The sequence below is a fragment of the Pezoporus flaviventris genome, unplaced genomic scaffold (genome assembly GCF_033815535.1).
Source record: "Pezoporus flaviventris isolate CSIRO_AGI_PZ_B2104156 unplaced genomic scaffold, CSIRO_AGI_Pfla_v1 ptg000040l, whole genome shotgun sequence".
NCBI lineage: Eukaryota > Metazoa > Chordata > Aves > Psittaciformes > Psittacidae > Pezoporus > Pezoporus flaviventris.
This window is the reverse complement of record NW_026892588.1, coordinates 2901619-3045797: the sequence shown is the minus strand read 5'-3', so window position 1 is coordinate 3045797 and position 144179 is coordinate 2901619. Positions and strand designations below refer to the sequence as shown.

General features: G+C 38.7%; 5 protein-coding genes across 8 annotated transcripts; 4 read left to right on the top strand and 1 right to left on the bottom strand.

Annotated features, from left to right (window-relative positions):
• Window positions 1–28685: 28685 nt before the first annotated feature.
• Window positions 28686–54796, top strand: NMNAT3 (nicotinamide nucleotide adenylyltransferase 3). 4 transcript variants are annotated; one of them, XM_061465449.1, is made up of 6 exons: window positions 28739–28762; window positions 39525–39661; window positions 46120–46303; window positions 50466–50575; window positions 52714–52823; window positions 53583–54796. In XM_061465449.1, the coding sequence occupies exons 2-6, from the start codon at window positions 39553–39555 to the stop codon at window positions 53673–53675; spliced, it is 606 nt and encodes a 201-aa protein (XP_061321433.1). In that variant the 5' UTR covers window positions 28739–28762; window positions 39525–39552; the 3' UTR covers window positions 53676–54796. The 4 variants fall into 4 exon arrangements, 3 of the variants coding, with proteins under 3 accessions (XP_061321434.1, XP_061321433.1, XP_061321432.1); XR_009745542.1 differs by lacking the exon at window positions 50466–50575 and having other exon boundaries at window positions 28686–28762; XM_061465448.1 differs by lacking the exon at window positions 28739–28762 and adding an exon at window positions 36069–36170 and having other exon boundaries at window positions 52714–54796.
• Window positions 54615–87381, top strand: RBP1 (retinol binding protein 1). The gene is made up of 3 exons (XM_061465452.1): window positions 54615–54744; window positions 55338–55516; window positions 87284–87381. The coding sequence occupies exons 1-3, from the start codon at window positions 54672–54674 to the stop codon at window positions 87314–87316; spliced, it is 285 nt and encodes a 94-aa protein (XP_061321436.1). The 5' UTR covers window positions 54615–54671; the 3' UTR covers window positions 87317–87381.
• On the top strand, window positions 65712–95892 carry RBP2 (retinol binding protein 2). The gene is made up of 5 exons (XM_061465451.1): window positions 65712–67741; window positions 87284–87378; window positions 90869–91047; window positions 93887–93988; window positions 95627–95892. The coding sequence occupies exons 1-5, from the start codon at window positions 67539–67541 to the stop codon at window positions 95678–95680; spliced, it is 633 nt and encodes a 210-aa protein (XP_061321435.1). The 5' UTR covers window positions 65712–67538; the 3' UTR covers window positions 95681–95892.
• Window positions 95893–110368: 14476 nt separating this feature from the next.
• On the top strand, window positions 110369–126997 carry COPB2 (COPI coat complex subunit beta 2). The gene is made up of 22 exons (XM_061465447.1): window positions 110369–110526; window positions 112179–112316; window positions 112931–113017; window positions 114784–114910; window positions 115954–116102; window positions 117002–117148; window positions 118434–118533; window positions 118663–118805; window positions 119113–119312; window positions 119872–119982; window positions 120275–120363; window positions 120445–120551; window positions 120832–120975; window positions 121972–122102; window positions 122382–122589; window positions 122793–122903; window positions 123707–123921; window positions 124177–124269; window positions 124350–124530; window positions 124656–124724; window positions 126193–126285; window positions 126653–126997. Exons 1-22 carry the CDS (start codon window positions 110524–110526, stop codon window positions 126746–126748), a joined length of 2742 nt encoding a protein of 913 aa, XP_061321431.1. The 5' UTR covers window positions 110369–110523; the 3' UTR covers window positions 126749–126997.
• A 450-nt stretch (window positions 126998–127447) lies between these two features.
• On the bottom strand, window positions 127448–134032 carry MRPS22 (mitochondrial ribosomal protein S22). The gene is made up of 8 exons (XM_061465445.1): window positions 133892–134032; window positions 133549–133703; window positions 132531–132695; window positions 130532–130675; window positions 129955–130038; window positions 128883–129028; window positions 127889–127997; window positions 127448–127621 (listed from the first exon to the last, which is right to left on the bottom strand). Exons 1-8 carry the CDS (start codon window positions 133998–134000, stop codon window positions 127529–127531), a joined length of 1005 nt encoding a protein of 334 aa, XP_061321429.1. The 5' UTR covers window positions 134001–134032; the 3' UTR covers window positions 127448–127528.
• Between the last annotated feature and the right edge of the window lie 10147 nt (window positions 134033–144179).

Genomic DNA, 144179 nt, shown 5'->3' with positions numbered 1-144179 from the left:
ATGCCTCTCTGGCATCCTTGTAGGCCTCCTTCAGATACTGGAAGGGAAGTGGGTCAGTGTCTGTCTGTGGCTTACTGTAAGCACAAAAACTTCACAGTAACAAATACTGAACAATAAATATCAGCAGAGAATTTTTAATTAGATAAATAAAGGGCTTTAAGCACCTATGTAAAGACAGCAGAGAGGCAAAATCATCACAGCAATAACAGTTTATAAATTATTCCAAGCTGTATTATGAATGTTATGACCTGAGAAACAACAGATTTGCGATTTATTCATGTGTGCTTCACTTTAAGAATTCACCCCACATCATTTCAAGTGCTCTCAAAGCAATAGATTGCATACCTTTGACACAGCTCATGTGCTCCTGTGTCTTGAGTAAACATGAGTTTCCAGTCAAAGTCATCATTCAGGAAGACTGAAAAGCCTTATTTGAAAATTAGCAAAGTTCTCATTGATACCTGTGAGCCTGGCCTTGACTCAAAGTAACCAGCTTCATATTATTGTATCTCACTCAAATACTCTATCCTAACATGACTGGAAGGGAATGAGAGACGTATTTGCTACCATTCCTTCTTTCAATATCAAAAGCTTTTCTAATAGTGTCATCTTCACACTGGCGCTTAAGAGAAGCTAACCTGCTGCAAAGCACACCATGAAATTACTGAAAGGAAATTTTACTTTCTAAAAGCAGTCTTCTCTCTAAAATTCCTATGAAATAAGGCCTCAAAATTGAGCTCCTGATTCAGCTGCTTTTTTCCCTAATGACTGAAAACAAAGTCAGCTCACCTGTTGAAGCCAGCAACTATGACAAACCACTGTTGACATGGATTTTCCTCTTTAATGAAAAGGATTAACTTTTATTCCCCAATAATAATCTCCTGGTATTCTCATGATTGTGAAGGTGAGGATAACCTCTCAGACACCAATTGGCTCTGAAGTACAAAAAGAATAATCATATAGAACCATTCAGTTTGGAGAAGACCTTTAGGATCAAGTCCAACCATTAACAGAGCACTGCCAAGGCCACCACTAAACCATGTCCCTAAGGGCCTCATCTACACAGTTTCTGAACACTTCTAGATTGTGATTCCACCACTACCCTGGGCAACCTGTTCCAATGCCCGAGCATCCTTTGGGGAAGAAATTATTCCTAACATCCAACCTAAACCTCCCCTGTTTCAGCTGTTTCCTCTTGTCCTGGTTCCACCCTCCTGTCAGGCAGTTGCAGAGAGCAATAACATCCCCGAGTCTTCTCTTTGCCAGACTAAATCCCCCCAGGTCCCTCATCTGTTCTGCATCACACTTGTGCTCCAGGCCCTTCACCAGCTCCATTGCTTTTCTTTGGACACATTCCAGCACCTCAATATCTCTGTTATAGTGAGGGGCCCAAAATGGATGCATACATCATAAGAGCCCCTAACAATGCCTGCCATGGAAAGGAAAGTTGAAATGATTTATGATGTCACAGTCGTTATGAACCTGAGTAACCTCATAACTTAACTGCAGCTTATTTGTGCTTCCCAATTAAAATATTCAGAATACGGTATTCTTTGAATTAACCATCTCCAGTTACAGTCCTGCTAAGGAAAAATTAGGTGTAGCCATTGTCCACCACAGAACAGAATTTTTAGTCAATTTTTTCTTGATAGTCTTTCCCCATGTGGGTGTATAGGATTTGATGGAAGTTCAGTTCAACAGCTCTAGACCCATAGCACAGTACATGAAACCGACATACAGTCTCATCATTCATCTCCAGCACACCACAACCTATGAAATAGCCAACTTCAAATGATAAGGCTTCATCTCACAGCATAAGTTGTTGCAATCATTCTCTATGTGTTTGACTCTGCACAATTAAGCTTTACTCCATTTCATTAGTCAAGGCCATATGAAATTTGTGGATGACAAAATGAGAAAGTATTGCCAGTCTTGGACGAAGGCTGGATCATAATTCAGAAAGAATTATTCCCTTAAATCCATCTAATCCTTCCTAATATGACCCAGTCCTCCTCTAAAATTGGTAATACTTTGTGACTTTGTGTCAGCCACTTACTCTTGCACCCAACTCACTCTTGTAACAAGTCCACTAACTGAAATATCAGACAGGATTGCTGTCCAGACCAAACCTTGAGAAACAGCACTAGTAACTTCTCTTCAGTATGCTAACTTTCCCTTCAATACAATTCACTGAATCTTACACTTTAGCAAACTTTATCCACCTCATAGTTGTTTAATCCCTATTTTCTCATTTCTTAATTTCCCTTGGGGAACTATATCAAATACTTGGCTTAAATTTAGACAAATTAGGTCCATTGCATTACCTTTGTTTACAAAGTCAGCTATCTTAGCAAGATATTAAATTAGTCTGATAAAACTTGTACTTGATGAAACTAGAGTGCACATTATTCCATTTACCTCTGAAACCTTGATTACTCTTTCATTCAAAAACCTAGAGACTTCACATATCATTGAGGTCAAACTCATGATTTTATGCATTGCTCTGATAATTTTACTTTTGTGAATGTATCATGCTTGTTACTGTTCACACTATAATATCTGTCTATGTAGTGGGCTACTGTAGAAGACATTGTAGCAAGGAGACAGTGATTTGGGGCAGAATCTAGGCAAAGGTTTAGCCACAATCCTTGATTATAGAGACCTGTACATTAACATGAGTGACTGCTACATCACTGAAGTACATACCCTACTCTTCCTTTACATGTGAGTACTGATTTTAAAAACTTGTTCCTGTGGAGATTCCTAAGAGCATAAAGCTCTCACTGGACCTCAGTGTACCAAAAAGTTCAGTATTATAAAGGTAAAAGATTGACAGCTTTGTTCATTTGGAAGAATTGTCTAAAGATGGGAAGAACAGTGAGGATGGTGAACCTCACTACAGCATGCTGTGACTAACATGAAGGGTTGCATCCAATACTGCATACACGGGGGTTTCTAGTGTCAGAAGGAGTGTGCAATCACAACCCTTTCCTACTATTTTTTTGTTTACACAAAAAGAAAGGCCATGGCAGTACTTCGAAGAACAGTCAAATTGGCTTTGTTTTATTTTTATACAATCATATATATTATGATTAAGTTTCATTATTCAGATTCTTTACTAATGAACAACAGGGTCCCACTTTTTGGAGGTTTTGAATACCATTACATTTTTTTCTTTAGTAACTTTTTTGTCTTTCTTCTTATTTAACTGATGCTACACATAGGTAGGTGTAAGACTTTTTCAACAGTGGAAATACAACTTCGCTGTAGGAAGTGCTCTGTGCTAAAGTGACTTGAAAGGAACAACCACCACCTCTTCCTCTGCTAAACTTAAAATGCAGTCTCTTTCTGCAGGTACTATCATATCCAGAACTACATGGGAAAACCTAACCACTACAAAACAGATAATGAGTAGTTCCTACCTGGGAAAAATTCTATGAGCTCAGGCCATAGCTTCTTTATGAACTACAGATTGTTAAGAACAAGTCACAAGAATAAAACTGATTTTGTCGTAGCCTACATGGGCTCAGGAGCTCGACAGGTTATTGGTATTGATTTGGCAGTCAAAAGAACATTATTCTAACACTTTCAAGAGACCCTAACTCAGCAAGATACACAGTAGAACCATTTAAGTCAGGGTTGGAACAGTATACTAATAGCTGAGTTCGAGTTACCTCAATTCCTGTCACTGGCAGCTTGAAGCATTAAGAATACAGACAGATGAGTGGAGATGAAGAGATATTTTTGGAAGGTGAGAAGACCAGAGCTCCTTCTTGACTTCAGCCTATTCATTATTAATTGGCCTTTGATACACTTAAATTGTAAAATTGAACCAATGACCAACCCAAAGCCAATGTGCTTTGATAATAGTAATATCCTGGCCCAAAACCACTTGAGAAAAGATTAGAAGACACAAAGTACATCCAAGAGAATGAATTAATCCTAATGATGACATGTTTAAGGCATCTGTATTCTCACACGTAGTAAAGGTAACCAGGGATATCACATTAGTGATACCTTAATAAGACCAGGCTCCCTTTCTATCTATATTTTCTTTTTGGTTTTCATTACTTATTTTCCTAAAGCATGCATCAGAATTTCTCTAACAAAACAAATGACAGCATGCTGTCTGCAAAGTCACTCACACTGCCTTGCTTCAGTTTCTTACATGATGATTATAATTTATGCATAAACCACAACTAACATTGTGCTCAGAAGATAAGCAGAAGCTCTTGCCAGCAATAAGTTTCTTTATTCCTCCTTTGTCTTTAAATAGATATGTGAAATATGGTACAAAACCATAAATAACACAGATCTTCTGTTCCCTAATGTTTGACAAGGGTAGAAAACAACATGCATACAACACCAACTGTAGAAGACAAAAATAGATTTTAATTTCAAAGCTAGCCTTAACTTTCTGTTATTATATATCATGAAAATACAAGAAAATAGAATTTACTTAGTCAGACATCAAAATACATAAGCCAAAGGTGGTAATATATGACATTATGACATAAAAAGGAGAATAAAGATACCTGTTATGACAAGAAAAGGCACATACATGTGCTATCTCAGGAGACATTCAAAGCCAGGCTGGATGCGGTTCTGAGCAACCTGATCTAGTTGAAGAGCTCCTTTCTCATTGCAGGAGGGTCAGAATGTCTCTTACAACCCTAACTGTTGTATGATTCTACAAGTTCCCTGATTCTTGAGCCTCAAAGCAGTGCAATGGCATTCATGAACGTCAAAGAAACATCAAATGAGCAACCAGTGTGCATGAACTATAGAATTTAGCATAGAATCTGTTCACCACAGTATGGCCACAACTGCCTAAAGCCCCTGCCATGCTGGGATATCAATTAGTGAGCTGAAGGTCTGATAAGATATGGGACAATGTCATGGGTCTGCTTAAGCTTCTTTCTGCTGACCCTGCAAAATACTGATATTGCAAGGACTTCAAATTGCATTCTTAACTTCTAGGTTTACTTGGATTGAATTGACTACAGCACTGATTCTTTTCTTAGCCCCTCCAACATTTTCTTGGCATAGGCTTTTTCATCAGTTACACCTTCCCAGTAGCAGGACTCATAGACTAGTTGATCAGATAGCCTACAGGCCTTTCTGCTCCTGAGGCTTACATTCACCAGTGCACATTTCATAGGCATTCTTCACCTTCACATTTTTAAGACATGAAATAGTAAAAACAAACTTAATTTTTCAACTCTAGAGCTGATCTCTTCTTCATTAAAGGCATACACATACTTGAAAGAAACCACAACTACATGAACTTCTTAACCTCAATTACCTCAACACTCCTGAGAATTCTTTGTGTCTAGACCTAAAGGCCAAGTATGTTTGTGTTCTGGATATACAAACTGGGCAACTGCATTATGAGACTGGAAAGGTCTCAGTCATCTAGACAGAGCAAATACAAGAGCTGCAGACTGATTATAAATTCAAGTTTTATATCCTAGAAATCCTTTCCTCTACTGCTCTTTATAACAATTCTTCCAAAACGCAGTATCTCTATTTTCTCCATCCCTCTTCTCCAGCCATTTTTCTATTTCGTTTGAATTCAGAGTGAAAGAACCCCAAAATCTACAACTTCATTTCCTCTGAGACCTCCTTCACCGAATGCATAGTTTCATACTGTGAACCGATTGCCAGAACAACTGTCCATTCCCACCTCCAACCCCTTCCACACACGTATTGCACCTGCAGCTTCCCATTTCTTTCCTAGCATTGGTCTCAATAAATTGGCAGTCAGGGTTCAGTGAATCACATCATTTCATTGATCTGATGGAAGTCACACTCCCTACCTTCCTCTTTCTTCCTTGGGAGCAACTAAGTGATCAGCCTTAGGAGTAAGCCAAGTGATCAAGGGGAACAGAGCTACAGCCTTTCAATGGCTATTTAAAGCATAATGTTAAACTGTGCATGGTGACCTTCACACCTTCTCATTTCCAATTCCATGTATTAACATCCAATTTCATGCCTCCAACTAAATTACATCCTTTATTGCCTGAAAGGAAACTAAAAAAACGACCCCTAGTTTGCAGTTATTTGCTGCTGTTGCTTACATAAAGTTACCTGGACACTGACAGATTTCACAAATCACCTAGTCTTACACAAACATGTGCGTGACACTCCTCTGTCCCCTTAACACATACTAGTTAGAGTAGTAGGAGATGGTAGTAGTAGGAGACAACACAAAGCACGGCTGTACAACAAAAAGACAGCTATAAGGGACAAGGATACCTGTTCCTTTTAAGTAAACAGTCACATAAAGTGTAAATAGATTATTTCCCCAAGGAATTAATGTTAAATATGCTGCATTTGAAGGATTTAACAGCACTTTTCTTTCAACCACCACCTCCACTCATTTTTCATGCGCCTAAATAACAAGAATTAATCTATAATGATAAACTGTTCAGGTGGTTGATACTACGACAAAAAGCCTCCCCTATGGCTGCATGTGAACCCAATAGAATCTATATATCTCGTATACTAAAAAGCAAGAAGCTATAAAGCAAGGCTTTTGGAGACTTCATTTGTGGTGCAAGTTGTGGCCACTTTTCATTTTATTTCTCTGGAAGTTTAGAAGCCTACTAGCAATTTGAGAGTGTACATTATGAGCATGAGACATTTCTTATGCTATTTAGAATCATAGAATAGTTAGGGTTGGAAAGGACCTTAAGATCATCAAGTTCCAACCCCCCTGCCATGGGCAGGGACACCTTACACTAAACCATCTCACCCAAGGCTTCATCCAACCTGGTCTTGAACACTGCCAGGGATGGAACATTCACAACCTCTCTGGACAACCCATTCCAGTGCCTCACCACCATAACAGGAAAGAATTTCCTCCTTATATCCAAACTAAACTTCCCCTGTTTAAGTTTTAACCCATTACCCCTTGTCTTATCACTATAGTCCCTAATGAAGAGTCCCTCCCCAGCATCCCTATAGGCCCCCTTCAGATACTGGAAGGCTGCTATGAGGTCTCCATGCACCCTTCTCTTCTCCAGGCTGAACAGCCCCAACTTCCTCAGCCTGTCTTCATACGGGAGGTGCTCCAGTCCCCTGATCATCCTCGTGGCCCTTCTCTGGACTTGTTCCAACAGTTCCATGTCCTTTTTATGTTGAGGACACCAGAACTGCACACAATACTCTGGGTGAGGTCTCATGAGAGCAGAGTAGAGGGGCAGGATCACCTCCTTTGACCTGCTGGTCACGCTCCTTTTGGTGCAGCCCAGGATGCGGTTGGCTTTCTGGGCTGCAAGCGCACACTGAAGCCGGCTCATGTTCAGTTTCTCATCGACCAGCACCCCCAAGTCCTTCTCCGCAGGGCTGCTCTGAATCTCTTCTCTGCCCAACCTGTAGCTGTGCCTGGGATTGCTCCGACCCAGGTGTAGGACCTTGCACTTGGCATGGTTAAACTTCATGAGGTTGGCATCAGCCCACCTCACAAGCGTGTCGAGGTCCCTCTGGATGGCATTTCTTCCCTCCAGCGTATGAACCGATCCACACAGCTTGGTGTCATTGGCAAACTTGCTGAGGGTGCACTCAATCCCACTGTCCATGTCAGCGACAAAGATGTTAAACAAGACCGGTCCCAACACCGATCCCTGAGGGACACCACTCATTACTGGTCTCTGGCTGGACATTGAGCCATTGACCACAACTCTTTGCGTGCGGCCATCCAGCCAGTTTTTTATCCACCGAGTGGTCCATCCATCAAATTGATGTCTCTACATCATGACGTTTCATGATTGTCTCTACAACATGATGTTTCATGTAAACCCCTCAGTTTTTACCAACATAAATATTTAAAAGCCTTTAAATGCTTTACCAGCTTACCTGGCATTTTAGATAACTTGTTCTAGTACTGACTTGGCAAATATACACAGCAACACTTGAAACCTGAGAGCACTTCCAAATTAAAACTTAACTGATTGCACTTCAGATTAGGGTGGGAGGGGAGCAGGAGCAGCTAATATTCCTACCCAGAAGCATACATACATGCATTAGTTGCAAGAAGGATTGCTCCAGAAGCACCCGAAATAAGGAAACCTTCGTGGTAAAATAATGAGGAGTTTTGCACAGTGATCTCCTCTCTAATGAGAGGAATTTGAACTTTAATGGACACACCAGTCACAGATCCTTTAGTCCTCCCTGACATGTTTCCAGCTAGAAAATCGTATCATATTTGTATCCTGTAAAAGGATGACTTGATCAAAACAGGGAGACATGATTAGGCCTTTACCTAATCCACACAATCCACTCAGAGAGCAACCTTTTCTTGTAAAGCCTCTGCAGCGTACAAACAGGCTGCTTTCTATTAACTGCTGTCTCAGATCAATATTGGAAGTCAACATCTGAAATAAGAACATTATCGTTTCTTATGAGCTCACTAACATAAACTCATATGGAACATCATAAACATTTTGCTACCTGTTTCATGCCAGAAACATGGTTAAACAGACAAAAAAAAACCAGAATTTGAAACCCTGTAGTCCTCTGTATGGTGCTGAGAGACAGGTTAACTTCGGCTCTACTTGCTGAGCTCCCTCTTCTGGTGTGTACAAGGTAGTTTCGACACTTCAACAGCGAGGGGTTTGGTTGACCTGAACTTAAAGCTGTATTTCTGATATTCTTTCATTCACTCCATTATATGAAATACAAATGCCCTCAATCTGAAATTCCATTATATCAAAACTAGATAAATTTAAGCAGTTAGCCATGAAATAAATTCTCTGCTTTTCTAATTAATACACAAAAGGCAATATTTACAGACACTTTCTTACAGACATTTTTTTATTGCCATGGATGGAGTACTGCATCCAGCTCTCGATGCACAGGAACAACATGGACCTGTTGGAGTGAGCCACAGAAATGCTCCACGGATTGTAACACCTCTAATATGAGGAAAACCTGAGAGGTTTGGGCTTGTTCAGCCTGGAGAAGACTCCAGAGAGACCTTATTGTGGCCTTCCAGTTCTTAAAAGGGGCCTATAAGAAAGATAAGATAGGCAGAGACTTTTTAGCAGGGCCTGTTGTGATAGGATGAGGGGTGATGGTTTTAAACTAGAAAAGGGGAGATTGTGATTAGATATAAGGAAGAAATTTTTTTACAATGAGAGTATTTTTACAATGAGGGTGAGGTGCTGGCACAGGTTGTCCAGAGAAGCTGTGGGGATTTTCTTGAGCTAAGGGGAAAGGGCAGGTGATGAGAAGAAGGTGAAATCCTGTACATTTTGGGAAGAATTCCAAGCCAAGCCAGCATGAGAATTGAAATAGATGTTGCTGGACAGTGCATAGTGGTAGAGTTCCCCTAGCACACTTAAAGCCACGAAGATTTAGGGTCAGACTCATCCTGCTGCATTGCACACTACGTGAATAGAGATGACAACATTAATCAGAACAATAATTTGAATTCTTTCTTACCCTTATTAAGTGCAGTTATATGGCATTCAGTGATCTGTCCTGCCAGCTTCACATATTACCTTCCTCCACATTCTTATTAAAACCAACCATCTAGAGTGCAAACGGATTAATTTTTAAGTGTTATCTAGCAAAAGCAGGTCTTGCAAAATCATGTTTTTCAGTTGATACAAACCACCTAATTGTGAGCTATCATTATTTAGCGCCTATTGCTGAATTACACTGTGCGATTTGGAGGATGGAATCCATCACTCCCATCTGGTCTTCAACTTTTCTCTGCCAGAGGAACCAGGAATTACAGAAATCCTCGACAATCGTCAAAAAGAACATGAGTGAGTTAGCAATATAAAAATAAAAGCATCTATTTCTGGGTTTGTTATAGCTCCAGAGACTGTTTCATGGCTAAGGACCTTCACTTCTATTTCCAACTTGAGTACATTTCTATGTTAAGCTTCACTTGCATTATCTCTGAGTCTAAGACTTTTTATGGCCCAGTTGTCAAAGAAAGGAAGTTTCCATTGTGTTCTCTAACTGTTTGGGCTCCTGTAGGACTAGCAACAGGGATGCATTTCCCTGCCTCAAGAAATAAGAATGTCAGAGTCAACTCCAACAGAGTCCCTCAGATCTGGTGGGGACTGAGACCCTTGCAGATGACTTTAGCCTCTTTAGGCTGCACAATGTAAGCTCTCCACTATCCAACCCAGTCCTAGGTTTATCATCTGAGTAGCTGTTAGAGCTCAGCATTCCAGACTCTCTGATGATACGTTTCTTATTTCATCATTATGTAAAAGCATTAAAAAATGAATAACATCATATAAAAATCAGGTTTCAATATTATAATTAAAGAAGATCATACCAGCAGCATAATGATTTAAAGGACAGAGTGCTATGTAGGATTTCATAATGTGAGTGAAACATGGGGCGCAAAGACTCTGATTCCAAGATGCCAATCATCCATCTTCTTCCATTCCACCTGCCAGAACCTGTACAGCTCCTATTTCTGCTTTCTAGTGCTTAGCTAACCAAGCTAACCAGAAGGCCTGAGGAAATATCCTATTCCTAGGGACCTGTTTCATTCAACACAGTGAAAAGCAGCAAATGAATGCCTGATCTCACACTAAGCGAAACTCTGTTCTCAACCACCAGCTGTTCAGACAGAAAAACTCTTCCTGGCATAGCACAGGTACCACATACAGAGTGCAAATTAAAGCCAGGGTTTCTACACAGCAAGGATGAAAGTCACAGCAGTGATCTGTGCCCCAACCTGCACAGAAGGGAGTGATGAGATAGGATTGATGAGAGGCAACAACAGCACCCAGGCTCTGGTTTGGAAAAGAGTATCACTTCTGAACAGATAACCTGCTTGAGTGAAATTCATTTAACCTTTTAAAATCTAAGTCACTGTAGTTTTTGATTTATTAGCACTTTACTGTCTTTAAAAGATGTGTACATTAAACTATAAAGCTTACTGTTAATATTTATTATTCCCCTAAAAAAGCGGGTAACTCTGCACAGTCAATACTAAAGGAAACCAATCAATATACAAATAATAGCTTTCAGCTGCATCAGGACAACTTCATATAGATGAAATGATGCCAGATTCATTCTGACATCAGAGACATGAATAATTTACTGACACATCCAATGGTCTGAGCTACTGTGGCAATGCAAATCAGCCATAAATCCCCACTAGCTCACTAAATGCAAGGACTCTGGCTTTGCTGTATCAAAGAGGAGCAAAGCTGCAACAATATATTGGTGTCACTGAGATTACATGAACTTCCTCAACTGTATCATGGAACTGAAAACAAAACACAGCAAACGTGATATTTGCCACATTTTTTGTATTTAATTTATGGAGTATAGTGGGAATAACTCCTATATTTTCTAGTGCTGGCTGTTCGTTTTTGTAGGCCTACTCATTAGGTACTTGTGACTATCCTGTTTCATTCTTCTTTCTCTCTTCTGTATCAGAAGGAATTTAATCTCACAGCAGAACTCTAAGGGAGACAGGGGCAGACACACTGATGTGTGAGGGAAATCAGAGAAAATACTTATCTTCAAAATATGGGCACGGAAAATATATTAAAGGTCCCCAAAGCTGAGCTGAATCTTGAATTCTCATGTGCAGAATAGAAAACCTTTTACAGATGTGAAGTCCTTCCTCCTGATATGCAATAAGAAGTAATATTAATTCCCTTGGATCAGAATAGACCAGGCAGTATTACTTTCCACTCTAGAGAAAGAAGTGGTTCTAATAATACCTTCAAAATTTAGAATGGAGAAATGTAACTGAATATGATAATTTTCTGAAGAATTAAAATAGATCATTTTCACATCTGTCTTCATAGGAATCTAATATCTTGACATATTCCTTGTATTTTAATTTCACATGTATTATTCTAAAGCACAGGCTCCCATGAATTTTGTGTCATTTCACAGTTGGGATAATCTGAATGTTTTCAGTGAGAAATAACCTGAACAAAACATAATGCTGTGAAGAAATTTTGACTTTAAAATCCTGCAGTAGACCTAAAGCATAATTAGACTTTGCCTCTTCATCTCTTGCAGTAGCTGTTCCTCAAAGGCCCATAGGTGTGTTTATCAACTGTTACAGCAGATTGCTGAGGGATGGTCTTTGAAATACCTTGTGAAAGCTTTAAGACTAAAGCACACGATCTTCACTTGAATTTAAGGTCAGACAAAATGCCACTACAGCACTGGGAACGCTGTGGAGTGGGTTCTCCTTAGCTCAGCAGCTGACCCCAGCTTGTGGAACTAGCTTTTTTCATGTGTTTTCCTTAACAGCCAAATGTTCATTAAGATCCAACAGCAAAACAGAAATGGTAAAAAGGGGATATTTCCAATTGAAAATAACTGAAAGCACAGCAAAGAGGTGAAAACAATTTCCCTAAGTGATGCAGCTTGTTGAACTATTTTGGATAACTGCATTTGTAAGCAGTGAGAATAAAGCAGGAAAATGAGCATTTCCCAGCTTTCCAGATTCAGAGAGAAAAATCATATTAATCAGCTCAAAGGGAAATGACAACTATTTCTACACCCCTCGTGGTATGACTGTGTCACTTAAGACAACTCTTTGGTATGGGAACAGAGACTCTTCAGTGTTGACTTTATACAAAGCTGTTAGCAGAATGGTAATGCACATTTATTAGAAGCACAACTTACTATCTGCCTGTTGAAATTTATGGTGTGGGGAGAAGAACATTTATAACCCTTGTGCAAGAAAACTGCAGGTGATAGCAGATTTGGGGAGAAATGGTCAAAGACTACACATCAAATAAAACCCACAGTATCTTTAAGTTTGGTGTTATCTTAGAAGCTTTCTCTATTTTCAGGGCAGATAAAATTTGTCCTCTCACTTTACCACCCTTTTCCATAGCGTTACCACTGTATCCAATAAGCCCAGCTCTGGCATTTGCACTGAAGGGGATCATTATGTTTGTCCTATTCACTCGGGCAACAGTAGTTTTACCTGATAAAATCACATACTGCCACATGCAAGCACTAGAACACCACTACATAAATGACCCACATGGGACCTCATTTTGGAGCACCAAAGCACATCCAGAATAGGCAAAATCCCACAGAAGCTAATGCAGGAACCCACAACAGGAAGGTCAGCAGTGTGCTTTTCTATCTTATACTGATCTGGAGGCTACATGAACATACAACCATCACCACCTCACAAAGTAAACGCGGTCTTCTCTCTGAAGCAGCTTATTATTATTATTATTCTGTTCACCAGTGAGAGGAAATCAGGCTTTTCCTCACTTCATCTTTTCTTTAGCTTTCTGTCACAATTGCATGGGTTTCTTATTCGTGGTGCTAATGTATTGGTAAAAAGTATTCTATTCTCAATATACAACAATCAAATTATACAGTACTTGCCATGCTAATCGAGTAAGTGTAGCTGAGGAGCACACGATCACTCACTGGACCTCCCGTGTAAATTGCACTACTGACACAATTTCAATGCTAATAAGCATTTTACTGATGTAGAATTTTAACCAAGTTAGACATATATTCTATTACAGACTCTGCAAAGAGGCATTCATAATAATTGGGGGGTTTGGGGGGGGGGTGTCTTTTATTCTCACCTGCAGCTAAGTGAACCAAATTACATCTTTCAGATAGATAGTTCAAGCTGGTTGGTAGCATATAAAGTTACAGAAGGGTACACATACAGGAAATAGAGAACAATAAACTCCATTCTACAAGCATCTGGTACAACTTCCTACTAGTTTTGCTATCAGTTGTTTTAACTTTTCATAGCTTATCTTGGTTTTCAATATTAATTTAAGGTATTGCACATTGCGCAGCTCAGGGATGAATATTTCATGATAGAGACCAAGATTTCATTGCTTGTTATTACTGCTAGAAGAGATGATGTGACCCATTTTGTATTAGGAAGAAGTTCTTCCCTGTGAGGGTGCTGAGGCGCTGGCACAGGGTGCCCAGAGAAGCTGTGGCTGCCCCATCCCTGGCAGTGTTCAAGGCCAGGTTGGATGGGGCTTGGAGCAGCCTGGTCTGGTGGAAGGTGTCCCTGCCCGTGGCAGGGGGTTGGAAATGGATAAGCTTTAATGTCCCTTCTAGCCCAAACCTTCCTATGATTCTATGACTATATTAGTCTTCATTGTGTTGCATACTTCACTTCAAAATGTGCTAGTCAAAAGTATTTTAGCCCTTCCTTTAGCAAGAGCAGGCACCCACATTTTAAAATAGTTGCATTATATTTTCTTAAAGTTCTTCTAAGCCCACACTGACATAAACTGTTTTACAGATGAATTAAAAAAAAAAAACAACATTCTCCATAACTATGTTGTTCAAAAATATTTATATTGTTCACTGACTAAATACTAATGCTAACTAAAAGTGAAGAAAAAGTCTTTCTCACCAACACTGGCAGCACTGGAATGTCATCTTGACACAGAGAAGTTTGTTACTCAACAGCTATAGGAGCTGTGCAGGAAAGGATAGTCTGTTGCCCAGAGGGTTGGCCTGAAACTCAGATTTAGATTTCTGTTATTTCACAAATGTTCTGTTTTACCTTAGCCAAATCACACAAGCCCACATCTTCACAAGTTATCCATATGACACAGATAACCCCAAAGTAATCTATCTGACCAGCTTTAAGAATCTATATCCCTTTTTTCCTATGTAGATGGTATATTCTTACCTGATAGAGACATTAAGCTTGTACATGTTTTAAAGATCATAGGTTCCTCTGCACAAGTTCCAAAGATTGATAGGAGGAGAATTTATCAAGTATTTTTTGAAGCATCTCTTTTGAAGAATTCTTATTCTAACTTAAGGGGAAATTAATATCTTTAATAAAGTGGTACCACTGTCATAAACATCACTGTTTTGGAAAAAAAAACTAACTTCCTTTCCTACTATTTCATTCAAATTATTCATGTTCAAAGAAAGCCAAATTAGTAGGAAAATCAAATTCAGTTCCATAATGCGAATTTGGAGAGAACAAGCACCTGTCCCCTCACTGCAGAAAACTTCACCCTTTATTTCCCAGCTCCCAATTCCACATTACTATGTATGGGCTCAGGAAAATCTGGAGAAGAACAAATTAAGTGTTCATTATGTTTACTTTAACCTAACCCTCATTTAATATAACTGTTTCTAGGATTATCATATCCATAGATGGTTGAACCTTTTTGGGGTTAAGAAGATTTATTTTAGATGTGCAAAGGTTTAAATGGGGTATTATAATCCCCAGCTATTTCCCCCCTCTCCCCCCATGTATTTTATTGTTGTTTTTTAACACTTCTCTTAAGGGATGTCCATTATCTTTGGAAGAACATCAAGCATACTTGTTCTTTCATCCTGTTCACCTCGCTGTGCCATTTCTTGCAAAGTGGAAAGAAATTGAGTTGTTCTAAATATAGCACTAGTGAACTCACTCACTGCATTTCAGTGTCAACATACATTAACATTTTGGGTTTTTTCCTCCCTCCTCTTTACTACTGTTTTACTTTACAATTTTCTTTCCTTTCTGAAAGAGGCCAGCCCTTTCCATAGTAGTTTGCCTGTCTGTATCATATACATAAACAAAAAATAGAGGCTAAAGACACAAACCTTTTCACCTTTTTTGCATATGCAAGTAATACTGTCAGACACTCTTCCTCTCATGCATAACTGCAATTTTAACTACTGCTTTATTCAATGCCATGCTTTACCTTGAAGGTTCATAACTTCGATCTTGCAAAGAACAGTGTCACTGTTTCCACTGGGGTTTACAGTATTAGGTTCCAAAAGACAAATAGTCCTGCAGCTGGCACTGAAGTTATTCACTTACACAACAACAAGGGCTTTGTGATGGCATCATACTCTGCTACCACAAATACTACTACTGGGAAGAACAGAGAAACTGAAAGCAGGAAGGAATGAAATATTAATTGTCAGCAGGACATAAGGGATGTAGACTTACTGTAGCTTTAACAAAAAACAACATCTACTTGTTAGACTTATGAGCCTCAGACAGGAAAGTCTGGATAGGACAGAAGAAAGAGATGAAGAGCTGGGTTAGTACATTCTTTTCTTCTCTTTTTCTACAACATTAGCAGCATGCAGAAATGACACCACAGCAATGTTATGTCACTCTGCATGATATAAGTATGCAATCTTTGGCCACGCAGGCACGAGGATCCAGAGAGGCAGACGTGGCCCTCATATAGAAGGGTTAGTCATGTAGAACCAACAACAGGATTGAAGCTATCTTAAGGTAAAGATACTGCAGCCTGAAAAGCTTGGGGAATACTGGGACAAATGAAATTGCTGCTTTTGTTTTTTGTTCATTTATTTGTATTACAGATGTCTAAGGGTGAGAAAGAAATAAGCTAACTCTTCTGCTCTGCACATTATGAGTATTTCAGCATTATTGTTGTTTCCATTTCCCTTCTCTCCTTTTCTAATCCAAGCAGCACTTAGGAAATGTCTTTTGAAATGGGTTGAATTCCCTTCTTCTGCCACTGAAACAGCTACTAGTTTATACAAGCCTTAGCTTATGATTTTGGCAAATCTTGACTGTTGTGTCTGTCTTGCTACATTAAAAAACCCACATGTCATTATGACTGCTTGTTTGGAGGAGTTTTCTTATTATAAACATCTCATACATGAGCATAAGCAGTCATTAGAGGAAACAGTAAAACTGCTCAATAGAGCAGGAGGAAAGTGCACCTGAAGATAACAATACAGGTAATATGGATAGGTAAAAAGGTGAAGCTAAGTGAAAAGACTTTGGCAAGTTGCAGGCAAAAGGGCAGCTGAGCTAAGGAGAAAGAATACTCCTTAGTCACTGGAGTCACTATGATAGTATGTTGCACTGTTTAAACAGGGGCTACTGAGATAGCTTTCCAGCCTCCTGGTCTGCTGGAAAGAAAGTTTTGTTCAGGGGAAATACTCAAATAATCACCTCTCCCTGCTCACAATTCCATGTTACTATTTATAGGCTCAGGAAACTCACATTGTTCCTCTGGACTTCACAAATTTGTGAATGTATCTGTATCTTTTCTTTCAGAGGACATGATAGAACATTCATAAGAAAGCTTTTGGAACAGTATCTCCCTCCCGAAAGGCCTTTAATACAAGAAACAGTCATTGCCTGAATTACAACCAGGCAGATGCAGACTTATTCCGAGGTCTATACCTGCAGCTACAAAAGTATGAGCAACACGTCCTCTTACAGGAGACCTCCTTCACACCAAGGTAGCTTCACATTCCAGACATTTCTCATCGCACTCTGATCACATCATTAATTATAGAGTATCAATAGCTAACATCTTTCTTTGGGAAGATCCAAACAATACTGAAAGGTCAACAGAAGTAACAGCATGAATCATAGCAGGCAATTACATCTGTTGTGGTATCAACAAGGTATTAAAAAAATAGTATTCGAAGTTCCTTGATCAATGATGAAGCAGAAGGATAAATGAGGTCTTCAGCAAAAGCCTAGCTGACTGATAGCTGTAGCCAATGCCTTGACTACAGGTGCTTGAAGTTCATTACTATTAATGCAGGTTCCCACCTGGAGGCCTCAGCTACAGAATCCCCAGTGGAATAAATGGGTAGCAACAAAGATATTGCTTTTCAGAGCTTTATTGAGCATTGATATGTTGGGGGTTAGCATTTAATGGCATATTATATGTTGAGGATTTGGGCTTGTAATTTTAACTACACTCATTTGCTAAGTTTCTGTTAAAATCTTTTGTTAAAGTCTGCTTCGAGTTAATTTCAAGAAGTTATCACAAGCTACCATGCTATTTCAGATAGCTGTTCTTAACAGCTAAATGAAACTTCAGCATTTCATACAAGGAAGAAACCATGATGCACCGGCTTTTACACAACCATGACATGCTCTGGTTGTGTGTTTTACTGCAGTTAAAGCACCCACCTGCATTATCCACTTGGAGATGCATTCAAACATCTTCCATGCAGGAAGTCGAAGATGTCACCCATGTACACATCAAGTATTTCAGCTTAGAATTTTTTGCACGTAACCATATATATCATGTTCACCTTAAGCATTGTCTGGAAAACAACCACCATATAACAAGGGTCAGCATGTTTATGAGAATACCCTAATGAATTGGAGATTGCAGAATGAAAGCTAATTTTTACATTCAAATACTAGCAAAAATTTCTAGAAGAAAAGGTATTTCAAAAAGCATGCAGAAGACAGTATGTGGACAGTCCTTATTGTGAACTGCCTCTGAATTCCTCTGCTTTACACAAATAAATTAACTTGCACTTGTAATTGCCACTAGCTAATAAATTCTTTCAATACCCTACAGCAGTTAAGCAATCCCTGCTTTTTTTTTTTGTTGTTGGCTATGCCAATTTATACCTATAGAGCCCTTCATCACACATATTTCCTGTTTAATATACACAAAATGCCAGTGATAACTATGGTCTCACAGACTGTTCAGGTCTTTGGAAAACTAAGGAAAGATTTTGCAATTGTTATTGGAGCATTCGCGCAACTATAGTTATTTATGCTGCGAAAAATGTTAGTAGGAAGTCTTTTTGAAAGTCACAATTCAGGAATTTTTTTACATAAACCATGACAATATATATATAGTATATCAATTAACAATACCCATAATTACTTTTAATGCAACTATTAAAACCCATTTGAAGTGATACAGCCAGCCTGACACACCCCTGTGTTGGTTTAAATGGTGCCTTTAAACTAGTGCAATACACCTGCAGCTTGCCTAATGTTAATCAAAGATATGCACTAAATAGTGGCCCAGGGCATTAATCATGGTGTATAATTGCAATAAACTAATCCAGCCTGTTTTTAGCTTGCTGACAATGTAAGCTGTCAACAGTCCATTGTCAAAGACCTTTTATTTTTTTCCCTGAATAAAGTCTTCACTATAGATTTAGGGGAATGAACAGTATTTAAAGACTTGCACAGGTGACATTGATGAAATATTTCTCTCATCATTCAGCAATAACTTGCTCTCTTTTTTCTCCATTTCATTCAACCAAACTACTACAGGAGCAGTTGTCAGAACGCTCACGTTGTAACATTTACCTTCGTGGGCAATTCTGAAGAACGTTATTTCTCCACAAAACAGAACACTAAAAATTGGATCAGCTATTCCTTGAGGGCAAGGGAAATAATGTTGTTTACTGCTATATTTCTAGATTTGTACATATAATAAGACTCTAATTAGCTCCTTGGGAGGACAAATGAAGTAAAGTAAATCCATTCATCGTGCAGCAGAAGCAATAAGTCATTTTAATCCCACGTTAATATAGTTTCGCCAAGATTTCTTAGAAATAAACCAATTCTGTTCCATTCTGGTGCAAATTATGCACCCTATACACATTCAGAGCATGCCCTGGTAACCACAGATTCCATTATGTGTTTAATAATTGACTATTCAATAGAGCATTGATGCATTTTTGTCTGGAACTAATTCACCTTTGACTGTGTATCAGCATGAATGTACAGTGAATGTGCAGATATGGTCTCAAAATGTAAAAGCTATGTGTTATATACATCTCAGGCTTTCTTAAACTACATATTCATGACGGACACTGCTTGGAAATTAATATCGTAACATGTATATGCTAGTCCATACAAAATGGTTTCTTAGAGCAATGATTCATGGACAAGCACCTTGAACCTCTGTGTGTAAAACAGCACCTTCTCTAACAGAATTACTCATTGCTGTATTTGCAGAGATGCGTGTGACATGGTGCATTAACAAATAAAAACAGCAGTTATAGTATTTAAAACATCCAGTTTTAAAAAAAGCCACAGAGACTTGCTATTACTCATACATATAAGTGCGCTGTGGCTCCGTGCAGACCTCTTACTCCACTACCAAGAGAAGAGAAAAACAAGTTTTGTAACAAAGTGCTTATTCACAGATAGAGAATGTTCTGTCTCACCAAAACATAGGCATCTCCATCACTACTGTTCTCACCACCTAACCCTAACCAAGGTCAATCAGCCTGGGTATTTTGTGCACAGACTTACTGATCTAGAACACACAACCCCACTGAATTCAGTCAGTATTAGCTGAGAATGACAGTAAGACTGAAGAAAACAACCTCCAAAATTTTCAACAGACAACACTTAATCTCAAGGCGAAAGCAGACATTTTTCTCCATTGGGAAAAATCATCTTTTAGCTGCACCGTAACCAATCTACTTTTTCACCTTGGAAACCAAAGGTGAAGTTGGCCTACAGTATGTCAGTCAAGTCAGCACCTTCAAGAGTAATAAATCCACACGAAAACTATTCACACCACTTTGCTATCACTGCCTTTGATTTTTCTCCAACTAAAATCAATGCCTAATGCTTCAGAATTAAACCAGAAATGCCCTGAAGTAAAGTACCAGCTACTTCTATTCCAATTTGTAAAAATCAGAAATGATAGATTTATTAGCCAGTCCTCACAAGACACCCCCTTCCCCCAAACACAACAGTAGGTCAGTGACGTTCTAGATTATTAGAGATTATAGGAGGTCTTACTGATTTCACTGGCTCCAGATTTGTTTGTCGTCACTTTGACCTTTGGGTTGCTTTTGGTCGCTTTTGGTCACTAGTAGAAAAAGATTAAGAAGTAATTATTGAACCCAGTGAATTAGTCAATCAGTCAAATCCGGTGAAATCTTGCTTCTATCTAAAAGTTTTATCTGTTACACTATCTTAGAACTTACAACATGATTTATGTCAGCCAGGATACGGTAAACAAACGATAATATTCAATTTACCATTTTAAGATATTTCTCTTACAGAACGTATTACTACTTTATCCTTATTGTTATTAGCAAATGTTGATTCTCAGGTACTACCATTTCAAACAACTCTGGGCAAACTTATCTTAATTCTTGCTGATTTCCTAGCCTTCCATCTCAATTATTTGTTTTTAACCTGTTAACGTACTCACTCCAAACCATGACAGTGTTTCTTCTCTTACTTTGCAGTTGCACACTTTCCCTTGGAAAAATGCTTTAGACTACAATGTAACCCTTATTTTACATGATGATGAAAGGCAACACAAATATTTCTATCTGCCAATATGGAGTCTTACCTTCAGGGGCATTTCAATAAACTGAATCACAGTTCTACCAAACCCACGATGGAAATAATTATGGTAACACCTCCTCAAAGTTACTGTGTAAGTGCAGTTTTAAAAAGCCCCATTCTAAGGAACTCACTATCTTAACCAGAACACGTAAGTTTAAGATATACCCAATATGATACATTTACTAAAGTCTATTTCAAGAATAACTGCAGATGCCTGGTGTGTTCAGTTGGATAAACAGCTTTCTATTGCTCCTGCCTTCTTTAAATAAGTGCTGTTTGTCACCCACCTGTGGTTGCTGATGGGCAAGGTAATTTCTTCACATGTATGGAAAGTATTTAAATTCTAGTCAGCTGCTAGCTCGTGGTTTAGTTGTAGCAATGACAGTAAGTACCCTTGTTTCTTTTAAGTTTGGATCTTGTGCAAGCAAATGAACATACATTGAGAGGACTAGACCCAGGTTTTTTAAGAAGCTATGATTAATGGTTTTTGACATGTTTGCAATGACTGCATCTCATTCTCTCAGAAATACTGGTTTGACCACACAGCTACCCAAGTGTTAAACAGCTTCATTTCTGAAAGCTTGTTTGTGGCTGTGTATCATCTGTTACTAGTGGACATCTCAACAAGAGAGGTTAATTTAGTACTTCTCTGAAGCAAGCAATGACTTTCAAGATGTGAACTCAATTGACAGTCCAGGTAAAGTGTTGAGAATCTCCCCAGTGCTTTTTCTACATGTTGTTGGTGTTGTACTTAATACATCTACTCTTTCACATCATTCTTTTTTGAGAATGCATTTGAGAAGTACCAGTGATTCCCAGTGATTTGTTTTTCTTCATGTTTATTTAACAAGATATGTTCTTTACCTATTTGTATAGTGTTGCATCCTTGAGATGTTTCCCTTTCACACCTAGATCTCTGCTTTTGTTGGGACTAGGATTATAGATGCACGGGCAACAAAGGTAATGAACATTAGATCTTACTTGTGTAGCCTGTTTTCTCTTGATTTTTCTTCAGAACAACTAATATAACACCAATCTCTGTTTTTTTTCTGTTTCTATGTAGCTCTGTTGTCACTGCATTTAGCAAAATGTATCAAGGGAAAATGATAAAAGGGAAAATGCTTTCAATTGAAGACTTTAAAAGAGAATACATGTTCTGCATTAGCTGAAAAATTACTGAAATTTCATTGCATGAGGGATGCTGTTTTCTAAGTGGATACTTCACCTTTTAAAGGCTCTGTTACAGGTTGGCTATAGGCTGTACCATTACACACAGATTTTGCCTTCCATCAACAGCAATTGCAAGCAACAATGCTGTTCTAAATCTCCAGAGACATTTCAGCTGCTGATGGCTTCTAAAAAATTGAACATAAGCCAGCAGTTTCTCATTCCCCAGTTATTTTTTGCTCTTCCTATTTGGTTCACTTGGTTCTCTGTATGCAGTCTAAGTAAGTTGTCAGAAGCCCCACCCAGGACTAAAATGAACATGCACTCAAACATACTGTGAGAAATTAAGATTGCTATTAAAATGCCCCTATCTTTAATGAAAAACAGACCAGGCCCCACTTACGGTAGTTAATAGACCAAGCCCTACTTATCATAGTTAAGAGAGTAAGTCCTATTTATTGTAGTTTTCTGTCTATTTTAATATGCATATATTGTCAGTGGTTAGCAAATCATAGTCAGCTACTCTGTTCTGCAATAATAACTAACAATGACAGTTACACAAGACTTTATGACTCTCCTGAAGGAAAAAGTCTTGACACAGCAGTAATGAAAAGGAAAAAAACCTCAACCCTTATGTCTGTTTTCCACAGAGCTTCATATAAAATTCTTTTCTTTGCAAGGGTTTATTTCACCAGTGATCTCTGCAGGAATAACAGAGCTACAGATAAAGTTAGGCACTGCCCTCAGATTCTGAATTGCCTGTGTATGGACGGGGCAATTAGTGACTAGCAATAAGTCATCAGGTGCAATTGAAAGGAATATGCAATCTGGCTTTCCCTTTCTCAAGAGGCACTTACCTGCTCATCTACTGCAGCTATAACTTGAAACTCCTCTGCAGTTGCCATCTGGCAATAAGTGTGGATCTGGGCCTAAATGAGAGCCAATAAAGATGGTTGAATGCCTTGCTGTGTTATGCTGCACTATACTACTTCGTAAAAGACCCTTTATATTAAATTATGCTGAATCAAGATTTTGAGCATTATATTTATGCCTCTTCATATTATTTCAAAGTTTGTATCAAATATGAAATAATCTAGCCAAGTCATTCCAAACTAGACTGGTGAGGGCTGAGAAAGAAATTGGCTTGCTAAGATGACAGAAACCAAGACAGAGAACTGTGTCAAAAAATGGGTGGAATATTTACATCACATTCAAGTTTTATGCTTTAAAATACAACACTGCATATTTTTAAAAAGTGTACAGATAGGAAGAAATATTTAGGGGGCTGTTTTGGCTTGGTTTGTGGGGTTTTTTTTTGTAAGTAAACCCATGTTGTGCATCAACAGTCCTTGGGGAGGAGGGCAATATTAGCTGGACAGGGAAGGCAGGCATGGGGCTGACACTGAGAGGCTGCGGCGGCCCATGCCCTGAGAAATGTCTTTCCTTCTCTGGTGAAATTGTGTGGCTTTCTAAGAGCATGAGTACCATCACTACATGTGCACAGAAGGAATTCTCTTGTGGGAAGAGGGACACTGCAACACGTTGTCAAAACACAGAAACACCACTGACCACTTTGTCCACAAAAATCCTAATATACAGCCCACTGTAAGCAGGCAAAAACTCCCTCCATTTCCTTCTGATATTGGTAGAAGAGGAGAAAAAGTCATGTGGGGAAAAAAAAAAAACAACCTGTAACTATAGTTTGTTCTCAGAAAATAACAACAAACTTCAGTATTTCAACAAAGCTGTATGGCTGCAGGGATCGAAGCCTGAATTACCTCCATCCCTTAAGAGTGGGGAAGTGATGAGCCTTTACAGCAATTCCTCTCAGATAAGCAGTAATGAAATCCACATATCATACCCATTTTTCTGTGTTACACAACTCCATGTTACAAAGCAGCTATTCTAAAAATTACAGAGCTCCCCAAAAGATGACAGCTCTGTTTCACAACCACCTTTCAAGGTTTTGAAATCAGTCTGTGTCCTGCATTAAGAGAACACAAAATCCTCTCCGTATCTTTGTCAAATGGAATTGTGTCAGATATCCAATTTTAGGAAAACCCATACGTCTCCTAGTATTAACTTGGTTTTGTTTCTCTCTGCCCTATCTGTGCAAGAGATTAGTGAGTGCTATGCAATCAAAACTTTACCTGAACAAATATGCCACCATGATACGTATCAATTTTGACTAGTGCTATATTTTAACTAGAAGTAATTGCATTAAAAACTATTCCAGTCATTATAGAACTGTTCCTTGTCCCTTAAACAGAATATAAATCCCTGAAGCTTTTTTGTTCCTCGTGCATATACCAGTGTAAAGTTAGAAAGGTTCTATTCAGCCTAAGAAGACAAAAAAGTAAGTAACTGCCATCTATCAGTTCAGAAGTGAATGTTTCCCTTCGATCCAATGTGATTTTGGTGAACAGATGTAAAGTTTATACCATATTCTCACTGCAGCCTGTTTCATGTCTGTCCAGCTACACCAACATGCAGGGGTCCAGGAAGTGCCAATAGTGGAGAGTGTCATTGAGAGAACTCTGGACTCTGCTGCTTTGCCCGTGGGACCACAGTGGGGACTTTACAGCCCCTTTGCTGTACAGAAACAGATTAAAGCACCAATATTTTTTTTTTGCCTCAGTCCTTTCTGAAATAGAACAGAACCACACCAGGAAAACAGGAACAGTGTACTATTGACAACAGTATTGCTCACACTTTCATCGCAGCAGAACAATCAAACCTCAGAATGATGTAGAGGCTTTAGGTATAGGAAAGCTGACATTTGACAGAAATGATGTTATGGTTTCCAGTACAATTAAGAATAACTGTGGGTAAAATTCTGTAGATTAGAGGAAGGATACTTTGTGGCAGGCTAACATCCATCAACAGATATCCCAAAGACTTCCAGAATGTAAAGCAAATACATTTATAAAATCCACCTGAAATAAAATACTGCCAAATTTCTTACATTAAAAAGTTGGGTTTTAAATGATCTTACAAAAATTCTCTCGGACTGCATTTATCTTGGGTTTGTTATTTCCAGGTACAACCCTGCACAAGTTTTATACAAGTCATTAAATTATCAAACATAACTCTAGTGCTGAGATTTTATCAACCAATAATGCCACTCACTGTGCTGGAATATGGAACGTTATGAATGCCATAATAATGTGGAATGTTATCCAAAACATTATGCAAACAAAATGAGCTTTTTTAACTTTGCTAAAATTCAAAATGCAAGCAAGTAAAATCGGGGTCCAAAAGGAAAAAGACGAAATGGTCAAAAGACAATGCCTACCAAGATACAATTGACAGAATGTTACAAACAGTGGAGGATAAAGGAGAGGAAAAAAGCCCCAACAATTCAAAATGCACAGGTGAGAGACTCTTTAATAAAAGAGAAAGAAAGAAATGAACCAAAGGCTCCATTCTGTTCACCTGTGACCAAAAAAAAACGCTTTTATTGCCATGGAGCCTAAAACCAGAAAGAAATGTTTATTTGTCTTCCCTTCTGTGTTTGTATTTTATCTTCCAGGTAAGTCTTCCTTGCAGCCAAGTTAAAAAGTTTTCTGATTGTTATTTGAGCCCTTTTAAGTGGTTATTTTTTTTTGTTTGTTTTTCTTCTCAGCATTCAACCAAAGCTTTGTATTCTGCCCTGTCTCTACCTTTGCTCATTTATCTTCTGCATCTTATGAGGAATACAGCACGCTGGAGCCTGCTTTTGTTTCATTACTGGATTTCAGCCTTTGGACTTCTGCTCGCCTCACTAATAATGGCTTTGCTAATGTTTGCTTTTAATTCTAACAGCAATCAAGCAATGGAATGATTTTCATTTGCTGGAAATTAACATTTCTTGTCCATTCATATTTGTAATATTTGATTTAATGTCCAAACCAACCATAACTGCAGCATCTAAGTGATTTAAAAATAAAAGCTTGTGTATTTACTTTGTAGATTAAGCTGAGTGAATGATCGCCTCATTGTCCAAGCCAAGATTTCAAGCTAATGCTTTCCAATCCTGTTACGGAGGGTAAAGGTTAATGAACACTTCTCTCATGTTTCTCTTCTCCATCTCCTCCCAGCAGAGTTTTGTTCAGAGCTGAACTGCACATCAGTAAAGGTCAGATGCCAGCAACTAAAAGATTATGCTGCCTTGCCGCGCTGCTGCTTTGCCAGATTTTACAACTACAAGGCCTAATTCTGTAGCCTTGATGTGTGTAACTCATGTAAGACCCTGGGAGCTTTGTGTCTTGAGAACTGCAGTCAATGCCAGGTTTCCATACAGCTCCAGATTCACAGCATCTGGAACAACTTTGGCATGGAATTTCATCCAGTTTTACACCTTGACATAGGTATTCTAACTTACATTTTACTTGACAATAATAGAAGACTAACAGAATAGTATTGTTGCTTCAAACTCCTGCTAGAAGTAGTCCATAATTGAAACCCTTGAAAATAAGACTACTGTGTTAAAGAGCAGAAGCTGGTCCAGTGACTGTCATTATCTTTAGGTGCTTGTCAGAACATTGTGTGATTTTGTAGTGGTAACTTTGTCTTAATTGCTGGAAGACAGCTTTTAATTAGTTCATCTTTCATAATCACCTTGGAACTTTCTGCGGTCATTTGTTCTTCCCTTGCAGTGCTGCATCTCAGTGCTTCAGCTCTTGCACACTTTATTGTCGGATCCTCATCTCTTCCCTTACCATCTCTTTTACATCAGTCTGTTCCAGGTATGATTTGCAATTTCATTCACTTCAAGAGGGCTCAGTGGAGAACATGTTTTAGCATCATACCTACTGCTCTCTTTGTTTACCATTAGCAAATTATTCTAGATACAGCTCAGTTCAAAAATCATTTTATTTATTAAACAGCTTCTAAAACCCTCTAATTTAAAATGGAAAGCTTATGGGTAAAGGCAACAAGCAAGAAATGCTTATTATTACAACTATGACTCAGTTTTCTAGCTGAGGTTCTGTGCTGTATACACAATGATCCATTGAGATCATTGGAGGAGCCACATTGATTTGTGTCAGCTCAGATGCTTCACTTTATTTTTCAAGCTTGATGCAAAAGATGTAATCTTTAGATTGGTTTTCTTCCTTTTTTGTAAATGAAGCACAATGTTTCCTTTTCTAGGGAATCTTACTTATTCCCAAAACACATAACAGTAATCCAAAATCTACAAAGAGCATGTTTTAATTCTAGCTCCTACTTTTCAGAATAAGCTTTATATGTTTAGAAAGCCTTGTCAGCAAAAAGAAATGAGCCATTACACACTAGGATGTTGGATTCATAAAGCTTTTTAAAGTGGACTTTTCTCTCTCAAAGGAAGTTGGGGGAATTGTAACATTATAGATCCCTTGATTAGAAAGATGTTCAAGGCTAGGTTGGATGAGGCTTTGGGCAACCTGGTCTAGTGGAAGGTGTAGGGGTTGGAACTGAATGAGCTTTAAATTCCTTTCCAACCCAAACCATTCATTGATTCTATTATTCTATGGTTATTTATACACACACATTAGTTAATGTCCAAGCTGCCTGGCTGGCTTTTCATCATTGCCTAATCCCAAAGGGTTTTAAAGCCAGAGCATCTACACTCCAGGCTGTTTATATGTAAGGAATTGTTAGTCCTTAATTTTCCTGTATTAAATGATGATTACACCCACTTCACCACTAACAATAGTACTTCCCTAAAATTATAAGTTGTATTCTAAAGTAATTCTCATGGAACACAGCAGGACCAGAGGAGAGTAAGAAAATGTCACGGAGAAACACGTGCACACACACATGCTAACCACAATTTCAGCACTGACACCTTTTTAATCTTAAAAATATCAGCTTCAGGGATAATCACAATTAGCATTAAGGCAAAAGACCCCAAACCACATTTACATAAAGCAGGAGATACGGCATTAATATACTTATCTGTATTTATATCAAACCCTGTATTTCAGGGTTTCTTAAGTGGACACCCTGCTCCCAGCCACAAGGCGAAGACCCAAATGCTGAAACCATCCCTTTCCCAGCCTTGGGAGAGACCACCCGCAGGTCTGCAAGGCAGTGCTTGGCCTCCATGTGGCACGGTGGGTTTATTGTTGGCATGTGCAATTCTCACTGTAAAGCTTAAAAATACAATCCAGGATCCTATGTATGATCACACTGACACGAGGAATAGTTGTGCTTCCCTTTCACATTATAAACAATGGGAGGTTTGGGGCAGATTCTAAAACTAACTGGTGACATTCTGACATCGCAAGAAGCTGAATTTTACATGATTTAAAGAGAATAAGCAAATGACTTAAAACTCTGTGGGCGTTCTTTTTTGCTAGAAGCTATTTAACACACACTCTATGACATGTATGTATTTTGTAAGATATTCAGCAGCTGATGGAGAAGGTGACTCCACGAGGCTATTCATTAGAGAAAGCTTCACTTTCCTAAGCCACAAGAAAGCCACAAGAACTCGCAAACTGACAGTTACAAATGGACCCTTAAAGCGCGACTCCAGAGCCAATCGTTAAGAACAGGAATGGCGGCAGGACGCTGAAGGTTTAGAATCCCACTTTCAGGCGCGTAAAGGCGTTCCAGCAGCGGTTTCCGGGCCCTCCAGGCAGAGGGGGCCGCCGAGGCGAGGCGCTGGGTGAGGGGAGACCACGATACCCCGGACTAGCGCCGTGGAGCGGGTGGCAGCGCGGAAAGAGCGCCGGGGAACAGCGGCTGGTGCAGCGGAGCTAACCCGGCCCGACCCCACCCCGGTAGGGAAGGCGGGAAGGGAAGGGAGAAGAGGGGAGGAGGAGGCGGCTGGGTGGCGGCTGGCCCGAGCGGCGCGGCCGTTTCCTCGGCGTCCAGGCGCAGAGCTGCCGCGGCGCCGTGCACAGTGGGGCCGGGTGAGGCCTCTTCCGCCGCCGCGCCGCTGCCGCTCGGGCTCCGGCCCTCCACAGGCAGCTGGGCCTGTGCCCGGCGGGGCTGGGAGCGGTGCTTCGCTGTGGGCCCACCCCATGTGCCCGGAGCTGGCGGCCGAGGGTCCGGCGGGAGAGCGGGCATCAGGAGCGCTGGCGTCAGCGCGTGGGCTGCCACGGTCTGGTGTACGCGGCACTGCGAATGTGCTACAAACGTATATCCAGGACCACAGGTACAGCATAGAGTCACAGACTGCTTTGGGTTGGAAGGGACCTTAAAGCTCATCCAGTTCCAACCCCTGCCACAGACAGGGACACCTTCCACTAGAGCAGGTTGCTCCCAGCCCCATCCAGCCTGGCCTTGAACACTGCCAGGGATGGGGCAGTCACAGCTTCTCTGGGCACCTTGTGCCAGTGCCTCAGCACCCTCACAGGGAAGAATTTCTGCCTAATGTCTAATCTAAATATCCTCTCTCAGGTTAAAGCCAGGTATATTTAAAATAGCAAATCAAAACTTCCCCTCTCCCCCTGAACTTGTGTACCAGTGAGCATTAAATAAGAGAAGTGGCTGTATGATTACTTCTTCTTTTAATCTGTGTAACTTCCTTTTCTTTTGCCTCTACTTCAAGAGGTTGTGCAGCAGCTGTTATCTGGGTTTAGGAGGGACTCCTGATGTTGGTTCTCTTCAAGCTTTGTAGCAGTACAGCATGTGCCAGTAATGCACTTTATAGGTGTTATAATTTGCTGCTGAAGTCTAGGTACATCATGTGACTCCAGCGTTTAGCTTCACACCCTTAACTTCCCAAATGCAAATGTTTGCGTAGGAGCTGACACATAACCACCGGAATGGTTATATGAGGTGCATTATTGCAGCGCTGGGAAACCAGGGACACGCGCCCAAATCTGGCTTCCCCCTGTCACATCGCGTTCGCAATTTATGCATAAAAGTTCTGCAATTAATGCATGTTCAACATGTGTTGCTACATTAACTAATACGTATGCATCAAGGATTACTTCATTAGTCCATTATGACATCAGCCTCTTCTGCGCTTGCGCAGCCCCCTCTGGCATCTGAGGAGTCTTCCTCAGATGAAGTAAGGAGTCTTCCTCCCCTTACTCTTTTCACCTTTCTGTTCTTTGTACAGGCCACAACCATTATGTGGACGCCAGCATTCTCACTTCCTCACTTGGCTTGTCCTTTTATGTTGCAGTGATTTCACAAAGCTACCAATATTGCAGAGATGAAATTTTCTGCTGCTTAAGATACATGGTTTCTATTTCTAGACAAAGCTTCCTTGTAAGCAATACAAATATTTTGAACGTCTGTATTATCAAGACGCACAGTTAGACAAAGCTTCCTTGTTCTAAACCACAAGGTCTTAGGTGAGGCATCCTGTGTCCTTCTCGTTGTTATGTTAGTTTCTACTGCTGAGGCTACCACAGCAAAGTTACAACATTCTTTTAATATACAGAAGTCTACTATTGATTCGAAAACTTTTCAAATATAGTCATTTCTATTGCTCTATATAAGTATTTTAACGTAAAATTTCACTCTTTTCTAACATTTCCCCCCTTTGAAAATACTTCATTTCAGCAAGTATTTTCACTCCTTTAAGTAGTGGTTTCCTGACAGGTGGGCAGGGGTGTTGGGTACTTTGGATATTCTCTAGTTACCGCTCCTATAATTCGATAAGTCCATGCACTGCTGCAGGTTATTTCCTTTCGGATACAGAGATACATCAAATATATCATTAAAAACACAATATCACGATTACAGTTTGCACGAGGGAATGAGCCCATCCAGTGAGATGAAGGCCCAAGCTATCAAATAGTGCTCCTACCCAATTCTGCTCGATGTCCTTCTTTTCTTTTCCTGTCTCTTTTTCAATTTTAGTTAGTTGGGAAATGTCATATTCTACATTTGCAGTTACGTTAGGAATGTGAATACAGCGATGGTCTATTTTGTCTTTCAAATATTCACAAATACCATGTTCTTTAATTAGTAACATGTCCAATGCCATTCTGTTCTGCAAGGTCATTTTAGTTGTTGCTTGTAACTGCAAATTCATGTCTCTGAATCCCTTCCTCATTGCTCTTTATTGTTTGATTCATCTTTTCTACTTGTCCACTAGATTGAGGCCTCCAAGGGGTATGTAAGTTTCATGATATCCCTAATAGTTTACTAACTTCTTGTACTATGGTTGCAACAAAGTGTGGCCCCCTATCTGATGATATCCCTAAAGGGACTCGAAATCGTGGAATGATTTCTCTGAGCAACCATTTCACTGTTTCTTTTGCCTGATTGGTGCGACAGGGAAGGGCTTCTGGCCATCCAGAAGAAGTATCAACCCCTACTAATAGATATTTTATACCCTTGTACCTTTGATAGTTCCACAAAGTCAACCTGCCAATAATCTGGTTCTACCCCTATCCTGATCCTTCCCATCTCCGCTTGTCTTTTCACCACTGGGTTATTTTTCAAACAAATTTCACATTTTGACCCTACTGCTTTTGCCATAGTTAACATCTGTGTGGAAATTATTCCTCCTTTTAAATAAGTTACAAATGCTTCTGCACCCCAATGACATTTTTGATGTTCAGTTTGTAGGATTTTTCGCATTATTGCTGGGGGTACTATTACTTGTCCAGTTGTTGTTGTGTACCACCCCTCAGAATTCTTTTGGGCTTTCAAAAGTCCTGCTAGTCTTTCATCTTCCTTTGAATATTTTGGAGCTTGTGGGAGATAGGTGTGGAGTGGCTTACCTTGAGAGGTATCAGGGCCACCAGGGACTAATGCTTTTGCTTCAGTTACCTCCTGCTGCGTCGTTACAACATATCCTGCATACCGTGTCCCGTTTTCCACAAAGCTGCTTCCATCTGTGAAAAGTTCCCAGTCTGGTTGTTCAAGAGGTATATCTTTCAAATCTGTCCTGGTTGCATATGTATGCCCGATAACCTCTATACAGTTATGTTCAAGGGTTCCTCCTTTCAGAGAAGCTGCTGGATTCAACAGGTTAGTGGTTTTTTAAACTCACATCATCTTGTTCTGTCAAAATTGCTTGATATTTCATCATTCTACTAGGGAATAACCAATACCCCCCTTTTTGTTCTAAGACAGTTGTTACCATGTGCGGTACAAACACTTCAATGTGTTTTCCCAAAGTCAGTTTTCTGGCCTCCTGTATCAGAGCAATAGTTGCTGCTACCGCTCTTAAACATGAAGGCCATCCCGCACTTACTGGCTCCAGTTGTTTTGAGAAGTATCATGCTGGTCTTTTCCAGCTTCCAAGTTTCTGGGTTAACACTCCCAGCGCTAATCTCTGTCTCTCATGCACAAATAACTGAAATCCTTTGTCAAATCTGGGAGTCCCAGTACCGGAGATTTCATTAATGCCTCCTTCGGTTTCTTTCTGTGGTTTATCCCAAACAAAAGCAGGTGATTTCTGGGCTTCATACGGGGGTTTAGCAATGAGTCCATAGTCCATTATCCACAATCTGCCCCACCCTGCCATGCCCAAAAATGTTCTTAACTCCTGTAGGTTCCGTGGTTCTGGAATGGCACAAATTGCCTCTATGCGATTTATCTCTAGCTTTCGCTGTCCCTGCGAAATTTCACATCCTGAATACAATACAGTTGTACATGCAGTTTGTGCCTTTTCCTTTGAGACTTTATAACCGTTTAGGCCTAGCTGATTCCTGATCTCAATAGTCACCTTTATGCATAATGACTCCTGCTGTGTTGCAATAAAGATGTCATCTACATATTGCAATAAAAGATGTTGTGATCTCAGCACCTGTACCTTTCCTTGAGTAGTCCATGTTTCCAGTTCCTTGGCCAACTGGTTCCCAAAGAGAGTCAGGCTGTTCTTAAATCCTTGTGGGAGTCTGGTCCATGTTAACTGTGTCTTTCATCTGTTCTGTGGGTTTTCCCATTCAAATGCAAACAGTTTCCTGCTACTTTTATCAAGAGGAATGCAGAAGAAGGCATCTTTTAAATCAATCACTGTAAACCATTTATATTTTTCCTTCACAGATGTTAACAATGTATAAGGATTTGCTACTACTGGGTGGATATCTTTTGTTATTTCATTTATTGCCCTCAGATCCTGTACTAACCTATATTCACCATTTGTTTTTCTTACTGGAAAAATTGGAGTGTTATATTCTGATTCACATTCTTCCAAAATTCAATATTTTAAAAATTTCTCAATTATTTTTATAATCCCATATGTTGCTTCTAGCTTCAGTGGATATTGTTTTATTCTTACTGGCCTAACTCCATCTTTTAGTTCCACTGTTACTGGTTGAGCTGCTTTTGATTTTCCCGGGATTTCTGTTTCCCAAACTACCGGTATTACAGCCTCTTCTACCTCCTTTGGGATTTGAGCAATAGGCTTTTCTTTAAGAACCAAGATCTGTCCTGCTTTTGATTCGGGGATTTGCATTATTAATTCACTATTCTGAAAAATGATCATTGCATCCAATTTGGCCAATGAGTCCCGTCCTAAAAGGGGAATGGAGCATTCAGGTACATACAGAAATTCATGTGTTAATTCCTTCCCTCTAAATCGCAGATCTAGGGGCTGCAAGAATGGCCGTATTTCCTCCTTCCCTGTGGCTCCCACAATTGTCATAGTTCTTTCCCCTTAACCTCCCATGTAAATCATTTAAAACTGAATAGGTAGCCCCTGTGTCTATTAAAAATTTCACTTCTTTTTCCCCCAGTTGGATTTTGGGTTTTCATAATCATTTTTATTACACGGGCTACTTTATCAGGGTTTTCTCTATATGGTCCTGCTGATTGTTTCCAGATGACTAAATCTCCAGGCGAGAAGGGTACCTTAACATACACCGGGCCCTCAGCTCCCACCCCCTGTCTTAAAGGTACCAGCACTGCTTTAGGTACCTGGGTTTGCATTTTTCCTTCCCGATTTCCCCTCCGGCGAGTTCTGTGTGAAACCGGAGGGGGTGTGTGTGTGTGTGTGTGTGTGTGTCTACTTTCTGATCTCTTTTGCACTCACAACTACCCAGACTCTCAAGATCACTATCACTATCACCTTCTTCCACCACCCCCACCCCCCCCCCCCCCATATCTAATGCTGGCAGGGCTGATGGAGCAACTGCCAAATTCAGACTTTCAATATCCCTCTGGTGTTGTAAACTATTGTCTACAGCAAGGCATTTCATACATTTTTTCGGTAACACATCCCTTACACTGTTCATTAGCATTTACCTTTACAACCATTATTCCACAGGATTTTTGCCACTTATCATTATTTCTTAAAGCAAAGAAAAGATCTTGTCCCATTTTCCTTCCCTTTTACAATATAACATCAACTGCAATATAGTATTATACTGCAAAGTCCCATTTTCAGGCCATTTCTCCTGATCCTCTAGTTCATACTGTGTCCGCCATACATTACAGTAATCAATTAGTTTACTTTTCTTCATACTCTGCCCAAATCGACCCTACTTCCAGTGGCTTAAAAGACAGCCTCATGGGGACGACTTAGGGATCGACGACATTTTACAAATACAAAGAGATCTCTAAAACAAGTTTCTTTCACACCACACACACACACACACACACACACACACACACACACCACTGAGTTACAATGTCTAGCTAGACAGATGCTGATCCCGCAGCATGAAACCAAACAAAAAACCAGACCAGATTTGCCAAACCTGCAGAGCTTTCGCTACTCTCTAACGGATGGCGCCTAGGCTTACCCCGGGAGCTCCCTGCCCAACCAAATGCAGCTTTTCACCATGTCTTACAGGCGGGCTTTACCAAACCATACTTTACCAGAGATCGGCACCGTGTCCGAATCTGAAAGAAAAAAAAGCACCTTTCTTACCGTATCAGAGGTCCGTCGTGAGCAGCGGAGATCGGTCGCGGTTGATGGCTCCCTGAGAATTTCTTGGTGCTGGCTGGAGCAGGATCGAGGCGCTATCTGCCTCAGCAATGCCCGCGGGTCCCATCTGGGTCGCCGAAATTTCACTCTTTTCTAACACAAATGTTAGAATTTAGCGTAGCTATGATAAGCTAATTAGCGCTCAGATGGTCTAATAGGCCTTTGAGAAGCTCAGGACACTGGGGGCATGGCACAGCACGGCACTGAGGACACAGTAGGTGTCAGAGCTATTTGATGTTCTACTTTTGGAAATGCTTCAATGAGGCAAATTGATTTCATTGCAGTGGTGATTTCTTGACACTAAGCAGGAGGAACTAAAACTTAGCCATATAGGCTTACAAACTGTAATGGAGATCTTCACAAACAGAAGGAATGCTGTGCCGTGTCAGACTGTCCAGCCCACTGAGTGAGCTGTCTCATGCAATGGAGGAACAGTCAAGGTTCTGAAGATGCTGTAACTGCATGGTTTTGAATGTGTATTTCAGTTGCTGTAAGGACTTATGAAAATTAACACTTGATAGTTGCAATGTGATTGCAGTTGTAATTAGGTACCTGATTTCATTGTAATTGTTTCAGGATCGTACCTCTTTGAATAGATGGAAATCCCCACGCGGCCAAGACATTCTTAAAGAGCAAGCAGGACATTTTATACAACGGGCAGGGCACATACATGTTTGTATAATTTCCTTGGTTTCTTGGGTTGTACAAGATGAAGCAAGTGGAAATCTAAAATGATCATTTAATTACAATATAAAGATAGCAAGCAATGTGAGCTCTTGAGCCTAGGAGCCGTTTACTAAAACTGCCTCATTGCTGTGCAAAATCCTCAGTGTTAATATGCAAATTCATATATTAGCCTAAGAAAGGCACATAATGCTTTTGCTTTTGATGGCTTAAAAATTTAATTGCAGATAGCCTTCTCTCTGTGAAGTATGTTACACTTAGGGGCACCTGGATGCTACTGAATTGGTGTAGGAGGGCATCTTGTTTCTAACAGTAGCTTTATATACTCATTAACCTTAGCTGCTCAGTTGGGTTTGTTGCCTCTGGCAGTAACTAACAGCAGAATTTCACAGGAAAAGGAGAAGACCTATCATGTGCTTAACAAACTGAGCAGCCTTATGCGCTGCAGAAGAATTCCTTCTTGCTTCCCAAGGTGGTCAGGTAAACTCTGAAGCACAGAAAGTCTTCTTAGCCATGTTTTTACTTTTATTTTAATTCCTTACTTTGCTAGAAGTACATGCATCTGTAGAGCCAGAGAGATGTTCGTTTCTAACTACATAACAAGTGTCAGGAGTTAGTTGCTCCTAACACAGCAGTTAGCATATAGCTCCTTTTTCAAACGGAGAGGCAAGCAGTGGGATTATGGATGTTGTTGTTTTACCTTTGGTCTTGCTGGATGTTCTGGGAATCCTGCCTTACCCTGTGGTTGCTATATATGATTATTTTGCATCTGAGCGTTCTGCAGTAGTACTTTGAGGGGGTTAATTAGTTTGCCACCTCTATAAGAACAGATTTCAGCTATTGTTTTCTTAGTTATTTAGGTATCTACCATTTGTATGGAAGCTGTATTTCTGTTACTAGATTTGCCTTAGGTTCTGCTAAATGTATTTTACTAATTGTAAGAAAACTGCAGAAGAGGTTGATAGAAGAAAAAACACAAACGGCTTCTCAAGGGGAATTTCTGAAGTTTTAGTAATGGTTTATTTTGACAGACAAGTTGGTGCTTTTATTAAATCAGCAGTTTGTTTGCTTCAAAATAGCCACCTTCTGTTGGGTGCTGCATGTGACCTCCTTTTCTAGAAACCAGTATATTTTTCTTTGTGGATGACTGACTCATACATGCAAATAGAAGGGTGATTGTTGGTTACTTACAATAGGAAGTTTATACAACTATAGTAGAAGAAAAAGCTTATTCATGTGCTATAAGGGCACAAGAAGTAGGAAAGGAGTTGAATGTAAGAGTTACAGCAATCACTAGGGATTATTGGAAAAATAATTATAAGGACCATACTGCAGCAAATTCCAGATGATGCCAGGAACCGCTTGCCTTCTCTTGACCTTGCTGAAATGCTACCAAAAGGTGCAGGGACTGGTGTTGTGTAATAGGCTGAGAGCAAACACAGCTTGCCAAGCTGCTCTTTTTTGACTTATTTTCTGCATAGTTCTGGGTAATTGTAGTATCGTTAGTTTTCTAACCAGATTAAAGTGCTGCAGAGCTCTGTGCTAAGTACTGCTGAATGTTCTATGGGCAGTTAGCCTTTTCTAGAAAATGGGGATTATTCCACCATTTTCCCAGAGAAAGAAAGGTAAGAGCATTATGCTGTGGTTTGTTTTTACATTTTTATTGTAAAAAGTTTCTGCTCCTAGAAGATTCTTGGTCTGCAATTAAATTGATTTATCATCGAGAGTTTAGCATCCACTAATCTGTGGCAATGGAATATATCTAGCAAAATGGGGACTATAGGAGAACACCTAAATGGTCTAGCAGTGATTTCTTTCTGAGTTAATCACAGATACTAACGTTTGGCTTCCTGGTTCAAGGCAAAAAGACTTCTCCATACAATGAAGATACATGAACAGAACTGTTGATATTGAAAAAAAAGAACAGTGAGTTTGGTTTCTTTTCTGATTTAAGAACCTGTAATGTATGAGTTTGTTAGTGTCTGTACAATAGTAAATCAGAGTGGAGAGTGCTGTGAAATGTGCTCCCTATAGCTGCTGTAATTGTAGACCTTAAATTTATATCAAACTTTCAAGGTAGCAAGTGTTTTTTTTACCCAATACATTTCATTTCTTGTATCCGTCATAGTAAAGGAGTAAATTAAACTGAAAGCATTATAAAAGAGTCTTTATGTACTCAATATGTACTCAAATATTTGAGTACTCATATTATGAATATGTATATTCAGTACTAGATGTTCATGGTACAGGTAAGACATATGCTTTGAAGAATCTTCTCTATAAAAAGTTTTCCAACTGCCAGCATGTCACAGTAGTGACATGAAAGTATTAAAACTTGTCTCTAGATGCACTGAATGCTGTTAAATAGTACAGTCCTAGTCTTCAGAGTCATAAATCCTCTGTAAATGAATGGATAGAGTTGGCAGCTATAAAACATCGACTTGATATTGATTTAGTCACTGCTGTTAATTTTTTCTTAAGTAAGAAAATGGTGCATAGGGAAGGAGAAACAAGGACTGAGAACAGTGAAGAGGGAGCGCTTTGGTATGCTGCAGATGGAGGACAGGATTTGGCTAAACATAGCACAGAATCCTTACTGGATTCAGTCTGTTAACCCAGGAATGATGACTGAAGTTTGGGATGCATGTGTGTTCTACAGGAAGACTGTTACACGTTGGATGGATATAGCTGGAGACCAGGGGAAGGGAAGAGAAATGGTGTATGTATGGTATACAGGTGTGAGCATTGCAAAGATGTCGTATCGTATGGAGAGAGAGCAACCTTGTCTAGTGGGAGGTGTTCCTGCAAGTAGCAGGGGGTTGGAACTGGATGAGCTTTAAGGTCCCTTCCAATCCAAACTATCCAGTGATTCTATGATCAAAAAATTGAATTCACAGATACGTATGTGGGGGACAGATGGTTTTATTATCCCAGATATATTCTGGATCACTTCTGAAGTCACTCCAAGCACAGTGACTAAAACTGCTTGCTGCCACATTGTTACTGAGATGACTGACATTTTAGCGGAATTATATAAGGGTTCTTTGTAAATGCACCTGCAAGGGTCCTAACAGCACTGCTCCCCACCCGTTCATGCCATTCATAGCTTTATAAGGTTTGTGGTCTTTTCCTCTAAAAGCAGTTGTTTCTACTCCCTGCTACTCCCTGTTGTTGACCCACCATCACTTGCTCTGCCATCACCAGGGAAGCTCTGCAGGCAATTGTTGGTAGTCTGGCTAGCACATTTTCTGGCTGGCCACCAGGTAAGGAAGTCAGACCTGTAGGTTTGGACATGGCATGTGGGGTTTTGTCATATGTTGCAAAGGTCTTTTTTAAGAACTTACTTTAAGAAAACTCTGCTTTTGTAGCAGGTCCGCAGGTTGCAAAATTATTAATAGGGGGTCGACAGCAAGACAGAACAAACCCTTGGGTTTTTTGCCAAAAAAAAGGTAAAAATTAAAAGCCATATATGAAATCTGTCTGGTTTTAATAATAGTGACAATATGAATTTCTAGAAATACTTTCTATCCATCTCTGTATGTGGAGAAACAGAATTTGTTGATGCTTTCCTAATTCTGAGCAAGCTGATCTAGCTGAAGATGTCCTTGCTTATTGCAGGGGTTTGGACTGGATGAGCTTTGAAGGTACCTTTCAACCCAAACTGTTCAGTGATGCTAATGAATATGAGAGAACACATGTTTCTGAGGTAGTGCTTCTTGTATGCTGTGATGATAAAGAGGAATGATCTGATACTTTACTGATGTTCTAGGAATACACAGTGGGCAGACTGCTCTTTGTCAAGTTTGTCTTTGTAATATTATCTTTTTTCTTTAGGGTGGAGCTTTGATGTTTTGATGTCAGAATGAAGAGCAGGATACCTCTCATTCTTCTAGCCTGTGGCTCCTTTAACCCCATCACAAACATGCATATGCGTTTATTTGAGCTGGCTAGAGATCACCTGCACCAAACAGGTCAGTAAGGTGGTGGTAGGATCACACACCCATGGTGGTTTACTGTGAGAAGGAAGAAGGATTATTAACACTTGCTATAGATAAGCTGTCACTGTGCAGCTGGCTGAATTCTAATATGCTTTAGTGATCATTCAATATGAAGGTTTCATGGCATATTCAATATAGAAAGTCTAGCATTACCTCTTCCTTTGGCTCAGTACATAAACAAGTATAATGAATATTCATGCAAAAAAAGTGGAAGTTTTATCAGCACTTTTAGGCTCATATTCATGGAACAAGCAGAGCCTTGTGAAAGACTACACCTAGCAGCTTTGAAACTGAGAAGAAGTGTTTGCGTTCAGATTTCATGCTTTTCTAATACATTGTGTTTTAATACGAAGAAGCGTTAGCAGTTTTGACAGCTGGATGAAACTGGAGAAAAGATGAATCCTTAATTACTCATTATCCATCTTCACTAAGAGGTACAAGTTACCTCCCCTAGCAAAAGCGTTTCCTCATAAAGAAGATAAGAAAAGCTAGGTATTGGCAAGCTAAAAGGTTTTGGCAACACGGGAGAAAGGTGGGTAAAATCTTGAACCTCAGCAAGAATCAGAAATGCTGCTGAGAAGCATTGCACTGAAAGCTTGATCAGCTGCTTAGCTGCTGAGGCTTTTAGGGTTTTTTTTCCATTTGGCAGTAAAATATACACATATGTTTCTGGAAAGAATTGGAAGGGAATTTTAGTTTATTGGAACCTTATAGAAGTTCCTAGGGAGGTTTTTCAGCAAGAACCTGAACAGAAGGTAGCAGTAACAGGAATTTGGCTGTCAAATTGTGGGGATGTGGGGGGAGAATTTGGAACTCACTGATACTGTTGTGTGGCAAAAGCAGCAGCTACATGTTTGCCATATCCTGTGAGAATACTTAAAATGATCAATTCTTGTTTTATATTTTCCCACCGAGGAAATCGGTTGGTCATTCTCTCATGTTTTTAGTCCTGTTTCCACTTCTGTGATTACCTAGGGAAGGAGAAGAGAAATTGGAGCTTATTTCCTGGGGAGAAGCACTAGTTGCAGACTGGGAGCTGATAGTGGGGCTGGAGGACCATAGTTATACATGTCTAAAGCTTGTTTAAAGTGAGGTGGTAGTCTGCTGTATTTGCATTGATTCCCTTCTTAGTGGAAACAGTACACTTGTGAGGTAACATACACACTGAATGCCTGACTAGAGTGAGCGAACAATTAACTAGCATGAGGGGCAATGTTCCCTAGGCTGCCAGAATGTGACTTCTGGTGCTCCTTCAGTATTTCTGCTCAGTCACAGAAATGAGTTGTGCAGTAGCTAGAGTTGACTTGGCAATCCAGTTTTACTGTTGTGAATGACATGACTATCACTAGTGTGCATCCTGACTGACATATCCAGTAATTCTGCCTGTCAGCTTTTTGCACATCACTTCGGTTTTGAATGCTATCTAGTCTTATTTTTCATACATCCCTATTTTAAGTAGGGAGTTTTACTGAGTTTCTGATACTTTTAGCAGTACTTGAATTTCACTGTCACGTGTCAAGTAAGTCACTCTTTTTCTGTTAATATCAGTCGATAAACCTTGTCATGCTGCCTTTTAAATACAAGAGACATAGCTATGTGCGACTGAATAATGATTCTCGCTGTTTGGAATTTGTCTCTGCTTGTGTCAATTTGACTCTTTACATGTTCTCACGTAGCTAGAATTGTCTCATATTCAAATCCTGGTTTTAAAAATGTTTCTTGAAACTTGCATTGAGGCAAATGCCTTTCCAGTCTGTTCATACCTAATGCCAGACGCTTTTATTTCTCTTTGTATTTATCATTTGACTGTAAAGTCCAAAGAAATAGTACTAGACTCAATCTATGTAAGATATTTGAAGCCTTGTTTCCAGAGTACTGCCATGGGAGGGTACGTGCTTCACCCATAGTTTCCAGATAAGACCAAGGCATAGAGGGCAAGGGAGGGAGGTATGAAAGACAAGATGGTTCTATCTGTGATGAGACAGATGCAAGGGGGGAGGTGAAGGACAATGAGTTACTATCTTATGAAAACTTGGGGAAAATGTGACAGTCAGTGGGTTGTGTCAGATGCAGCACTGGGCTGCAGAGATGAGAAGTCCAAGGAGAAATTAGTCACTAACCAGCCTTGGGAATCTGGAAGTTTATGGTGTTCAAGAGGTGTAGCTGAATAAAAGACTGGTATTTTCAGGAAAGGGATAGGAACAGACTGGAACAGCAGCAAGTCAGTATATACAGTGACTTCACTTTGTTTTTCCTACAACAGTTCTTATAACTGGAATTGAAAACAAAAAAAAAAACCACTTTGATCCTACTGTTTTGATAGTGTGTATAGCAATATAGATACATGACTGCATTTAACGTGAAATCCTAGTCATCTGTTTTGTAGCCTCTCTGAAGAGAATCACTGCTTCACAGTCATGTTAGATGAGAAAAACCAGCTTTGATGAGAGCATTTCACAATAAGGTGTCCTGTTAGAAGAGCTGCAATACTTTTATTCACATTGTTACTCTGAAAATTGTGGTTCTATCCTTCCATTCTGGAGGATATAACTCATTTTTATAGCTGTCAGGATACTGCGTTTCCTTCTTCTTGTCCAAATCCAGTGACCTCAGTAGAAGTGAGCTGTTTTTTAAGGTCTTGGTGCAAAATGTTCATTATAGATGTGATGTGTGGAGATGATTCAGCATTTGTTAGAGGACTGTTCATGCTCAGTTACTCAGCTGTTGGAGGAGTTCCTGAAGTTGCAATGTATTTGAGTGGCTGCCTGACTACAGAGATAAATCTGCATCTTCAGGCCCTGTAGTTCATTCAGCCAGGTGGATATGATTGATGTTTGTCCAGATACTCATGTGGCATCTGTCACTACAGTTTTTGCACACCTCATCTAATTGAGTGAATGCATCTTTCAAACGCTCTGAAGTGGTGAAGGCAAAGTTATCCATCCTACGCAGAGCTATCCTAGAAGTTTGTCCATTAATGCTCTGATGTATTGGTTGTTCATGTTGAATTTCAACGCAGTGATTGCTGAATTTTTTACCTCTTTGGTTTTCCTTCTGTTGAATTCCCTTCACAGAAGGTGACTGAACATGAAGTAAAAAAAGCTTTGTCTGTTGTCTTTCCCTTTTTCATGGTTGGCAATCTCAAGAGGATGGTGTCCTCTTGATAGGTAATCTAAACAAAGATGTTAGATATCCCTCCCTCCACCCCAGCTAATTATAGCCTGTAAATAAAATAAACATTTTGGTTTAAATGAAACCACGACGAGTCTTTGTATTTGTTTTCCTACCATTAGTAGGCTGAGTTCTGGGAGGATAACTTGATTTTGTTGTGGTTTCAAGGGAAGCTGTTACTGTTACTTCAATACAGGATTTTATCATGTATTTTTAATGTATGTACATAGATGGCAGATGAAAGAAATTAATCCAGTTAACCCTGTTCATAAAAGCAAGCGTGTCAGTTCTTGTTTCAGTGAAGAAATGAAATCTTATGTTAATGTAAACTCTTGTTGCATCTTAGATGGTCGAACAGGAGTTTGATCCATTTTGCAGGGAGTCACATGGGAAAGACAAGGGGTAATTGGTGCAAGTTAATCCTGGAGAGATTCCAATTGGACAGAAGAGGAAAATTTTTCCCAGTGAGAGCAATCAGCCATTGGAATAATCTCTGCAGGGAAGAAGTGATGGATTCTCAGCACTGGATGCTGTTAAGATTCAGCTGAACAGGGTGGTGGGACACCTAGCATAGGTCATCCATTGTCTAGAATGGTTGGACCAGGTGACCGTTGAGGTCACTTCCCACCTGGTATTCTATGATTGTATTATAAATGTTTTCCTTCTGACAGCAAGTTGTACATCAGTTTATGTTTTGAAATAAGTACCACTTTGCTCACGAAGGAGGACTGACTCCTCTGCAGTCCAAGTGATTTTTGTTATTTATGTATTTCATGTTCCGCAATTGTTCCCATTAATGTGCAAATATATGCAAGTTAGTTTCTTGTCCAGTGCTGGAAAGGAAATTAAGTCAGTCTTCAGGAAAAAAAAACAGGAATTTTTTGGCACATGCTTGCAGAATTTGAGTACACTGGTGAGAAACCTAAGATAGGTGGGTTAAAAACACATCGTCATCAAGGTGTGTGCGGTTTGCAGGAGGCTTTTTGGTGTTTTATTCTCAGTGGGGATTTTTTTGGTGTGTGTTTCTGTTGGTAGGGTTTTGGTGTTTAGCCTTTAGGGTGGTTTTTTTTTTGGTATGGGGTTGGGTTTTTTTGTATGTGTGTGTTTGGTTTTGGTTTTGTGTTTGGTTGGGGGAAGAGGGGGTGTTTGGGGGTTTTTGTTGTGGTGGTGTAGGGTTTTTTGGTGTTTGGATGTGGTTTTGGGTGCAGCAGTTGGCTTTTTGATTGGTTTTGCCTTTTTTCCCTATATGGTTTTTAAGCAAATGTTGGTATCTGCAGGAAGGGAGAATTCACGTATTTGAGTTGGTCACATTTGAATAGGTGAACTTTTAAATAACTGGAGAGGATACAAGTTATTTAGAGACAGTAATAAGGTATTTTCCTATGTTTTGAGTACTAAAGCTTGTATTTTTAGGTGGAAGGCTCATGTGTGTATCATGTTAGTATAGTGCTGGGTTACTTAGTTGTGAATCATCTCAACCACTTACTGTATTTTCTCTTGGTACCATAAGTGTTAGCAACCTTGATTTTTCTCTTCCAGTTGGCTTCATTTCTGCTTTGGAACAAGCTGTGATATGGCATGCGAAGCTCTTACCTCATCCAGCTGATGTAGTTCTGGGCCTGACTAGAGACTGAAATTTTTACAGTTAACAAGGATATGGCAGAGTTGCAATCATTCTTGGCTAGCATGATCTCACACCATTTTCATTTTTACATTTAATATATTAATGTAAGTATAAGGAAACAATTTATAGCTGTAGAAACTAAAAAGAAAGGAATTTAAATGTGGAAAATAAAATTTTTGTGTAAGTAAAAACATTTAATAAGAGTAATCCCCAAACTATAATTTATTTCCCTTTAAATGAGGTTACAGTATTGTATGTTATCAATGTACCAAGGGAATAATTGTTGTTCATAAGTCAAGTGAAATCATTTCCAATTTCAGGTCAACAGATGGACTTAATTATATGCACATCTTTGCATGGGTCTGGAAAATTTTATCACGCTCGATTGCCCATTTTGCCTATAATGAGAATGTTTAAAACAGAGGGTAACTTGGACTCAACATTTCAACAGGGGACGGGCCTGTGAATCTCACTGACTCTCAATGCTATGTTTTTAAGACCAACTCACTTGAATTCTTCTTAAAATTTTACCCTATTACATCAAAATAAATGTGATGTCACTAATTTTTCATTAGGAAATATTAAATTCTCATGTGCTAGTATCAGAAATTAGGAGTCCAGGGGTATCATTTGCATTACAAAGCAATAGAAGGAACTTGCTGTATTTAAGAAACAATTTAATCTGAAAAAAGGAAGATGATTTCACTCCCCTTCAGTATTATACATATAGTTATTTAAATAGTATATGTTACTTTACAATAATTTTGTTTCATTTCTGTTTATGTGAAACACCCTTCCTGTCCTCTGTTTCTTGAGGGACGTGGCTCATATCAGTGCTTTATTTCCCTGTGGATTTATTTAAATAAGAGCAATATTTTGTTTGCTGATTTGAGGCCAGAGCTGCAAAGTCTAACAAAAAGAGCTTGTTGTGTTAATGATTACATTGTGTTACAAGAGTAGAATAATATGGGCATATTTTCAAATTTAATTAATGTGATCAGCCGCATAGGAAGGGTCTTTAATGGCTGCTAAGCTGATGTTTGGACCATAGTGCTGTAAGTCTCATTTTAGACTCCATTAGCCTCATCTTTGTTCTTCTGATTTGTCTGAATCACATTAATCACAGCTGCAGCAATATGCCGTAATTCTTGCTTTAACACAATGAAAAGACTGTGATTTTGATAAATAGCAAGCATCAGATCCTGAAGAACAAAGCGGTGGTCATTTAAGTCATCAATTGCTCTGGCTTTAGAAAAACTGAACTTACTGGAATATAAAACTTAATTAGATCCAGCGATTTTGATAGTTTGCATCATAAATTATAAACTTCTCTACTTGCTTGAAAATTGTATGTTCATCCAGATTTCCTTTTGAGTCATCTAATAGGATAAACATATTGATAGTAATTGCGAGCAGTTCACAGAGGGACAAGTAGGTTGCTTTTTAATGTAAATTGCTGTTTCTGTATGGAAAATAATGCCTAGATAAGTTTTCATAGCCTCTTATTAATTTGAAGTTAACCATGCTTTGAGGAGGTTGGACTAGATGTGCTGTCAAGGTCCTCTCCACCCTAAATTTTCAAGATCTTTGAAGATGACTTATTTTTATTTTATTCTCTATGTCCTTTCTTCAAAAGGAGGGTATCGGGTGATTGAAGGCATAATATCTCCTGTTAATGATGGCTATGGAAAGAAAGGCTTGGTTTCAGCAAGGCACCGGGTAGCAATGGCTAAACTAGCCCTGGCAACATCTGACTGGATTCGAGTTGATCCATGGGAGAGTGAGCAGAAGACATGGATAGAGACAGTAAAAGTATTAAGGTAATTACATTGTTTTTCCCTTTCTTTATGAAGTTACTGATTGCCAAAAATCTGTCAGGCTACAAGGTTAATGCACAGATCTCGCTCCTAATAGCAAAACCCAAGCAAAGCAGAATATGTCTGTTTATGGCATCATCTGCTATGAGAATATTATATGCAATGAAAATTCACATAGCTTTGCTTCAAAAAGGCTGTGTCATCAGCATTTCCTATCTCTGCTTTCCTAGTGCAAAGCCAAAAGGCTTTCTCCAGACCTATGCAAGACTCCAGTACTGTACTTGTGCCATTTCAGTAGTTAGATGCAAGTGGGAAGTCTCTGCCAAGAAAAGATCTTGCAGAATTATAGTTATTGAAAGAATTCTGCAGATAAGGTTTTGGCTCTTATTTCTCTTGTTTTTAAATCTCTGAGCAGGTAATACAGAGATCTTAATCAGATGGTAAGAGAGTTTACAACCTATTCTTCAGGAGCATCCCCATTCCAGATAAGCTGCGTTAGCATAATTATGCCTGCAGGCTTATCTATTCACACATCCTTGAGAAGTTTTCATATTAAGTCTAATGGAAAGTCAAACCCAAGCACGTAACTGCTGCTGCTTTCTTCAAAATCACTGAATTTGATGTGGTTTTGTGCAAAAGGAGAAAAAAAAAAACATGATTTGTCCAAAACCTGTTAACTTGATGCAAGGACCTTGAAACATGCCTTTTGCCTGTATGGTTGGTCTTGGTAGTAAATGCATTATGGGGCAAGGTATGAGAACACAAACTTCTTGTGCTAACCACTTTTTGGAAATGTAGATGCTACAGAAGTCAACAGATACTGTTAAAGTGAAAGATTTCAAGAAGGCAAGTGTGCTATAAGGACTGTCAATGATCCTTCATTTCTATCCACATTTTCTAGGTTACTTACTAACTGGGAACAGTTGCTTGGATAGCTTTAAGGCTCTATAATGTGCCTTCCAGTAACAGCCCAGAAAGTTCTTATGACTCCCTGTGAAGGCAATTCAAAGCCAGACCTTTAACTTTACAAAATCATACATAAGAATACCCTACATACTTACAAAACAACTAGTGGAGCCTTTTACTTCTGCTTTTACTTGCCTCACTGTGTGAACGTAGACATCCAGTTGCTTCTTTTGCCCCTTCCCTCCAGCCAGCTGAATAGGATCAGGGCAGGAGGAAGACTAGGCGACGCTAATTGCTTCTGTTCTTTTCTCTTATCACAATTGTGTATTCCAGGGTGAGAAATCACCAAAAGGTCTGTCCTGCAGCATTGATTGGGTGTGGGGTTTTGTCCCTAAATTTCAGTTTTGTAAAACTATATTCCTCTGAAGAAGCAGCCACAAATCTTACAGATAAGGTGAACCTACTTACTTATAAAGCCTTCGATTTTGCACAGCTCCAACTGAAGCAAATGCTACTTGCAAGATCAAGTTTGTACCTTGTAAATCCACTTCAGCGTCCTTTAGGGTAAGAGGTAAATAAAAACCTGTTTATCAATTTCTGCTCAGGGAAGGTAGTATCAAAGTGGTATGAACAGCCAAACTTCCTGTCTGCCTAGGAATTGAACCTCTAGTTTTAGAAATAAATTAAATGGACGTTTGTTAGGGAGAGATGAGCTTTATTAATATTATGTTGAACCCTGTCCCTTGAATTGGGTAAGCAGCATCCTGATGAAAGAGCACACGTAGGTATTTTGGTTTTACAATATATTTTAACCATCACATATGAGTATTAAAAAATGAGGTGGCTTTAGGGGTAGACCCTGTTTAGACCAAGTCTAAACAGGCAGTGGTTTATAGTAGAGTTGAGCTTCTTCACAAGTGTTGAATGTTAATCTATAGATTATTCCCTGGTCCAAGAATGAAGAGCCAATTGCTGCCTTCACTATAGACTTCCTCAGGTAGGAAACTGTAGTACCCATAGACAGATTTTGCTATTGCAAGGCAAAGGCAAAAACCATTATTGTACCTGATGTCTCTTCCTATCAGTATTTTGAATTGTACACTTAACTGCGGTAGAACATTGTGTCCCGAGACACATGAATGGCCTTTTTGTACAGTGCTTCTTTTCCCTTAGTGTGATGAAAATGTCATATTTAATCAAGCTCAGTGGATTTTGTAGAGGCTCCTAAATAGCTATGGCATGTTAAACAGCAAAGCTCATACCCCACTTGTGGTGGTGCTATTAGTTGCCTGTTACATTGCATGAGTATGGAAATTTTGGACACTATCCCAAGGCTTTTTTTAGAGAGGAAGAGGGAACACGATAGTACTATTTCCTCTGTTGTTTGTGAATATTCTTCCTAGACAAGAAAACAGTATTATCAGTAACCAAAGAACTACATTCATTCCTCTTGTAATATAGATTTGATTGTGGTTCAGACAGACTGTGCATTAATTTAGAATTGGCAAAGATCTCTCTTACCCAACTATGGGTGAATTGTCCTTGTGATTTAATTACACAGTTACTCAAAGCTTCACACACGTTTCAGAAAGTGTCTAATAAACTGACAGATTGGTTTGTCCTTCTTGATGTGTCTTTAACAGAACCCTCACTGCCCCAACACTTGAAGTGCTCCCTGCTGAGCAGACCTCCTGACAGTTAAGATTTTGCAGGCTTTGTAACGTTAGTCCTGCAGTGAGCCCTTTGCCAAGAGTTGTTATTTTTGAATCGTGGACCAAGAATGTCAGTCCATGATGCAAAGTTAGTGTGCTTGGCTATACATAGCATCAGCCTGTTTACAGCAAGGCAGGATTCAAAATAGAAATATAGGAAAGCACAGGCCAAGCTACTGCTACCTACTTTCTACTCCCTTATATCCCTCACCTCGTGTTTATTCAGTTTCTTTAGCCACTGCCTGAGCATCAAGTATTGTCAGACATTGTTCTGCAGCCTGTCTAGGTGTAGGTTCTTGACACTTGGGCAACTTGTTCCTGTGGCTTAAAGTATTTGCATGATTTGAAGCCTGTACATTTAAATCACTGAACTATAAATTCATTTCTTACGCCAGACATTCACAGGGTTATCTATGGCTCTGTACACATACTGAATTTGAACTGTACCTTGTAACTCATGATCTTTGCTTAGATACAGTTATATAAGGCCTATTGGTCACTTTGGCTGTACATTTAACAGACAGAGATGTGACCTGGCTTGAGTTTATGCCTGCCTGTTCTTTTTAACCATGAACATGATTCCTGAAATGATTTTGGCTCATGTCAGTATGAGCAATGCCTAAGTGTGGTTCAGGATGGTGCAAGTTACAGAGTATTCTAGTCAAGCAAGCCCATGCTGATTTGAAAGGAAGGGACTTAGGTGTTTACATCTTGCTCTCATGTTCAAAGAAGGGGCCAGTACCGAAAAGTGATAGTACCAGTACTGCAGTGGGCCACCAGTGATCAGGAGCAGCAAAAGAATAAAGTAACAGAAACCTGGAAAAACTGACAAAAGGATCCTTGCCTGCTTTCACAGATCTCAACTCGATAAAATTAGAAGCACAACAGATGTCAGAAATCTTAAGAGAATCGTCTGTTTTGAATTTCTCGGAATTGTGATTCTTTTAATTAGAGGCCAGGTTGGACAGGGCTTGGGGAAACCTGGTCTAGTGGAAGGTGTCCCTGCCTGTGGCAGGGGGTTGGAACTGGATGAGCCTTAAGGTCCCTTCCAACCCAAACCAGTCTGGGATTCTATGAAAGGGAAAACCACAAGGTGAAAACCTGGGGAATGCATTTTGTGGAGAAGAGGATGAGAGAAAACAAGAATGTCTCCTGAAAACTGAGCACACATTGTGGAAACATCTCCATAAGAGGTTGTATTTAATCCAGAAATTAAATCTAGTGAATGAAGTGTGATTTAATCTTATTCCAAGCAAAAAACTCCACAATGTTTCAAATGCAATGTTATAGTAAAATTGCCATAATGGCAGAATTTCAAAAAGGCATTTGAAAACTTGAATGCCATTACAGAGATTGCTTGTGAATTCTGCAAAATGTGAACTGCATGGCTACTGATCTCATGGCAGAAGGAATATGCTAAATTCTTACCAAACTGTATTCAAAGTGCATGAAAGCAGACTGTGTTCTTGAATCTGAAAGTGCCAGGTAATCGCTTTGTGCACGTCTGAGAGGATTGCCTCACACAGAAGCCTTTATTTTAAATGCAGGCACCATTACAACGAATCACTCAGATTGCTCCAGTCTAAGAAGGAATTCATGAAAAACAAGCGGCCCATAGAAAGAGCTACAGAAGATTCCCTTTCTTACCAGCACTCAGGTTGGTTCATAACTGTAAACATGATTCTTGGTTTAGCATAAAAAATCACACAGCTGTACCAGATTAGACTAATTGATGAAGAACTTGAACATAGTAGCTGGTAAATTTTGAGGGTTGGAGCTGCCTGCCAAAAACAAGCCATGGCAAATGCCAGCATGACTTGCAGTTATTCCCACATAGATGGGAGATTTGTTTTGGAATTGTATTAATTCTTGGTTTTATAAGCATCTCTTTGGCTGTGTCAGCAATGAGTGTTGTGGCCCTGATAGTTTTGTAAAGCACAGGATATATGAATAAGAAATATCAGAAAGTATAGGGATTACTTAGAATTGTAATTTAGTGTAAAACAATGGATGAAGTAGATGAATATCACACCGGTGCTGCTGATGCACAGACGTTCATTGCATTTCTGGACAGAATAGCTTTTGTTGACATTAGAAGTGTGGCAGGTTCTGGAAACACTGTACTGTCAGGTTTGGGTTTCCTGGTTTAGCCTTATGACTTGGTAGGATGCTGCTAGATTTTTGATACATTACACTGTGTAGTATTGCAGCACTCCTTGAACATGAATAATGCATTTAATTTGTTCGTGGTTATAAAAAAGTTTCCAAATGATGAGCTGTATCTTTATAGATGGTAGAGGAAAACAAGCTTCAAGGCATTTGGGCTGCAGTAGAATCTTGTGTCTGATGGGGTTAAAGATTGTGAGCAAGTCAGATTCTTCCACATTGCAGCATCATGATTGCTGGTATCTTGTTTTTACTTACTTTTTCTGTCTTCACTGCTTTTACCAACTGGGCAGTGATACGGATTTGGCTATACTAAACACGTATGTGGCACACCAAGAGGAGCAGAATGGTTTCTTCCCACTTCCTTTGTTCACTAGCATGACATGGAGAATGATCAAGAACTACTGAGAACTCCAGAGCAGAACAAAGTTCCTCCCCTTTTTCTCCTTTCTCCTCCTCTGTTTTCACAGTGAGAACAGCCAGCCATTGGAATAATCTCCCCAGCACTGGCCACTTTTAAGGCTCAGCTGGACAGACTGCTGGGACATCTTGTCTAGGTTATGCTTTGCCAAGAAAGGTTCCTTCCAACCTGGTATTTTATGATGCAAAATTAGAAGTTGGTTAGCACAGACTTTCAAAGGCAGGCAACTGCTCCCTAATTCCTCCTCCCCAAAAAAACCCTGCCAACAGTGAAATCTGTAGAATTGGGGTTTTCTTGTATAAAGGCTAACTCACTTAAGTGAAGCTTTCACAAAGATCAGCTTGATGGCTGAATTTAGCATTGGCAGGCTTCCATAATATACTATTTGTCTATGAAATATCTGCCTACTAAACTGTAAGACTTCTGTGCTGTGAGATACTGAACCTCATGATTTTGTTCCGCATGAAGTAATCAGGTCACTTAAATATATATTACAAATAAAAAGATTCATTGAGGACAGGTATAGACGAATTATTGCAGTTGTTATACATTTAGAATAGCTTATTAGTGCTGGTTACTCAGGATGAAGATGAGAATAACAAGACTACAAAATCCTTTCTCTGTTTTTCAGTGCCCAAGAATTTGCCATCCCTCCTTGATTTTGGGGTTTTATATCATCATCTATAGTGGAAACTGCAGTCCTCATTTAGCAAAGTGCCTTTGAAGGGCCAAAGACTCATTTTTCTCATTGGCATGTGAGATGTGGGGATATATGGAGATGTATCTATAAAATTGACAGCCTTTTTGTAACAGCCTATGATCTGTTAATTTAGCTTCTAGTACCGTAGAACTGTAATGCATGTACATTCAGGGAAAACCCATCAACACTATAAAAGCTCTGGCATCAGATTAGCTCTAATACAGTGTGGGACAGAGTACTGTTTTGTTATGGAGGTTGCTCTTAGTTAAAAAACAAACTGTGACATAAACCCCAGGGGACTGAAAACAGAGTTATGATAAAGTATGTGATAAAGTAATTGTGGCAAGACACATAAAATCCAATCTGAATTTTTCTTGCAACCTTTTGGAAGTAAACTATAGTAAAGGTAAATGATTAAAGAAAAAAAGAGTGATGAATTGAAACCAATTTTAAGTATAGCCTTCCTAAAAACCCAAGCAACTATAGAAATCTCTTTTTCTCTTTCCAGTCCTACCAGAATTAAAGCTGCTCTGTGGGGCTGATTTTCTACAGACATTTAAGACACCCAATCTCTGGAAGGAAGAGCACATCACTGAAGTAGTGGAAAAGTTTGGTTTGGTCTGTGTTAGTCGTGCTGGCTCTGATCCTGCTCAGCATATCAAAGAATCAGAACTTTTATCTAAATTTCAGCACAATATTGTTCTGGTGAAAGAATGGATTCAGAATGAAATCAGTGCAACACAGATACGCTATGCCTTGCGCAGAGGGTTAAGTGTCAAGTATCTCATTCCTGATTCTGTTATAGCCTACATTGCACACCATAATATCTACACAGAAGAGAGTGAGCGGAAGAATGAAGGTGACTTGCTTGAGCCTTTGAAGCTGCATAGCACACCAGTAAACCCACTCAATGACTGATGTCTGTAGTGTGTCAAGTGGACAAACTTAGAGTTTTTTCCTATAAAGTTCTTGAGGAAGCTTGGTTCTTGTTAATGAGGAGAAAATAAGTCAGTCCAAAACCTCCTGAATTTGTTTGGTGTTTTAAATTCATGGATTTGTTTGTGGTAGTGAGCAGGAAATTGGGATGCTCAGCTCCATAGCTTAAAATACATAAAACCAGCTTCCTTGTGAAACAAAAGAAGTAAGATCTGAACAATAAATATTAATCTCCAGCAATATGTAAGGGCCAAACATAGCACTTTCCTGAATTGTACTTCTGTAATCCTACAGAGAGCTTTAGGATAAAGATGCTGTTCTGAAGCAGCAAAATACATGAACTGTAACTTATCTTTGTGTGTATATATATATATATTTAAATATATATTACTGTTAAACTTTGACTTTTTAGGACCCTGAATAATTTTTGTGTTTTGACAGCTTAGACAAGAGGTGGGAATAAATCTTCGATGTCTGCACTTTGAAATGCATGCACCACTCATGTCACTTTTAAGCCTCCAGATTTACAAATGACAGACACTCCTCATCCCCCGATTTCGAGTGGGTTTCTTTGCTTCTCTTATCCAGAGTCTTCTATGTAATTGCCAAAGCCCTGGATTGAATGACATATCCAAGAGGATCTTCATCTCTACTATTTGAAAATACACTGTGGGAAACAGATGAAAATAGCTAAAAGGCTATCAGTATTTGAGCCCTAACATTAGCCAGAAAAATCCTTTCTCTTATGTTGATTGCTTGTTCTGCTTATTCACTCCATCTCATTTTTTGACAGAAGACCCCTTCAAAGAATATAGAATCTCTATAAAGTGCTACTTCTGTGTTTCAGTGTTGCTTAAATTAACTGAAAGCATGCGTTCAGTAGTGATGTAGCATTTACAATGTACAGAATTAACCACTCCTCCTTAGTTTCCACCTAAGTGGCCCTTTTTGAGCCCTTGGATGGCCGAACAGCTTCCACTGATAGAATTTCTCTAGAATTAAAGAGCTTTTGAACAAGTTAAACTAATGCCAGACACAAACTGCTTTCACTGAAAGAGTCTGTGTGATTGTTTTCTGAAAAGAAGGTGGCATAGGGTAGCTGGAGCATATTCAAGGGAGAAGGAATTCGGGAAAACCACACAAGATAAGCACTTGTATAGCTTTGGCTAATATCCTAAGCTAAAGCTATTTACCAGGGTTTTTTTCCAAGTGGAAGAATGAAGAGCAATATGGTTAAAGTGGTCATCCAGATAATCAGTACCCTTACAGAAGTTGAATGGAAGGTGAATGTTTCATTCTGTTTAAATCAAGCCATCCTGCTGTTGTTGGAAATCTCGGCAGTCAAGCTTTGTGGAAGGATTTAAAAGCAACACTTCCAACAATAATCGGATTAGAAGAACTTGCATAGCTACATAGGCTAAGAAAGAGATAAAGGAAACCAGAGTTCAAGCTTGCCACAAAGAAAGGCAGTGAGCTGTGTGGTGCAGAATCAACACACTGTGTTTGATTTTGACAGTCACCTAAGCAGGGATGCCTGCAGATTTCAATGGTTACTGGAAAATGATCAGCAATGACAATTTTGAGGAGTATCTGAAAGCCCTGGGTAAGGTTCCGTTTATATTTAATAATCAATAAATGTAGCCCATCTTGGTCTTTATGTGAATCTGTTTTTTTCTTGTACAGTCATAAACATTTGAGAAGTATTTTTCAGGAATGCACTTTAAGAATTGCCTTATGCAAAGTTGTTTTGTCTTAAGCAGCCTCTACTTTTTTCCATCTTGAAGCTTACGTTAACAGAGATTAAACATCAGAGCTTGAAGAGGTAAGTGGCAGACTTCAAACTTTAAAAACAATCATAAATTGAAAAAGAGTAAATGTTTTTTATGTGACAGTGATGTACTTATTGCAGTTTTGTGTTTGCATTGGATGTAAAGTGCTAGTATTTCTATAGAAATATTGAAGGCGTTATTGACTGTCAAATACAAATGGTGGGTTTTAGGATTCCACATAATCAGCAAATCAAAACATTAACTTATTTAAGTTAAAACCATTAGATTGTGGCTTTTTCCTGATGAGAAACCTGGCCTGAAAGATCTGGATATTTACTTATCATTCCCATTTGAATTGTCCCAAGAGCTACAAGTTTCATTTTGTGGTAGACTTTTCTGGATTAAAATAACTCTTTTTCTTTTTCAGATGTAAATGTTGCTGTAAGAAAAATAGCAAACTTGCTTAAGCCTGACAAAGAAATCATTCAGAATGGGGATCATATGATCATTAAAACGCTAAGCACTTTTAGAAACTACATCATGGAATTTGATGTAGGAAAGGAGTTTGAGGAGGATTTAGCTGGGGTGGATGATCGCAAATGCATGGTAAGAATTAGAACACAAACAACAGACCAAAAAAAGGGAATATTAATGATCTGAGGCCTTTTGTAGATGACATCTGTAAACCATTTTGTGTGGCTACTCCTAAAATGAGTTCTGTACTTCTCAGTTTACTGGAACACAGTTATTAGCATGCCTTTACATGAAAGGAATGCTAATTTTAACCAGGAGCACAAACCAATTTTATCAATGAATGAATACTATCTCCAGTGAAATGCTACAGGATTATACTGGGATGTTTCTCCGTCAAGAAGACATTTAAGTTAGACTTTCAGAATCTTTTCAATGAGTAATGCTTTACAGTAAAGAAATCTGCTGATTGCAGGGTCAGACACTATTCCTCATGTGAAAGAATGGCCAAGTGCTTATAAATTGCTTATAAATCTTGTTCTTGTTGTTGTGCTTCTTCCTGGGTATATTTATCAGAGCAGATGTGTTTATTAGTCTACTTACTGCTGTCAATAAGCAAACTTTGAAGACTGCCTTATGAACTCTTTTTGCTTGCCAGAGAGATGATGTTTTCTAACTTAAGTCTGGTAAATACCAATTAACAGAGGAAAAACTTGAGAATCCCAGGTTCTTTTCTGTTAGTTTGAAAGTGTGACACCTGCGATATCCTACAGTGAAGAAACTGATAAGGAAAATAAAATTATCTCAGGAGAAGAAATTACCATATAGAGCAGAAATTATATAAAAGAGAATTCATAGATTTCCATTCTTAGAATGACAGTGCCATTTAGAACCGATTCTCTAACACTAGGATATGTGAATTTACTTTTGCTCGGGTGATGGCAGGAAAGGGAAAGATGGTGAAGATCAGGAAAAAAGAATGGCTAGCTAGTGAGTGCCTCAGCTATTCCTTCTGTATCCCTTGTACAGAGGGCAGAAGCATGATTGGGTGCAGAATACGAAAGGGAGAAGCAATGTGTATAGGAAAGTATCCCAATGTCATAATGCATTTCTGACTGCTGGGAAGGCTCTTAATCAGGATAATGAGGTCAAGATCCATGGAACGGTTATGAGCACAAAGAAAGACGTGGACACGGGTGACAAAATTACTATCGAAGAGAGCAATGATCAGAGCATCTGCTCAAGTGGTAAAAATGTCTGAAGTCCTCAGTGTTTGAGTCAGTGAAGTACTGGTTGTGTGTGCACAGAACTGTCTCCATCTAAGCATTATCTGTACATAAATACCATTAAACTCCATGTACAGGAGGACAAAGACATCCTCTACATGACAGAAAGAAGTGTTTGTGCTCTGAGGCTGTCTAGCATGTGCATGCAATGAGTTGTTACAAAATGTGTCAGACAACCACTGTGATGAAAAATCAGATTCAGGAGATGTGGGAGCATGGCTGTGGCTTAGTCCTGCTTTGGAAATGCTGAATAGATGCAACACACAACTCTTATTCCTGACAAATACCCTAATATTTCTTTATTTGTAACAGGGAAATTCTCTACCCTATTTTGCTAAATTGAATGATTGGGAAGAGTTCAAAATGTTGAACCAGAAAGAAGAAATCAGTGAAAGATAATTCTAGTCACTACAACAGCTATTTGGTTAGGAGTGGAACTTTAGTTCACCCTGCTCCCAAGGATTGCTTAAGCATTTTGTTGGCTGTTTCGTACAAAATGCTTACCCAACCTTGGAAGAGAAGGTATCAGCGTCTTACTGCCTTTTCCAAAAAAATCCCAAACCCCAAGTGGAGTCACTAATCCTGAATGTTTAAGAACAACAGGCACCTGACGTAAGAATGACAGGCACATGACTCCACAAAAGCTTCCAGAAGTGCTCCATGTCCCTTTATGGCCTGCAGCAACAGATACCAGCTGTACAGTTAAGGTCACTAATCACTGGTCTTGATTTGCCTTGTAGCAGTATATCATACTTTATAGCTCAATTTTCTTTTTAAAGGTTTCTTTTCTACATAAGACCTCAGCTTTCTCAAAGGCAAAGGAGTACAAGAAGCTGTCTTTATTGAAGGCACTTCAGCCCAAATCTGACAACCATAATGTCGGGCAAAACTTGCAGTTGTTAAGCAGCAAAATAACTCCAACAGCCCAGAAAGAGTCTTGTGAGAGAAGGGTCATGAAGGTGATATAAGAGATACCAGACCACTCCCTAAATGTCCTACAAAGAAAACTACCGTAAAAGCAAAGGTTGAATATCATTCCTGGTGTTTCCTTTTTTCATCTATAGCTTGTGAAACTGCATGCCATAAATGGCTTAATCATTAATAGTCAACCTGTGCAATGGGAGAGATTACGAATCAATTATCATTATTGATATTGTGGACTGGGCAGACCACTGGGCATGTTTTATCCAAGTAGCTCAGTGTATGAGAAGTACAAAGTAACATGGATAAGACAAATTACACATTAAACATTAATCTATATAGCAGAGCAATCATCAGGAGACTAGCAAAAATAAACCTAGAAGTAATTCATCCAAGAGGTATAGATCATTTTTTCTTTTAATGAAGAATATATCATCTTTCCAGAGTTAACATATCAGTAAAAATAATAGTGGGGTGAACAGGTTGCATCTTGTGTTTAATTCACTGAAATTGTCTTCACCTCTCAGTTGTAAAATGTCTTGGAGTCAGTCAGGGTAGAGTGTAACTGCAATTACTCCACATGAATACTGTCTCTGGTAACTGAAGACTTAAAATATTTTGCTGATACTTGCTTTAAAAGTAAGTTGAAGGTTTGACATTAGGAATTGGTACTTCTGTGATGGGGTAGGCCCCCTCCAGTGCAGTTACGTTTTTTTTCATTTCTGTGGCTGGTCGCACCTGAAGCCTGTCTAAACTCTCTGGAAGGTTGCGTTAATTGAGCTGGATAAACCTTAGCAGTTTCAGTTTGTGATTTTATTGACCTTTAATTTGCTTTCTTGTATGCACATGTCTTTAGGTGATGCTGTTTTCTTAAGGGTTATAGGTAACAATGGCTGTTGACATCAGTTCCTTTATGATTTTGTTTCTGTTGGGAAGTGAAAAATTTTTCCTTTGGAATCTTAAGAAACTCACAAGCCCTGCTAGTTTAGTTAAAGATGTAATTTCTCTGTTCTGTAAAACCAAAGATGAGGATGGTTGACCACACAGATGTATGGACACATGAGAGATCACTAATCACAGTGCAAGGAGACAGCTGATAATGCGTTCCAAGCAATACTGAAGCTGTGTCTGGAGCAAGCTGCCCCACAACCTGCTCTATTATGAAATGCATTCACATAGCTCCATAACGTTGTCATGCTTCTCCTGGAGTCTTTCCCCAGATGTTTTACCTCTGAGATAAAGTTAAATAAGAGTTTCTGTATCTCATTTCATGAATGATGTGTTTCTGCAGGTTTATTCATATTTTATATTTAGGGTTGTTAAAACCTTGTCAGTTTGAGATACAAAGGTAAAATGAAACTTTTACATATACAGAAACATTCGTTAGTCCTCACAAACATTTCAAGGTGCACATTAGATGTTGTAGAAAGACGTTTAGAACATTAATACTGTGTTATTTCTCATATAATGTGACGTTTGAATCAAATCTTGTGATAAAGTTTCTTTGATGATAAAGGTAATTTGTTGAGTTTGTGGTTTTAATTGGTCACATGTAGCAGATGAATAGTGTACTAAGACAGACATTTAAAGTTAAAATGCTAACTTGGGTATTGCCTGAACTGAGTATTTGATCCTGCTGTCTTCATCATCCAGTCTCTTCATGAAATTTCCTCAATTTTAAAGATAAATTCTATAATCCCTATTTGAGATTAATTTAGTGTTCTGGGTATTCCACTAAGTGTAAAGCCTTGTTTCCTGTGCATAAGCTTTACTGTGGAGAATATTTACTGTGCACAAAAGAGGGAAGACCTTCTTAAAACAATTAATTTAAAACTGTCTCCAGAAGTAGGTCTTACTCATCACCAGATAATTTTGCCTCCTTTTTCAACATTGGCACTAAGCAGTGAAGCTGAGGAAACATCCACAATGTGAAATATGTCGCAGTAAACAGAAGAACAGGGCAGGTTCTGACACCAAGCAGAGTTAGCTTTATGTACCTTCACAATGTATTTGCTTAGTATAACAGCCAAAAGTTGATTAAAAAGTTAACTAAAAAAACTTAAAGGCTGGAGTTCCATGTTCCAGGTCTTTGCACCCAATGAATCAAAGCAGACTGAGATGCAAAAATTACTTCCCTAAATTTTTTACTTCTCTAATCATTTTGCTGCTGAAGTCAGAGAAAGTTTTTGCATTACAGTTTTTTTCTGCTGTTTAAGCATTTGAATGAGACTGAATTGCTTTAGCTCACACTATCCAGAACGAAGCTGTCTTTTGAAAGAGACTAAGAGCAAGCAATCTGTGTAAAAACCCAAGGGAGATGCTATGTTCTAAATAGCAGAACAGCAGGATGTCTTGGATAACTGAAAGAAGCATTAGTTGCATTAGAATTGAGTATTTGGCTAAGCAGGTGAAGGATGCTTTGATAATTTGGAGCCTTGTGCTCTTTGGCATGGTGATTTTCTTACATCGAAGCAGGAGAGGAAATGACAATGGTAAACAGCTACACCAGCGAGAAATTGAAACTGAAGGTGGGAAATTGTACCTATTAATCATTTAGTTAAGCAAACAGAACACAAGCAGAATATAACCATATAACATATGTTATCACATGGGTGCCATTATTGGAACTAATATAATTTTTAGTCATAGTTAGGATTTGGTGGGGTGAGGAGGCGAGTTTCGGAGTTGTAGAATTCACTCATCACATCTGTCGTATATTTTACCGTATGAAATATCTTCCTGAATATATGGGCATTTAATGATTAAACCACATAAGGACTGTTCACAGGCATCAGGCCAATCCTTCTGTTACTTGTGACAGGTGGCAAGGTGTTTGAAACTGATCGTGGCTCTATTTTAAATAACAAACATTCCTAATGTGAAAACCATTCCTCTCTAGTTTGTATTCAGGAGCAATGCAATGAAGTTTAGTTGTTCTCAACATAGTTTGATTTCTACTGCTGCCAGGTCAGAATAAAGCGCTGTTACAAAATCGCATGGCTTATGGAGTTTATTAACTATTTAAGCAGGGTTCCTCTGTTCCACAAATGGAATTCACAGCTGTGAAGTTAGTCTAGAGTCGGTATTGGAATGAAGACTTTGCTGCCAGAAAAACAACAAACAACCTTCCAATACTTGGGTTTTTAGTAGGGATCCCTCCCAGGGTGAGAAGACTCAAAATATTTTGCTCCTGTCTAGTAAGATGCGAGATCAACAATATGTCTTTACTTGATCCTTCTGACTCAGTTGTTTTGTTTCCTAACCTCTTCAAATGCTGTCCTTTTCTTTTTGTCTTGTGTTTTCTCATACGCTTTGTTGGAACAAGGACTGTTGTAGAATTACTGTTGCTGGGAGGTGGGTTTAAGGTATTGACTGTGTGTACATATTAGTCTCCTCTCAAATCCAGTGCCCTCCCTTTGCAGTACTGTAGATTCCCCAGCTCCTCATTGGAATAATCTTTGACTTTTGAGGGGTTTTACTTCAAAGGAGGTAGTCTTCATGTCGTTTTCTGTTGATACTTCTGACCTCTTACAAACTGTTGTCCACAAGTGAGGAAGAGCAGTCCTCCAGTCAGCCCTTCTGGGGCTCTGGTGAACAGAGATACCTACTTGGAGCTGTCTCAGGCTCTGTAATACTCCAGTTCATTCAGCCTCTGTGCCTCAGTAAAGATCTGTTTCCTTTTTTCTGCCTTGCTTCACACTGCATGCTCTTTTGGCCTTACTGTTTATTACCTGTAAGTGATATGATCAGCACATTTGTGTGGTGATATCAGATGAGATCTCTTCAATCTTTTGCCATATAATTTAAGATGTCATTAAATTAACATTTTACAGTGCTGGATTCATGTCTAAAACCCGAGAGTGATCACAAGCTTTGAGCTAGTTATTCACAAAACCTCTGCTAACATGTTGAAGTCTTGTAGGTTAGGTGATTTGGGATGGGCTATTCACAAAACCTCTGCTAACATGTTGAAGTCTTGTAGGTTAGGTGATTTGGGATGGGCTTTTCAGCTCTCTCTGAATCCTAAAAAGCTCTGAGAATTATGAATGCAGAAAGTGCGATCAGAAAGGATCAGCTGAAAACCTGACAACCAGATTTAGCAAATCCAGTTTTGAATGACAAACCATTAGTATTATGTACGATTGCATCTTGCTAAAATTACACAGGAGATAATTATATAAATTAATTTTAAAAGGGAGTGTCTTAGAATCAATTCTGATCCTTGCACAGATCGGATGTGCTGTTTTATACTTCTTCCCTGGCATAGGATATACACAAGTCTTCCTATTTTTGTATTATTTGTATACAATTTTGTTTCATTAAAAGAAAAAGAATCCACCATTCCTAATAAAATAAAACATTATGCACCGTCCAAAACATTGATTCTACTTCTCCTATCACATTTTGTCACCTGCATAGCCTTGAGTTTTGGCAAATTTCCATTCCTGGAACATGTCTTTAGTTATTGCTTGTCTTCGTTGCTGTTTTGAACAAGGATTCAAAGTAAGGAATTGAAACATTTCGAGTCTGATCCTATCTGACAGAAGCTTACCCTTGGATCTTAAATTTGTCAATCCAGTCCTAAGTCTCTTTGCTAGCAGTGGAGACGCTGACAATCACAGAAGTGAAATACTGCTTCTAGAAATGCTTCAGCTTTTGACTACTGTGAACTTCAGTAGTTTTCTCAACTGGGTGCAGAATGCCCGGATTATAACCAGCTTGTCTTTCCGTAACAATTTGAGCAAGTTTGTAATGGCATGAACATACTTCAGAGTCCTCTAACTATAGATACCTACTATGAGACATCACATCTACCAGCCCCACAAGGTGAAAGATTAGTTGTACTGTACACTCAACTGTCTTCTGTGAATTAACTTTGGGAGTCCTGGTGTTGCATGGCTAAAAACAGAAGTGGTGAAATGGGAGGTTAGATTTCTAAGTGCTTCCACGGGAGTGAACTGAAGTTAGCTAAGGGAAAGAAAAGTTGATATAGATTGTATCATTCAACCTAGCTAAAGGATGGCTAAGCGTGTAAACCTTTTTCTAGCAATATATATAGATAAAGTCCAGGAACACTACCACTATATTTTCTATTGGCTTTGTTGTTGTTTTCTCAGTAGTTTATCTGTCTGTCACCAACATGCCAGATGGAGATTTGATGACATAAAAGAAGTTATAGGATGGAGAGATGACAAACCCTGAACATGGTTGTATCCCTGCTGTTAGCAATGCACATAGGTCATAGGCTGGGACTACAACATTACAGAATGCCCCTTCCTAGTTACATTTGATTTTGCCTGTAATATCAACATCAGTTTATTCCATTAGGACTTCATTTGATGAAAATTTCCCCTGCAGACTGCTTAGCTTAAAGAGGTTTTTTAAATGACTTTGATACTTGGTACACATGAAAATGCTGTATCTTGAGAAGCTATTAAATACCTTGTTGGATAAGTTGCCATAATTGACCAAAAATTTTAGGTCAAAAATTTCTTTGGTGTTTTTTGTAAATACAATACAGGGTACAGCTCAAGCTGGATTTGACTCTGTCACCTGACTTAAACAGTTCCTTTCTATTGTTTAATCCTTCTTAAATTGTAAGTACAGTTGTAAAATGACCAGTCATGCTCATAAGCAGAGAATTACTGGATTGACATGGAGCACAGAGTGCATCATTGCTTGTTTAGAGCATTGCAGTCATTTTCTGCAGCACCATATAGAGAACACACTCTGAAGGGAAGTAGAAGAGCAGAACTGATAGTGGTATATGATATATTTCTCCTACAGATGGGAAATCAATAACATATTTTTGATGAAGGTTGGTAGCTGCAATTCATGTTTGTAAATGCAATGTATCAAATCTATGTAGCATTAACAAAAAATCTTTGTGGGCTACTTAAAAAATGTTATTTTATTTCATTCACCTGTAAAATACATTATGTATCTTCAACTGCATGCTAGGGATAGCCAGCATGGGAATGAGAAATATTGCTTAGAGCCAGCATCAAATGTTTTTGCACTTAGACATCACTGGGAAATGCAAAGTTCTCTGATAAAATAGGTTGATGATTCTTTCAGTAAATCATAAAAGTCAGCATCTCTGGCTGGGGGTCAGTCTGACTTGCTGCTAGAAGCTGAAAGTAATACCTGTTGTAATTCTGCGGGACTTTATTGCTGTTACTGCTGCCTAGAGAAAATGCAGATACATAGTCAGTAGATTTGGTTTGGTTTTACTTAATAGTTCATTTAATAAATCTGCCTTGTCTCAATACTGAAAACAGTAACGAGAATACTTGATCATTTCTTCGAGCTCTAATTTTCAGGAAGGTGGTGTTGCTATGCACATATATTTGAATCTTCATAACACAAAGATTAAATCACTAACAGAAGTACGTAAATGGCAAAGTAATAAAGGGAAAATATCTAAATACACAAAAAAAAACCCTGTAAGACTACAGAAATCATATCATGTAACTGAAGAAAATGTGAACATTTTTGGTGTTATTAGGCTTCGAGGACTTCTTCCAGAGGAGCTCCATTCTCTATTATTAAACAGCAAGAATAAAGGGTATATAATCCAAAAGATGTGCAATAATAGTGGTTACAGTTTTTGACAAAAGTTAAATTGAAGCAAGACTCAGTCTTTTCTCTCCATTAAGTTTTCTTGTGCTCCTTCAGTATTTTTAATCATAGTATTAACTAATGACATTAATCACTCTTTTCTTTTGAAATTTCATACAGAATTATATGCATTTGACCCAAGAAGTATTTGTATGATTACGTAGTAAGTGAGCAAAGCTTTAACTTGCTTATGACAAACTAGATTATATACTACTTAATTGAAAGGAATAAATGAAGTCTTCCATTTATCCTACAAGTAGTACAAGGTAGGAGCCTTCCGTTTTAGAGAAAAACTGCATTTTCATCTAGTTGGTTCTGTGGCCATCAGGAAACTGCAGCTTTCCAATGTCTTCAGAGTTTATCTACTTCTCCTCCTCTTGCTTGTGGAGGAAGATGAAGAATAGGAACTGTGTGCCTGGGATGCTGTGGACACCAAACTCTGGCAAAGATTTTTCAGTTGTCCCAGATAGAGGACAGTAGCTCAGGCTCTGTAATCAAGCAAACCTTAGGTAATCCAGTAATTCTCTGCTTATGGTGGCAAACGAGGTTAACTATAAAAGCCTACTTTTCTAAGAAAAGCTGCTTTACATAGAAAGCATTTCTTTATCTTGATAATATGTGTGTGGTGGGAGAGGAAAACAACAGCAGCTAAAGGTTCATACAGAGCTGCCTTACTGGTCAATTGAGTGCTTGACTCTTAATTATACAACAGCAATATCCTGATCTGATCTTTAAAAATGAATCATTGCTCTTACATACCACAAAAGAGATTGTATTTAGTAATACAATTATTTTTAAAATATTATTGTTGTTACTGTTATTGTAATGTTCTGACCCAAATATTTGGAAATGTTCTAAGGCAAGTATTTGCTGTTGGTAAAGGGTGGACTATTAGAAGCAGCCAGTGTATAACAGCCACAGTAACTCCAACCCAAACTAATGCTCAATGTGTGTCTCAATAGAGATATTTAGAATGGAAGAGCTTACTTCAATCTGAGTTAAAAGAGAAGTTTCCTTCTTCTGTATTAGTTGTGTCTTTTATCGTCTGAGACATTACAGTTTGACCTAAAGAAAGGAAGATAAAAACACTGATTAATCTTCCTGTCATCAAGTGGTTGTTCCTGCTAACAAAGAAGAGAACACTGTGTTCTCCTGCAATATATTTTCTCCTTTATAACCTTCATAGGAAACCAGCCATATACAAAAATCAGAAACTGTATGATTTACTCATATCCCTTCAGTGTTTATATTTCTCAAAGGGAAGACAGAGGATGGTAACTGAGAATATTGGATGATAGAACACCTTGGTTAACGGTCTGTGGGATTGCAGTCTTTGTGGTTATCACCAAATTGCCAAAAGCAGTATGTAATCTTGACTGGAAAAACAAGTGTGTTGTTTTCTGAGATGAAACAATTTCCAGCACCCTGGAGGCTGAAAAAGTTAACATCTCATTGCAATGATACAAATATTTCTCAATTGCCCCAAGTGTACTAAGCTAGTGAGCATTTATTAAGACTAATAACTTCCTCAACTGACTTAGAACATTAATAGTACTAATAAAGTTGGATCTTACTTTATCACAGTATATTGCCTTTGAACTCATATACAAACCCACTAAATTTAACTATTAAGCTAGTTTAGTGGTTAAACTATTCTGAACTAATACTTAATGGATAAAAATAAGTGCTGTTACTAAACAAAATTGTAAATACAAATGCATCGTTCCCAGTATTCCTCACATCTACAAGTCATCAGTAGAAATAATATTAATTTTCTGATATATTAATTTTTTAGAATCATCAGAATTTCTTTGATAGGTTAACTTGCAAATTAAACAGGTTTCACTTTGACTAGTATTACTTTTTATCTTGTATCTCCAACTGGATGTCTACAGATTCAAATCAGACATAGAAGAGGGCTTAAACTATGATGACCACATTAACTACATACGTTAAATAGCTTTATCCAAATGTTCCTTCCTGCATAAGCATTTTATACATTATAAGAATATGGCTTTTAAAAATGTTACCTACTACTTGGTTTAAATATGTCATTTTACAAGAGCGAACAGAAGAATTTGTGAATGCATTTTCCAAATTGTAGAGATTTTTAGCAAGGACACAAGAGTTTGTTTTTCAGAGACCCCAAATGGTGCAAACAGACTATGTAGGATCAATAACAATGCCTTGCCTATGATTATCTGTGCTGGAACTCTTTTTAGTAATTAATTTTCCATGCCTGTTTAGCCTAAAGCTTCTCAGGGGAGGAGACTGCTAGCTGTACCCATGTAAAGATAGTGGCTATCATGGTTATCATTTAAGAATTAATAGTTTGTGACATGCAGAAATGAAATAAATAGGGCTGCATAATTCTTCAGTGTTGAACTGGGTTTAGTTCCCAGAATGACAAAGGTAGGCTGACTTCTTAGAAACTATACAGGATGGATCCATTAAGTTTTCCTTTATTGATAGATCAGAATTTATTTTCTCTCCACATTTGACCGCTCATACAGGCAGTGGCTGAAGGCTTTTACAGGGTAGACACTAAATCCATATTTAGTCCTCAGCTTCACTTCCAAAAAGCTGTTTTAAAAGCCATGTGGTAATATTGATGTTAAACTGTCCTCATGTTGCTGCTATTCCCTTTCCCTGTTTAAATATTTTACTGAGTATTGCTTCTCTTTATCTTAGGGAGAGGTGGAAGGCAAAGTGTCAGTAAAGACTGTAAGATGCACCCTCATACATTTAAGTAGTTTTCTGAATCAGAATCTACTGAACAACTCAGGACAGCACCAATATTCACAGCAGTGCTGCATCAAACCCTGCAACACTGAACTCTTACTCTGTCAGTCCTGGCTCAAGTAACTCTCCTGCTACTCTTACACAAAGCAGGATGCTGGCAAGTTACCCATTTGCTGATGCTTCCAAACTGTTCTGCTCAATGACAGAAAGCAGATTAAGATATGGGGAAAGAACAGCACAGGGTTCAAAAAGCCTTGCTCATCCATAGCTGCCAGGAGATGGTACTCTTTCAAGTAGAGCAGCTGGGGAATCCTTCTTACAGTGGAAAAACCAAACTGAATCTCAAGTTTTCAGCTCCTTTTGCAGATACAGTGTTAGGCTGCACCTCCTTTCTGCTGCTCTTAACTCTCAGAAGGAAGGGAAGAGTGCAGTTAGTTTTACCATATTTTTCTTGCCTTTAAACAGCTTTATCTCATCCTTCCAGGTTTTTGACAGGCAGTTGGGCAGCAGCTTTCTCTTTAAGCTCATTTCTTTTGTATGTATTCTAAGTGTTACAACACTCTACAATTATTCTTCTTATGAGATAAATGTTAATCATTTATTACATTAGAGAGAAGTTCTGCTTTAAGGAAGGTAATCATAATACCAGAGAACACTGTAGTAACGCTGAACATGTCTATTTTGTTAGACCACTGTGTCTTGGGATGGAGATAAACTTCTTTGTGTACAGAATGGAGAAAAAGAAGGTCGTGGTTGGACCCAGTGGATTGAAGGAGATGAAATGCACCTGGTAAGATCATACAATAGGTTTTAAATGCCACTATTAAAATAGATGTAATGCAGGTTGTGTGCTATGTTATCTTGGCTTACACTGACATAATTGTGTATTGGTTTGGCATTTGACGTGTTTCTTAAGCAACAATTTAATTTGGAGCCATTACGTTTTTATGTCCTGTACAAAGACTGCATGATTTCAAAGCAGTACTCTCTGTTAACTGCCTGTCAAGACAAACCAGTTTGAAATGTTTATTCTGAAGAAGACATTTAACAGCATGTCCTTCATACAGTCTGTGAATTATGCAGTATGGGAGCTGATGAAATTGTGCATCCAACAATAAGCCATAAGGTGAAAATGCACCATTGTTCCTCTACAATAATTACAGGCCAGATCACATTAGTGCCTAGAGAACTAAAACAGCAATTAAGTTTTTGAAATGTCATCTTCTTTTAGATCATAATTTCTATGTCTCTAAGTTAATAGGACCTGAAAGAAGATTCCTATTCTTTTCTCGCATAGCTGTTTATAGCTCATCATTGTGGGTAAAAGGCAGTCTTCCTGCTGACATAATAAAATGCAACTTTTATTTCTGTCCACTGTTCAGTATTATCAGCATTCAGCAGTCTAAATTGATGTTCTGTAAATGTTCAAATTGGCAACAGAGTTATGAAATCTTTGCAAAGTACCCCAGACCTGTTACTACTAAATACAATTTTTAGGTAGTACTGGAAATCCCAGAAACCAGCTTGGGAAAGGAATGTATATGACAGATCTTGCCATCTAAACTACATACTTTATATAATGCAGGTAGGGAGGGGTAAGTGGTGTAGGGACCACATTGCAGCTGAGGTCATGGGCTCACGGAAAGTAGGGGGAGTCTCCTTATGAAAAGGAGACTCCAGAATTACCTGTGTACACGTATTCCCTCTGTCTCTACACAAACACAATACAGTATTGCCATACTGCCTCCCAATACAGTTGGTGCCATGACACCATGGTGCCTTTCAGATTCTCTGCTGGCAAACAGCTTGCCGTTAGCCATACAGTATCCAGCCTAGTAGTTTAACTTAGACCTTGCTGCAATCATACACATGTGCACTCATCTGCACATATATGAAGCAACAGCATGAGTTGCTATTGGATTTATCTGTATTGGCATCCTGGTTTGTCACTTGCCAGCTCCATGGTCATTATCACTACCCATTTCCTGTCCCCAAGACCTTTTTATTTAGCTCTGATGGCTGCTATCCTTACAGTGATGCTCTAGTCATGCAACCTAGCCATAGACCTGAAGGCCAGACTGCTTTTTATACCTGACACTGTATAGAGTTTGGTTGTAGAAGTCATAAAATCAGATTCAGTTGCTCAAACGTGTGTCTAGTGCCACTTCAGGGTAACATGACTGCTCTGAGGCTGCTTTTTCAGAAGGCTGTGAAAAATTCTGTATTATACCTACCAGCTCATGCAGGCATCCATGCACTCTTTGGCACTCGTATAGTTTATCACAATCTGTCTCTCGTGTATACAAGTCAGTGCAAAATTACTTCATGCAAAGGAAGTAACCAAGTATTTTAGAGACCAGTCCCCAGTATTTCAGTCTGATCACTTTTTACATTTCATGAACTTCAAAAGATGTCTTTTTTATTTCTCTGGATCCTTACTAATGTAACTTTCTCCATTAAACATAGAGTACAAGAGTCCCATTTACTATCTGGGTTTTGAGCAGCTAAGATTACTAGGTCCTGTACTCCTGAGAGCCCTTTGATACAATGGGTAGTTACCTCTAAAAAATTGATACTTTGATAGCTTTATGATCCTATTGAACTTTACACAATGAGCCAAGTGTTAATTCAATTCTTTCCACAGTTCTGTAGCAAGTAGTACCACATCTCTTAGTAGTTTATTGCTTCCTATTTTCTCCATTTCATCTATGATCTGTACTTTGTAGTTCTTTTTCCTCATTAGAGTCTATTTTATGTGAATGACTTATTTGACCATTCTCCACTTCCTTTTGATTTTTATTGCCCTTTTCTATTGTACTGGTTGCTTCTGCTTTGTAGGTTTTTGTCACTGTCAGCAGATCTCTTCACCCTTATTGCACACTCCTTCTTTCAGGTTACCCATATACAGGTCCTGACTAAAATCACTGTACCAGTCTTGGTTTTGTCAATTCATCATGAAACACCTTCTCTTACTAGGAACTAGTAACATATGCCAATAAGGTTATTGCCTTAGTGTCAGGTTTTTTTCCATATGTCATTTTATCAAAGTTCCCATAAGAAAATGTGCATAAATTCCCAGGATCACTTTCTGCAAGCTCAGGAGCGAGGAAAGTTCCTGCACCTAGGTCAAGGCAATCCCAAGCACAACTACAGGCTGGGCAGAGAGTGGATGGAGAGCAGCCCTGAGGAGGAGGACTTGGGAGTGCTCATGATGAGAAGCTCCCCATAACCTGGCAGTGTGTGCTCAGAGCCCAGGAACCACCCCTGTGCTGGGCTGCATCCCCAGAGAGTGAGCAGCAGGTCAAGGGAGGAGATTCTCCCCCTCTGCTGCACTCTGGGGAGACCCCCCTGCAGTCCTGATCCAGCTCTGTGGTGACAGCACAAGAGGGACATGGAGCTGCTGGAGCGAGCCCAGAGGAGGCCATGGAGATGCTGCGAGGGCTGGAGCAGCTCTGCTCTGGAGCCAGGCTGAGAGAGCTGGGCTGGTTTAGCCTGGAGAAGAGAATGATGATCTTTAAAGCCCCTTCCACCCCAAACCATTCTGATTTTGTGAATATATAATGCGTGTGCCCTAACTTGTATTTTTTAATTATTTTCTCTTCCTAGGAAATAAGAGTGTGTGGAGTCAAGTGTAAGCAGGTCTTTAAGAAGGTGCAGTGAGCCTACTGCTGATACAGGAGTGAAGAACAGTAGAATTTACGCTTACCACCAAATCTCCAAATGCTAGTAATGAACATCATCCCTGACAAGAGCAAATACAGAAATGAAGATCACATTTGGACTGTGTAGTTAGAATATTTTTTATCAAATCATTTAAAAGGAATAAATAACTGCAATTTTTAGAAATGTCCATTAAAGATACTAAACACCATAAATGTGTGCATACGGTAATTCCTGAGTACACCAAAATAGGACTGTTTGGTAAAAAATAAGATAGTGGAATTTAAGAACTTTTAAGTTAATTTTTTACTTAGAATAGAAAACACCCTTAGCCTTAGCAAGGGGCTTCCGGGTAATCTTGTTTTCAGGTGTTGAACTGTAGTTGTAGTGAAGCTGTAGTATGTGGCGTACACTTAAATCCTGATTTCACTGAAGAGAGTGAGAATTTTACCATCATCTCCAATGGAACAGTGCTTCACTGAAAGTATATGAAACTATATGGTAAAGCAATGGATCAGTAGTCTGGGAGGACAGTGCTTAGAGAAGCATAACCAAGGGGCAGTTCTTTTCTAAACACTTCAGCCAATATCTGCCCAGTCATTTCTTTTTGTCTTATTCTGGAGAAACTAAAAGTGAGGTCACTGCTATAGGCTGTATATAGTTGTACACATAGCACACAGAAGATACGACTAGCATTGCTTTGTATTGTATCATTTGCAGAATGTTTTACAACACATCATATTCCTCATGTTCTCATGCAGACTGAGTGTATAACAAAGCATTGGCCTGGCAGTTTCCAACTCTGATTTAATTGGTAGCTATAGTAATAGTAATTTGCAAACTGAAACATTGTATTTTCAGTCTGTCAATATACCTGATCTACAATTGGCACTATCAAACTGTTCTATGATTCTGTGAATCTGTGATTCTGTGATTCTATGAATATGTGTTATTATGAAGGCTGTTGAGAAAAGCTGTCAGCATGCTCTAATATGAAGAAATGAAGATTCAGAAACAGTCACTGTAAACTGTAAAGTTAGTACAGCAGGGATGATAAACTTTCTAAACTCTGGTATTTTAACTGTACAGCATATATTGTGAGTGTAACACCAGATGTGCTCTAATGAAAATCTAATTCAAATTTGTAAAGTTTTAGTTTTTACTGTGCATAAGAAAATACCAGAAAATATTATCAGTGAAGACATAAGCATCCATGTATGATAAAGAGGGGAAAAATGCTCCCTCTCCATGTAAATTCTTCCATTGCTATTGCAACAGCTGTGGGTCATACAGCTTACAATTACACACATATGCAGTGCAGTTGTTTATTTAAGTTCCCTTGTAGTTTTCTTCTTGGCAATACATGAAACTCCTGCCTAAGGAAGACTCTGGGAATTATACTTGAGCCTAGTCAACCAGATAAATGCAGAAGCTGTTTTTTTTCTCATGGAAGAGTGTGTTAGCTATCTAGCTATGTTTCCACATGGGTATCCCTCTTGACTGATAAGCAAACTTGCAGTTAATGGTGATAAAGCTTTCTTGTGCTTGGAGTGGGACAGGTCAAAACTTGTTGCAGTTAAATAGTTGTGGGTGAGGGAAAAGGATCAGAAACATGTGTATCTGGGCCCAAATTACTGTTCTGCTTAAGTGAAATTGCAAATAGCTGTCTATTTAAAGTGCTGTTTATCACCTTGCACAAAGTTGGGGATATCGCAGCTGCCCAATTTCAGTGCATCAGTCATTTGCTTTTCTTGAATGATTATTGTATACAGAAACTTAATCAAGTTTCTGAATGACAGATTTCATAACCATGCACAGCCTTCACACTCCTTTCTACATTTCTGCCCAAAGTAAAGCAAGAGAACAATGGAAAAGAAAGAACGAACTCCAACTTCTCATTTATAATCGATCCTATTTTTTTTCAGACCACCTCTATTTTCCTTCTGATGTGAAAACTGAAACTACACAATAACAAGGTGGTTCACACCATTATCCACAATTAATCTTTACATAATTCTTTTTCATGTTCAGCACTGACTGAGACCTTTTTTGCAATGTAGTTTTCCTTCAATAGAGCTTGGCAGTTCATAACCTTTAATTCACCAGATGTCCTCTAATTTTTGCCTGCAGCTCCCTCCAGTCTTGTGTAACATTCACAAACTCTTGTTGCAGAAGGTTGTAAGTGGATCCATTAACATCTAGTTAAGTAAATCCAATTGTTAAAAGCTATTATTATTGCAATCAAACAGACAGCTTTTCCCCTTTGGGTCATCTGGGACAAGGGCAAATTTAGCACCGTACTAATATCTAATGACTTAGCAAGCAGAAGCAGTGTAGCCTCCTGGTTATTGAGGAAAGGCAGACTCAGAAAGTACTTCCATCGTTCACATTGTAAAATATAGAAACTTCAGGAATATGTAAAACTGAATATATTCTCCTCAAATCATCTCAATTCCTTGTCATTATAATTGTAACTTCTTATCTCTGCAACAACCATTTCTCTTGGAAAAGGAAATTATGTTCATTCATTGTTTCCATGATGGAGCTCTCCAAATAATGTGCATAAAATTAGCCATGCTGTTTCCATAAACCCTTAATAACTTCTTATCATAAGATGTAATTTAAAATTTCCTCCATAAAATAGCTGCTTGTTGAATGAATAACATTCGACAGTTACTTGAGAAACATCATCTTCCCTGACTACTTTCAAAGCCACTTAGTAGCCAAGACCTTCCCAGTGAATTCATATCCAGATTTGCTTACTATTTGGGAATAAAACTGCATATTCATTTTATTGATCTTCCAAAGGCTTTCAGCTATGCTTTGCCAATACCAACCCAGTGTTTCTGATCAGCTGCTTTACTTCCAGATAGGGAAGACCATCTCTATTTCATAGCCTTCACCAGATTTTTCTTTCATGAAACTCTTCAGTCCCTTTTGAGATCAATATAAAACTCTTAACAAACACAACAGCCTCTGTCAGTTATTGAAAAAAACACCTCTTTTTGTTTGCTTGAATCTTCTTCCTGCTATGATGTTGTTATTCCTCCTAATCCTTGTACTGCAAGAGATACCGAACAGCCATTCCCTATTTTGTCCATGCCACTCAGATTTTCTTTACCCCTAACATCTCAGTAAGAGAAGTGTGCTGACTGAGTCAGTCACTAGGCTGATTTAGAATTAGAGAAGGTGAGCAATGGACTGCTGTGAGTCTTGTTGCAGGTGTTTGAATGTTAAATTTTAGTGAGCTCACCCCATATGTTATGGTTCTAAGCCCTAACATTATAGTGGTGACTTCATCATATGATAAGTACCTCCTTTTTGCAGTAAGTGCATTGAAAAAAGTGTATGAAGTTAACTGTTTTCATTCCTAGAGGCTTTTTGTTTTAAACACCAGAAGATCACGGTGTTCCCATTTCAGTTCACACCACTGAAATACTCCATGGAAACACTTGGGCTAAGGGCAACTCTTAGAATCTAATCCATGGAAACCAGAAGTGAAATAAGAGTTAGGGTGGCAGTCTACATTTATGCAAGTCTAACTATGAAAGATGAGAAAGAATTGCTTAGTATCATCTATGTAACAGTTTTATGGTAAAATAAGCATGAGCAGGCTGAATGGAAAATACCTTGTAACAAGAAGGTGCATTAGATTCTAAACAGTCTCTTATGGGACCAAGCAGTGGAAAGTAATACTCTAACGGCATGGCATGAATTATGTGCTCCACTTTTATCAATGTCTATCATTCAGTTGACTTTTCTATATTAAAGTGGAGAACAAAAAGCAAGAATTCTCTAGCACAACGTTAATAAAACGTCCTAGTAGTGTCATACTATATTATTTTATTTTTTTGTAAAGTCTCATCTGTAGTTGCATAACAGATTCATGGCTATTCACCGTTTCACCCTCTGTTAGTAACACATTTGTATTGGAATAATACCTATGTGGTACTGCTATTTCTATTTTAAGGAGGTTTTTTTAACCTCAAAGCAAATGTTTATTGAAGTAATTTACTCCTGTCTAGCAAAAGTGCACACAAAAGTAGAGTCCCTTCAGTACTGTGTGTTTTCTTATCAGGGCAAACACTCTCTCTGTATTAATAGCTAATAATAAGTATCCACACTGAAGAGTTAATCAGAATGGCATTGCAGTTCTTCACCAATCCCTTCATAGGACTGTCTGAAGATTAAGTTTCCACACCACAGAGGCAGAATAAAATTCCCTCTTTCAAGGGCCACATTGAAGAAGAGAGGAAAGAAAGATAGGAAATGGCCTGCGGGTACTGACTCAACAGTTATTTACATAACAAGAGACCATTTATCTAATGTTTCAACAGTAGTCTAATGCTGAGCAAATTAAAAGGTCGATATTGCTGCAAAAGAATTTCAAATTTAAAACATTTTATTTAAATGTTCAGCTATTTGACAGTTCAAGATGGGAGCAGAAGTATGAGCAGTTAGTTATGGGGGCATAAGCATTATAGCGTATCTAGCATTTAGAACTTATTTCTGCATGTGCAGAAAAATAGAGAGCATGATTTTCAACAGTAAACTGCAAAGATGTGCAGTTCTTAATCTTTCTTTTATCAAACTGTGGAATCACTTTAAGAGCTTTTCTGTAACTGCTTGACTAGTCTTTCTTTCCCCTCCACTTCCAGCCACACAAAGCAGCAGCGCTGACGTGCAGAGTTGAAATACAAGAGAAGGTGAAGGATTAATGCAAAATTGTATTGGCATTTGAAATTACACTTTAAGTAACTTAAGGGTCTGGAAAGGTCCCTCTCCATCCTGATGTTCCCACTGACTTTTCTCCAGTGCTAAGTCAATGCACTTATTGCAAAAAGGAGGTCTTTATAATGCAGTGAAGGGCTTAGAACCATAACATATGGGGCAAGCTCACTGAAATTTAACATTCAATCAAGTGCAACAAGACTCACAGCAGTTCATTGCTCGCCTTCTCTAATTCTAAATCAGCATGACTCAATTTATCTTTTCTTACCAAGAGGCTGATGCTTATTATCCATAACCATTACAATTTCCAACGCTTCTCTCCAGCTGGGCATGTTAAGGGCATGCAGAAGAAGTTAGCACATTTCAGTAGTACTTCTGTGAAATGACTGTGTGATCTTTCACTCATCCCGTCAAGAAACATGCTGCCAGTCTTGATGCTGACATTTCCAAGTTTATTTTTGGAGAGGAAAAGGAGAAAAATGTGCCATTTTACATATGTTAAGGCAATGCAGCAAAGAACTTATTCAAACACACTACCGAGCAGCTCCTCCAAACTCTCATTTTTAGGTACAGCACTGTAATGTAGTCTGGCTGATACCAGTGCTCATCAGAGACACTCAATTACTCAGGACAATCCTTAAGGGCAACATATGCTCTAAGATGCCACTAGCTAGAAAGCAAGTCATCACTACTTTATTCCAACACATATGTTCCATTATTTCAGATATAGACATAATCTTTTTCTCAGTTCCTAAAGGCTGCTCACAGATTACTCTGAAATAATTAACTTCTGAGTTTTAGACCTATAATACCTATTATAGACATAGTATACCTATTAGTCTGTTAGTATACCTTTATTTATTAGTATACCTATACCTTAGACCTAGTAGACCTATTATACCTAAGAAACAGCAGAAAGTACAGAACAAACTTTCACAACACCCTGCAGCAGTAACACATCACACTGACTTCATCTGAGATCAGTTTCAACTGATCTCAGACACAGGGGCTGACTTAGGAGCCAGACAAACAAGAACTGCAAACTAGATTTCACACTGTCCTGAATGATGCAGAAACAGATGACTCAGTCCCTACCAAGGAAAACAGAAAACAAGCAGATCATCTGAGTTCCATAGCAAAATAGTTTTCAAATAATCTGCTTCCAGCTTTGTAAGGACTGAAACACCCCAAATATCCATTAAAAACTCTGCTTGTCATCTTTCACACAATGGAATGCAAAGCAAATGTCTCCCAGAAACATATGCAGGATTATTTCAGAGAATGTTTTTTGCAACATATGTAAAATCCTTTATGATGTATTTTCCTCACAGAGCAAGTGTGCCTTATAGACACTTGAAGTATCACATTACACAAAATTCCATTTCTGTTTCCAGCTCCCAGCATGAATACATGTATTTTTTTACTGTATCTCCAAGTGTATTTTGGTGAGCAAAGAAATGCATAGGCACTTAAACTGCTGAAGGTCACTCAAAAAATTTACCAGGTGCTTACCTGTTAGTTAAAACAGGTAAGGTTAGTTTAAACAGCTTATTAGCTGTACAAGGTAATTAATAAGCACCTACTTTGCTTGAACATCAGCTGGATGTTTTTAGGGGAGCCTGTTTTCCCTCTTCAGCCACATAAATGCTTTGCAAAGCTGGCCCAGTGTAACTTCAGGAATATCTAGTTGCCCTCTCAGTCACATATTCTCCCCAAATAAGTGAATGGTTTTCAGTACAATAAAGTAGATCAGTTTGGATTAATCAGACTGTCTCATCAGGCACTAAAGGTTTGAAGCAGGCATGCCTAAACCTTAGTCAAGCGAAGGCAAATGTACATCCCCAGTTAAAACAAACAATATTGTTCTTTCAGGTCCCCTTTGCACAATGAAAACAAAGCCCTATAACAACAAACTCATCAATAGCAAAATAAATACAGCTTTCAATAACAGAACTGACCAAAGATTCACTCCACTTCATCTCTGAAGCTTAAAACCTCAAGACACTGAATCATGTGCCTAAATACAGAGTGGCAAACTTCTTACCTTGCCTGTTAATTCTTCCTCCTAAAAATGTCTGTAAAAAGAATAAACCCACAGGTAATAGGTATCCACAGAAAAGGGCATCTATCATGAGAGTTACTTCTTTGTGAAGTAAAGCTCTTCCTGGACTTGCTAGTACATTTTTGGAGCTTGTTATGTGCTGTTGTGCAAAATGTGCATTCTATCGGACAAAAAGAGGTTTTCATGAAACAGCTTGGACAAAGCAAGAAGATTTCTCTTCCTTCATTTCCTTTCTAGTGCAAATGTTCCTTATTTTTAGCCGTTTCAGCCTTGTAGAGCTGTTCCATGGGTGATTATGGTGCCTATTTGCTGATAATCTGATCTCTTCATAATCCAAGTATCTGCTGAAATAACACTTTTTTTTGTTCCTTTTTTTATTGTTGAAAGGATAGAAAAATTCCCTGTAACTGCACCAAGGATTTCAGAAGCAGGTATTTACCTGTTTAAGATCAATGCAGATATTTTTACTTGCTGTAATTAGATATCTAAACTCAATCAACTGTCAGCCTTGCAAATGTGCTCAAATGGGATTCTGCAAGGTACTGAGATCTCTGCATTGATATGAAAACTCTTTAAACACAATGCTATCCACTGACAGAAAGCAAAAAGTGATGTAGATTTGCTGGCTAGATAAAAGGCAGATTACTCAGCCTTGAAAACTATCGGGGGGGGGGGGGGGGGGAAGAACAGTTTTGGGCTGCTTTTGATAATCTGAACTTTCAGAGCACCCCATTAGAGGCTCAGTCTAATGAATGGTCATTTAATAGCCACCATATAAACATTTATAATAATGATACAATGTCTTCTTTGAAACTTCAGATATCTCTGATTGCCACGAAGTAATATAACCTTTACTCACAAGTGAAGGATATGCTGCTGAACAGAGATAGCAAATCAGCCTTTGAAGGCAACGAACATATTCCAATGTATGGCAGGCGTAAAGCAATTTCACAACTGTCCATTAGTAGGGCTCACACACCTTCCAGCCATGTTGTACTTTGCCACTGTCACTGTTACAACATGGTGCTATTTGAATCCTCAGAACTGCTGGTTGAAGATGTAGCTATATTAATAACAAGGAGGAAAACGGATTTTTTTTTTCCCCTCTCATGATGAATATTTTGATAACAGACTTGTTTTTTCTACCTTTAAATGGCCATTCGTTGCAATCTCTTTGTAACAGCTAATTCTTTCCCTAGAAAGTTCAACATTTAACTTGGAAGCAATGGAGCACAATACCCTGATAACCAATATACTTTCATTTCTCTGACAGGGTGGTCTTTTGCTAGCAACAAAGGCAATGATAAACATAATTCTAATAGATCTATAGCTTACTACAAAGACTTCTGTTTATGTTTGGCAAGTAGAAAACTACCCAGTTATCTATATTCCAGCATAGGATTTTGTTTTCCCGCTGCCACGAAAGGATACTTCTCATAAGGGCTCATCTTAGTATTGAAGAAACACTTCCCAGCTCAAGCTGTTTTTTCATTGTTGCTATCCCAAGGGCCAAAGCTGACACTGCACTTGCACTGCTTTCACACAGCTCACAGCCTGTGTCTATGTCTATAAAAAGGATACATTTGTTTCCATATTGTTTTTCCCTCTGCTCAAACCTCAGATCATCTGTAAACTCTCACACAATCGAATTGAAGCCAAACAGCTATGAACTATAAATTCAGATACAGTCTGAAATGGGCAAGTGGGAAACATCTCTGGAGACCAGAGTGATACTTTCCTTTTTGCGCTGTGTACCAAACAGCTTTAGCAAGGCAGAGGTAAAGATGCTTTGTCTGCCTTATTCATTCAGCTGCCTTCAGGTTTTTTGGCAACATCCTAGGCAAGCTGTTACACTAATTTTACAGTTGATTACAGATAAAAATGCATTAATACATTAATACAGTATTAATACATTCATACATTAATACAGATAAAAAAGCATTAATAATGATTCTGTCTTTGCCTGCCTGCCTGCCTGCCTCCCTCCCTTTTTACCCCTTATCCCCTTTTCCCTTCCCTTCCCTTCCCTTGCCTCCCCTTCCCTCCCTTCCTTTCTTTCTTTCTTCCATCCTTCCTATTTGCGTATAAGCTAAAGAAATGTATCATGATGATATCACTCCAAATTTCTGGGGAAACCTTTCCTAACCTGAGATTGTATTTAGGCCTCAGTTTTTTAACTTGGGTATCACCTATTTCAATTCTTTTTCTCTTTCATTTTATTCTTCTTGTGAAAGCCTGTTACATGTATGTGTATGTGTAGGTATGTATATCTATCTGTATGCATATGTATATATATATGAATATTGACATCTACACATATAAATTTTCTTCTAAAATATACAATTTAAGAAAATGTGTTTTCATCTGTATCTTCTTCTCCATTAAATGTAGTTGGTGCTTTTTATCAAAAACTGAAATGACCATATTTATCAATTCCCTATGTCAATTTAGACATCAAGTGGTAACATCAATAAATCAGATATAAACAAGCCTTCACCCTACTTTGCATGCATATGCATCTAGTTCCTGAAGCCACATGGCAACACCGCTATGAAGAACCTATCCCTTCAGATATCTGGGAGTAATCTTAACTTCAGCAATGTGTCCTGAGTTATACTGCCTGGTTTACCACCAAGGATTCTGCAATGGACTGGTTATATACATGCTTTAAGAGCCATCTTGCAGTGTCAAGTGTGTTGCATTTCCATAACACAGAGTATACCGATTCATTTAAACATATCAGATGACATTTGGATTTTTTAAAATACATTTTTAAAAATATTACTACAAATTTTCATCTTCACTGCTATTTTTATCAAACAATTGCCAAATTAAAGCTAGAAATGCACTACAAAGATCCAAACACCACTGTTACTACACCAAATTATTTTTTATTACATTCCAGGTTGCGCTGGAGAATTAAACATTGGCTTTGTTTCTCCGGTAGGATACGGCAGAATGAAGCCAGAGGCTTTCCGACAGCAGGAGTGCTGTTGTGGAGCTGAAGACGGAGGCAGAAAAGAATAACCATACACACTGTGCAATGAATAAATTTATGAGTTTTACAATACAGAGCATTCCATAATCAACAGGAAATAAGAGGCTCATACCTCTGTTCTAAGAGATAGGCAACAACACAGGATGATAGCATTCAGTTACGTGGAAGATTTTGCTTCTGGGTTACTGAGCTAGTACTTTTTCTCCTACTTGAAGGAGTAAACCTGATTTATGGCAAAAAAAGAAAGCATTCAGGAAATAGATACACTCAGCTATCTAGGAATTTTTCTACAGTAGAATAACAGTTCTGTAACTGCTCTGCACTGGTAGCAACACAGTGAAAGAAAACAAACAGGCAGAATATTATTGTGGGCCTTCATCAATACATCTGGACTTAATTTACAGTGTGTCTGGGAGAGTGGCTTTAGGTTTTTAAGGTTATTGCAAGAATGATTTCAGTCATTTTCTAAATGGCTTCAGTGATATCAATATTGTGCACTAATTGCAGCAGTTGATGTGACTTTTTCTTTTCATCTGGATTCTAGAACTTTAAGCAAAATCTTTCATCAAATTATATCACTTATGAAGTATGTGAAAACTTGAGGACTGAGCTATTTGAAAGTATTCCTATAAAGTGACCTCCAGATGAGGTGAAAGGACTATTTTCTCCTTGAATCTTTACAGCATTATTCTAATGGATGAGACCCTGCATTAAACTGACATGTCAGCTTTTATGGTCAGGCATGAGCAAGCTAAAGGAAATACACATTTTCTTAGCGAAATTTGCTTGTCATGGAAGAAAAAAACCCCTCACACTGCTTTCTATAGATTCTTTTAATTCAAAAGCCATCTATCAGTATTCCAGTTCAATGTCTGAGCAATGCAGCCTTTATCTGATGAAGATAAGAAGTGGCAGCTGCAATTACAAGACTTTGCCACAGAGTAAATACAATTAAGTTATAGATTACAGTTACAGATATTAATGCATAGCTCATGCAGGGAATTCAGATCCTGAACAAATCTTTGAGGGGAAAAACTTAGGCAGCCTTAATGGCAATGACAAAAGCACTTCAACTGAGTTCAGGTTTTCAATCTACACTGATGTTAGTCAAGGATGAAGCATGCTTTAGTGGATAACAGAAAGGGCTATACTTGCTAACTTGCTCTGACTAGTGGCTTATTTCATGACCTTCATGAAATCATGTTGCTCCCTAAGCTTTTCTGATTTTACAAAGGCTAATGATTTTTACCTGCTTCCTTGGAGTCTGTGGATAAAGACCATCGAATAAGTGCTCAGGAGAATTAAGGGACAAATATATTCAGCGTTGCCCATTTATCTGGAAAATCAAGGTCAGCTTTATCTATTGGCTATTATTTCTCTACAGCATAATTTTTCATAATGCAAGCCACTTCAAACTGAGTTCTCAAGCCAGTAGGATCCACTGGGGGATATTTTGTTATTATTAAACTCAGTAACATGATCACTAGTGACATTATGAAGCCTCTAAAAGCTAAGCCAAAGTCCTTGGTTAGAGAGGAGGAAGGCTTCTATTTAACAGTGTGTAACATCTTCATCCAATTCCATCACCAAGAGTAGGTCGAACAAGAGATAAGAATGGCTGGAGAAAGTCATTGACTGGAAAAAAAAAAAAAAAAAAGAGAAAAAAAATATCCAGTGGCAGAAAGCAAATAATTTTATTTCTAAAAGAATGATTAAAAATGTATTTTTGTGCATCTGTGCTTAAACTGAAGGTAAACATGAAATTTGTTAAACTGTCATGAAGTGCATGTTCTGTTTACATCCTCCCACCACCACAGCTTTTGTAGCCTGTCCCTGCTGTTCTGTCAACAAGATCACAGTATCACAGTATCACACAGTATGCTAGAGATTGGAAGGGACCTCGAAAGATCATCTAGTCCAATCCCCCTGCCGGAGCAGGAACACCTAGATAATGTTACACAGGAATGTGTCCAGGCGGGTTTTGAATGTCTCCAGGGAAGGAGACTTCACAACCTCCCTGGGCAGCCTGTTCCAGTGTTCCGTCACCCTCACTGAGAAGAAGATGTCAGACATGTTCTTCTACTGAGAAGTGAATGGAGGAATTCTCCCTTCTCTCGGGTGTCAAAGTCAAGTTTGTTCCTGCAGATATGTTTTGGCTTTAAAGTTCAGCGCCATCTGATATTTGCGGAGGGCAACTAGTAACAACTGGGGTCAAAGACTATTTGCTGAGCCCATGAAGGTGTTAAGGGGGCATGAAGAAAGGCTAGGAAAATTGGAGAAGAGCCTGGAAAAGAGAAGCTGTGTGGAGACCTCAGAGGAGCTTCCAGTATCTGAAGGGGACCTACAGGATTGCTGGCCAAGAAGTCTTCATCTGGGACTGCAACGATAGGGCAAGGGGTGATGGGTTTAGACTTAAACAGGGGAGATTTAGGTTGGATATAAGAAAGAAGTTCTTCACTATGAGGGTGGTGAAGTACTGGTACTGGTTGCCCAAGGAAGTTCTCAATGCTCCATCCCTGGCAGTGTTCAAGGCCAGGTCGGACGCGGCTTTGGGCAACCTGATCTAGTGGAAGGTGTCCCTGCATATGGCAGGGGTTTGGAACTGGATGATGTTAAGGTCCCTCCCAACCCAAACCATTCTGCAAATTCTGTGCTCTCCTGCTGTACGTCTCTCCTAATCCTCCTTACGCTTAGTGAATTCTCTACACAATAGCTGATGCCTGTCTTCACCCAGCTGAATCCCCATGGCCTGCAAGTCATCTTACACACTGACCAGAAGCATTGTTTTCCTCCAACTTATTTTTAGCTGCATAATATGACTACTCATATTTGCGCAGAACATAGCCCTGAGCATGGTGAGATGGTGCCTCTGACAGTTTTTGCTGTAGCAGCCATCACTGAATACATTTTGAGTGATTAATTTTCTTAAAAGCAAAAATAAACCTTGGGAGTGCACATGTGCTAACAAGTTAAAAATAATAATAGGTGTCTGTGACCATGTTGCTTCTGTCTGAATCCTGCAGGGGAATTCAGTTGCTAAGAACGACTTATGCAGCTTGCCATATTTCTGTGTGTTAAACAGCAATCAAATAACTATAGGCAAAAGTCCCAGCTGTCAAGCATGAGGAGTGTAGGGGCTGATCGGGGGAGTACAAGGCATTTTTCTCCTATGTTATATATGTATATTAGATAATGTAAAAGGGAAATTAAATGAGGTGAGTACAGAGTGGGAAGGATGCTACCATCTCTTTAAAATACCATGCCAAATGTTTACAGAAAAGATTCTGTTTGACCAGTAGCACTGTTCTTTATATAGTGCTCCTAACAGTGCTTTACAGCATAACATTTCACAGGGAGAGTGTAGCACCAGCTATTTCAGATTGCAAGAAGGCTGAACTTGGTTCAGCTGCCCATATAGGATTGCTCTTCTGGGCAAGTCTCAGCTACAGTGAGAGAAACTGGAGGCAAGTGTTAGAAGTAGCCTCCATGGCTGCTGACTCATTCCACAGCAACATTTGGGACTCAGTTTTAAATCTTGTCAGTTTTGGCTCTTCCTATGAGATTTTTTTTATTTATAATTGCCACAGATTAGTAGAGATTTGTAGGACAGAGGCAAGAAAAGCATCTTTTTATCTTCACACACAAATAGAGACTAAAAAAGTTTCTTGGGCTTTTAACTGAAGTCTTCAGCTTTTTCATGACTTCACTTTATTTCCAAGCTCTTACTACTCAGCCATGAAACTCATCCTTGCGTTAAAACCTCACACACAAATTATGAGTTCAGAGCTTTGGCTTTTAACACACATATAGGAAAACCTGAAGAAAACACTAATCTGCCCCAGTTCCCAGGGTTCAACACATGCTATATACATGGCATCCCTTGTGATATTACTGCTGGTCTTGCAAGAAAAGGATGCTGAGAAAAAAATAATCATGATGATTAGGACCCAGCACCTTTCTTAATTTCCCCAAACTTATGGCATAGAAAGGAAATATTGCTTTGCCATTTTGACAGTCTGTCTCCATGTATGCAGTATAAAGACAATAAACACAGAGCAAATGGAATAATTTCTAAGATTTGAAGTGGATTATAAGTCTATATTTTAAAGCTGGAATGTGGCAAGGGGCAGGCCACTGTAACTAGCAAGGCATAGACCAGAGAATGCTGAGGATACAGTGGATTGGTGATTTGCAGGCTTCAATTATCCACGTAAGCCTTTAAAACAAAACCGTGTTAACAGCCTCTATACTGTTTCTTGGCTCCATATGATTTAGGCAGACACCTGAATGTGGTAGAGGTTTTACTCACTTATCAAAATATTGATTCCTAAACTGAAAGTTCTTTCTGTGAACCCTAACACACCATTCTTTAAAAGCTCATGAACAATCTCGGGGCTCTGTCAAGTCAATATTTCATGTTTTATTAATTCCCTGCTTAGTCAGTTCTTTGAATTGGTTCAATTTAGTGTCTGTAAACCTCCTAGTTGCATGTTTACCTGAAAAGGCTCAAAAGAGCTTTTTCAGGCTGATGGACAAATTTATGCTTAGAGAACTCCTAATCTGGAGTTTACATAATACACATGCTGAAAAAAAACAGCTATTTAAAGAAATAATAAGGAATAGGCATAAACAAAGTATCATTGTGAAAACCTGTATGATTATATGTGTATGCTGTAAATTATGGCCTTATACATAAAGGATGTTCTAATCTCATGATTGTCTCTGAATGTGCCTACCTCTACATATCTACAGCTATAGAACTATTTTTTGCTAGTTGTTAATGAGTGTTAATTGTTGATCATCACAAGATACAGCTTCAGTCACTTCCACATTTTAGCAAACTGACTCATACATACAAAGCAAACTACTTGAGATCTAAAACCAATGAGCATATAAAATGTCTCACTGTGAGCTGCTAGCATATGCTCTGATTTTAGAAGGTGGCTGTAGACAGTCAATCTGATTCGTTCCTCATAAATCTACCACTAGGCATTTGAAGATAGAAGGTAAAAACATTTGAGTACCTGTTCATAAACTGGACATCATCCCTTTAGTACACTGAAGGTGAGAATAACTTCTAGTTGGAAAACCAGTATGATAATGCACGTGAAGATTATTAGGTGTGTAGGGAAGTGATGTTGCTTACACTGCTTAATTTGAGTGGTTGTGAGTGACTGACTTGAGCAATAGCATCTTTTTTTTTTTTTGTCTTTTATAGAATCTTTTAGCATATACATAAAATGTATAAATAATAAGAATGTATATATTAATGTAGAGGCTAAAAAAGAAAGTACACAAAGATATAGAAAATCAAACTTATTGCATAAGTATTGCATAATATCACTACAGAACAATGTTTTAAGCACAAAGATTTGCAAATTTCCCTTTCAACGTAACATCACTCATAGTGTTCCACCTAGAAATTCTTATAGTGAAAGGAAATGCAGAAGTAAATGTGTTCAGACAAATAAACTGTGCTTGAAAAAAGGCATATGTTTGAGTAAGCAACCTCTACCTAATTAAAGATTTCAGTGATTACGAATTTCACTGGTCTATAGATAAATTATACAGGTAAGGATGCAGGTATCTTCCTATGTGCATCACAAAGAAACTTTAACAGTAACTGCAGTTCCTTGAGCCTTTGTCTCATACCTGATTGAAAGCCTTCTTAATATGTCCTATATGTATAGATCAAGAGCCTTCTTTTCCTTCTCTTAAATTAGCTCCTTAAGTATCAAACAAGGACATTTGAAGAACTGAGCTCCCAGAAACTCTCAACTTTTTTTAGTGGTTTGTTGTTTGGTTTTTTTAATCCCTTTTTTCAGCATTTATGGAATTTTACATTAATTTTTTTTTTTTAATGAAATGTAAAGGAGATATCATAAGATCAGTAACACAATTTACTTTTTTTCTGAGTTAAAGTTTAAGATTTTAATACTTTTCTGGTAAAATTTTTAATAATAGTCCCATAAAAAAAAGAGAGAGGGAAAGAAGAGAAAGGAAAATCAAGGAGTTTTGGACTCTTGATCACTTCTATAAGTTACCTTGGCTAATGAAAGACAAAGAATTTAAAACTTTAACTTGTAATAATTTGCCTTTAGTACTTACTTTAAATTCTGATAAAGTTCCACTACATGTTCAGATTCTCCATTCAGACAAATTCCAAATGTATTTATTTGCACAACTGAAATCTGCTTTTCCACACAACAGTGTAATGCTGCTGGATGAAAAATACCTCTCTAACACAAACTGCTACGTTTAGGAGTAATTAAAATATCCTTTTTAGGGTAGGACTGATATAATTATGACTGATTTTGAGTTACTAAACATTTGCTAACTTGTTGATAAATTAAAACTAAAATGTAGCTATTGATATACAGATATTTAGAAAATCAGAAGAAAACTAAAGTATTTTCAACAGAAGTATTCCTTTTTCTGCCCTACCTTGCATTTGTTGCACTTTCAAGACTCCCATTAATGGGAGTCCTGGGAGTGTCAGCTCTGTAAGACTGGTTCTTCACAGGGAAATGTGACATGGAAAGGAACTCAAAGAGAATTCACCTTGGAAACTTTAACTGGGTTGTATAATTTGCCATTCTGTTCACTATATTTCAAAGGTATCCCATAATAGCTAGTGGTTCTTTACAAAGGTCACTGTAAAATCATATCCTGTATGACTACATATTTCAGAGTGTTCAGCATCTGCCAGCTGTTCAAGTGAACTTTGTTAATGGAGGCAAAGTTTTCTGGGGTTGTCACCCTGACCCTTAAACTGCATTATCTACAAAACCATAAACCTTATTAAAAATAAAAGATATGAAAAGGTTTATAAAACATCCTCTTAGCAGATCCTGTTTCCAGCTCCACCTTTTGATCTGCAGTTGGTTTTCAGCTCTTGCCACCATGCCTGCTGATTACAATGGGACGTGGGAAATGGAAAGCAATGAAAACTTTGAAGGCTACATGGTTGCTTTAGGTAAATGAAAAAATATTAACTATATAAAGAAAAAATGTTTCAATTATAAGTAAAATCCTCCTAAAAATTAATGAGACTATTTCTGTGCATTGTGACATAAGGGTTTCTCTAATCACATTAAAAGTTCAGAAAAGTGATATAATTACTGTGATCTAAGTATAAACAAGAGAAGAGCTGTAGTCAAACGTATTAGTCATTATTTAAATGAATGAAAAGCCAGGTATAGATGGGGAAAAAGAAATGATACAGATATTTCTGATAGAGAAATTATAAATATTTTTTACTCCTGGTATATACTTATTTTAACAGTCAAATCACAACCTGGTCGGCTCTGTTAAAGATGGGATAGTCTATGTCCCTAAAGTAATTACAGTGTTTAGTAATTAATGCTTCGAAGTAGTAGAAATCCTACGTACCAGTTGGATGATAAAGGTGAAATAAGCCTTTAAAAAGAATTAAAGCCGCATGGGCAGATATTTCTGACAACTTCTGTAGGAGTCCATACACAGCAAGGAGGCTTAGGTCACAGGATTTCTTGAAGATAGGTTTGCATGGTTAACTAAGCTTAATTCCACTTGCCTAGCACCATCATTGATGACAATGTATGTTTACATGCAAAAAGAGATGTTCTGCTCTTCAGGCAACTTATATTACTACTCTGTTAGCCTCTTTTGCATTAGAGGCCTGATAGCTACAGTTTGTGCATCCATTGTACAGGATATTGCTTGTAGATGCTAGTATATTGTCAACTGAATGCAAGTTCATGTGTGTTCATATCAAGTTTTTGTTGTTTGTAGATTTATTTTTCCCCACACTGATAGACTCAATTTTTGTAATGACTGAGCTGATTTTAGGAGAGAAATGTTTTCTTGTGCTGCACCTATTATTTTCAACATAAAATGCCTTCTAAGCATTTTTGTTCCCATAAAGGCATAAGCTTTTTGCTCTGGGTCATTATGATTATCTAAGTAGCGCGCAGGAAATCCTTCCTCTACTTAGGTTAGCAAAGATGTAGACTTTGATTTGCTGAAAAGAAGAAATAATAGAAGACATCACCATTTCTCAAGAATTTCTTCAGTGCAGTCTGGATTGGCACTGGAAGAACAGTTACCACCTTCTCATTACTGCAGTAATACAGCTGCACTCCAAAACCAGCAAAAAAAGAGGGGAGTTAGATTTATACATGCATGAGAAGTTGTCTGGAGCTGGCCCTTCCTAAGTACACGATGGGGGTTTTTGCATATACACACATATAGATTTTGTAAGTTATACTAATTAAACACTGCAAAAAAAAAAAAAAACAAACCCACCACCAGAATCAATGCAGAGATGCATTTGGCTATAGGTGATTCTCTGAGTGGAAGGAAATTACATGGAAAGGGTGAAAAGATATTCTTCTGCTCTGTTTCTCACAATACACATGAGGTTGATATTTTAAGCATTAAAGTGGTCAGGTTCAAGGCACAATGTGATTTTGGTTTGTTGAAATTCATCCATCCTTTTAATTAATGCAGATGCATTTCTATACTTTAATTAAAGAATACTTTTGCCCTTTAAGCCAGAAACTTTGATTTTATCATAAGCATGCTACAAAGTATTTTAATCTACTAGAATAGAACAACATATCATTTTTATTGCTTGTATTGTTCAAAATGCAGTTATGAAAACCATGCTTTAATAAAACCTCCCCTGATTTTTCTCCAGGAGCTACAAGACTAATATATTAGTCAGAAATAGCAATTCTTTGGAAGTTTAGACATATTTTTTCCTCAGAGGGAATAAGATTTTATGATACCTGGCTATAAATCAGACCCAGAGGTACCTCTAATCCACCCCAACAGATAAAATATACCCAAGAAGTCTTGAATATAAATATTGAACAAGAACATTATTCCCCATGTTAAAAAGTAATAATTTTTTTTCAAGCCAATCCTTGTACTCATCTCGATTAGTACTTCACAAGTAGTATAATGAATCCACCCCACCAAAAAAAGGCTCCATTAGTATGTGGCATTGCTGAGCTGCCAATGATTAAACCACTAAAAGATGGCTAACAAATCAAAAGCAGTTTTCAATCTCTTGCAGAAGCATGTGAGATTATTTTGTTTGCATATAGCACCATAACAAGATTCACTGTTAGCTGGTCAGAAATATTTATTGCAGATGGCGCTAGGTGGATTATCTGGGGCAAACTGTCGTTGTAGCAATATATATTCTCCGTTTGGAAACTTTCAATGCATTCAGTTGCAACCAGTTGTTTACATTCTAATGTCAGTCTCCTTCATGAACAAAATAAGGATGTTAAGGAGATCAGTTCTGCATAAAATAGTGACAGAATATTAAATAGGAACTATCAAATGCTGTACTTAGATACTTCTACTCTTGGCTTGTAATTCGTCACCCTTTAACATCTAAACTACACCTCATCTCTGCGTCTGCTGTCTACCAGTAGAGGATAAGTCATACTTTTATTTCATTGCTTATTTTTTTCATTTGAATAATTTTCAATATTTTAAAATTAATTAACCTCTTATATAGTTCCACAGACTATAGGTTCATCTTGAAAGTAACATTTACAATGCAATTATCATCATTTACAAGGATACCGGAGAGGGACTCATCATCAGGGACTAAAGGGGCAATGGGTTCAAACTAAAACAGAGGAATTTCAGGTTAGATATAAAGAAGTTCTTTACTGTGAGGGTGGTGAGGCACTGGCACAGGTGTCCCAAAGAACTGGCAAATGCTCCATTCCTGGCAGTGTTCAAGGCCTGGTTGGACAGAGTCTTGGGTGATATGGTTTAGTGTGAGGTGGCCCTGCATGTGGCAGGGGATTGGAACTAGATGACCTTAAGGTCCTTTCCAGCCCCAGCCATTCTATGATTCTATGCCAAAATCCCCTTGGTTACATACTCATTCTAACATGCTTATTTTCTAAAAAAGAATATTATTTTGAGATTCTTCTTTTGGGGGCGGCCAACATTTTTAACCCTGCAGGACACACACCAGCACCCTCACATGTGAGGTGCTACATGACTTACACTGCATGCTTACAGAAAACAAGAGAATGGCTCCCAGGCATAAAGTGATAATAGCATTCCTGGCACCCCAGAGCTTCTTGCAGCCAAAAAGTCCATCTAATAGCAAGGTTCCACATCCTCAAAAAAATTGGAGATTTGGGATTCACTACTGGTTGTATGTTGTAACTCAGCTCACAACATTCCCACAGATATCCTGTTAATAAGTAAATTTATCATCAGTGGAAGATCCTCAAGTTGAAAGTCTACTCACAAACACAAAATCATTTTTATTTGGAGTGATCATTTTCTCTACAAAATGTTGCAGGTAAAAGTATCATTTGTGGAACTCCGTTCCACACCTAATGTGTTGGCATTTTTTTTATGTATGAATATAAGTGCTGTGGGGTTTTATTTTTGGTAGAAAATATGGGACTTTTCATTATGATACTCTCTTCTCTGTTTTATGGCAGGTATTGATTTTGCAACTCGTAAGATTGCAAAACATTTGAAACAAACAAAGGAGATTGTTCAGGATGGTGATAACTTCAAAACAAAAACACTCAGTACTTTCAGAAACTATGAACTGAATTACACTGTGGGAGTGGAGTTCGAAGAGCACACCAAAGGCCTGGATAATCGAGTGGTAAAGGTAAGAGTTTGGTGCCTTGTATCTGTTTACAGTACAGCCAGCACCAGGAGAGAGCAGTTGCAAAAATCAGCTGAATACATGAAAAAGCCCCCACAATATTTATAAACATCAGGGGATTTTTATAAAGCAGAAATAATTTGCATCTTGGGACAGTTTTCTTTCCTGCTACAAGCATTTATTCCAAATGCAAATCAGGATGGTTACTCGGCTACATGAGGACAATCATTAATTACACGTTTTTCTAGTAGGAGATTTTTCCAGCTTTTTTCTGATACACCTTTATGTATTTAGAAAGTAGCAAAACTGCATTTTGACCTATTTATCTTCCTTCCTGAAACTATAAATCCATCCATTTGAATCGAGGACTTTCTGTGACTCAGTATAAATTCTCAGTTCTGAGTGACAAGGTTCACACTGTGTTTTCCATCTGAGCCTGCTCAGGCTCAGCTGGACAGTTTAACAGTTGGACACTGTTAAAAATAGACCTGCTCTCAGCTATTAACCTTAAGGGAGCTCTGGGAAGGGACAAGACCAAAACATGAGCCATAGCTGCCACTGATACAGGTGGCAGGCCTACTGGCAGTGGCAGACGGGCAAGGATGCACAGCAGTGCATGCTTTAATACCTTTAGGATTATAGGAGTAACCTGAGCTCAAAATTCCCTTAGGAAACTGTGGGCATATGTTCATACACTTTTCAGTGAGATATGCAGAGAAGTAACGTTTGGATCAAGGACCATATTGTGTATTAGTCAAGTTTCTGTACCAATACTGCTTCTGTTTTACTCTCTTGTCACCCCTAAAATACTTAAAGAAGATTCTCAAAGGTAGAAAGGCCAATAGATCTTTAATTTCCACAGACTTTCCCCATCAGTCTTCCTAATCTTGCATCACCTGCCTTTGTCATCACTCACTGAATCTATCCCTATCAACTCCTCTGCCAATTACTGCAGTTTTATTCTTCCTCTAAGCTCAGCTCTCTTGCTCTTCTCCAAACATATGCTGTCTTTTCCATCAAAGTTTCTCAATAAACAAGGTTTTGGAACTTGTTGCCAAACTCTGAGAGGCTGGTATCAAAGCTCACTGTCAACAAGACCTGTTCTGTTTTGGCAATTGCCACAGGAAATTGGCAGCATACAGGACATGTTTACATTTGAACTCACATTATCCTTCACTAGAGTGGCACAAATTAAACAGAAGACATTGTTTATTCACTGTGGATCGCTTTTCATTCTCAAACATGATCCAGTGTAATTCCTACTACTTCTTCCAAATTACTTCTCATTCACAGCACTGCAAGCCACGAAATTGTAAGACCCATTCTTTTGCACTGGGTGGGACATATTCCTGTGACAGACCTTATGCTTTGAAACATTGCTCCCACATCTCTTTAGATCAGTTGAAGGCATTACTGAGTATCTAAGGACTCACTAGTTGCACCACTCTTCAAAACTTTAGACTCTAGTGCTCTTCACCACTATCAAAGCTATTGCCTTTCTGTGCAAAATCATTTCATTTGCAGACTCTCCTCTTCATTATCAGATATTTGGAAGGAAGGATGGGAACACAGCTTGTACATTTATAACCCTACTGGGCTTAACCGTTTTTGCCTAATACTCTTTCCTAAACAATTCACATTACTTGTCTCTAAACAAGAGGAGAGGAACACAAGGAAGCAAGTCATGCCATTATTTTCTGGACTGCTATAAAGGAATTTTCTGGTCATTTTATTAACAAAACAATGCCTCAGACACATTGAAAGTAGATGAAGGTAATGAAACTGCTAAGCAGCATTTAAATGTAAAGAGGGCATGGATAATTTAAAGAGCATGTAGCTTAAGAACTCCGTAAATAAGAAAAAAGTTAACTGAAATGGAATGAGTTTTGTCTTGTTATTAATAGAAAGCTCCCTCAAAAGAGAAATAAATCTCCCAGTGCTGAACTAGAAAATAAATTAAGCTCCCAATACTCAGGGAGCTTTTTAATAACTGAACTTCCACTGATTGTAACTGGTCTCCGATGAGGATTTGCCTGTGATACATGTTTAAATGCCTCCCTACAGTACAGTGGTTCAAATCTAGAACAAGTCAAAGCTGCTTTGAATGTACTCTACTTTATCTGAGTAGATAATTTAGCCCGTAAAGAGAAATTTTTGTTACAGATATGGTCATCCTGCTCCTGGACAAGGATCAGCATGCCCACTATCCTGTTTACTAGTGATAGACTGAATCACACCAGATCATGAAATGGCTGAGGATGGAAGGGACTTCTTGACATCACCTAGTCTGCTCAAGCAGGGTCAGCTAGAGCATGTTGTCCGGCTTATGATCTTTAAAGGTCATTTGTGAAAGTGCAAGACAATATAAAAATAAATTTATTGCATGAGATTGTATTAACATACACTTCCATTTGTTATTTGTTGCAGAGCTAGAAAAGGTGTTAGCACCGCACTAGTTGGTATAAGCCCCACGTCTTCACTCATCAAGACTTCTAATCTTTTTATTAATGGCTTTAAATGGCAAGAAAATAAAAAGACAGTTTGCATTCGCAGCACAAGTGTTAATTCACCCAGCAAGTCACTAGATAGTATGACACTTTATATTCATGTATGTGAAGAAATGCATGGAAATGACAACAAAGCCCTGTAAAAGCTTCACATCAAAATCCTCTTGTCATCTTGAATGCATCCAGGTTTTGATTGAATGTCTGCTTTGGGGGCTTTTAGGATGAAGGTGGGGAATGGTAGGGAATTGTGTCTTCTAATTGTTTGATTAAGCTTATTTTCATGTATTGATAAACTTCCTGATAACATATCTGAGTTAATTATCTGATTCATGCAGACGCTAGTGACCTGGGATGGTGACAAACTGGTGTGTGTTCAGAAAGGTGAAAAGAAAAACAGGGGATGGAAGCACTGGATTGAAGGAGACCTACTGCATCTGGTAAGGGCTGCTACACAGACTTCGTAGTACATAACTGACACTGCAACAAAGTGTGGTTTTCCATTTCAAGAAGTTTGTTACTTGTTCTAGTTTGAATGGTCTTTATTTAGACAGCTCCTGTTACTGAGCTCTGGGGAAATTCCTCCTCTGCTACAAGTCAGGAATGCTCAGTTTCTTTCTACTTGCTCCCAGTTAAGTCATAATCCTTCAGAGGGTTTTTTTGCTCCAGTCCACTGCCCTTCAGCTATTAACCCTTTTTGTTACATTGCACCTCTAACATCAGCTCATTCTTATATCATTGGTGGTAGGAAAAATAAACCCAACAAACCAAAACCCCCCAAAAAACCCAAACCGTATGGGACAGATTGCAAGAAAAATGCCATCTTTGTTCTGGAAGAAGCACTATGCGATTTTAGTGTACTGTGGTGTAATACAGATCAGAAACTGCTCAGTATTCAAGAGGATCCTGCAAACAAGCTACACTGCAATTATTGTGTTCTAGTACAAGAAAAAAGTTGAAACATTCATACATCTGAGTTAGTAAGCTGGAGCCCAAAGCTAAATGAGGTGAGTGCAAGATAGGCCAGAAGAGCCTGTGCAGGAAATAACAAGTGAAGTCCAGAAAGATTTCAAAAATCTAGATACATATGATAATGATTACAGAGTTTCTTGGGAAAGCAATCAAGAAATGGGCATGATAATGTTAAATGTTGCAATAGCTGGGTGGAGAAAGCTTATGGAGCAGAGCTCATTGATCTTTCTCATGATTTACCTCTAGATACCTACTCCTTCACAAGTGTGCCCTACAGGTAATTGGTATGGCCAGGTACACTGACTCAAGTCTGTATGCTTGGAAGGTCAAAACAATGAATGGAAGAACACTGTCTGCCACTTAACTAAAAGCCAACTGCTCAGTACACCTTTTCAATGCTATTTTAACACATATTCAAAACCTGACCTAACAAAGGTTCTACATGCTGGCACCAGGATTCAGGCTAAGACTGTTGGAAACAGAAAGATCAAGTAGATTTGTACAAGTCTTCAGAAACAGTATTGCTGGCCAAAAAGCCAGCTGCAGCTCACTTCAAAGTCTGATTTGGCACGGGCTAATGCGAAGACTACCCAAACTGACTGCATTGCAATGTGCACGTGGGCCAACCTTGAAAGCATCAGTTGCAACACTGGGCAAAAATGTTGTGTGGTTCTGGCCCCTGAAAGATGGTTTGGGCATGTCTCTGAAATAAATGTCCTCATCTGTTCAAAGCATCCTCCTTTTTTTATTTAATTCCTTGTTTCACAGCTTCTCATAATTATGAGGTAACATGAATTATTAACTATTACAGTATATTGTTTTAACAATAGAGCATGAGAAAGCCTTACATTAAAGAGCAATTTTTATGCATTTTTCATGTTTATGCTTCTTAAAGCTCAGTTTAGCTGTCAAAATCTAATTACTGCAACATGTGGTGCATGCCTGCTGTTTGGTTACATATAATACACTATTCTTTCTGTTCTCTTCTTCATAAACACATCTTTTTATTGCAGTGGCTCAGTTGTAGTGATTTCTGGCAGGATCTGCTGCGTATTCAAAATATGACTTGTACCACTATATACTGACTAATTGTTTTAATACTGTAGGAACTGACATGTGAAGACCAAGTGTGCCATCAGGTATATAAGAAGAAAAACTGATCAGAAAGCTGCACCATTATGCTGTTATGTTTTGTCTAAAGAGAAGAACCAAGCCAGATTTGCAATAATTATTCAACACCACCTTGTGAATGTATTTTATGCCTGTTTATGGAAACAAACACATTTTATAGAAATAACATCAAAGAGTTACAAACATCATAAATTCCTTTGTATTTCAGTCTGGAGTTAAATAAAAGTAATTGTCTTTCAAATTATGTTTTCCTACATATTTTTAATCATTTCCAGAGGAATGTTTTGCAGTGACAAAGTTGAAAATTAACAGTTACAATGATCTCGACCACAGTGTATCTCTCCATAACATCTGTAATATTATAATATATTTGGATGACGGGGTAAAACTGGGCATTCATTGGACTGTTTCTGTTTAATTTAGTTCTGGATCACAAAGTCCACAGTTTCAGGCAACAGAATGGCTCACTGAATATGATACATGGCCTTTCGCATCCAGGTGATTGATTTGATTTTGACCCACATCTAAAGCTGCTAGTGGTTACCAACTGATCATGTTTCCTTGCCAATGTGAAATGCTGTAGCTCCTTAATAAGTTCCTAGAGTGAATCACTGACAATGCTGCTAAACTGCAGCTGGAACTGGCATCCTACTAAAAACCCCAGTGGAGAAATCTGCTGTTTGAAGCAAACTTTATATTCAAGAGTTGTTCAATGATGTAAGGCATACTTATGGCTGTAGAAGAAAAACTGCAGGGTACACACAGACTGCCTGCACCCTGTGCATAAAGAGGACCCACCCAGCTGCAATCTTCACCTTCTACCTCCCTTTCAGAGACTTTAAAAAGAAAAGCCATTTCCATACAACTCTTCTAAGTTTTATTTCAGGTTTTTCAAAGGAATTCATGTTCTTTGCTAAAGGCAAGTTTAAGTTAACCATGGATGGTGAACACTACTTCAGTAAATAGAAATTATTCAACAAAATGCACACATTCCACAGAACTAAAGAAGGGCTTGTATGCCCAAAAGCTCATCTGTTTTTTCCCAACCATATGAATTATTCTAATAAAATATCCTGTCTTTTCTATAACTTTGCCTTGCAGATATATAAACTTCCTCATAAAGTCTATCACCATGTCAATTCCATATTGTCCACAGGCCCCCGTTTTCTGTTTGGTATGGGAGGAGTGGCAATTCGCTAAACAGATCCGTGGTAGGGAATTAGAGAAGAGATGTGGAAAAAAACTTTGCAGAAATGGGGATATATGCTTTCTCTTCTTCCCAACCTGCTCTTAGTCTTCCCACTGTCTCACTGCTTTCCTATCTTTTAGGATACGAAAGCAGTGAGACAGTGTCCCAGCTGAGAACAAGGTTACCTCTGCAAAAACCCAAATCGGATTATTAAGTCACTAATACTTATATGGCCATGGAAATAGAGGTATGTATATAGGGATATTTTTATGAATTGGACTTTGCTTCTCCTGATAGAAGTTGACTGTTATCAAACTTCCTGTGTACTTCAGCTAAGCAATGCTCCAATGTTAGTTCACATAGAAGAAACTGCAGTTGGAGTTGATAAACTCCTTATTTTTATTTATTCAGCCCTCACCCTGACTTTCCATTAGAAATATATTTAATTCCTATTTCTATGTTTCTGCTAGTTACTAGGATAGGAAGTACCACAGTTCATTAAGCTTTCAAAATGTTATCAGAACAAAGTAATCACTGGGAAGCAAAATGTGCACATTTTAATCAGTGACATTTCTCATAGCTGGTTCTTGGCAGGAGTAAGCCTGCACGACGCGGGGTTTTGTAACTTCACACCAAATTAGAAAACAAAGGAAAAGCTTTCATGTAGCACAAAGAACTATCGATAAATCACAATGGATGAGTTTGCAGATGGAAAGGAAGCATTCTTCAACTGATTTCTTATTATGTTTACTGGTTTTATCTAATGGATACTGTAGGGAAGTTCATGAAGTAGGCAATTGTGCAATTCAGTAGACTTTGATTAGGAGAAAACTGGATCTGGCCACTTTTGGTCATCAGTTTTCTTTAATGCTTTAACAGGGAGTGAGCAAATCTGCAAGTTTTTTTTACATTCCAGAACAGCATTTTCTTCCCACACATACTGATATGTAGGAACTTACAGCACCTTTACAAATGTATGCACAGAACTAGAGACAGAGGAGATATTAATTTTGTTGCATTACAATTGCTTCCAAAGGCATGTATATATATACTTGTTTGTGTCATGTTTGTGATGTTAGATTGGTCTCTAAGCTGTACAAAGTCCCTTATCTCCTTGTCAGCAGATTAAATACCTGCACAGGAGGAACAGATCTCACTGGTAAATCAGAGGATGTTCACTCCCAGTTTTTCGGCCCTCTGGCATGCAGTGTTGTCTCAGCTGTTTTGAAGGATTACCATTTGCATTGATTCTTTTCCTCATAGAGAATATTACTCAACTACAGTTAACAGGAAGGAATTTTACCAGCAACCTTCTGATCCAGACAACAGAAAAGCCTGTACTGTAACAAAAGCACTTCCTAGTGAGTACAGTACTGGACAAAGAGTCAGTACCATTAGCTGGCACTGGACTTTTCAACAGACAAGGACAAAGGTATGTGTAAGAAATATTTATGGTGGAATTTGTTAAAACCCTCTGCATGAAGTCAATTTTTCTCCCTCAAGGTCAACTAGCATTTTCTTGTCAACTGTTAAAAGAAGAAAGCAACACTGTGGGGAAATGCTGCAGGATAATGTAAATGCTCCCACCAACATTGTTCCGTGGCTAGTTCCTAAGAGGCCATCTTTCTGTTAAGCTCTGCAGGGTCACATATTTGCACAAATGGCTTTCAAACTTTCCATGCATATTCTATGTGCTCTGCTGATGCACTGCTTGTAAAAGAAAGTTGGAGATTTCTAAATCAGCTTTGACTTCAAGATCTGATGAAAACAAATAGAATTTCACCATTAAGTTGTTTAAATACATTTATTTGTACTTTTTTTAAGCAACAGTAATATTTTGCCTTGGTGGGGAGAGATTAATAGAAAGGATTTCTTCAGAACTCTTTTTTTTCCCCACCAGAACACATTCTGCTCAGGTTTCATTTGTGATTGACTTCAAGGGCATAGGTTGCAGATATTTTAATTTCAGCTTGCTGATTACACTTGTTATGCAGATGGTGAAGATCAGATGAAATCATTGTGTGAAAATGAGATTTTAAATAAAATTAATCTGACAAGATTTTCAATAGCTGCAAAAATTTTCTCAGTTATTCTCTAAATATCACACTTGCTTTAATTATATCTCACACTGCAGTGCTTCAGACATCATTAAATAGAAATGGCAGTACAACAGATGACAGTACATAGTCTACTTAATTCAGAGGACTTCTGTGGAGTCATTCCATTCAGCCAGATCAGATCCTGAGTCAGAGCATACGTGTCTACTGATAACACAGACTATGGAGCTGAAGAATTTAATGCATTCAAAGTATCAGTGTCAGGAAAATGTTCATCACTATTCACTGTTATTGATATCTGCTTCAAAGATTCAACAACAAAAGAATGCAATAAACTTCCTGAATGATTAGGAACAGGGGTTTTAAGTTAAACACTCATCTTTCAACTTAGATGATCAAAATATGCAACTAAAACCAAAACCATGTGGCATATGGCACTTTTTTCTATTAACTGAAAAACAAATAATTGAGAATTTACATTTATTGATATAGATATACATAATATTGCATTTTTCTTAATAAATCGCCAACAACAATCTAAATTTGGCTCTAAATTTCTAAACATTTTTGAGAAACAAATATCAGTAAAATAGTCCGGAATAACACCTGGAAGATGAGCTTTACTGGTTAGAGGATTAAGGCAGAATTGAATGGCTCCCTTTGTGAAATAACAGCCTTGGTTCTCTAAAAACACAGATTGCTGTTTGCTACTAATGGGTGCCTTGAGTAGCATTACAGCAAATTGCTTTCCTTGATGGCATAAACTGAATACACAGAAAACACAAACACTCAGTTAAAATGTTAGCACATCAGAAGTCACTAAAGGAAAATAAGTGTTTTCCAGAGAACGGCTTTGTATGATCATAACTGAACTATTTCTGTTTTAGTGAACTTGTGGCGTTTAAACCAGGAAGCAGAACCAGATTTTCTACTGCTATGCTAATTGCATAGTGATTCTGCAGCAGAGCAGGATCAATGTTGACTGTGACTAAACCACAGTGGCAGAAATGAATTAACTGTTGATCATGGGGCTGCAGGATCCAATGTGGTCCCCAGTGGAAGTCTAGACAGCTCCAGCCCTTACTCTGATTTGGACTTCCAGATGCAACATCTGCTCACAGCAACAAGGATATTGTTTTAGTTACACCTCTTCTTACCTGACTCCCCTTAGCTTGTTGTACCAGTACTATGAGATTCTACAGGGGCAATGCACTACTATGAGAGGGTAATATTTGTCAGAAGATGATCTCATACCAACTACCTGAACCTCTACCATGGAACAAGTTGACTCAAAGGAATTCCAGAACATGCTTTAGTAGTTTAAATCTCGGGATGTGCCATTGACACAGCAAGCAGTGCAAGGCAATGAAGATTCTGGCCCTTGTGCTCAGACTTGGGTTTACAGGTTTTTCACAAGGATAAGTATCTGTGTTCTCTTGATACAGTTTCTCTTTGTCTTTTGTTTCAAAGAAGAAAGCCAATCCTTCCCAATGTCATAAATAAAGAAAAATATGTTCATTTTACTGTAGATCTCAAACAATAAGCAAGGATGCGCATGAAGACAGTTTAGTAACTTCTCAGATATGTGGTTTTATTTATTAAGTATGTGAAAGAACTTTGTAGCTGTCCTACTGCAAGTAACTTAAATAAAATGAGACCTATAATATGTTAGGAATCTTCCAATGAAACATGTTTCGGCACCTTGGAATAGGGTTAAAAAAATGCCAAAATAATCGACCTGTCACTGCAAATTTGTTTCCTCATGGGATTAGACACAGATTAAAATTCTTTCATAGAATAAATCAACATTGCTCTGTTGAATGTAAAAACAATACAATGACTTTTATGAAAATCTGGGCTGCAAAATAAAATGTCTGTAGTCCTTTGCTTAGACTACCAACAATAGTAACAGTCAAGACTCCTAAAACCATACACTGGATACAGTTCTGCAGTCACAGAATTCACACAGAACAGTCAGTTGCACCTTGAGCAGTTACAGTCTAAATCACTTTCTCAGATATTATATCAATACTAGAGCCTTTTTGCTGCATGTTTTGATGATTTGCTGGATTCCACTTGGACTAAGAACAAAATATGGAAACATTTCAATCAATTGGTCTCAGATTGTTAAAAGATTACAACTTATCCTTCTTTCCTGACCACTCCATTAGGTTTTGGTAATGAAAACCATTACTACTCCTATCCTTTCCTGCCAGCTGCATCAGCAGTAATTAATATCCACTGCCTGAAGAGCATAAACGTAGCCCAGTGCTTTTATCATCCTTTCACCCCTGCATTATAATGATTAGATATTAAAAAAAGATGCCAGAGGACATCTTTATTCAATCTGTGAACTTCAATACCTAGTTCAATGCTGGGTCTTGTTATATGGCAGTAGTAGAGAGTGGAAAAAATACATCTTGGTTGATGCAGCTCTTCTTAATGTGTAAGATTGTAACCACACCACTGTATGATGAAATGAGATGCAAAGTACAGTGGGCCTGTCCTATATAATGCATGATACAGGTAAGTTTTCTCAATGCTTAATGCTAATGTGTTCTATGGCCCTTTATGAAGTTACTTGAAGCCATAGAAGAATTTGCACCATTTTCTCTGAAGACAAATGTTTTAATGTAGTGATTGTTTTTTTAGAAGAGAAAGTACATAATCATATTTTAAATAAAATGAGTAATACAGAAAGTATAATCTTTCTTTTTTATACTATCACCTTTCATACAGAAAAAAAATCCTGAAAAGTCTGGTAAATGCTGCAAAGGCTTATTGCCAGAAACCTCCTTTTGTCACTGGAAGTATAAATACAAATCTCATGTAAGCTAGGAAACACACACACCCCCCCTTTTTCTTTTGTCCAAATCAAATCACTTTCATGAACAACAGAATTATCTTCACCAATATACAGTCACCAAAAGTACTCCTGACAAAATAATACTGGCTCCCAGGGTTTTTTTATACAAGCTCCCAGCTTCTATTTCCAGTCAGAGCCAGTCTTCCGAGTCCCATCTCTGACAAGCCCTGCAAGTAACTCCAGCACTGATTTCTATTGCAGTTAACACAACAATATTAATCAGTTGTCATGAAATAGTTCACATAAAAAAAAAATCAGATAGCATTTTCTTTAAAGTGTGTTTTTAAATACTGTAAAAGCTTCAAAGAGTGGATAGCTTCTCCTCCTGTTACAAACCCGCCTAATGAGGCTGTATTTTGTCCACAAAACAGACAAGTATGCATAGGAACATAACAATGTCCATACAAGATCTGTTATAATGACTTTTTTGTAAAGGATGGCCAGTGCAGCCTTTTGGTGCATACAAAAATTATCAGAAAGGAAGTAGTCCCTGTTGGTCAACTTGGTGCCAGGAGCTGCTCACGTGCAACTGTCCACCTGCAGATGTCTACACTGAGGCACTGCTTAACCAAAAATAAAGAAATTCCCCCTCTTTCATGGAAAGGGAGGCTGTTGTGATTTTCCTTAATGACAAGAAACTAGTGGGCAGAAACATGCACGTATTTTACTGTGGAACAGCTGATCCGTGTTCATTTGTTATACTATGGTTACCTGCTGTGTATCACAGACTACAGACCTGAAGTTCTTCAGTGTAGAGACTAACAAATGAGGAGTAGCAACTACAACACTTGCCTTAATCTGTGCTTAAAAGAAGATTTCAGCCTCTCTCTGGCCTGGTCCACACAGGAATTATTTACTTATTAGTACCAGGATCAGTGATAATTTTTATGAGCACATATCATAAAATGCAGAATTATGCCAGTATTAAAATGCTTTACAGAAGTATAGCTTGTTACCCCCACACCTTCCACCCTCCTGGTAAGGAAAAGTGTGCAATAAATGAAACATATTTATACAAGCCTTTAACCAGACATGCTAAATGGCTGTTCATAGGTGGTATAAAGGACAATGTCGTGACCTCCTTCTACTTTTAAGTTACAGTGGTGAAGCAGAGAGAAATGAAAAACATGTATGAAGGAAAACTATTTTTAAAAGGGGTTTTGTCCAAGACAGATAAATTATCAGTATAACAAACAATAAAACTGATGACCAAAGCAGGCTGGAATTAAAACTAGCAATAATTGTAATTACTTCAACAGAAGGCTTTGAAAATTATCACTTAAAATACGTGCAAAGCATTTTTTCCCAGGTGGATTTGCTAAAGAAATAGTTTCAGGATCTCAGGTCCAGCCATCAGTCAGGGAAAAAGAGATGAACAGAATCAAGGCGTCATCTAGTGGCAAATCTTTCCAACACATGGTCAAGGGGGAATCCGTGGTGTTATCCGAGTTTCCTGTCCTCTTCACAGACTCAAAACAAAAAATACAGTCACTATTGTAATTTTATACCTCCAGAGTAAATTTAATAAAATTTATATAATTTTATTTTAACAAGACAATTATTGAGACAATGTAGTCTGAAACACATCACAACTTTACAAGCGCTTTTACTTTGAGGGGATTAAATTCCAACTACATACTAGGTACATATTACATTCATCAGGCTTAATTTGGATAGCAAATAAAAAGAGTAGATATCAATTTTTCATAGGAGAATTAGATGTGCCTCTTCAGAAACAAAAGAAAACCATATGTAGGTGATAGTTATTATTACTAACTGGAGGGAGGGCGGAAGTTGTGCAATAACAGAATGGGTGCATTTTCAAGAATAGCAGCATAAGAGGAATCGAACCAGAAACGTCTGGGATTAAAAGCCTAAAGTTTTTTAGCTTGAGCTAAGACTCTATATTAATTCTCACTCATCAACAGATTCTATATTTCACCTCTGAGAGTGAGTTTTTCTGGATGATCTGAATGCTACAAATCCTATGTCAGGTTTCATTTGTGTAATATTTTGACAAAGAACTGAAAAAGAGTCATTCAAAGTTGAAAGCACCAACTGCTACAATCTGAATTTAAAAATTCATGTGTTGGACAGGGATGGTTGTGACAACTTGCAGTCTTCAGAATAGATGAAGAGACTACACAGCACACACTATTACTATTGAATTACACATATGACTATCTTTGAAAATTTTAATGATTCAGATCCTAGTAAAAATGGGAAAACAAAAGAAACAGCTTGTATAGGGCTTGTATATAAAAATACACTGTTAACATTTGCCTCTGGCAAGACATTATTTATATGTGATTATTATAAAAGAGCAAGGATAAAATATAAGACAGCTTTCATTACTGCCTGCTCTCCTGCTTAAATAGCTTTTACTGTGTCATTGTGAAGAAGCAGCTTCAAATACAAAGACATACATTCAGTGCTACAAAAATGCCATACAATTGTGTAAGTGCTAATTGTTTGAACTACAAAGCAAACTGAGAGATCATAGAACAGAGTCATAGAATCACAGAATCAACTAGGTTGGAAAAGACTTTTAAGATCATCAAGTCCAACCATTCCCCCAGTTTCTACCACTAAACCATGTTCACTAATGGCCTCATCTACACGGTTTTTGAACATTTCCAGTGATGGTGATTCCACCACTTCCCAGGGAGACCATGTAACTATGCGGATCAAATCACGAAGACAGATTGGTCTTAAACTTTCCTAAAAGAACCCTACATATTACAACTACTAAAAGCAAATTAGAGCAATAAGAATAAAATTTTAAAAAGCCCCAAAAATGTTGACACTTTCCATTTGGCAGGCATATCATGAGAGAATGGTTCTGGATTATGGTCAGATTTGGGAACTCTAAAAGCTTCTGCTGACACCCTGTGTAAATTAGCCTGACCTGAAAACAAACCAGGTAGCAGCGGTTTGGTTTTATGTGCCGGGCACTCCACAAGCCTGACCTGCACTTTTGCCTATGGTGAAACAACTGCCATTAAACTATAAAACAAAAGACTGATCATAGCAGAGCATTAGGTCATGCAGGATGAGTGCCTAAGCAATAGGATATTGGTAACAAGAATGACAGCTGTTCTTTAGCCTCAATTTCCTTCCCTTTGTTGAGAAAACACAAAAAATAAAAGATACTGTCTTAGATCATCCCAGTCCCGTAAAAGTAGGTTTAACATCATTACCACTCCTTTGAAACAGATCCTAATGTAGAATGTTTAGATATTTATACTGTTTGGCTCATTTTAACTAAATAAACATATTCTGACAGTTTGATTCTATTATGTACACTGTAAAAGCAGATGTTACATCTTTGCATCTGGAAAACTCAAAACTGCATAACCAAGAAGAAACAAACAACTTTGTTCATTCACAAGCCATAGTCAATTATCTAAGTCTGTTCACTAACCTTTCACATTGAGTAAGTGTCCATAGTGCTGTTCTCAAACTTCCTTTTATTACTGCTCTATATCTGGATAAAAAATAACTCTTATTATGTCAATCTTGTCTAACATTAGTAGAAAACACACACAGCAGTTTCAGTTTTCCAGAGGTCTGGCAACAAATCATTCTGATGACTGGTAATACCATCCCATAAAATTTTTTTGCAAGCTTATGGAAAGCTCTGCTGAATCATTTCCCAAGCACACTCCAACCCTGTGGTCAGCATGATAAGGTAACAATATATAATAGCAATTAAAATAAACCTATAGTTTTGTACTGAAATCATGAATATCGCCATAGGAATTTTTAAGTAGCTATGTGACTGATATTCCTCAGACAAGAAGACATCATTTCATAGGTTTTCTGGTTCATGTTATCTCAAGACTACATTCAGAGCACACTAAACTGCCTGCTGAATCAGTTTGACAGATTTAAAGAAGAGCAGAGAAAATGGAGTAAGTTTATCTGAGGCCTCAAAACTCAATAAAAGAACATTAATACCAACATTCTGCTGCAGTGGAAGGCATTGTAAATCTGATAAAAAAGAAATTTTATACTCTAAACTTGGAATACCTGGGAGGATATACTGCTGCATTTCAAGCTACTTCTGTGGCTCCAAGGCCTGCCCTTTTGCCACCAATCTTAATGGAAATGGAATCATGCCAAAATTGTGACTTTGGCCTCCAAATAATAAAATACAAAGAAGTAAGTGCTAATAAATCAGAAATACTAGCAGGTCAATCAGGGTAATTCCTGCTAAGTGATTACATAAATGGCATAAAGATAGCATTTATCTAACGAATCAAATGCACTCAAAGAAGCACAAGAGGGTAAGAACTGGAGTCTCTATTATGTACAACACTTCATTCACTCTCACTGATAACATTGTTTGGCAGAGTTCTCCATTTATGGACATCTCTCTCTTCATTATTAACATGAAGGTAATTTACTGTGCTAATACAATTAATACTTACTGTTATATATTCTGCTTAAATTAAGTCTGTATCAGATACTGCTAAAAATATTGTTGATCATCCTATTGCTGATTTTAATGAAGATTTTTTTTTTTTTGTACTCCCTTAATACCTTTCCAAAAATGACTAAACTTTTCTACTGAAACTAGAAAGAGCAAGCTGACACAGGTTCCTTGTTCAGATGAAGACATCTAATGCAAAACAAATCTAAATCCACAGAGCTGAAGTTTGGCAGGATTGTCAGTTAGAAAGGCAGGCCTGTAATGAAAGTGTCAGGTGATGTTATTTTAGGTGACTTCAAACATAAAATGTCCAATCCCTTCTTTATGTACCACAGTGTCTATTTTCTCTGTATGCACCACATATATGGTTGTATGTGAAGCAACTACCATTTTGTTTAAAGCTATCAGTTTATGTACCATCAGGCTGTTACAGATAGGATGCAGGGTTTGGAGGGAACAAGATTCTTTTTTTTTTTTTTTTCCTAATAGGAACTCTACAGTTTTGACAGTTCTGCTAAAATTTCTCCTCTCTTTACTAACATTTTAATCGTCATTATCCTGGTGAGCGTAATACTCTGATCTCTGTATGAGTTTTTGTATCTAAAGCTAGCATGTTTCCATGAGAGCAAGAACAGACAAAGACTAGGCACCCCAAACTGAAAGAGACAAACTGCATTCCACAAGACTGCTGTATCTGTGATCTGCAACAAAGTGATCTTTTCAAGGGACCTTTTAATCAGGTTTACAGTGAGGTTTGTCTCACAGCTCTGTCACCTACATGTTAATAACACCTTCTCTTTAAACCCACTGTTTTCCATTAGTCTTTACTATCTTCCAAGCTAAGGCTGCTATGAGTTTTACTTCAGTTCACTGCACCACAAGTACTAACTCCTGGCACTTCACATTAATTTTGCATATGAAATAAATACTTTATAATACTGTAGAGTTGACCTAAATATATGTAAGCCTCTATATATTCTAAAAGAAAGGCTCTAATGAGAATAATAATTCAGGTTACAAGATAACTCAGAGAATACTTAGGAAATTAGAAAGCTGTCCATTATACTACCTTGAGATAATAGTCAAGCTCACAGATGCTGGCAAACAGAGCTGAGAAGTGAAATGCAGTAATGCTGGGACGTGCCACATTGCCCCATAAACAAAATGAACAATGGCTGAAGTCTGGAGAAACAAAGAATTTATATACGAAGGGTGGCATCCTGGGTAGAACAGTCAAGGCAAAGAAATATTGGATCCCCAGGACTGAGCTGCCAACTACAGCACACAATATATTTAATACAGCAGGTATGGATCTAGCTAAGAGTGCCTGTTAGATTTTTTGCCTGAATGTGAATTTCCAAGCATATGGAATGAGTCATATGGATATAGCTCTTATTTTTAGACCTCTAGTACTTACCTCAGAGAAAAAGAAAGTGGACTGGTGTTTTGATCTTTTCATTTGGCACACTGAAGATAAACTAGAGGTGCTTGCGATTGGTAACCCAAACTAACACCTTTCTTTGCAAGAATCATACTGTAGTTTTTTTTTTTACCTTAAAATGCTCTGTCCTGCTTCCAGAAAACTTTTAATTGACATACAAATTCAAAACCTGACAATAATAGCCAAAAGGATCTAAGCTGAAATTTCAGGAAAGCAATGTTGAACGGATTGGCTATGCTGAGGTGGCTTGTAAAGAAATTACCCATAGGCTGAAACAGTACTATAGTGACTCCCTCCTTATAACTGTCATATCTCTTGTTGCAATCCCATTATAGCTGCTGTGTTTCTAACTAAATCACCAACAATAAAAATGGGCAGAATTCCTTTATTACAGAGCTCCAGTCCATTTTTTAGATTTACAAATTTTAATGTGTCAGAATGAAACTGCTTCAACTACCAGCATTTAGCTGGCCAGTTATTTGGAACATCCTTTTTTTTTTATTTTTTTTTTGTTGTTGTTGTTGTAATAAAAAAGGGTCCTTTTTAATGCTTTGTCTTGAGAACTTTCAAGAGATTTAAAGGTAGCTTTGCACCTACAGGAAATGTTTCCTGCAACAGTGGATTACCAGTTCCTTTATAATACACTTCATTACACACACATATCCACGCTTTATGGAAACACTGCTTGTGTTTCTAACAAGAAGACAGTTATAAAAGGGTATATAAGGGTATAAAAGGGCACTATACACAGTAAATATTCTCTACAGCTTTATTCTAGTTTCTAACGGAAGCAAGGCCTGTGATTGCACCCTGCTGCACTACAGGAGAAGGAAACATTGTTTTGGTGTTTCTTTTTTCTACCTGAAAATATTTTTCAGTAAAGAGGTATAAGAATAGCTGTGGGGTCACATAAAAAACACCCCAAAACCCAACAAACCAAACGAAGCAGAGATTTTGATTTGTAATGTCTGCATCGAAAGTCTCCGTGGAGACACTACATGGTTCCAGCTACTTTGTATATAACCCCTGGCGAAACAGTGGCTAGCTCAGGACATGGAGAATAGGAAAGGAAAACAAATACATAATAACATTTCCTCTACACACCTATTTAAATTGTAGCAATTTGTGGATCACTGTTTTCTTGACTCAGAACTGGTACCCTTGAGTGTAACAGCTGTGAAAGATACTCCTTATTTTATTGCTTCATTTCATTGTTTCTCTCCTGCCATAAGGTCAGTCTTGGCTTATGCTTTGGGCCTCTTCTCCGCACTTGACTTTTTCTATTATGACAACTTCCCAGGAGAAGCTAACAGCAAAGGAATTTCTTCCCTTCCCTGCTGTTATTTTCTTGACTAACAAGCTCTATCCCTTCATCTTTCACTTACCTTCCTTCCCGTCTTTGATTCCTCTGGAGCACACTCATCTCTCTCTGGACAGGACCTTATTGAAGTTTTCAAGGTAAAATACACCATGTGTGCTGTTCATCCCCCACTACCTACATTCTCTAACATGGTTATCCTTCGCCTACAGGTCTTCTTTCAGTGTTCCCACCTCTTCTCCAGTGTCCCACCTCAGCTGTTTTAAAAATCATGAGTTAGACTCAAAAGTAATGAATTTTACTCAAATCATAACTTTGGAGCAATCTTATCCAGATTCTAGATCCTGAAATTCTGTACTAAAATATTTCAAACATTATTCTGCAATCATTAATGTAATGAATTCAAAGTGAAAAGAAAGTCTTAAAGTAAGCTGAAAGTCTAAACTCACCCAGAACAGTTGACAACACTGTGCCCCTTTTCTTGTTTCAGGCATTCTCTTCTCACTTATCTTCATGGGTTTGAGTTGTTTCAAATCTTAAGTATCTGTCTTTACTGTCTTTACTTCTCTGGAGTGAAACAGGAGTTGAAGTAATCTCTCTGTCACCCTTTTGTTTGTTTGTAAACACTCCAGGGCAATCTAATCCTTCCTACTGTGTTGTAGGATGGAACACACAGGGCTCCTAATCTCCAGGTGAACACTTGTACCAAAAGGAGTATTTTCTTTACCAGAACCCCAGTGAATTCAAATATCTTCCATGTTATTCCTCTCCTTCTTACAATGAAATGAGTGGGTTCGAATTTATAATTCAACCTGGCAGCAGGGCTAGGTGAAATTTTCTCAGCAGTGGTTGTGTTTCGACACTTCCAGAAACCTCATATTCTCCATGTTGGGAAAACCTGGTTTCCTAATGATTCTAATAGGTCATGTCTGAGGTTGCAGGACCTTTTGCTGACAGGTAGATTAAGAAGAAAAACACATCCTTTCACATCCACACAGCCTTCAGGCTCGTGTCTTTCCTACTGAGTGAGAGGCAAGCCAGGCTCCTTCCCGGGGTTTAGTTCAGGGCCCTGTCACACTCTCCACTGACGGCCTGACCCCTCTCACCAGCGCAGTCATCATGGTGCACACTGAGACACCACACTGCGCAGGCAAGGGCTGTGAGAGTCTCTTCCTTTGGTCACTCACAACTGTGCAGGGCTGCTCATCCTCATCACCATCACCATTAATTGCCACATCAGGACCATTAACTACCCAACCGGGAGGCCTGAGGTCGCACCAATCTCCATGCATAGGGAAAGTAAAGGCCGTCCCACCGAATCCCTCACAGACCCCCTCACCGCTCCCACGCGCCAAAACTACAACTCCCAGAATGCCCTGCAAGCACAGCTAAGGGGCAGCCGTGGCCTACATAACCCGGCATCCCGCGGGGTCGCTTTTATCTCGCGAGGACAGGGGGCTCCCGCTGTGGCTCTCGCGATAGCGGCGGGCCCGGAAGCTCCACGTCGTCGGCTTGGAGTTAACCGGTCCGCAGCGACACCTCGGCGGGCGGCGCGGACGCGGGGCCATGGTGAGTGCGGGACCGTGAGGAGAGGCGGAAGGTGGACATGGAGCCAGGCCCGTGAGGGGAATGGGAAGTGAGGAGGCTTCGGAGGGTGCCAGGGCCGGTGTCGAGCCGGGCCTGGAGGTGTCGGGGACCTGCCTGAGGGAGCTGGGCTTAGCTCTGGGCAGGACAGGCCCTTTGACACAGGCTTCCCTCTTCCCGTAGTACCTGAAGAACCTGTGGTGCTGTTCTGTGGTTTAAGTTACAGGGCTCAATAAGAAGAAAGTATTCGAAAGTCCTCCAATATCCTATGGTTGAACTCGCAGAGCAAATCTCTTGCGCTATGTTACTAGTAGGGTATTCATCAAGCTGCCCTAACGGGTGTAAAAGTGCTTTGAGTACGTGTTGCAGTTAACCTCTTAGGTCAGCAGTAGTTTGATCCTTAATAATAAGTTTCAAGGATAAGCGCAGAATCATGTGTGATTACCTTGCCTCCTTTTCTAGTATGTATGGCAGGAGAAGTAAACCACAAGTTCATTCTCTACTGTCAAGAATGATTTTAGTTGGAAGGGACCTTAAAGCTCCAGCCCCTTGTCACAGGCAGGGACGCCTTCCACTAGAGCAAGTTGCTCCAAACCACGTCCAACCTGTCCTCGAACACTGCCAGGGATGGGGCAGCCACAGCTTCTCTGGGCAACCAGTGCCAATGGCTCATTCCCCACACAGGGAAGAACTTCTTCCTAATGTCTGATCTCAGTCTCCCCTCTGTCAGTTTAAAAACATTCCCTGTGTCCTGTCACTACAAGACCTTGTCAACGATTCGGATTTCAGATGCCATGTTCATAAATTACAGATGCAACATGACAATTAGGTATCTTTTTCTCCTTTCAATATTTAACATACATAACCGCAGTTTTTACTAAGTTTATTCCACCACTAAAAATGCACAGCGCTCTGGTCAGATACTACCCATTAAGTTCTCCGAGCTAAAATGCTGGCAGCATTAAGTGAGCATAACAGTCTTTGAGTGTCTAAATGAATCTATAATACCTTAAATATTTTAGAAAACCACTTTGCAGTACTTCATGTCTTTAAAATACTTCAGCTGACGTTGCCAGTGATGAAAGTGAAAGCCTTCTTTATAAGGGAAGGACTTAAAACTTTCCCTTCTGCAGTGTTTACAATGTAGGTTGCATTCTGAAACTTAATATTGGAATTATAGAAATAAGTTTATGATGGGCAGATGTTGTGTTAGCTTGTGATAAGTGGCTTTTCCACCTGTTTTTCAGGTGAAGCAGGAGAAATACTGATTTTTCTATCGGTTGTATCAGAAGTGAATTCTCTTTGCTTTGGTACTTGAGGGACACAGGAAAGATGTGCAGTGTATTCTTCTGTTTTGGCTGTGATGAAGATACTTTATACAAGATGAAAAAATTCTGAATTTCACAAAAGTGAATTAAATTGACTCATTGCCATTAGTGGGGATGTGATGTTCCAGAAACCCCTACAAAAACCAAATAAGCAGATGGATAGAAAAGAATCTGTCTTCTTGAAAAGGAGGATTGAGTCCTTTTATTTTAAGGTTTAACTTCAGCTTTCCTTCCTCCATCATATTTCTCTGCCAGTTTTGGGGGGGGGGGGGGGGATAACCTGATATTCTCAATTCTATCCCCCTCTAGCCTCTCCGACTTGATATAAAACGGAAGCTAACAGCTCGGTCTGACCGGGTGAAGAGTGTAGACTTGCATCCCACGGAACCATGGATGTTGGCTAGCCTTTACAATGGCAGTGTCTGTGTTTGGAACCATGAAACACAGGTGATGATTTTGGTTTTCCCATATTATGAAGCCTTCATAACTGACAGATGTATCAATTCTAATTTTCAATACTAGATACACAAGAAGATTCTTAAATCGCTGTTGCTAATTGACTACAGTCTCCAGTGTCTTACTGCAAAAGTGACTGTAATAGTAGACAAGGAATATCTTTAGCTGTGACTTTAGTTATGTTTTCTTTCCTAAAAATTTACTTTACAAGATTTATCTCCTTTGTGGATTCCTTGCAAATGAATGCCTTTCCTTCTGAAAGGTTAGGTGTCTCTGGCTTGTCCCTGCCATCTGTATTTGTGAAGGCTGTAGTAACTCTTAGACCTTTCTCTATCAAGTATAGTTGAAATTGAGCAGCAGCTCCAGAACCATTCAGAGGTGGGTTTGAGTTAAGAATGAATGGAGAGCATAAAGATGTTAAAAGAACAGAAGAGGCAAGTACCTCCTTTTTTGGAAAGGTGTGTTCCTTTTGAAAAGCGAGCATGTAATGTTACAGGATTCCTGGAGAGTAGCCAAATGCAACATAATAAAACATAGTAAAAACCCCAAACATATCAAATCTGATATTTTCTCCAGTGCTATGAACTTGTTCTTTTTATTTTTAGACTCTGGTGAAGACGTTTGAAGTGTGTGACCTACCAGTGAGAGCTGCCAAATTTGTGGCAAGGAAGAACTGGGTTGTTACAGGAGCTGTAAGCTATTGCTGTCTTGTGATTTCCATATGGAGTACTTTCTCCAGTTTATTTTCATGCTGTTCCTTTGTAGACCACATAATAATATGATTTGATAAGAATTTGTAGAAAAGAAAGGAGTATTTTGCTACTCTTTCCCCAAAATTCTGCTCTTGAAGTAAACTTAGAAACTTAAATTTTCTGTTTGAAAGGAGGGCAGCCTTTTTTGTCAGCTAATTCTGCATGTAGTGCAAGTTAGATCTAGGTCTGACTGTTACTGGAACACACTCAGTACTCAATTTTGACTTAATATTAGTGCTTCATCAACTAAGATGAAACTGTTGACTATCCTGGATAAGATGACTTAGAAGTTTCTTTCTACTTTTGTTCTTGGTAGTATAGAAAATATTTTTTTCTTAGTTATACTTACCCCTAGAAAAATCCTCTGCTTTTATTCCATGAGTCTGCCTTGAGTGGAATAGTTTTATTCTAATCTTGGTAACACATCTTCCTTGATGGAATGAGTGGGTTTTGTCTGAATTGAGGTAATGCATAAAATTGTCATCTCTAATTTGTTTCTTGTCTTCTGCCTTAGACACAGAGTAAAAAAAAATTGCTGTCATTTCATTGTCTTATGCTGCTGTGCTGCAGTTACTTCAGGAATGCATAAGTTAGCACTGCTTCCCAAGAAGTACAACACTGCCCCTTTGGCATCACATGAGTTCAAATATCTGCATGGGAACTGGATTAGAAACTGATGAAATTTAGACCCATTTTTATTTTTTATCAGTTTCTTGATCTGATTCGGTGTGCAGCTGTATTTGTCCTCACCTTCCCAAGGGAGGCCGCACCGCTGTAGCAAGAAGCGGTAAGGAAAGGGCAAGACAGCTGCTCTCAGCAACAGGGCTGGCTGAGTCTTAGTGACTATGAAACAGTGACATCAGTCATTGCTTGTTCTGTGTGTTCCATGTTAGTTATACTGATGGGCTGGTCTCAAAAGAACATAATTTTCCTTTTGTGCTGTTCTGACGAGTGTTTTCTGTAGATGTTGCCGCTTAAACAGGCATGCGTGTGAAAGAGAATAAGTAAATGCTTTGGATAAAACAAGTAATGTAGAGTTTATCACAAAGTTGCATTTACTTCGATGGCCTTGTAAGTCATGGTCATGTGGTAAAACAGAAGTTTTACCTGGTGTTTTATTCCTTGTCAGATTGTTCTCCAGTTTTATTCGTATTTTAAAGGTTTGGGAGTACTGCTTGTAATAATACTGTATCAGACATAAAATTATATCCAGTCCTCACCACCACCCCTCCCCCCCCCCCCCCCCCCCAAATAAAGCTCAACTTGAGAAAATAAAGTTGAAATCTTCTTTCCACAAGACTTGGAGCTGCAACTTCTTTCCTTCTGGCCCCACAGTATTAAACTGTAAATTTTATGTTGGAGGACTTTGTTTTGATATTAAGCATTAATAATTCTAAAAGCATTTTTGCACTTTTCCGTAATTTTAAATCAAATTATTTTTTTTAATAGGCCTTTTAGAATTGAAAATTTAGGTGAAGTTTTTTCAGTTTTATCAATGTCCTGGAATAGGGTTGGGTAGTTTATAGATTTCTGAATCAAAGTATGCTTTGTATTATTAGCAGTGTACACAATACACATTTTCTTAACCATTTTGTTGTTAGAGGCTCTTCAATGGTAGAATATATTGGTTTATAGCTGCCCTGCATTGAACATAAGGTGTATTATACAGACTCCTGTTTAAAGGTGGTTTTTCTTCCCTTTCACAGGATGACATGCAAATCAGAGTTTTCAATTATAACACCTTGGAAAGAGTTCACATGTTTGAGGCCCATTCAGATTACATTCGTTGTATTGCAGTGCATCCCACGCAGCCTTTCATATTGACAAGCAGTGGTAAGAGTTCTTTGGTATATTTATATATCTGTTAACCAGCTATATTTAGGCTTTTGTTATCTGTCTAGTGAGGGGTTGCATGTTTTTTCCTCTTTCTGCTGAAACAGGAATCCTTGAGCAAGTAGAAAATGTGACAGTTATCACTTTGTTATTTGTTTGCCAGATGCATTCATGTTTTTTTTAATGGGATATCATCTGTACCTATAACTTAAAATGTAATAGTTTATGTTGTTGTCAGGGAAGACTGAAGAACCCTGTTGCTTAATATCTGTGCTAATTATTTGAGAGTCTGCTGCGCTGAAGTTCTGCTTAAAAAAGAAATTACATAAAGGTTTGGATTGTGTTTTCAGCTGGCCATGTGACTTGCAGCAGCAGGTAACTTGCATCTTTCATCCCCAAGAACTATTGAGCTATCTTATTTGAGGTGATTGATATGATGCGTGATTGAAAGATCACAGTATCCCAATAAATCTTGCCCAAGAACATCTGCATCATGTGACTCAGGCCTTTTCATTCCTGGAAACATTACTAATACAGTCAGAGCTCTGCAAGAATGCAGAGAACCTTGTGAATCAGAAGCACCATATAGTTGAAGCTAATATATTTACACTTCAAATAAAGGTGCTAGAAAGCTTGTTTGTCTCTGCTTCCTATTCCTTAATGCTCATCAGAGTAGGTGCTGCACAACAAAGCACAGGTTGAATTCCTGAATATCTGCCCAGTATTTTAAGATTAATAATTCAATAACTAAATATTCTTTCTTAATCTCCTGTTTATAAGATAGATGTATTGCTTATTTAGTTTTATCACTATTTTACTGGACAATCTATTTGAGAAACTTGTACTCCCTGTGGCCCTCCTGCAAGGAGGGACTAGAAATCTTACAGGTGAAAAATACATGGGGTATTAGTAACGCCCCCTTTCAAGGGGGCAGGGATGAGTGAGCCTTTTAATGCGTTAAGGATTCTGTAGCTGAAGAAGATAAGTATTGGAATATATTAAACTAACCAAAGCTTGGCTGTTGGTTTTTATCTCTTTTTCAGATGACATGCTCATTAAACTCTGGGACTGGGATAAAAAATGGTCTTGTTCTCAGGTGTTTGAAGGACACACCCATTATGTCATGCAAATTGTCATAAACCCAAAAGACAATAATCAGTTTGCCAGTGCCTCTTTGGACAGGACAATCAAGGTAGAGAAACTGTAACTTGGTTTTTGGTTTGGGGGTTTTCTTTTTCATCAGTAAGTAAATATCAGAGAACACAAACCAATAATAATGTATGGACAGTGGGTCAGAATTCTTAAAAGAAGGTGCAATAATAGAATTTTTCCTGAACAAAGACCTGAATGTTGGTCAGGTTTCTGTGCACCTACTAAATGATTCAGCAAAGCATCTTAACTGCTATGTAAAAGGTGTTTTTTTTCATGCTTTGGTCTGTTTATTGAATTGTTTACAAAGGTGTATTTAGCCTTCTCATGGTAGACCCTGATGAGTCTCACTTGCTGTGAAACTGTATTTAAGTATCTAGAACTATAGGTTTAGAGATGTCTGAGCAGTGAGACTTCCTCACTTTCCCTAGAAATTCCCAGTATGTTGGCCAGGTATCATTTCATATATTCTCAGATGCTGAGATGAGGTGTTTATAAATGTTGATTTGACGTGATAATCATGGGGAAATAGCAGTGTATCTACAACTGGACTTGATCAATTGAGTCCTCATTTAGCATGAGATTTGTCATTGATTTAATGTAACTGGAAAGAACACAATTCAGGACCCAGTTGGGGGCAACCTGTGTATGCACAAATTGTTAATTGCTTTTTCTGTGTCTATTAGTCAATTTCGTAAATAGTTACTACTTCTAACAAGCAGTGTCTTATATGATTTTATGTTATTTTGAGGTGAGCACAATGTGGTTTTTTTGTCCATGGTGGGAGAAGGATTGGTTGTTTGATAACCAGTTGTTTGGGTTCCTCACTTAGGAAAACAACTGTGTCTTTTGGAAGTAGTACATCTGAATACCTGCTGTGTTTGGCAAGGTTGGCCTGAATGCCAAAGATTTAAGAACTACATGCACTTTTTTTCTGGGCAGGTCTGGCAGCTTGGCTCTTCTTCACCTAACTTTACCTTGGAAGGCCATGAGAAAGGAGTGAACTGCATTGACTATTACAGTGGAGGAGACAAGCCATACCTCATTTCAGGTGCAGATGACCGGTTGGTTAAGATCTGGGACTACCAGGTATGTCTTCACCCTTTCATAACCTTTTATACAGACTGTCAAAGCAAAACCATTAGTGAAGAAACAGAGAAAGAGGGAAAGTATTTGAACGGACAAACAGATTTTGCCTCGTTTTTCCTTGGAAAGAAGAAAGTGGGGATGAAATATTTAATGACTTGTATGTAAATAAAAAGAAAAAATATTAACCCTTGAGAAAAGCTGCTGTGCATTTAAATAACTTCAAAATTAATTTGAAGAATTAAATCTGAAATAAGGTTGCCATTATTAACATTAGGGATTTTTCTTCTAATGCAGTAATTGTGCCTTTTGAACTTCTTTCTTTGGTGGATTAAATTGCTCCTCTTCTATGTTCAGGTGTAAATTTCATTAATGTATCTGCTCTTTCCATCCTTTTTTTTTTTCCTCCGTTTTCTTGGTTCCCTTTCGTCTCCTTTTTCATTCTGTGCACGTTCGTAGGCACACGTGCATGCAGAGACATGCATGTACATTGGCAGGTTGCAGGGGTCATGAGGTGACTTGTTTGAGTGCCTTACAAGAAAGGGAGGTTGGATCCAGGGATTCAATTCTGTTACTGGAACTTGAAACTCTTTAAGTTCTTCCTGTGCATAAGTGCATGAAGGGCCAGAAGGGCAAGAGAAAGTTTGTTAGTAGTACTTTCTGGCTGCTAAACCATGTTGCCCTAGAGTAAACCCAAGTTTGGAAGGTAAAGCTGCTGCCGTTCAAGTATGCAGTACAATAATGACTTTTGCATAATGATGCTTCAGTTTTGCCACCGTCTACAGTTGTAGACATCATGTTGTCTAATCAGAGTTGTCTCAAGCAGAATAGGCCTTCCTTTCATGACAGTGTGAATAAATAGTCTCAAAAAGACAATATTAGATGTGTCTTCACCTGTAGTTAGATTCAGATAGATGTTTTGCCCTTTTGTTGTTTTTTTGGCAGCAAACTCAGCTTTCTGTCTTCCTTTAATCTGTTGTGCTACGTAGCTCTGAGAAAGCATATCTTCTAGGTAGAAACACATCTAAAAATAGAGAAAAACAACAGTGCCAAGGGAAATTAGTATTTTCTTCTGGGGAGGAGAAATTAATACAATCATAGTTTTTAATATATTCATGCTATTGTTTGAACATCGTGGAAATAAATGTTATTGGAAGAGATCTAGAGCAATAGGTTTTCAGGTAAACTTTAGATTTGGGGGGGAGACCTTTACTTCTCTTTCAAGAAATGGAAGGTAAAAATTAGTGACGTGTTTATCATCTTTACCTGTGCTTCCTATTCTTTCCAGAATAAAACCTGTGTGCAGACACTAGAAGGACATGCTCAGAATGTGTCGTGTGTCAGCTTCCATCCTGAATTGCCTATCATTATCACAGGCTCAGAAGATGGTAATTTTGTATTTTCTGTTACATAAAGGATAGGGGAGGAAATTAAGGGAGTACTCTACTTGTGGTGTGGCTTCACACCTTCTGCCCTCGCACTGGGCAATAAAAGGCATGTGTTTCCTTTTCCTCTAGGAACTGTGCGCATTTGGCATTCAAGCACTTACCGCCTGGAAAGTACCCTCAACTATGGCATGGAGAGAGTGTGGTGTGTGGCCAGTTTAAGAGGATCCAATAATGTGGCATTGGGGTATGACGAAGGCAGCATTATTGTTAAGGTACAGTTAATGATTTTAAATGAGAAATGGTGATTCATCACTGTCCTGTGTATAGAGCAAGGGATTTCTGTTTTGGTGATACGTAAACCAGGGAAATTTGGCATTTTACTTTGCATTTTCAGACAGAGGCATGTCGTTTCACTAGACTGGGTGACATGGTCTAGGGTGAGGAGTCCTTGGCGAGGGCTTGGAACTAGATGATCTTAAGGTCCCTTCCAACCCAAACTGTTCTGTGTACATGTGTTCAGCTGAAAAGAAACTCAATGTATTTTCTGCATATGCTCAGTTGTTATGCTACACTTCTTAGCTTGGTCGCGAAGAACCTGCCATGTCCATGGATGCAAATGGAAAAATTATTTGGGCTAAACATTCAGAAGTCCAACAGGCCAACTTGAAAGCTATGGGCGATGCTGAAATCAAAGATGGAGAAAGATTGCCACTGGCTGTAAAGGACATGGGGAGCTGTGAAATCTATCCTCAGACAATTCAGCACAACCCCAATGGAAGGTAATAGATTTAAGAACAAAGTACTTTTGACATTTATGATTCCTTTTTTCTTTCATATTGAAAACTTTTTTGAATGAAAGATATTAGTTGCATGTGTGCTGGTGGCTGGTGAAAGAGGTGTGTCAGTCCCAGGCACTGTAACATCAGGATAATGGGCTTCACCTGTAAGAGCTCACCACTTGAACAGACAAGTTGGACACTGTAGGTAGAGGAAGAAGCATGCAAACAAAATGTATGAGGTAATAGCAGCGAACCACATCCTTTTCTCATTTCTCTTGAATTGTCTTTTGTTAACAGATAAATTAAAAGAAAAGGTAAAGGGATCCAAGGTACAAGAACTGCTCAGTGGAGACAAGAGGGAATAGGAAGTGGCAATATGCTGCAGAGCAAATCCAGTTCTGTGTCATTTCTGCAATATACAAAGTTCTTTTATTGTGTCTGCATGAGCAGTGATTATATTGGGCTAGGGGCCTTTGACTTTTAAAATCATTTATCTACTTGATTATGCCTATTGAACTGAACACAGGTATCTAACAAATGAATCTGTCTTGTGCTCTAGGTTTGTAGTAGTGTGCGGTGATGGTGAATACATCATCTACACAGCAATGGCTTTGAGAAACAAGAGCTTTGGTTCTGCACAGGAGTTTGTGTGGGCACATGATTCTTCAGAGTAAGTGTTGCAGATGCTCATGTTTGTATTACCTTAACTTGCTGCTGTTAGTGTTTAGGTTGTACAAACCACCCTGGCCTGAAGACTAAAACCTGTGTGGATAATGAATTCTCAGTAACTTTCCTACTTAAAATTTTATTTCCAGCACTTTGCTAATTACTGAAGATAAATTAAATGCAGTTGTTTTGTAGCAGCTTATAATTGCAGTAATTCACTGCTTTGGAAGCTGAATGGTGCCTGGGGTTGTGTGGTTTGTTTTGTTTATTTCTTTTACAATGCAATCTCTCTTTAGGTACGCAATCAGGGAGAGCAACAGTGTTGTAAAGATATTTAAAAACTTCAAAGAGAAGAAGTCATTCAAACCTGATTTTGGAGCAGAAGGTAGGAATTTACCTTTCAATATAGATATGTTGGTGTGGTTTTTGTACAGTGTGGATTTCTTCCACCTTTATTTTCTTGCAGGCATCTATGGTGGCTTCCTGTTGGGAGTCAGATCTGTTAATGGCTTGGCATTCTATGATTGGGAAAACACAGAATTGATTCGCAGGATTGAAATTCAGCCCAAACACGTGAGTTTCTAGACATGACTGAAGATACTCACCTCTCTGTGTTTACTGATTGCCTTGTTTTTTACTAGATTGCTCATTTTTCTTGATTGAAGCCAAGCTAATGATGGAAGTAATAACTTCAATTTCTTGGTCATGTAGCAGAAAGGGACAATAATCCCTGTATGTGTTGGCTTCTGGGGTTGTAAAGCTTTTGTTAGATGCAGTATATTTTAATTCATACGTCCTCCTTTCTTAACCTGGAGTCTCTAAACCAGTGCTGTTGTTGATTCTGATGATGCAGATTTTCTGGTCTGACTCGGGTGAGCTCGTCTGCATTGCTACAGAAGAGTCATTCTTCATTCTGAAATACCTATCAGAAAAAGTTGCAGCAGCCCAGGAAACACATGAAGGTGTCACTGAAGATGGAATTGAAGATGCTTTTGAGGTACCTTCTGTTTTAAAAAAAAAAATGGAATAGGATTAGAGCAGCCTTCCGGTATCTGAAGGGGGCCTACAAGGAAGGATGCTGGAGAAAGACTCTTCATCAGGGACTATAGTAATAAGACAAGGGGTTATGTGTTTAAACTTAAACAGAGGAAGTTCAGGTTAGGTGAAAGGAAGAAGCTCTTCACAGTGAGGGTGGTGAGGCACTGGCAGAGGCTGCCCAGAGAAGTGGTAAATGCTCCATCCGTGGCAGTGTTCAGGTTGGACAGGACTTGGAAGAACTTGGTCTAGTGAAAGGTGTCCCTGCCCAGGGCAGGGGTTTGGAAGTAGATGATCTTCAGGTCACTTCCAGCCCAAACCAGTCTGTGATTCTGTCATGGAAGCAAATTTAGTCCTTACCATAGTCCTAATAAATTCTAGTTTCTAAAACACCAAGTACCACATGGTACACATGTGCCTGAGGAACACTGTTTATCATTTGACTTTGGTCCCTTGGTGAGAGCATCCCTGTTTGAATACCAGTATGACAGACCTTTGTGCCTGCATTTCTCACTGGACATCTGTTTACTCTTCTCACAGAGTTATAAAGGTTATTTCTACAACACGTTTGGGTACCATGTTTCCACAGCTTAAACTTTCTCTGCAATTTTCACATTTTGAAATGTTACTGAAATTTGAGAAGTGGGAAAAAAAAAAAATCGTGCTGTGAAATGTCAGCAAAATATTTCAGAAGGAAAATGGTCTTCGATTATGTTGCTTAATGCTTAGCTTGGTGCTTGCTTCCTAGATTTATAATTGGCTTAGTTATGAATTAGAGATCTCTTATGTTTACAGCATTTGTGTAAAACTAAAAGCATTTATATACTTCTAATCTGTATCTAAACTTAATTTTGCAACTGATAAGTATAGAATATTAAATTCAATTTGAAAGTGCAGTAGTCTTACTGCTGTCTAAAGTCCCTTTTTATTTATCTAATTAAATTAACTTAATTTGCAGGTTCTTGGTGAGATCCAGGAGATTGTGAAAACAGGCTTGTGGGTAGGCGACTGCTTTATTTACACCAGTTCTGTGAACAGACTCAACTACTATGTTGGAGGAGAAATTGTCACCATTGCCCACTTAGACAGGTGAGTTGCTGCTTCGGGATGTAAGCAATTGTTAAAGGTTCTCTCAACAAAGTTGGGTGAACCTGTGTTGTGTATTAATACTCTTTCTTATGTGTCATGCTAATGTGTAGTGGTAATGGGATTGTGGAGGGAGACAGCTGTGTTAGGTGGTAGTATATGTATATATGAACCTTTTTATGTGAGTATTCTTGCTATCAAAGAGCTACTAGATTTTTTTTTTTTCTAGAGATTGTTTGGTAGTGGATCTATTCAAGATGAATATTCTTTGTTTTGTTTCAGAACAATGTATCTTTTGGGGTATATCCCTAAGGACAACAGACTTTATTTGGGTGATAAAGAGCTAAACATTGTTAGCTACTCTTTGCTGGTCTCGGTGCTTGAGTATCAAACGGCTGTGATGAGAAGAGATTTCAGTATGGCTGACAAAGTCCTTCCCACCATTCCAAAAGAACAGAGAACCAGAGTTGCACATTTTCTTGAAAAACAGGCAAGAAATCTACTTCTTGGTTATCAAAAACTTAAAAAATGGGTTTATTCGTATTTCTAATTGAATTTGTTAAGCAATCCCAGTTATGTTAGCTGTAAGCATAAACTTTGGTTAATGATATGTTTGAGAATACTGTGACCTTCCGTTAGAGGGTTTTTGTTAAAACATCTGTTTGAGCCTTAACTGTCTAATTTTGGTTTTAGGGCTTTAAGCAACAAGCTCTTGCAGTGTCCACAGATCCAGAGCATCGTTTTGAACTTGCTCTTCAGCTTGGAGAATTAAAAATAGCATACCAGCTTGCAGTGGAAGCAGAGGTAAACATACTGAATTTGGTGATTCATACTAGTTCTGAGTATTATGAATCTGAAGAGGCCTTGTAAGAAAAGACAAATTTATGTGGGGATGCAGTACTGCTCCTTGAACACTGTATAAATGCCTCCAACTTTCCTCAGTGAAGCTCTTCTGTCTGTAAATCAGAGTGATTTGAGCTGTGGGATGGAGGCAGAAGAAATGGTTGCTCAGAAAACTACAGGAACTTCTGGAGAAAACAAAATGTGAACCAGGCCTTAATCTTCAGTATTTAACAGTGAGAGGAGGAGTGACAGGACTGAAAGCCTCTAGGCCATTGTTCCAGCCTTGACAGACTTACACTGAAGCACTGGGAAGGCTGACAGGCAGAGATTTGTCCGATAGCTCTTATTCAGAGGGTTGATCTCTGTTTGTGTTGTAAGCCAATAAAGTTAAGTGATAAAGCATGTTAACTTAGTTACAGACACAAATGCCTTTCTTATATTCTGAAGCTTAACTTAGGAGTTGTTACTGTTTAAATTGCCTAAGTTATTCCTACCTCCTCCCTCCATGCTTAATGAAAAAGTATTTATTTGGTGTAATGTTATAGCTGTGTAATGATAAAACTTGCTATATCATGTTGTGAAGCTGCAGTAAACATGGTATCTGAAAGGGAAGACAAGTTTAACGGTGGGATGTAGCACCTTCACAAGTAAACTTACATTTTAATGGTGGATGCTCTGAAAAATCTTTAAATGCTGCTCAGAAGTGTGAGGGTTATTTTTTGTCTCTCTTTCCTGCCCTCCCTCTCCCTTTTTTGTACCATTAGTCGGAACAGAAATGGAAACAACTTGCTGAGCTTGCCATTAGTAAATGCCAGTTTGGCTTAGCCCAGGAGTGTCTCCACCATGCACAAGACTACGGAGGACTGCTGCTCCTGGCTACAGCTTCAGGAAACGCTAACATGGTGAATAAGTTAGCTGAAGGAGCTGAAAAGGATGGCAAGAATAATGTGGCGTTTATGAGCTACTTCCTGCAGGGAAAGTAAGTAGCAAGCAAGAGATGAAGCTAGGTATGTTCTGCTTTCCCAAGTACAAAGAACCTCCTAGATTCTTTACATTGTTAGCTACAGCTAACTTAAGACTTGATGGAGAAAGATTGTAGCAGGTACAGAGAAGCCGATGCTATTTTGTGGCAGCTGCGACTTTAAAAACCTGAATGGAAAGCACTTTAATAGGATAAAGAGGTAATCTTACATAAAAAAGAAGTCTGTAAAAATCACATTTTAAAACCTTCTAGGCTCGACTCCTGTTTGGAACTCCTGATTAAAACCGGCCGTCTCCCAGAAGCTGCTTTTCTTGCACGGACATATTTACCAAGCCAAGTTTCAAGGTAACTTCTAAAGCACATGCAGAGCATTAATAGTATTGTCCAAGCTAGCTGTATGTAACAGAGACTGTTTGCATCTCCAGGGTGGTTAAACTGTGGCGGGAGAATCTCTCTAAAGTCAATCAGAAAGCTGCGGAGTCCCTTGCTGATCCTACAGAGTATGAGAATCTTTTCCCTGGACTAAAGGAAGCTTTTGTTGCTGAGGAATACGTTAAACAAAGTCTTGCTGACTTGCGGCCAGCCAGGGAATATCCCCTTGTCACTGTGAGTAAGAAATGGGAGTTCTTGTCTCTAGAAGAGCAATACTTGGTGCTGTGTAAAAGCAGCTTTAAGCAGGTCAGTGCAACCACTCAGACACTCCATGAAGCTGTGTTTTGGTTTTCTTGTAGCCAAATGAAGAAAGAAACTTACTTGAAGAAGCAAAAGGATTTCAGCCTTCTGGAGTAATGGCATCTGAGGTCAGTGTTACTACTAAGTATTCAAAGAAAGAACAACTTTGCTGTTGTACGGTAACATGTGCCCTGGAGAATATTGTGCCCCTAATGAACAAATCATTGCTCTTAGTGGTTTGACTGTAAGCACTGCAGCTGACTTCTGTGTTCTTTTGTTTCAGGCTCTTAGTCTACTTTAACTACTGATGACTTCTTGACTGCAGTTTTTTGTGTGGTTACTTGCGCCATCTTTTGTTAGTGTGTGTAATCACAGCATCTTACCACTGAACTTACCCTGCAGAAAACCAGTTTCAGTTGCACATTCAAATGCTGCTTCCCCTGCTGCTAGCTTTCTAAAAGCTCAGTAGTTGGAACGTGAGCACTCTTGCATATTACAGGAATTAAAAATGTTTAATGTTATTTGCTAGTGTGTGGTTATGGAATAAGACTATTCCGTATCTTACTGCCTAGGAATGTCATCTCAAGTGTACTTTACATTTGAACATGAAAATCAGAATGTGAGAGCTTGTTAAAGACACCGGTGTTGGCACAGCTATTTGAGGCTATAAACTTCTAAAAGAACTGCAGTTGAAACAGAGAGAGAAACAGGAAGTCACAACTCTCCATTCTGTCTCCATTTTTTTCCTCACAGGCGATGTGCTACAAACCTTGAGTGACAGTTCAGAGAAGTTAGCTGACTTGAGCTAACTGTAGTTATAAGCTGACTCGCCTTTAGTGACTGTGTTTCTGTATCACGCACAACAAGTAATCACTACAGCACGATCAAACTTGTGTGCACATTTGTTAAAAAATATACAGAAATAGCATTGCACAAGTTGTCTAAAGCAGATTGGAGCTAGTTTGCATTAGAAGCTGAAAACAGGACCACTGATGTCAGAATATCTTTGCATTCAACTAATGATTGCATGGAAGTCCTTAAAACAGCAGGTCTCTCTTACAGCTGAGGCTGAATATGGGAAGCTTTGTGGGAGTTAATGAACCTAAGTACAGCTAATTGAATACTACCATTGTTGATCACTTATGTTAAGATAAAACTTGTGCAGCAGTGAAGAGAGAAGGGTAAGTGTTAAACTGCTACAGGGCATGGAACACAAAGACCAGCCACAGTACCAGTATTGACTGCCTTTGCTAAAACTGCCCTGACAGTCTCAAATAGCCTTGTCTCTTTCCTGCTGAGGACCTTGAAGATCACTATGCTTTCTAACAGCACTTCAGTATTTGTAATTTAACTGGTGGCTTCTGAAGGTTGTTTTCATTGTATCAGTCCCATCATCAACTGCTTTAAATAAACTTAAGTGGGGAAGCAGTAGTCTCTACTGGAGTGAGGACTAGAATGCTTAAGGGCTGTGAAGAAGTGGTTCAGGAATTACTGTGGGAATCTCTGAAAAAGAACCACAGCAGGAGGGGAGGTTATAGGTCTGCTGCTCTTGTCTTGCTTTTCTTAAAAGAACTTAAGGAATGTCTTTTTCATTAGAGGAAGGCTGAAGAACCAGCTCCATCTCCTAAACAAGATGTGATGAAGACGGTTTTACAGAGTTCTGATCTACTTCCAACAAACGACCAAAAGGTACCAAGATCTTTTTTCATGAGCAAGCACTAAACTCATTTTACATAAAACACTCCAACTGATAATGTGATTACACCTGGAAAATGTCACTCTGTACACTAACAGACCCAGCCAGCTTGGGACAAGTACAGTGTATAATCCCTTCCTGTTCTATGCAGAAGCTGTACACAGTAACAGTTGGTCAGAACATGGTGGAAAGTTACATCTCTGAGCTGCCTTCTTATCAAGAAGGCAGCTTCCCTCTACAGCTTCTGTTCCATCCAACTGCCTCAGTTTGGTATTCTGCAGAACATGTGAATACACGGTACAAGCTGGAAAACATGTAACCATATTAGCATCTACTTAATCTAGACTTCTGTTTTCCTAGACCCTCCTTGACTTGGAAGATGACTTGGATAACTTGGACTTGGAGGATATTGATACCACAGATATCAATCTGGATGAAGAGATCTTAGATGAGTGAACATACTATTTAAATAACCAAATCCATTACTCCAGACAAGGAAATGAAGATTTAAGGGTTGTGTGCTCCAAGTTAATTTTTTTTTTATACTGCCAATGGACCATGTACATGTAGAAAGAAGGGTGGACCCAGGAATTCTAAAAAAAAAACAGCCTCTAGTATGTTGAAAAGTAAAGATGTAGGCCTGCTCCAGTGCATACTGAAAAATCACTTATTAAGCAGTTCAATAAAACCCTTTTACCCCTTCTATTCCTGAGTTCTCCCATTATTAGCAATTCTACTATTCATAACTGAGCTTCGGTACTTTGTGTTGCAAATATTTCTAATGGGGGCACTGTAGCCAATCATTACTATTTTAACCTCACTTAACCTTTACACTGTTAACTTCTTCAGTGTGCTTTTTAGTTTGTGTCTGTTAACAACAGTAGCTCAGTAACTATTCCAGACACTTTTAGCTAAGCTGTATACCACAGCAGTAATCTGGCTTAAGGCACAGACGTGGTGGTAGACACCTCACTAAAGCAATTTCTGCAGACCCTAAACATCAACAATTAAAATGACTTGTGGGCAATTCTTTAGCTTCAGGAGTCCATTTACATTCATGTAGAGGAATTAAACACACAGGGTTTTTGCAAATACAAGCTGCTCTAATGATTCTTACATACATGCTTCAGTAAAAAAAGTGCTAGAACAGCAAGGTGTTTGAAGTATTTATTGTGGAATCCTGTACAGAGAATGTTTATAAACAGACTTAAAACTTGTGAGGAACAAAGGTGAATTTCATGAAGCTGTAGAAGTAGCCATTGTTTCTTCATAGGTCTGGAGGGCCAATTGTATATAGCCTTCTCTCTGTGATTCAGTTTTTGCAAATGCCTGCAAACATGACGGGAGAGACGTTAATGTACAATTAAGAGCATCCCTGAATAATGGTATTTCATCATTCCCATGGTACATCAGCCAGTGACAACCTGAATCCTAGAGCAGCTATATATAGTTTTAAAAATGGCACAAAGCCCCCAGCAAACCAGCATGTGTAACAGTTCTAGTTACTCACTTCTTAAGTAGAAATTAGACTGAAACTCAACTTCTGCTCTTTAGAAGCTTTATGTAGTTACATAACCTTAAAGTGGAAAAGCATACCTTGATCAGATCAACTCCTTGAAGCTTCCCTTCCTTAGCTTCTTTTGCTGATGGACATTCAGGATGAAGCATGTGATACAGTGTAATTAAACTCGTAGCATCATCCAGCCTAAACAAATAAAGGCTCATTTGTAGTATTAGCTTTCCCTCAATACTTAAGAGGACTTAAAGAATATGTACTTTGCACACCACAGGCTTTCTTAAACTGCTTTCACTGGCTATATGCTAACTGGGACATCTAGCTCAACAGGCATCCCATCTATTGCAAAGGCAACCTGTTCAAGAGAAGGCAGACCAGAAGCATGCGAGCACCAACACTCATCAGGTAAGGTACTTAAACGTAGCCATACTGCAGTTTAAGCCTGATGCTTAATTAAGCTGAAATCTGTGAAATACAATTAATTACCCAGTAGCAAGGATTTAGCAGAACAACTGCAGAAACTTACTAACATGGACTGCAGTAACCAGCACGTTTTACAGATGCAGTATTAGAAATCTTGTGACACCTCAGCCCTCAGCTGCATTTAGAACTTGAACAGATGCTTTACATAAATGCAAGCATTAGCCAAAGTGTGTGGTAGATAAAGATGCTCCTGACTCCAGTAATGTTAACTGTCCACACATTTCAATTTTTCCTTTAACAATTTGATTCTAAAACTGGAACTTTTCTGTATTGCTTCTTATACTTGAGTTTAAAAGTAAGATCTGACCACCTATTGAAAGCTTCCAACTTTAACAGGAAGGTTAAAGAAGGAAGAAAAAGGTGTGCCAATCTTAAAAGCCAAGAAACTTGTTAGGCTTTAAGATCAGCCCTGGCCAGAGCTGCTATGGTGCTTCCATTCAGCATCTATGTAACTAAAAGTTACAGGTAGCCTAAGATTTCATGCAAATGAAAACATGTTACACCTTACAGAAATACTTTATTTTCAAACACTGGTACTTGTTGTTTTCTGTTTAGATAACCAGAATTGATAAGTGACAAAACACCACTTACAAGTCTCTGTTGATCATATCTATTAGTAAGCCATCCGTTTTCTTTCTGTTGACTAGATACCATACCATGCCTCCAAAATGTCTTGTTGAACGGAGCAGGTCGTATTTGGCATGTTTCTCAATGTCATCATACGTCCGATGATGAACCTATACACAGAAAAGTTTTCACTCTCATCAGCATAACCGGAGCTGGATGACAGTTTCTCCCCTCTACATCTCTGAGTTTCTATGTATTTCCTCCCTAACGTGCAGGAATAAGCAACAGGCAACATTAAAGCTTTATACATGTTATAATTCAAGGTAACACTGGGATGACCTAAATTCTTGCTACTAAGGGGTAGACATCTTTATGTTAGGAGAAAGCTAAATACTAGCTGTGTGCTAAAAATCTGGTAAGGGAGGGACATCTCCTCTGAATCTTCACTGCTGTCAAGTTGTAATCTCTCCCTTAAGGAGCAAAGAGGTGAAATTTGACTTTGAGGAAAAGGGACTTGAAAATCTCTTAACAGAAGTTACATTCTTAGTGCCTTGAGAAATTACTACAATTTAAAGAGAAATAAACATTTTAAAGGCAAGTATAGATTAATCTATTCACCAGTAGCTAGGTTTCTGCTAGAATTGTATTTTTTGTACCTGGTCTTTGCCAAAAATAATACAGTGCTCTCAGTTGCACTATCATTTATTATCTACCCTGTTCTTTCAAATCCCAGTGCAGCAGTCAGCATGACTTGAGTGAGCACAGCTCTGATTGTGGTCACTTACAGGCATTATCATAACTTCCGGTTTGATACCAAACCCCCACTATGTAAGGGCTATTTTCATGCATCTGTAGTTCTTTGTATACTGTGGAAATTACTTAAAACAGAATACTGTGTTACTTTTCTACAAGAAAAAAAAATAAAGAAGATAACAGGTAATCTATACAGGGAAAAAAAGAACATGCAAACAGCACCTCTGATGCCTAGATAATGCTGATGGTTACTGCTGTGGGAAACCAGGACATGGTTATAGAACAAACCCTTAAGTTATTCATTAATGCTATTTATACTAGAAAAAAAGGAAAGTGAACTCACTCTGATATAGTCAGCTGAATCTGGCTCAAACTGAGCAATGCACATGTTGAGGACATCCTCATGACGGTCTTGCTGAAATACGGTCTAAAACAACAGTTCAAATTCAGGACTACATTCTGAATCACACCATTCCAATGCTCCAAAATCAAAACAGCAGCCACAACATTTCTGTTCTAGGCAACACTTATACTGAGCATCCCCCTTAATCACAAAACAAAATGAATAAGACTATAGGAACTGCTTTAATGGTATTGTATTAATGTTTCTTTGATTTCTTTTCCCCTGAATTTTTCAGATTAAACATGTGATTTCATCAAAGCAGAACAAATTAGATGTGGATTTCTGGTATAACAAAATATTTGCACCTACCCAGTATTTACCTTGCCCTAACCTGAAACTTCATTACAAGTACTTTAACGAAGTTTCAATGATAAGCAATTGTTCAAAAGAAAATTGGAACAGCTTAAAACCTAACAGCAGACTGGTTTACTCAGAGTTACTCTGTCCATCTAGCACAGCTTCACTGTCCGAGCACAGTTATATAAAAATCATCGATTTCCAGACCCAAAGATCTTACCCCAAGGTGCTCATCCTTGAATAGCACTGGGGGAATAACTCTGCGCCCTTCTTGTGGGAAGAATATCTGTATCATTCTGTCTCGCTCGTCCCAAGTTGCTTTGCGTAACACACCATTCGGTTCTCTAACAACAATGAAACGTTCCTGAAAAGAAGGTAAAAAAAGCATCATCGCCCAAAGTCTGCTCTCTCTGTAGCCAGAACCATTGCAAAAAGATCTTATTTTGCCAAAGTCCTTCTCTACCTAAACTCACACTAAAAACACCAGTTTCTAGTTGATTGATGCTATGTGCTAGATGCATCATTTCTCCCTTGATACCTGCTCACCAAGTGCTATATTTTCACTTTTATTTTACTGTGTGACATAACTGCATGCGCCCACGCTCAGAGCTACAAGTCTGTGAAGTTTACATAGATAACCTAACTAGTAGTGAGAGAAAGGAGCTAGTGTTGCTGCCAGCCTGACTGATGCATTTAATAACACATACTGAGCTAAGAAGGGAAGAGTCTTGGACTTTTTCAGCTGTTTCAGAGGTAGGTGCTAGAATCAAGTAAGGGCAAGTGCAAAACAAAAAATACAAGTAAAAAAAACACACTTGTATCTCTTCACAAGCATATTTGATTTAGCACACAGGAAAGTCCATTGGAATGAGGAAGTTTTCAGTACACTGAGGCAGAAGAATAAATAGCAGGTACCTGGAGAGAGTTCTCAGATGGTGTAGTAGATCAGAATCACACAATTCTTTCGGGTTGGAGATCATGTAGTTCAACTGACTACAGGCATTTAAATGAATTCTACTCTCCTGATCATGACCCTTAGAACTCTGCCATTCAGCCAGTTCTCAATCCACCTCACTGACCATTCAAGTAACCCACATTTCCAAAGCTTACCTATGAGGATGTTACAGGAAACAGTGCCAAAAGCCTTGCCGAAATTGAGGCAGATATAACCCACTGCTCTCCTCTGTCATGGTGACATCTTGCCATGTCATCACAAAAGGCTATTAGGTTAGTCTAGCAAGATTTACCCTTGGTGAATCCATGATGACTACTCCTGACGACCTTCTTTTGTTCTAGATGCTTGGTGATGACCCCCAAAATGACCTGTTCCATCTCTGTTCCAGGGATGGAGGGGAGGGTGACTGGCCAGCAGTTTTCTGGGTCGCCCTTTTTGAAGATGGGAGTAACACTGGCCTTCCTCCAGTCATCAGGCACCTCTCCTGATCTCCATGATCTTTCAAAGATGATGGAAAGCAGCAGAGCAACAACATCTGCCAGCTCCCTCACTACGCATGGGTGTATGCCATCAGGGCCAGTGGATTTATGGGTGTCAAGTCTGACTAGCCTACCCCTAACCCAACCCTCTACGACCAGGGGCAAGTCTTCCTTTCTCCAGCCTGGGAGACTGGGCAATTCATTTCACGGTATTATCACCATATGCATGTTTGAACCATGGAGACTTCTGAGAATAATAACTACTTCTTAAGAAATTTTCCAGTCTCTTACTAAGGGCACCTAAGACAATCTGGATGTTTCATTAAACAAAGCAATCTTTACCCCTATGCTCCATAATTCTATTTGACAACTGTTTCTTCACAGCTTTCCTGAGAATTTACTTTATCACTTACTCAGCTTTCCTCTGCCGCTGTGAAGTAACTCCATCTTCTGGTCTATGCCCAGTAGTAAGTAATCCAGTTCCACAGAAAGGTTCTATGATGTGTGGAGGAGCACGCCTAGCATATCACAAGCATCTGCTTTTGAAATAATTAGCCAACTACCCCACAGCCCCCCACCAAGACTGCTTTTGAGTACTGGAATGTCAGTCACTATCAGTCATAAACAAACATTTAGAAATACATTTCTTTGTATTCCCTTGTACCAGCCTGAACTTGCAACTCCTCAGGCTTTTTACAAACTAACAGAACGATACTTTATTCAAATCTAAAGGTTAATTTGAAATTAAGAATGATAAAGTCTTGAAAGAATACACTGTTACTTACACGATGTGGAACAGAGTAAGTTAAATCTGTAAAGATATATTTTGTAGTTTCAGTTCCTTCAAGTAATTTGTCTTCTGCTAAGACATCATCAATTGGCTCTCGTTCATCCAAAACAGGGGGCATCATTAGTCTTTCTTTAGCTTCCTCAATGGCTTTTCTTGTGGCCTTGGAAAAGGAAAAAAATAGTTAAATTTTACAATTAAATAAAAAGCTAAGATACAATTTTTGGACAAACATGAGAAGTGAGACACTAATTCCGTCTGCAAGTAGATGAATCACAACTGAACAATATACCACGACTGTAGCTTGGGCAAACTGGTGGAGTTTGTTCCTAAACAAAAAATGTATATATACTACTGCAAACGCCAAGTGTATTTCAGTTATTTTATCATGGCAAATTTCCTCCAAAGCATAAGCCACAGTCACCAGTTTAGGGAAAGAGAATAATTAAGAAAACCTGTTACTCAAGAAAACAAAAGAGCATCTGATTTCCTTTCATATTCCACGATAAATCAAGAGAATTTGTATAAATAAAGCTGACTATTTAAAGTGGAAAAACACTGATTTACACAAAACCTAAATGCTCCGGGCTTAGTGAATACGTGGCTGGAGGCCACTCCAAACTCACGGAAAAGGACCTGAAGGTTTAGATTGACAGAGCTGAAAATGAGCAGCTTGTGCCCAGGCAGCCAAGAAGCCACCATCATCCTGGCTTGTATCGGCATAAGTGTGGCAGCAGGGGAGGTTTAGATTGGATATTAAGAACAATTGTGGTCAGACATTGGGACAGGCTGCCCAGGGCAGTGCTGGCCTTGTCAGTGCTGGGGAACAGTTGGACTTGATAATCTTAAGGATCTTTTCCAACCTAGCTGATTCTATGGTTCTAGGAAACGAGTAAAGAAATCAAAATGTTTTCAACAGCAGCATTAAAGGAAGCAGAAACACAAACTGTTACAGGACCACTACAAGCTTTTTGCTAAATCCAAAGCTTATATCAACAAGAAGCTGAGTAGCCTACCTCTTCCAGCTGAGCTTCTGTCATCAGCTTGTATGTTGGTGGCTTAAGTTCCTTCTTCACCGGCCTAAACACTTTCTGCAGGTTGAGCCCTGTCATTTTGTAAAGCAGATTCTGAACCGCTTCATCCGTGAAGGCAGGCTTGGCGGCTGTCCCTCCTGCAGGAGCATTTTACACTCTGTTAACCCAGCCGGCGGGAAGCTGCGGCAATACCACCCCCTCCCACTGAAGACCCAAAACAGCCCCACACCCCTCCTCCCGCCCTCCTCAGATCACCATGAAGAGCCTTTGCAATGAGAGAGCCCGGTGGGGGATCCCTGTTCCCATCCCTTCTTCCCTCACGTACCGCCCGCGGCCGCCGCGTCTTGCCCGAGGCCCCGTCGGGCGCGACAGCCCCATAGAGCCCGCGCCGCCCGTGACAGCCTTGTGGGGACCCACGCGCTGAGCGCCGCCATCTTACACACACGCCCCTTCCCTTCCTGCCGCCCCGAGGTGCGCCGGGAAATGGAGGCACCCTTCACCTCAGCGTCTTGTCAGAGCGGGGCCACAGGGGGGAGCTCACCTAAGGGGCAAAGATACGCAGCCCCTCCCCGCGCGGTTTTAAACCGAAAAATCTCTTCCAGTGTGTTTGTGTGATTAAAACGCTGCCGAGGCGGAGGTGAGGACAGGTTAAGGTGGGAATTCGTTCTGTTAGAGCAAGTAGCGGGAGCAAGATGGGGAGCAGAGGGAGCCGTCTGCTTCCTCAGGTGGGAAGGGGATAGAGCAGAGCTCTAGGTTGGCAGGTCTCCTTGCTTCTTGGGAAAAGGAGGAATTGAGGCCAGCGTGCACACTTGCCACAATTAAACCAATGGTAAACAGCAACTGCTCAGGGACTAGAAAGCGTGTGAGGTGATAAGTGGGTTCATTTCTTCAGAGGAGTAATGGAGCTGGTGGAGGGTGTCGAGTGTAAGTCTGATGAGGAACAGCTGAGGGACCTGGAGGGTTTTAGTCTGGAGAACTGCTTTTCAGGAGGCTTGTGTGAGAAAGTGGCTGGTCTCTTTTCCCAATTAACAAGGGGTAGGATAAGAGGAAACTACCTCAAGCTGTGCCAGGGGAAGTTTAGACTGGGTATTAGGAACAATTCCTTCCCCAAAGGGTGCTCAGGCACTGGAACAAGCTGCCCAGGGCAGTGCTGGAGTCACCGTCCCTGGAAGTGTTTACAAACCGTCTAGACGAGGCCCTCAGTGGCATGGTTTAGTGATGGCCTTGGCAGTGCTGGGGAATGGTTGGACTTGATGATCTTCAAAGTCTTTTCTAGCCTAGCTAATTCTATGATTTTATTAGCAGCTGCTGGGCCTGTTGTCTCTCTGGTTGGTCAGCTGGCAGGGCAGGGGCTGCCTGCCTGAGAGGGAGAAATATGGTGGTAAATTGTGTCAAATTTAAAACCACACATGGCTGTAGTGTATCTGCTAATTTGGCACTTGCATGGTGATTGAAGGGGCAGTTTAGTTGCCACGTGGTTGATTTTCTCCCTGGCATGTAATACGAGGGAGCTCCAAAGGACGCCAGAAGCAGACATGCCTGGAAGTACTTAACCTCCTGAGGAGTGTCTGTATCATGCACTGCCTCCCTTAGTCCCTGTTTCTACAGGTGCTGAGTTTAGTCTTTTCATGTTGAGGGAGCTTTAACATTTTTGTTAATGAGGGCAAATTGTAGAGTCACAGCCTGATTTGGGGTGGAAGGGACCTTAAAGCTCATCCAGTTCCAACCCTCTGCCACGGGACACCTTCCACTAGACCAGGTTGCTCCAAGCCCTGTCCAACCTGGCCTTGAACACTGCCAGGGATGGGGCAGCCACAGCTTCTCTGGGCACCCTGTGCCAATGTTTAAATGCGTGTGTATATATATATATAAAACTGTATATAATATCAATAATTGCATTGAAGCATAAAATGAAAATTTACACTTATATCTAGTAGGCACAGCAGATCAGATCTAATGGCTGTGAAGAGAGGGTATGCAGTTGAAATGGTTATTTCATTACAACTATAACTGATTTCTTATAAATGAGTCTGTTTTAGGGATTGAAAGTTCATTATTACTCAGAAGTTTATTTTCTCTAGCTGGCCTGTATCTTCTACTGTGACTGTCAGTCTTACAGACTGTTGTTAGGGGCATGTGAAATAGAAAGAAAACCTATTATCAGCAGGCGAGTCTTTGTACGGGGACCCTGAATGCTTCTAATTTTACAATGCCTAAAGCCACACATTGATGCAGTCTGGCTGATGACTTCCTGTCCAAACAGGAAATATTTCATCTCCAGGAGAGGAGATTTGAAAACACAAGTAATGTGCTTAAATTCTGCAGATTTCTAATTGGTTTAAAGGTAAAGTTTATTGCTTTGCCAAATCAAAAAGTAAATTATGTTACTTCTGAAAATGGAAATTGAAGTCTTGGAGAAAAGTTGTTTCTAATAACAGATCTTCATTATCTTGGGGAGTATTGCTGTCCTCCTCTGCCTTACTCTGTATTCAAACACATGTGCTGGGTTGAATTTTATGTTCAAGCTTTTCAATATCCTGGCCTTTGCACTCTCGGAAAGGTTGCAGGAGGGCATATTCTTCTCATATTTGTATTGGTAGCATTAGGTTGAAATTGCTGAGAACTGAAGAGTGCGAATGAGCCCTTAATATTATTCTAATGTGATTTTGTGCATAATTTGTTTAAATAGTGCTTAGAAAATGAAAAAAATAATTTTGAGGAAATGAAGAAGGTGTTGTTTTTCAGTTCTTGCTTCGAAGATCTCTAGGGTGAGAGCTAACACCCTATAAGGGAATTGGGAAGTTATTTGGCGACTTGCCTAAAAGCCACTTCAGACCTGTTCCTGAATTTGGATGGCAAGCTAACGTCCATTTAAATTCACAAAAGTGCTTAGAAAAACAACAGAATTTATTGGGCTATATCCAGGAGAGGTTAAATTCACAGTCATTCTGTACTGGAGTAGTAACAGCTGCTGTGAGGATTAGCCTTTTGGCTGGTGGGATGAAAGGAAATATTAACTAATTATACTGTAGATGGAAGTATAGCAGGTTAATGTAATTTGTAAAATAAAATCACCTTATATTGAATAGGTTGGTTATATTTTATGTATTGTTTATATATGTACTGAAGTAAGTTTTAAACAGGATGTTTTATATTGGTAGACTTAAAAATAAAACAACGCCTTGAAGAATCAGTGGTGTAAAAAACTGATAATGAAATAAAGAATCTTTCTCAGCTTTTGGTATTATTCTGAATGCATCCCAGGACAGTTGCTGTTGGGAAATTACAACCATCTGAGGGTGGGTGGATGTCCCCTGTGAAAGACACTGGTGGTCTAAGTCTGGATCCTATTGGAAAAGTGTCAATACAAAATTACCTCCACAGTTGGCATTAATTTCCTTTGTGTTGATCGTTTCAGGAGAGCAAAAGGATCAGATGGCTGCTGAGAGTGAATCAGCTTGGTTAACATCTTGGGGGAAGAGAAGGCAAACTGGGAGCTTAGGAGCTTGCATTGTTGCTTTGCCTATTTAATTGATAAAATAAGGGGTGGTAGTTTGGCAGTCTTTCTGAATAATAAATGTGTCAAATTAGTAGTAAGAAGTTGTTAGGAAGGAAGGATTCTTTGTTAGGAAATAATACAGGGTAAAATACCAAATGTAAGTTTTGGTAACTGTGCAGCCAGCGGCTGTAAGAAAGGGTGCACTCAAGGCAGGCTGTGTACGTGTCCACAGTTGATGACATGACCTTTTTAAAATTAATGGTTGGTTCTCTTGATCCTTGTAAGAAAGAACCTGACAATCCTGTGGAACATTTTTTCTGGGGCAAATAATGGACCAAGTTGGAAGCTCTTTTTACTAAACCTGCAGGGTTAGTATGAAGAGTAATTATTTTTCACAGAGAAGGCAGAGAGAATGCTGAAGTTGGACAGATGACACAAAGCTTATTATATCATTTAATATGATAAGCATTTAAAATAAAGGCTTTTAAAGGAACATGTAAAGGTTTTGTCTCCCCATGTCCATAGACGGAGTGGGGTATTATTTTTCTGAAATAATTGGGGTGGTCATTTGAAGTAGTCACCTCTTTTCAGGCATGTTACCTGCAAGCACCTTATTTGCTAGTTTCTTTTGTTGGAGGGAGAGTATTATTTTCTCAGAAATTGCCTTTAAGATCTGTAGCCATGAATTTCATTGCCATCCAGAGCCCTCGTAGCTGTTTTGATGTTGATGATGGTGGTGGTGATGGATGAGCCTTTGCTAATACACCAGAGTGGGTATTTTCTGTCTTAAAGACCATATAGATACCTGAAGCTGTTTTAGTTTCAAATGCCATTGTGACACTTGACTGCAGTGACATGTCTGTGTGTCTGCAGAACTGTGCTGAGCCAAACCTACCTCTCAAGGCAGTTAGGGGTAGTTCTGAAGGACAAAGCCCATTTTCCCAAATAATAAGAGATGCCTACTGGAACTGAATGATGGAACCCAGCTGTAGCGATTATCATCCTGAGTCATCAGCTGCCTCCTGTTGCCTATGGAAATATCCTTAGTGAGAGGGAATGAGAGGGAAACTGCATGAGATTTCATGCAGAAATCTCCCAAGTTGGTTTCTTTGGTGCTGGCAGTTTTAGGATGTACTAGTAGTAAATATAGGTTGAACAGCAAATTGTGCCTTGACTATTTGACATTTTTATTTTGAAGTTGAAGAAAAAATGGCAAACCAAAACCGATTATACATGCTCTTTATTTTAAATATCCGGCCTGGTTTTGGGGGGAGTTTATACTGCGCACATGTGCTATATTATCATGGGCCACAGGGGGGCAAGATTGAGGTTTTAAAAGTAAAGAATGGAAGTGCCTGAGGAGTTACAGTGGATAATGTAAATGAGCTCTCTTCATTAGTGACCCGGATTTGCCTCTGTCTCACATAAAGCTGCCATAATCTCACTTTAATAATGATAAATTAGATAGATACAAGTACTGTCTCCAGCAGTTGAGATTACATACATTATTTATAGTAGGGATATAAATCCCACTCCAGTTTATATTGTTTTCTTTGCCACACTGAAACAGCTTGAGCCAAAGCCCATTAAAGCCATTGGAAGTCATTCCCTGACTTCAGCAAGCTCTTAATTCAGAGTCTGTATTTTTCAAATAAACTTTATTCTTCCTTCCCACCCTTGTAATAAGTATCCTTTAAACATGAGTTGTCAGAAAAAAATAGTAAATATTTGGTATTATTCAAAGTAGGGTAGAATTAAAGTAATTGTTGTTTTCCCCATTCTTAATCCTTTTTTTACCTCCCTCTCATTCCATCACTATTTAAAATCTTGTCCATCTGAATCCAAGCACTCACCAGGGCATTGTGAACTAAATCTGGCGTCCAGCAAAGACTGTTATATGCAGGCAGGACGGGACCTACCTGATATCTTTATTTCCTAAGTAGAAGGACAGAGCAGGAGTTCTGGTGGTTGGTTTCTTTCATATTTGGGACAAGAATGCTTGGAGGAGAAAACATCTTCCAATTCAAAGGTTAATTAGAATTTTCTTCTCTTGCTAACAAGAGTGGTCAGTGCCTTTCTGTCATAATTATCTGTTTGTCACTGAAACCTAACAGAATATTCTGAAACATGCCCCGTCCAGATTAAACCTAGATGGGGGTGATGTGCTTTGCCTGGCCTATTGGCAAAGGCTTCAGAAAAACCCAAATCAGATGTGTCTACTAGTTACACTTTATCATATTTTGTCATTCTCCCAAAGAAGCCTGCAGATAATGATTTTCCTGCTTTTTTTTTTTTTTTTTTTTAATTCAAGCTTCACCAAGACTATTGTATCACATTATGGTTTTTCACTTATTTTATCAACGAATTTTCCTGACACAAGCTTATCCTCCTAGTTATAAACTAACACCTATTCAATGGTAACTGCAGAATTTTGTTTATTCCAGCCTTTTCTCAGCTGAGTTTATGAACCACTTCATCCTTCAGTTCTTTCACAAGTAGGTGTATGTATTATTCTGCTGAGGACTTGTTACAGTTAAATAGATTATTTTTTCCCAGATCTGGTTTGGTCTCATAATTTTCTTTGCTTATTTTTTCCAGTTTAAAGAACACCTCACAACTGGTCATCTTGTGGCTTAGTGATACCAAGAAACCACTCTTAACTATGCCATTCTCTTCTTATGTCCTTATTACTTCTGATACTCCATCTGTCTCTGGGATTCTTTCACAAGTTCACTTCTTCTCGTCTATGTAATTATTTTTCTTCAAATCTCCTAATTTTATTTCACATGGCACCTAAGCCTTCCTGTTTTCATCTTGTATTACTTTGAAATCATCTGGATATTTTAGTTTGTTTTGCCACCTTGATTTCTCTTCCTTCTTTTCCCAAATTTATTTTCATGCATAAAAGCTCCTGTAGTTTGCTATTTAACAGCCTGTGTTTTTTTAACTTACTTAGTTGTTGCTGTTAATAAGGGCAATAGGTAATTTTGGCTTGCTGTTTTGTATTTGAGTAGCCTACATGTCAGGGTCAGTTTTTTTTTAACCTATTCCTTATCCAGGCCATACTAAAGTTTTTATACTGTTTTATATAAAATCCCCTCTCTTCTAAAGGTGGAGCTGCATGCGGGGTAGGGATTGTTTTTTCTGTTTTTGTTTTTTTTTCTGGTTTCTTTCTTCAAGCCCACCCCCCCCCCTTTGGATTCCTTTGGATCCAGAGTGTAATACAAATTAAATTTGCTTAGGCAAACCCACTGTTCATTTAAAAAAAGTCATTATAAAGACAGGATCCTGGGGGTCTGACAGAAAAGCTAAAACAGCTGTGCACTCCAGTACAAACAACACATAAATCTACAGTATCTTCTCTTCATGATCAAGTAAGTGAAAGAAAAGGCTCACAAAGTAAAAGGTATTTTTATCCCCCAGAAGCAGAGTTAAGAGAATTCAGTGGCAGGTTAAATCTCAGCCATTTCTGTCAGGCAGTTAAAAGCTAGCATTTCTTCGTTTGTTTTAAGCAAAAGCATTTTGATGTGCTAGCCAAACAATTCTTTTGACCTGTTAGAAATGAAGGTTGGTTTTAAGTCCAAGATGAAATGGTTATTCAGCTCTTTAGTGAAGAGCATATATGTCAAGTTTTCAGTTGTATTTATTCTTATTTATTCTTGTTTATTCTTGCTACTTTATTTCTATCCAAGCCCATCAAGAAAATGCTAAAACCAAAACCAGACATGGAGTTAATTTGGTCAAATAGTCATCAGATTGTTTTCCCCATTTATTTCCAAGTAAACCTCTTGGTATTTATTAGGTTGCCCACCAGAGTTAATGGGAAGACTCCCATCCAGTTTTGTACAAACTGAGTAGATTACGAGATGTCACTAGATGACTTGCAGAACAGCATGTTCAAAAGTGATTCAGCTGGTGCTATAGCTGCTTAATCTGGGGCAAAATATACATGTGGATTGTTTACAAACTGTAGTGAAACTGTGCACTGAATGAATAATTGCATTTATGCTTCTTTGAATTTTAATAGAGTATGTGTATTGGTAGAAACATGTACTGTGCTATCACAGCTCTTTCTCTTGTAAGAAAGAGTACGTGTATGTGTACTCATAATCTCTGTATGTTTAGCCATGCCATTTTGCAGTACATGATATGATCATTAACATATGTCAGTGTTTGTATATTTGGACTAGGATAAGTGCTTGGATCTTTATGAAGGCACATATTACATATCTACATAAATAACATAGCTGGGCAGCTGGAGAGATCTAGTAGTGGGTTTATAAAATGTTTCAAGGGGAAAAACCCAGCAGATGGCCCAGCATGCCAGGAGAAATATTACTGACAGAAACATAGAAAACACAGGTCTGACTCTGCCCCATGCACTGTATGCACTGTGCCCCCATTTGTCAGAGGGATGAGTGTATGAGCCACAAATTTAAAGTGTGGAATGCTTTCCTTCAAAAAAACAACCTTGCAGCACCAAGTAGAATGAAAATGAAGACTCAAAGCTAAAGGAAAGTGTTAGAAGCCCAAGTGTATGTATCTGGTAATATTTCATTTTTTAGTGACTACACAGCAAAAGGGGAATGGCTTGGTCCTCCCATTTATTCACCCTATTCTGGGCTGCCTGCTTCTGATTGTTTCCCTTACACCCACTCCACACACACACATCATATATTTTCATAAACAGTCTTAGTTTATTATCCAAATGGAAACAATGAATGATTTTCTTTTAGGTTGTTGAGCTGAATCAAGTCCCAGAGGGGTCTAATGAGTGCCAGAGCCTCTGAGAGGAAAAGAATGGAAGCAGAATCTTCTTATTTCACTTGCAGGAAGCCTCCAGATTGTGTCACAACTTTCAGGTAACTAGAGCCTCAAGGCCAAAACTTGTTCTCTGTGTTCAAGCCCTCCTTTGAGCTGTTTTGCTTGTTGGAAAAATTTTGGTCTTCCTGACAGTCACTAAACAGAGTCAGTGATTTTCTTCTGTCTTCTTTTGTTTTAAAAGCGCAACAGTTCAGGCCACATACAAATTCAGGATCTGACCCTGAAAGTGAGGTTATGTGTTCCATGGAAAAGCAAATCGGATACTGTCCCCTTTGCTCTGCAACAGCGCAAAGGTTTCCTAAACCTGACAAGGTATGATTGAGATGCAGCCAATCCACATGATATTTTACAGTAGAATTTTGCAGCACTGAGATCACTTCATTTTTCCTGTGTACTCCAGTGCAGCAGAATTACTTGCAAACCAAGTACAATTTACTTTGTAAGTAGGGAGTGGAATTTTTGATTGATACTTACAAATTAAGTAGGTTATTGCTTGAGGGGCTTTAATTTAGATCTAAAAACTAAAAGGACAATTTGAGTGCTGGGGCAGCAAAAAATAAGTTGTGCTCCTGTGAGCAACAGAGCAATATGAGATCAGTATTGTATAACTTTGCCTGCGTCTGAAATGAACTGTGCATTTGCTGTGCATATTTAAGCCCTAAGGGCGGAATATTTGCCCCAAAGCAAGGCATAATTTTATTTAGTTGTTCACTCTTTTTCATTATAATTTTTTTTTTTAATTTGTATCGTATACCAAATCAAACTTCTAAATGCTGGTATAATATGTGATTCTGTGCAAAATACTGTATGCTCTTATATCTCCTACTGATGCAAGTTAGATTCTGCTTATCATTCTTTTGCCTTCTCCTAATAATTTCCCTAGTGCTACTCCAAAAAAAGAACAGTATCTTCCTTGTCAACTATTAGGTGTGATTGTTTTATCACTGTATTTCTGAAAAACAAAACTAATCTATGTTTTTCATTGTGAAATCATCTGGACAATCCTTTCGAAGTTCCCAAATTTATTCCTTGTGAGGCTACAGAACACTAGATGTCACTGTGTGGCTGCGTGTCGTACACAGAAATGACAGTAGCACAAGCCTCTCAACACATGAAAGAATCCTAATCTTTCAAAAATATTTGTAATATTGCCTTTTTATTATGAAAACAATTAAAACGTGTAAATGCTCGATTTTTACACTCTAAAAGCATTGCAAAGCTTCTTTTCCCTGCATTATGATTACATGGGGAACATTTCTTAATGAGTTAGAGTGGCAAGTTCGTTTGCTCACTTTTTGGTCTACTGTAATGCTCTCCAATTGATTATCTACCAAAAGAGAGAATTTTTATTTCCTAATATCATCAGCATCCTCCTTACTGTAGAACAGGAAGGAAGGAATAACAGCTGGGGTGTTGCCCTTTTCTATCTCCTCAAATAACCTTTTATTGAGTGCCTTGGCTTGAAAGAGAATGGACATCTTAAAAATTAAGTAAAAGCAAACCGTGTTAGGTAGTAACAGTACTTTGAGCTCTAGAGTCATCTTGAAGACAACCAGTGCAACAGTTGTTACTTTGTCAGTATTTGATTGGGTTTGGATGATTTCAAAGGAAGTCGTTTCAAAATCACTGATCTGGCGCAGCTAATGTGGCAGTCAGAGGGGCCCAATCCTGCATAGGGTCTTTAATACTGAGTGTGGTTAAGTAACATAGTTAAAACACGTCTAGTGCATTGTTACTGTATCATATCCTACCTCTGTTTCACTGCTTTGGTCTTTGTCACTCTGTGTGGGTCACAATTCCTAGCTAAGATCTGTTGATAACTGCCACAGACTTCTTAGTGACTCTGGGTCAGTCACTTTGCTATTTAGTATTTTTTTAACCCCCCATCTTTGACATACAGATTGATTGGATGAGTCGTTACAAAGAAGTATTACTGTATGTATTCCTATTTTCATTTCAGTTGGGCACAGCAAAATATATTAAATTTAAAAAAAAAAATCCTTTAAGTGTTTCATGGGTAGCTGTCACGTAAATTTAAGGGCTTAGGACCAGGGATTATATTAATTTCTAGTAGAATTTTGCATTACCTGTTCAATACCTTTGTGATTTTTTCAAACAAACCTACACTTTAAGATGCTCCTTGTTTATCCAGCAAGTCCCCCTCTGTCCTGTTTGTCAAAGTAATTATCTCACCCTACAGAAATGGAGGCAGAAACAGTTTTTAGAATATAAGATTATGATATGACTTTATTGTGCCTATGTACAATTTTGCATGTAGCATATTATTGCT

What these genes read in the sequence shown, in the direction of transcription:
- RBP1 (XM_061465452.1), top strand. Translation starts at nt 54,672, where the DNA reads ATGCCTGCAGATTTCAATGGTTACTGGAAAATGATCAGCAATGACAAT. An exon ending in GGAGTATCTGAAAGCCCTGG is followed by an intron (nt 54,745 to 55,337) that starts GTAAGGTTCCGT and finishes TTTCTTTTTCAG; the next exon opens with ATGTAAATGTTGCTGTAAGA. An exon ending in TGGATGATCGCAAATGCATG is followed by an intron (nt 55,517 to 87,283) that starts GTAAGAATTAGA and finishes TTTGATCTGCAG; the next exon opens with TTGGTTTTCAGCTCTTGCCA.
- MRPS22 (XM_061465445.1), bottom strand. Translation starts at nt 134,000, where the DNA reads ATGGCGGCGCTCAGCGCGTGGGTCCCCACAAGGCTGTCACGGGCGGCG. An exon ending in TCAAGGATGAGCACCTTGGG is followed by an intron (nt 130,039 to 130,531) that starts GTAAGATCTTTG and finishes CTGTTGTTTTAG; the next exon opens with ACCGTATTTCAGCAAGACCG. An exon ending in GATATGATCAACAGAGACTT is followed by an intron (nt 127,998 to 128,882) that starts GTAAGTGGTGTT and finishes TTATTTGTTTAG; the next exon opens with GCTGGATGATGCTACGAGTT.
- RBP2 (XM_061465451.1), top strand. Translation starts at nt 67,539, where the DNA reads ATGTTAATCATTTATTACATTAGAGAGAAGTTCTGCTTTAAGGAAGGT. An exon ending in AAGGAGATGAAATGCACCTG is followed by an intron (nt 67,742 to 87,283) that starts GTAAGATCATAC and finishes TTTGATCTGCAG; the next exon opens with TTGGTTTTCAGCTCTTGCCA. An exon ending in TGGATAATCGAGTGGTAAAG is followed by an intron (nt 91,048 to 93,886) that starts GTAAGAGTTTGG and finishes TGATTCATGCAG; the next exon opens with ACGCTAGTGACCTGGGATGG.
- NMNAT3 (XM_061465448.1), top strand. Translation starts at nt 39,553, where the DNA reads ATGAAGAGCAGGATACCTCTCATTCTTCTAGCCTGTGGCTCCTTTAAC. An exon ending in AGATCACCTGCACCAAACAG is followed by an intron (nt 39,662 to 46,119) that starts GTCAGTAAGGTG and finishes TTTCTTCAAAAG; the next exon opens with GAGGGTATCGGGTGATTGAA. An exon ending in CCTTTCTTACCAGCACTCAG is followed by an intron (nt 50,576 to 52,713) that starts GTTGGTTCATAA and finishes TTCTCTTTCCAG; the next exon opens with TCCTACCAGAATTAAAGCTG.
- COPB2 (XM_061465447.1), top strand. An exon ending in TGGGCACATGATTCTTCAGA is followed by an intron (nt 119,983 to 120,274) that starts GTAAGTGTTGCA and finishes ATCTCTCTTTAG; the next exon opens with GTACGCAATCAGGGAGAGCA. An exon ending in AGCTTGCAGTGGAAGCAGAG is followed by an intron (nt 122,904 to 123,706) that starts GTAAACATACTG and finishes TTGTACCATTAG; the next exon opens with TCGGAACAGAAATGGAAACA.